Source organism: Durio zibethinus, chromosome 13, assembly GCF_047325235.1.
Source record: "Durio zibethinus cultivar Kanyao isolate XHJ-2024 chromosome 13, ASM4732523v1, whole genome shotgun sequence".
NCBI classification, from domain to species: Eukaryota; Viridiplantae; Streptophyta; class Magnoliopsida; order Malvales; family Malvaceae; genus Durio; species Durio zibethinus.
The window spans coordinates 22,469,967-22,598,335 of NC_143174.1; the positions used below are offsets into that span (position 1 = coordinate 22,469,967).

Genomic DNA, 128,369 nt, shown 5'->3' on the forward strand with positions numbered 1-128,369 from the left:
TGAATAATAATATTTTATTTATGAAAATTGTGAGATGAGATCAGTATGATTTTCATTTTTCAATTCCCTCCAAACTAGCTTTTCCCACGTTACCAAAATGTTTTAAAATGAAATGCCCCTTCCCTCCGGCGACAATCACGTGACAAAACTTCAAAGTTTTAAAGACCTCGATGAGTTATGAGTTTGAGTTAATACGTAATTAAATTTAAATTTGATATTTAAAATTTGATTTAAATTTAATTAAATTTAATTTTTTTAATTTGATTTTAATTTAAAATAAAAATTAAATTATTTAAATTTATTCGATTAATATATAAAAATAAATTCGATTATTATATTTAATAAATATTTAATTATTTATATTCAAATTCAAATTTAATATATTTTATAAATTAAAATATAAAAATTTAATTATATTTATAAATAATTCAAGTTAAATATAAAACGATTTGAATTTAATTTGATTGATATATCAAATTATTCGAATTCGATTCAATAATAATCAAATCAAATTTAAATTTTATTCAAATCAAATTTAAATTTTATTCAAATCAAATTCAAATAACTTATAAATATTAATATATGATTTATATATCTACCTCCGAATTATTCCAATTATGACCAAAATTCATTAGCCCACTCCCCATTTTTCAAAGTCACCCCGACCTGTTTTCTCATACGATGCCCATTTTATTTTATTCTTATGTTGCATGAAAACCATATTTCCATATATTATATTCTATTTAAAATTAGTAGTATTTCATAATTGTGTTATGCTACTTGTCTATCATTTTATTTTAAACACTTGTATTTCTTTCATATAATTATTACTCCATAAATTCAAATTTGTTGTCTATCGGTTCATAAATAAGATATTACAATCAAACTAATAAATTATTATCATTTCATGTGAGATAAAAATGGCGAGATAATTAGTAATTTTCTTTATAAACTTTAATTGAAATTATATTCAAACAAACAGTATTAAGTACCTAAAAATCACATTAATTAGGAAAAAATCCCAAGCTTGGACCTATATAATTATATGCTTAACAATTAATCATAATAAAATTATTTACATAAATTCATTATAATTTTTCGTTATCAATAACCTTATCAATAGATTATGAATCATCCAAATCTAATAGTATCAAATTTTTCTAAAAATCAAAAATTGGATTGATTTTTTTTTAAGATTAAGTTCATATGAGAGTTTGATTTTAGGTAGCACGGCTCCTGCTTAATCCAAATATATAAAAATATATTTTATATTTATATATATGTATTATATTAATAAAATGATTATGTAATATTTTAATTCAAGCTATTAATTTAATAAAAAACTATATTTATGTATAATAAATATATAATTTATATTAAAAATAATATTTTATAAATATTATACTAAATTAAAATTATTAAAATATTTTCAAGTTATTTACGATTTATAAATATACGAATCAAATATAAAAATAATAATTTAATATCAAATCGAATCAAATTCAATTTTAAATATTAAGAGGTTGAGTCAAGCAAAAATTTATCTTAACCCAATCCCACCCAACTCAGTCCATTACCATCCCTTTGCATGAGCTTCCTATTTTGAATCCCTACCTTTCTCGTCTTTTTTTCTTCTTTATTTCCATTGGCTCAAAATCTCCATCTCCTTTAAAATATTTTTTTCACTTTTCATTCACTAATTTCATCATTAGCTAATAAACTCTAAAATATTTTATGTTGACCTTAATTAATAAAAAATAATGCCTTTAATGTCTCTAAAAGTATACGTGTCAGCAATATACGTGTCATGTAGTTTATTTTCTATTAATCTTAGATGAAGCAAATGGCAAATAAACAAATAGGAGTATTATAGTAACTATACTTGTAGTTAATTTCTATATAGTAATAGATGGACTATGGGTAAGATATATATTTGTAAATGCATGCCACATGCTAGGTTTTCACCAAGAATAAAGTGTATGGGTATTACAGTAGTTTAATATGTAGTTAAATCTTATATTATAAATTTTAATATGTAATTTAATATTGATGTTATAGTAATTTAAAAAAAAGTTAAGTTGTAGATAATTAATTTAATATGTAATTGAATAGTGATATTATAGTAATTTTCAATAAAAAAAATATACCACATGTCTGGCTATCATGAAGCAAATGCAAGGACATTATGATAATTTACCATGTACACAAAAGTATATATGTGAAGAGTGATTCTAAATTTACTACAAATTTTGCTCTTTAAACCCTCATTTTTCTTTCAAAATTTATTGTAAGTAAAATTATTTAATTATCTTTTTTACAAGTTTTCATAAATCTATATTTAGCAAATTTTATAACTTTTCAAAAATTTATTTTTAATTATATAACTTACTGAAAATAATTTTTGAAAAGTTATAACTTTTCGAAAATCCATTTTTTAAGAGTTAGAAATTAAAGTTTTGAGAAAAAATTAAAAAAATAAATTTTATTAAAAACTTTTATTAATCAGTGTAATAAAAATGATAAATTTTAAAATTAATAAAAATTTTTATTATTATTTTGATTTAAAAAAAACATTAAAATTTTATGAGACCCTAATTATATTAAGAATAAAATAGTAAATGTAATTTTTTTAAAATTAAAATATATTAATTTTTAATAAATATATATTTTTAATCAATTATTAAAATTTTATAATAACCCTAAATAAACAAAACTATTTGGATAAGTCTCCCTATCTACTTATCGCATAGATTTCCCTAGTTAATATATTATATTTTAACATAATTATGCAATATTTAGTAATATTATTTGTACAATTTAAAAAAGTTTAAGCTCTTATATTTTGATTATATTTTATAGTTATTTCATCATCTTTCATAATATTAAGATATGAAATGCTTAATTAGTACCTCATAAGATTTAATTTTTTCTTTAAGGTTAGAACAATAAAATCAACTTTTTATATTAATTTTAAAATTTTTTTTTTTTTCAATAATAAATTTTCATTATGTTAAGTAATAAAACTTTTTAATAAAATAATTTTGTAATTTTCCTTAAAAAATTTACAATCCTTTTTTACAGAAATAAATATTTGAAAACTTATATAATATTTCAAAAATTTATTTTCGGTAAGTTTTATAACTTTTAAAAAATAAATTTCTAGTAAATTATAAAATTTATTGGATATAAAAATAAATTTTTGAAAAGTTATATGACTTTATAAAAATCTATTTTTGATAAGTTATATAATTTTTAAAAAATAGATTTTCGATAAGTTAATAATTTATCAAATACGAATATTAAGTTAATAATTTATCAAATACGAATATTTGAAAAATTGTGAGAAAAATAATTAAATAATTTCATTAGAAAAATTAGAGTAAAGAGTAAAAACAGTGTTATATTTAAAGGCTCCTGTATGTTGAATCTTAGATTACACACGTAAAAGCTTTCAAATTATAAAGACATTTTTGTCCTCGTAGGAAAAATGAATAATATTATTAAGACATTAATCTTTTTAAAATTTCAGTGCTAAAAGTGTGAAAACTTGATTATTATGCTTTAATTATAATCTCATTAGAAACATGGGCATGTTTGTACTTGGGAAAAGAATTGCACGAAATAATAATGGTAAAATTCATGAAATTTTTTTATTAAAAATGAATAAATAAAATTTAAAATTAAAATTGATAAATTAAAATATCTCGTCACATAAATTAAACGTATAAAATTTAAATTTTTTTATATATTTATTAAATAAAAATATTTATCATTAAATAAATATCAATCAAATTTAAATTATAAAATAATATTATATATAATTTTTTATATATTATTAATTTTCACATTAAATTTAATTAATATACCGATTTGAATTTTATATTAAAATTTGTATTTGCTAATTTTTGATAAAAAATTTATAAATTTCACCTATTAAATTTTACGTAAAGTTTCTTATACTTGGAGGCCATTCTTATGCATTAAGTAACTGCTAAGGCAAAAAAAAAAACTAAATTAAAAATAAGTTTGGACCTCTAAATATATTAAACATTTCCAACACCAAGAAAAGGCAGTGTAGTATTTATTTATTTTTTTTCTTTCGTGTACAAAAAGCATAGATTACAATTTTTTTTTATAAAGAATATCGAAGACAGATAATGATTATCGATGCTGAAATATTAATTTTAAATTTATTAAATATTGTAATAGTTAAAATTGCTTTTAGTTTTAGTATTGAACTGATATTCAAAACGAAATAAAAAATAAAAAATAAAAACTTTTGAATTTACCTTGATTTTCTTCTTCTTTTGTTTTTTTTTTGTTGTTGTTTGGACAGATACAAAATTGTGTTAAATATTATATAAAAAACAAATTAAAATTGAAAGCAAAATAAGTAATGATTCAAGTTTACCGGTCACCTATCTATACCATCTATGCTCCAGGGCACGGGTCCACGGAGTCCGTAACGTTCTCTAATTACAGAAGAGGATTATTTAGTATTCATCAATCATGCTTAATCTGATTAGAAGTTGATCAAAATCATTGTTAACCAGAAGTGTACAGCAACGTTTACTTTAGATTTATGTCTCTCCGTATATATATTCACAAGAAAGCGACAGCCTTTTTCTCGTCGTCTTTCTTGTATTGTTAATTGATTTGGTTTCAATTATAGCAACCCAAAAAGATGTCGAGCAGCGATGAATTCGTGGAGGACATGAATGTGAATGGGGATTCGTCTGGAACGGTGTACCGGAGGTTCAAGGATCGATCCGAGGTATAATTGTTGGAAAACCATGATTTTTTCTTCTTTTTTAAGTCATTTTGAATCGAAGTTTGTGTTTTTGCATTTGCTTTTTCTTTTCCTTTTAATTTTATGACGTGGGTTTGGTTTTGGGTGCAGAAAGTGGCGAAAACGAAGGAGATGTTGTCTAAACAAGCGGTTCAAACGAAGGAGATGTTGTCGAAACAGGCTGTTAAGATCGTTAAACAAGCTGAAGAACACGAACGCTTTATCAACAAGGTAATGTTTTAATCCTTTTTTTTTTTTTTTACGTTTACGTTTGTCGTGTGGATTTGTAATTAAGAACATGGGGTCCGAAGTATAATTTTGAGTTGTTTTTCCTTTTTCGGTTTTTGATGTTTAGGTGACACATCTTTTGGGAGTTCTCGGGTTCGGAGCGTTTTGCTTTCTCTTGGGAGCAAGTGAGTAAACTTAGCCTTGAATAGATGGAATTGCTTAAAAAAATGTTGGTTCTGGAATCTATTAATATTTTTTCTTCTTTGTTTTGTTTTTGAATTTTGGCTTCAGGACCACAAGATATTCCCTATGTATATTGTTTGTTCTATGTCACCTTTGTTCCTCTTCGATGGATATACTACCGCTTTAAGAAATGGCATTACTATCTCCTGGTCAGTTCTATCACTATGCAATTTGATCTTATTTTTAAGAAATTTATCTAAAGACAGTATCAAAAACTGATTAAAGTGATTCATTTCTGTGTGCCAGGATTTCTGTTATTATGCGAACACAATCTTCTTGGTTGACCTTCTTCTGTATCCTAGGAAGGAAAAGCTTTTCATGGTTTGCTTTTCGTTTGCTGAGGTAATATTATATAATACTTGGTTGCTTACATTCATATCTCAGTTGGTGAATGAATCATTTTAACTTCTTCATTCTTTCGGATTCTACTGTAGGGGCCACTAGCATGGGCACTCATTGTTTGGCGTTGTAGCTTGGTTTTTAGTTCCGTGGACAAAATTATTAGTGTCCTTATACATCTTTTACCTGGTATGTGTGCTATCCTTATTTGCACTTGCTATCTTTATAAAGGCATTTTAGATACAACAAGATTGTTACTATTGTTATCCTTTTCTTTTGAAAGGGAAGGAAGAGGGGGTGAGTTGGATTACAAGGCTGTTAAACATTCAATTTGTGAATGTGTGCTTTTCTCATCATATGTGGAAGATACCAATAGCCAAGGTTTATTGCATGATCATAAAAACAGCTTAATTGTCCACCTAATAGGTTCATTTCTGATCTCAATGGAATGTTAAAAGTAGAAATGAGTCGTTTCCCCTGTACAAACTTGATCTTCTGATTCTAATTAGAGGGGACTGCTTCTATGGCATCAATGCGCGGCCTTTAAAGGAGGTTTAAGAAAGCTGAGATGTCAAGTACCTGGAAATTTTCCGTTAGTAGGACATGCCCTGTTGGTAAAATTTTGATAATTTGACTTGTCATATCTGTTACAAGTGCTGGACTATTGCTGTACACAAATGTGAACTCTAGTATACAACACTTCAATGTAAGGGAACTTTAAATGAAAAGTATATGCAGAATGAAGAGCAGCTTTTATATTTGGACATGTTATTTCCAATCTTTGAAGAATAATTAGAGATGACATCAGTTTTCTATAGAGGTTGAGAGACATTCAATGACCTTAGTTTCTTGTAGATTGTGAAACTATAAACACCAGCAGCTGGATCATTATTCCTTGCTGGTGGTCCAGAAATCACATTCAACCTGTGAAAAGTGTTGACAGTTTGTACCCTTGGTGGCTATGTGAGTAGTAAATTCTGGGAACTCAATATATGGCAGGTAGGTGTTGCTCAAATTTTGGAGCAGGTGTTCCTGGAAAAGAACACAATTAGAATTTGGTGGTCAAGGTTCTTTAGAAAGAGAGGCCAAGCTTATTATTCTTTCTAATTAAGTCCAAATGTTCTTGGTGCCTAATATAATCATTTCTGCTTTCAGGAATAGTTTTTTTCACAATCCGATGGTGGAATCCTGCAACCTTTGAAGCAATGCATCCTGAAGGTAATTCTCACAGAATTTCATGGCCGTATGTAGAAGACAAGTCTTACCTATGGACTTGGCTGTTTTGGGTTCCCTTAGTTGCTTATACCCTCTGGCAAGTTCTTTATTTCCTCATTGTCAATGTGCTACGTCGCCAGAGGCTGTTAAGAGATCCTGAAGTCATGACTTCTTACAGGTTTGCTCTATCTATTGCCTTGTTACATTACACTGGTTCGCTCAAAACATTTTGATACATTAAGCTGTCTGGCTTTGGCTTCTCTTCATTCTGATGATTTCTTCCTTTAATAGGGAACTTTCTAAAAAAGCCCAGAAAGCAAACAATGTATGGTGGCGTTTAAGTGGGTTGCTCGGGGATCAAAATCGTATGTTGATGTACATTTTACTTCAAGCCATTTTTACTGTGGCAACAATGGCACTCACAGTCCCTATCTTCCTGTCATATGAATTCCATGTGATTTTCCAAATACTCAAGGTTTCTGCGTCTGTATGGAATGGAGGAAGCTTTCTGTTAGAAGTAATGCCTAGACAGGTGATTGTGAAGGAGAAAAAGAAATCGGAGAATCAGATGCAGCCAGTATTACAAAGTCAACAAGATCAACCTTCAAATTTAATGGAAAATCCAATGAAGGAGAGCGATTCTTCCTAGACACACCAGTCCTTATAGCCCCATAAATAGTTACGAAAACCATTACAAATGAGTGAATCCTACTAGCTGTTGATTGTATGCGAGAACAACATGGATAGTGTGTTTATGTTGCAGCTCAAGGACAAGGACAACAGTTATTGGTTTCATTAGACAGTCCTAACATGTAGTTTTGATTGAGAATCTGTAATAATTTTATCAACTTTCCTCAAACTGAACTTCCTAGAATTAAAAGCAAAGCTTTAATGTTTGTAAATATAGTAAGAAATGTTTTGTCAAAATCAGGAAATGCTCATTAGTATTTCTCTACCTTTAATTTACAGGGTTTGACATGCAGTCATCATATCCTATTATTTGCAATTTATTTTATATTTTTAGCATTATAATTCTCTCTTTTTTAAATATGATCAAGGGTATCCAAGGCTTTGTTTGGATTGAATTTATTTTCTGGATGATTTTAAAGACAACTGTGTTTTCAAAATTTTATTTTCTGAATATTTTTTCAAGAACTAAATCAGGATTAACAAACAAAGGGAGCGCTTTCCTTAGCAAATGAACTAATCCTTGTTTTAAAATAATTTCAGGTCTCCAACTCATATTGAAACATGAAAAACTCTTACATTTATTTGATTCGAAATTAAGAAAAAAAAAATTGTTATTAATTTTAGTTCTGACCTTTTTGTGAATTTTAAATTAAAAAAGTACCATTTTTGCTAGTTTCTTATAGTCGTAAAGGATACCTGTTTTTTTTTTTTAAAATCGAATTAAAGGAATGAAAAATGTTTCTCTTCAATATAAATTGAGAAGAATGTATCCTCAGCTGCGGTATTTATGAATGTTTATTTTTTTAATACAAATTGAAATTTACAAGATATGATTAAAAATAAAATAATAATTAATATTTCTAATTATAAAAAACCAAATTTTGTTATATTTTTTATTAAAAAATTAATTTCTTTTGAATTTATAGATTATATTATGTTCCACGTGAAAAAAAAAAAAAATTCAAGTTAGCATGGTAAGTCAAAAGAAAAAATATTTATCAGTTAAATTTAATTGTAAAAATTTGACACCACTGTCAATCATCTTTAAACAAACTTTTTATAATAGTAAAAAAAATTAGATTCATTAAATTAGAATACAGGCATCAAAACAACATTATTATGATAGTATATGAATCAAGTTCAGACTTTAACTAGTGTTCTAATTTCATCAGACACTTAAAATGCCTACATTTACGAAAAAAAAATCACTATAAATAAATAATTTTAACAAACACTTAATAAATCAAAAGGTTAAAAAAAAATTTACAACCAGAAATAACAAACAATTAACAAGTATCATAGGATTATTTTCTTCCGAAAATACCCACAAAATTCATTAGATAGGGCTGTCAGTATTATATCTGAATTGATTTGGGAATCAGAGAGTGGATAAAACAAAATTTAAGCAAGTCAAGAAAGGGAATATACCACTATTTTTTCACAAAAGGAAGATGGGATTTACACCATGAACTCAAACAACAAATCATGACCTATAAAATGCAATTACACTCAAAAATCACCCAAGAAAACCCACAAACCCTAACAAGAACAATGCAAAAGGAGCCCCTTGCCCCAAAAGATATTAAAAAATATTTTAAAAATGGAAAAGACCAAAACGCCCGTTGAGGGCAGAAGAGCAACCTATTCCTATATTGCATGCACATTATCACAACCAATGGTGATATGGCTTCTTGAGAAATACCCCATGTTTATGGAACATGCGGAAAAGAATCATATGTGACCCCAGACATCAAAAACCACCAGCCTGGAGGATATGAAAAATAGGAAAAGAAAAAGAGTTGTATACACGTGGAGATGAGAGATGATGTAATTATATGCACAGGACTAGTACAGTGATTGCATAGTATTGATGAGTATGTGAGACTGCAACCACATTATCACTCTGGACGTGGAAGTAAGAACCCAAAACCAGAATTTTCTCGAATTAATGATGGAGGATCAACATCAGCTATGTCTACTTGTTGCAGGGACTTGGAGATGTCATCCACCGTAAATGGGATGCTGCATACATTGACATATGAATTGTAAATATAGAAATCAAGAAGTGTGTTCAATGAAAACATATTGGGTTAAGTACTCTTCTAAATGAAGCTAAAAGGCAGAACAAACTAACCTTGAGTCATCGTCTAATAGAAAAGAACTACTAACAGCATTGTTGGAATCCTCAGTCATCATAACCCTCATGTTTGAAATGACCTGTACAATCAGGAGTTCATCTATAAAATTTGCAAGTCCAGAAAGAAGGAATCTCAAAATTCCGGAAAGGGCCAGAACAAACAGGTTTAGTAATTCAGTCCATATAAGTCAACATTACATATCTAATATTTTGAACTTACATCCGATGACACACTATGTGTGCCATATTTGTCATCCCAGTACATTGTGCTGATTCTGTATAACTGTTGTATGCTGAGTACCTGAAGAAGCAGCAACATAGAAAGAAAGAGATTTAGAGAAGGAAAATTTTAAGAGGTAAGGAATCTTGAAAGATAAAGGCATTTACCGGGCAAAGTTCTTTAGTTATTTCATTCAAGGTCTTTTTGGGTTTCTGATGAATAACCTGAGTTGCAGAGAAATGGTCCATCAGTAAGTCATATCAGATCGTTGCTTAGAAACAGTTATCGAACAAGAAATGCTATTAGATGAATCTAACCAGGAATCCTACAGCCTGTCTTATGTGCTTCAGTTCATCCCATGCTGAACCTGCATACTGTTCACAAGAAGAATTAGGGTAAAGAAACAAGAAAAAAATAGGCAGGGTATAATAGTCACAAATGATTGCCTAGGGCTTACTTCCTCAGTTGCCTCATAGCACCACTGTTCTAATTCAGACAGACCAGCTTTCACATACTCCCCATTACTGAATGAGCAACACTCACGTCGCAAAAGAAGACTGCATAAATGAGTAAGACAAATGCCACACAGTTATCATGGGAATTGACCATAACCTTTCACTTTGTCATATAATAAAAGTAATAAATGTGCATACACATTCACACAGAGAGTTACCTGTTGAATAGCTGAACATTGATGAATGAGAATATCTGAGAGAATACTTTATACACTAAGAAGGGAGGTACCTGCATAACCAGAAAATTGAGACTCATAAAATCCCTAGAAGAAAGATTACAAATTTTTCTTTTCAAGCAGAGTTTCAGATCTCACATGGTTTGCTTTCATAATTGTCAAAAAACGGTTCAAGCTTTTCACAATGCTTTGCCAATGAGCAATTAAAGCTTGCTGAGCAACAGCATTTGCTTGAGAACGTCCCTTCACCAAACTTGCCCGCGATGTCCTAGGAGCCTGCATTGTATTGAAAATATGCAATTAAAGGTGATGCTGTGCATTTACTCGTACTTATTTGCACCATTAGTTACAAGATAACCATAAACAAACAATTTCTAAAATAATAGCAGTAAGTTATCAAGTCTCATAACCCACACACCTGTCACCCACACATCCCCAACTCAAAAAAATTCCCAGTCTCATTTTCAAAACTGAAAAGGAACCAAAAATGTAGCCTGAAAAAAGAAATAACTTAGCAATAACCTGAATACACAATCCAAGCAGTGGAGAGATCTCTTTCTTTAGATTATCTCTTATCATTCCATATATCTTCTCAAGGAAGGCAGTAAGCTGTTGCTTAAACAGTAATGCAGGGTACTTGGCCTCAACTTGTCGTAAGTCATCTAGTCTACTAAGCCCACGACCATTAAGAAATGAAAGCCCAGCACTTTGGGGAGATGCCCGTAGTCCCTAGAATTTATATTAAAACAAAAGAAAAGCAGGAAAAAAATTAATTAAATATATGCAAAGGATAGGATAAATTTTTTAGTAAGATAAATAATAGCTTCTTACTTGAGACATCCTCCCAAAGAGTGAAGCTGACGCTGCTCTTCGCCTTTGTGGTGTCAAACTTGCAGCTCCACTTGCTTTAAGTGTGTGTTGGAGCAACAACAATAATGTTGATGAGTTGGATAACCAATAGGCTAAGACATCATTATTGTCCTGGACCTTCAGTGAGGTAGATGTGGTTTACATTAATGATATTCTTTTCATCCAGAAAAGTGAGAAAAAGGCAAGACATTGACAACTTGCAGTTGCTCTCAATCTAATTCTATCAGCCTCTAAATGCAAAGGCTTTTGAGAGCTGATGAGTTTTATTGGCTAAAGAAGCAGAAAATGTTTAAAAAGCCAAACTATAGCTTACCTCTATGGCAGAAGCTATTGTTTGAATGATGCGGTCAAAAACAGTTGTTCTTTCAACTTCAAATGACCTCCAGTGCAGAAGACATTTATATATGATACAAGCAGCAACTGGTTTGCTCCCAGAGAATCCCAAATTTTGTGATATACACTTAATCAGTAGGTCCTGGTTCTCCTGAAACACAAAAGGCAGATTTGAAGCAATAAATCAGGACTGGTACATCCATATGAATAGGAAATCTACTACTCAAAATTAAGTATCAAATAAGATGCTAGAATGAGTTTCATAAAAGTGACATGCATTTCAATGCCCACTAACCTGCTGCTTTTCATTGAGGAATTTCTGAGGTTTTTCCTCAGATTCAGGTTCACGTGAATTTGATATGGCAAGAGTTGCGTCCTGTGAAGATACTGAGCAGTAAGCAATTTAACTAATAAAACATCTTATATCCTATGAATTTTCAGTTTCCATAATCACAATTAATGATGCTCCCTACCGATGGAACCTTTGTTTCTCCGTTTATAACATTTCCATTCTCTGGTGTCCTCTGCAAATTAATTGACAAATACTCAGGATATACTTCTCTAAGCTTGTACTTTACAAAATGAGGATGTGTAATGAACTAATAATATCTAATTTATACCGGAACAATCATTGTTCTTTGTCTTGCAGTCAAAGATTTCCCAGTTGGTGATATTACCAGTGACTGCTGACGAAGTACTTGAATCTCGGATTCTGAATTGGTAAGCTTCTCTTCCAACCTGAAGCATAGAATGAATCAACTATAAGAGGTTGAATGATATTAAATCAAAAAGTTTCATTTAGACATGGGACATAAAGCGCCACATGAAGAAAAAGGAAGGCAAGGAAAGGGTGCTTGCAAAAAGAAGCATCAAGTGAAGCAATACATATGGCTGATACATTTGAGTGTCAAGACAACTGACAACCAGACAGGCTAGGAAAAGGGAGAATTAATTGTCACTTATCAGTTCTGAGATGATTGGGTCCCTTTTCTACCTCTTTTGTTTTTCTTTTCAACATTTTAATACAAAGTATTGCTAGTTTGCATTCAAACAACTTCCTTTTCTACACAGACCTCTGCACAGACTCCTGAAGTTGATCAACTTTTCGCTCTGAATCTTCAAGTTTCCTTAGCAGCTCTGCATTTCTGGCCTCAACATCTGTACAAGCAGTACGTGCCTCCTCTGCTACTTTTCTTTCTGATAGCAATGAAGCCTGCAGTGACAAATGAATATTTCATCACTGTTGTTATCATCAAAGTATCTAAAGACTCCAAGATAAATAATAGAAAGCCAAGTAAGTTTAAGCTAATTGCTCGGCAATATCTTGCAACTGGAAGTCAATCCACATTATGCATCCCATGATGATACAGAAGGCAAATGCATGATTTACTAATTTCAGATAACTGCAAAATAAAGCCTAAAATATTGACATCAAATGCCTACAAAAAGAACCAGCAAATAATTACTGATTTATTGTCATCCTTTATGTTTATCCTGCAACTTCATAGATTTATTAACATTAATTGATTCATTCGTAGTCTTGATTGGCAAGTTCATCTGATTTTCAGTTTTATACCCTAACAAATAGAAGTTGTAGCCATTGGCAGAACTTATATCATATCAGCACATGGAGCAACAGTCTCAAGATTCATTAAGAGTACATACTTTCAATAGAAAATAAAATTATTTTTGCATCTATCCAAATCAAATTACTCATAGAACCTCATAGGAGGGAAATAGACATACAATTGCAGAACTGACCACAATCGTGTAGGTTAGAATTCTTACCTTCAAACTCTCTACCTCAGCAGCCAAGGAATTAACCTTTTCTGTGTCCTGAACTATAACAGGAGTCTCCTTAATAATTGGAGGAGTTTCCTCAATAGCTTTCCTAGCAGCCTCTTGCTCTTTTATGACTTTAGCATTTGCTTCCTCCACTTGTATTTGCATTGCATGCAAAGCATCCTGTAACTTGGCAATTTCTTGTGCTTTCTCCTCTTCTAAATCAGTCTGTTAATAAATTAAAAAGTAAAGATTTACTGGTAAAAACAGATAATGATGACATTTTACAGAAGATTGCAACAGTAGTAAATAATAATATATTTTTGAATATAAAATGGCATAAATTACCCTCAAACGTTTCTCAAGCTGCAAACGCCATGTAAGTTCTTCCACGCGCTTTTCCAGTTTGTCTTTTGCTTCTTTTAGAGCCCCTGTTTCTCGGGCAGCCTAAAAAAATTTAATGGTTATAATTGAGTTTAAAATGCAAAGTACATTAAAGCTTTTGTGAGCTAGCTGCACTAAAGAATGTGATCAAACCATCTTCAGCTTTCTGAGCTCTCTCCTAGCAACCCTTCTCCTCCAACCACATTGAGTAGTTATTGCAGCTTTTTGGAGACTCTTATAATAAGAGTATGCAACATGGCAACGCAAAGTAGCCTGAATGTTAAGAAAGGTATTCAGTCCATATTCAATTCTCTGAATTGAGTTTCATACCTCCATTGCTTCAGCAATGATAAGCAGCTTTTATCCAAAATCAAATTAATTTATTAAGATTAAGAGAACATGATCAAGTAGTTGTAGCAGGACCTGAATGATGATTGCGGCTTTAGTTTGCTTTCTGAATCTGAATTCATTCCGAGCAGTCATTGCCCTTAAGCCAGTCTGCAATGTGATTGCAGACAACCTTACAGTTAAATAGGATTCCCTGGCAATGTACCGTCTAAAGTTCTTTTCAATCTTCAAGGCAGCTGCTTCCCTTCTCAACTGCTCATACAGTTTGCAGGCTAATATGCCTAATTACAATGAAAAGAAAACAGACAGGTTATAAACAGGATACAAATTTCAGTGTGCTCAAAGCCAAAAAGCATCTGAGAACCATGATTGCATTTAAAAAGTACTTCTATACTTCTACTTCTGAAGATCATCAGCTTCATAAACTGTTTTTGAACTTTTAATGACGCTAAAAAGATACCTCGCCAATGAGATTGCAACATGATTGCAGCTTTACGTAGTGCAACAAACTCCTTCCGTGCAATATATGTCTGAATTTGCCTTTGAATGGTTCTGGCTGCATGTCCAAGCACTTCTGCCCTTCTGGCATCTAATTCAGCCATCTGACCAGCTCTGAGGAAAACTTTGGTCTTACCTATCTGCCATTCCAATTGTGTTAAAAAAAGTGTACTACACAAATTAAAAATGCAAACTGATTGATGTGCATGGATGATCACACAAGATCTTTAATCATGGAAGAGAATAGAAACAGATGGCTACTTCCAATGTCACCTGACAGAGCTATAAGTGCTTGATAGAAGTTGGCACCAATTCATCCAGGGTACATTCACTCATCAAAGATACTTAAATTAATGATGAAAATGAAAAGAACCAGTTAGCTATCCAACCAAATTGGATACCTTTGCCACAGAAATGACACACTAACAACTGGGTAAAGGTTGTCTTTAGCCCCAAAAGGACCAGGTACAACACCGAGTTTGTTCTCGTGGTCGACTTACTTGGATTACACTGCAATAGTCAAGGTTTTCACATTTCCTAACCACATTTTGCATGGAACTGTTAAGGACAAACCAAATGGTGCTAAATGCTAATAGCCCATGCTTACCAGCATAAAAGGTGCAGCATGGGCAATACATCATATGTATCAACTTTCAATTAGTGGCATGCTCAAGAAATTACAGAATATTCAAAAATCAAGTAATCCTTCTGCTATTCTCCATTTTTGCTTAGATCTCAGCACACCTTGCCATTGTGAATGAAGCTAGGGCAGGAAATCTGTAAGGTTGTCCTTTCTAAATGCCATGACCACATTAAAATCTGTAAGGTTGTGCTTCAATTACCTGATAACCTTTCAATCCCATCTTATCCAAGATCATTTCACATGCAACCTTGTCATCATGACTGCACATACAAACACACCAAAAAGAAAATGGTAAAATCATATGCAATAGTAGGGAAAACTAAACAAGGGAAGCCAAAAAAGATGTATTACATAAATACCAACATCAACCAATATAATATAAGGGGACCGTTACATAGTGCAAACAAGTCTTTGGCTAAAATAGTTCAAAAGCACATGTTCAAGTTCTATACCAGCCACTTCATTAGAAAATATTGAAAGAAGGATCTTATTTGAAGCATCTATCACATAACCTTACATTAGCAAGAGACTATGATGCAATTTTTTAACTTATACATTATCAAGGTAAGCATCCATTGAATGAATATGTCCATCTCTGTCCCTAAACTTATTACAACTATAAAATGATGGGATTTACAACTTACTTTCTCTGTCCCTAAACTTATTACAACTATAAAATGATGGGATTTACAACTTACTTTCCCTCCAAAATTTCTGGAGCAAGAACACCAAAACGGTGAAGAAACTCATAAAATGTTCTTCTTGTTGGATATCCAGCACAGCTGATCCTGATTGCCTCAAGAACACCCTACAAGAAAGAAAATGACACAAATAACTTTATAACAAGTATCAAAAGGACCATTTTTGATAGTTTAGAGGAAAAGAACTAGAGATTATTATACTGCCAAATTATACTCACACCACATCGTAATTGCTGAATTATATTGGCATTCTCAAAAATTGCAGGCTTGAGGGCATTGTTTGGCTTCACACATCTGATATAGTGAGGTTCTGTTGAATTCAATGTCTCCATCAAAGATTGAAGTTGTAGCTACAATTTTTGAAACATTTTTTGCTTATCAGAGAGGAAATTATATAAATTCCAAGTTATGAAGTCAGTAGTTGCGATTACAAATGAAAGAAGAGGATCTATCAACTATGTTTTCTGTCTCCAGAAATCATTCATGTTAAGAGCATCAGCATATTACCAAAATTGGTGCAGAACAATTTGATAGTTATCAGAATGACTGGATTTATGGTTTTTATAAGCACTGTAAGGTGTATGAGCTCTCTTAGTTTTATTTTCTGCATGCTTAACTCAAGAAGTCTACGTAATTCTGGATCTATTTTATTATCCTTCTTCCACAAGCCATGCCATCAATAAGCTCAAAGAAAACAAAATATTCATGGTTTAGATAACACGGAAATAAAGTCATGAACTTTTTGTGATAATGTTGAGGCAAAATTACCATTTTGGTAGAAATAGTTATGTCATCACCCTTTCAGGCAAAATTTTCTAGGAGGACATGATATAATTAAGTACCGTCTTTGCCATCAGCGTTGCTTGCCCATCCCACGGTTTCAACCCCCCACCCCTCTTCCAAAAGAAAAAAAGGAAAAGAAACACCAGGTCAACAACCTAACTTCTATATAAACTGAACTGGTGAACTTAGCATTTTATTTCACGTGGTCTTATTTTTCTTTTTCCTGTATTGTCTGAATATTTTTTTTGTGACCAGGATCAAGTACACTATGATGATGACCAATACCTGAGTTACTGGGTCATATTCGGAATGAGAGGTCAAAGAAAATTTTTTAACCACTTTATTTAAGTAAGTTTGAAACATTTTGAATGCTTCGCTTTCCTAATGACCATTAGTTTGCATTTTGTAACACCAGGCAATGGGATCAACCAATGAGTTTCATACCTGAAAAAAGCAACGTAGATAACACCAATGAGAATTACAGTTTATCTGATACATAGAGTTGATGAATGAATCAATAATACCTTAAAGCGTGATCCAATGGATGAAAATTTGGATGATTTTGAAGATTCCTCAGCAGGAGGAGGAAACAGACCAGCCACAAAGGAGCACTTTGAGGCTGTCAACAGATCCTGATGTTCAGCCACTACATAATCTTTGTTCTTGTCAAGGAACAAATCAGCCAGATAAGTTACCTGGGGAGAGGACAACAAGACATACAGTTAAGTTATCCTCATAGTCAGAGAAACTTTGTAGACATACAAGGGAAAACAAGTTACCTCTCCAGCATAGTGAGAAATAGTAAAACTAGTACGAGATAACTTTGGTTTGATAAAGCGCTTGTAGTTTTTGAATGTCTGGAACAACTTCTGAGCAAAGGTTTCATGTGTGGATTTAGGAAACATACTGCATGACGCATTGAAGTAAACATGAAATCAAACAAAAGCAACAGTATAGTACAGGAACGTGACCGACACAGCATGTAGTTTCTTCTTCATTAAATTTGTTGAGCATCATGTACACATGTGCATAGAAACACTAAAAAGTACACAGCAACTATGATGACTTAGGTCCGCTAAAACTTCAAAAAAATAATGTATCAAATAGAGCAAAATACTAGCTGCATACCAAGCTTCATCGAGAAGTGCAATAATTCCTCCAGGTTTCTGCAGAAAGACAGGGCAACTAATTGTAAGTTATAAAACATGACACATGAGAAGGACAGTGGAGAATACTTAAACATATAAAGAAACAAAAACATATCATTGGAAAGATTAGCTCATATAAATAAACAAGAGACAAGTTAAGCAACAATGTTGAACCTTCTCTATCAAATCCAACACATCCTGGTTATCAACAAATTCTATGTAGCTCCAATTGATTTCTTCTTTTGTGTATTCCTCCTGTTCCATTTTAAAAACATGCTGCATAGACAAAATTACCATATATTCAGAATAAGCATGGCCAAGATAGCATCTGACGTAGGGGAAAATAACTATGTAGAAGTTACAAAACCTGATTGAAATGCTGCTGCAGTTTTTCATTTGTAAAGTTGATGCAAAACTGCTCAAAACTAAGATACAAGAAAATAGATGAAACCTTGTTAACTACAATAGTAAATATTCCATTTAATTGTATTTAAAGGCAAATGTCTTACCTATTAAACTTAAAGCTCTCAAATCCATAAATATCAAGGACTCCAATCAATTGCTTTGAGTTTGGATCTTGTCCAATTGAAAAGTTTATCTTGTCCACAAGCCTGATGAAAACAAAGAAAAATTTTTTAGAAGTTCATGCACTGTGGTTAAATACAAAGTAGTGATGAAATTTCTTTACCAATCAAACAAGCGAGAATAGATGGTTTTAGCTAACGCATCCCTGCTACCAACTGCAGCAACAGGATCCAGAGTTCTTGTGATAATTTCCTCTGGGGTAACCATTACACGCTTTATTAGTGCATCTTCCAAGCTCTTGACATCACACCTATTATACATACATACATATATATATATATATATATAGTTCATTAGACGTATTGATTAAAGAAATAATATATGCAGGATAAGAAAGCAAGAAATATATTCAAGAAAAAAGATGAACAGGTCATACTTAAGCAGTTCAGCTGTCACATTAAGATGGAACCTAGATTTCTCATCCTTGATAACAGAAGAGTCAGCCTCAGCTCCTTTTGCAAATTCAATATTCCCAAGATGCAAAATGGCAGCCACAACCCCAAAAATTGCCTCCTAAAAGGATCATTCTTCGTCAAAAATATGAATGCAATCATAGGCACACTATTTTTTGAAACTAATGGAAGAGAAGACTGACCTGTTCTTCCTCGCTGATTCCAACTATATCCATGGCCCTTATAGTTGCAAGGTACTCCTGAGCATCATCTACCCCATCCAATGCATAACAGCTTGATTGATTAAGGTAATGGAAAGATTTAGGGTCAATCAGCTTAAACTTTTCTCTAACCTGACAATTGTCAGAGAACATTATCAATCATTGCCTATTATTAGCAGCACTGGCAAGTCTAAGTGCACATGAAGATTGATCTCAAAAACAGAAATATTTCATTATAAAAGTGTAGCATTAATACCTCTGGCGGAGCTGCACAAAGAAGGTAAAAGCAGTGGTAATTTCTTTCAGGATTTGAAATTTGGCAAACTCGAGACCTTTCCAGCAAATATGTACGAACAGCCGCCCCAGATATCCTCCCGTTCTTGTCAAATTGGATCTCAACAAATTTACCAAAACGACTACATTGTACCAAGAGGCAGGAAAACTCAGATAAACACATAAACCAATTCAAAGAATGACAAATCAAACAATTGATTGGAGATAACATTGTTTTTATATTAAAATAGACTGACCAGCTGCAATGGTTGAAACATGAACCGACCATTGATCCATCTTTTTAAAACCTCTTTAGACCCAACATTTGATATTATAGATTCGGATTAGAATAAGCTATCATGTATGAAGAAGGTTGTAATTTTTTAAATCCTAATAGCAAGCTCACCTTGAATTGTTGTTCCTAACAGTTTTTGCATTTCCAAAAGCTTCAAGCACAGGATTTGACTGCAAAAATTAAACATCCAGAAGTACAAAATCAGGCAAATGCTCCCCTTCTTTTCAATTCATTGGATCTATGATAACCATGCAGAAGCTATACAAGAATAACATATTTAAGGCAATATAGAGGAGGCCAAGAGGGTGTTATGTTTAAGATTCTTCTTACTTCTAGAACTTGTTGTTCAACTGTCCGACCTTCAACTCCAGATCGACCACCAAGGTATGCAAGGTATCGCATAAGCATCTTTGTCGTCTCAGTCTTACCAGCACCACTTTCTCCACTAACGAGAATTGAGTTGCTTTTTCCCTCATTCATCATTGCCCTGTTTACATGATAAATCAGAGACAGCATTACTTGGAAACATCTGATGTCCAGTAGAACAGAGGGTATTTACCTATATGCAACATCTGCAACGGCAAAAACATGAGGACTCAGCTCTCCAAATCCAGCCCCTTTATATTGTTCCATCATGTGAGTATCATACAGGTGCGGTAACCTTTGGAATGGATTTATGGCAATCAGGATATTTCCTGTGTATGTCTGAGGAAAGTAGCAAAGAATAGCACTTTAGCGTGCACGACTATGATGGCTTTGTAATTAAATTGACAATTTTCTTTGTTCAACATCTACTTCAGCTTGTGAACAGAGAAAAAGAGAACAGAAAATGTCTTACATAGATTTCATTAAGTTCATATCTCATAGCCAAGTTATGCAGAACTCCAGGTTCATGCAAATATGAGAGCTTTGTCATGTCATCAACACCTCCAGGAGGTGCTTCAGTATCTTTTGGAAAAACCTTAGAGATATTTGTCACAGCCTGCCATGAGTTCTTTGTTCAGTAAGAATATTAAGTATAGAATCTCCTACCCTCCCCCCCCCCCCCCCCAAAAAAAAAAAAAGACAAGAAAATACAAGTAAAAATAGCAGAGAATCTAGTAGATGTAAACAGCAAAGTTTCAGTTTGAAATGACTAGACGAACTTTGGATGCACACTTCAAACAATATACTAACAGATTGTACTGACCAACTGCTCAGCTAGAAATTTCTTGATGTGGCCTTGTCTGCCTTTAGAACTTGTAAATTATGTAGTAGGATTGAAATAGTAGAGTTAATCAATCACAAACATGTTGACATCTAATTGGAAATTTTATTGACAATAAATAGCACATGTTACAGATATATACCAACAAAAAGCTAAAATAAACTCACAGTTTTTCCATTTGTTGTGTGGACATGTACTTCTTCACCACTGATTTTAAAAACTTCTCCATCAATCCATGCAAGTACCGGATCTTCAACCCATACATGAGAACCTACAATAATGTTAACTGGAGCAGCCTGCGAATATATGAAAGTATTAGCAATGCAAAGAAAGAAAACAAAGATTACAAACCCAAACAGTCATGACCGTCTGAAACAAGTATGCAAAAAAGATATTTCATGAAAAGAAGATCAAGAATGAATTAATATCTCATCTCTAATCAACAACAGGTTTTGAAACGAGCAATATGCCAAATTAATGGACGATCTACGTCATAAACAATGCATATCAGTTTAAGATGAACAGAATTAAATTAAAGAGTTTGTCAAGGAGTAAAGTAGTGCTATTTTTTGTAAATAAAGCAAAGAAAATTGTATAAAAAAGATCAATGCCAATAAGTCAATAACATAGTAGCCTCATACACAAAAAAATATTTCTTAGATTCTGTGTGAATTCTGTCAAGGATTATAGCTCAAACTTTGTTCATAAGAACATAAATCCTCGTCAAGAACCAATTCTGCAGCACATCATATATGTTTAGCATCCAAAAGAAACAATAAATTGTCAGCCAGTGGCACTCACCAAACTCACTGGTATAGTAACATCGCCTCACTATGACATCCTAGCTTCCATTTCAACTGCCCAACATAAGTCTAACTATGGTATTAATAACTACCAACAATTCTTTACCATCGAAAACCCAAGACTAATAACCATGGCATGGCATGAAAGAACAAAATAACTAATCCTCTTTTAAGTTGAACTTAATTTCTCTATTATTTTATTAATAGTTAGACATCCAGCAACGGCTAATAATGTTTAGGAAGAAAAACATTTGAATCTTATTATCCTAAACAACTATAAACTAAGCAGACCATTGAAAAAACAGTCATTTCAAAACATGTTTGTAATCGATGGGTGGTTAAACAGAGGAAAAAGGAAAAACTTAATCAATCTACAGCCGACAAATATTATACCTTTGACCTTATAAACTGATCCAAAAAATTAAGCCTAACTCTATACTTCATTTACATCAAATCCACTTGTAAAAGATATAAACGAAATAGTTATGACACCGATCAATTGTTGCTCATCTGCAGTGCATTTATAAGAACGATCAAATGTTGCTCATCTGCAGTGCATTTCGATGTTTTAGTCAAGTATTGTAAGCATTCAAATTTTCTAATCTTTAAAACTTGTATATTTGACTTTTTTAATCTATAATTCCAAAAGCATTCACCATTTTCTAATATAATACATCAAAGAATTTCCTATCTAATATTAAGATTGCCAAAGCTATAAAAATATATGATAAATAAAAATGGAACTAACAAAATTTCTCAAAAAGAAAATAAAAGTAAAGTAGGAATCAAGTAACAAGATGCCATGTTCAACATATTCAACTCAGCCAAAGCAATCGAATACCATGACGATTATATGCAGCGATCTTTCTTCTATCAACTCATCCGAGACACGACCGAGTGGAGGAAAGGCGGACTTGGCGAGTCAGATCGGACCAAAAAATGGACCAGTAGCTCAAGAGTTTTAACGAGAAAACTCTTGAAGAAACAAAAAAAAAAAAGAGATGGCGGTTGAATTCAGAAGAAGAAGATAACAAGAAGAAAACAAAACTTTTCTCTCACGATTTTTGCTCTCTTTTCCGATCTTTTTTTTCTCACACCAAAACGAAAAAAAAAATGGAAGCAAAAGAAATGGTGAGATGGTTTATATACAAAAGCAGAAGGTTTAAAAGTTTTTTTTTTTTCCTCTCTTTAAAATTCTTTAATTTTTGTTACTGGTCAGCTGGGGTCCAAAGGTACGGGGTGACGAAGAAGGTCTAGTTGGACATTCGTGGTGGCCACAAACAGTGGGATTTTCGGGCTCTAAAACCGACATTACCGTATGATTTTAGACTAAATTATGCCTTTTTCGATTTTGGTCGGTGTTTTAAGTCATATGCTGATTGTTATTTACGGTATTTGCCATTATAAGTCCTATTAAGCAATCAAAGGTGGCTAGTCATTTTCAAAAAAAAGAGCATTAATGATAAAAATCGTTATCGCATTTATCTCTCAATGCTATTTATTTTATATTTGAGGTTTTTTTTTTTTTTATTTGCCTTCTTCATGCTTGTTAATATGTTGTAATAAAGAAAGGGTGTGTTTGTAATTTAAGGTAAAATATAGTGGCGAGGGTTAAAAATACTTTCCGACCAATAAAAATAATACTGCTTTCGGACATTACACTACGAAATCCTCCCACCATTTGCTGGCGCGTAAATATTTTAGCTATATATTCGGTTGAGAGAAGATTTCTTGTGTGACGCACTGAGAATATTTTACAGTAAGCATGGATTACCAATGCCGACATCGGCCGCCTGATCTCATTACTTTACGTGGGATGATTGAAACTTTTGGTGTCTCAATTCAGGAGCCATTGAAAATTTGACACGTAATAAAGCAGTGAGGATTGAGTCGGAGCTAATTAAATAACCGCGATGCGATTGGTTAAAGATGGGACCGCAGGCGACAGAGAATATGAGACTGAGAGAGACTCCGCACATGTTGGGCGACGGGCTAATAGCATAACAGAACGGACCATGTCGAAATTACGAAGGTAGCTTGTATTTCCACATCAGTGTTTGACCCCACACTTTTTTTATTATTATTTTTAAATTAAATTACTTAATTTTTTTAATTTTCAAATATTTATATTTGATAAATTAAATAATTTATCAAATTATGTAACTTACTATATACATGTATCTGATAAGTTAAATAATTTTTAAATATATTTATTTGATAAGTTACATAATTTATAAAATTTTCATATTCCGTAAAATATTTATACTTCTGTAAAAAAATTTTAAACCTTAAATCTAAAATTCCAATTGAAGACAAAAAATTTTTTTATCTTAAAAAGTTTTCATAAAATTATAAAAAAATTATTTATTTTTAAATATATTTTTAAATCATTCGACCATTAACTTTCATTTCATTATCAAAACAAGATTTTAAAATATGTATCGTTAAAAAATTTTTCTCTTTGTTGTAACAATGATGATTGATAAAATAATATTAATTTCAAAAATAAATAAATTAAATGAGTACAAAATTTTAAAAACTTAGAAGAGTTGCCCAAGGATAGGTTTGAATAGTAAAGTCTTAGTCTATTAATAAAAATTAATTAAACCCACAAGCATGCGTTTAATTAAAATCGAGCTGGGTCGGATCTCCGTTCACCCATTTTCCGTTACTATGTATAAAAGCTAAAAAAACAACCAAAAATCCTCACACCACCCCCAGCCGCCTCCATTTCATAACGTGGCTTCTTCTTGCTCACTGTTCTACTCCTTTCTCGCCTCCAAATCCAACTTCCCATTGCTCCATCATCAAAACCACCCCAAATTCAATTGTCCCGCTCCTACTGTTATCTCATGCACCTACTCCTCTACATTCGATCCCTCCCCCACCAGTAGTTCCTCTAACAACTCCCCTTCTCCCCAAAACGACCGACGCCTTGCCGATGAGAACATCCGCGACGAGGCTTGCCGCCACCGCTCAACCGCCATAACACATTCTCTGCCAAATACGTTCCGTTCGAAGCCGGAACCGACTCCACCGAGTCGTACTCCCTATTTGTTACCGGTTTACCTAGATGGGTTTGTGCCCAAGCAGTCAATGTCAATCCACTTTATTTGTATTATAAATCAGGGTGGAATGAGTTTAAGGCGGTCAAGGCAAGTACTACATTGGCCTCAGCTATTCAAACTGGTGAACCTGTTTCTATGGATAGAGCAGTGTATGCTTTGAAATTTTCAAATGGGATTGTCGAGGTAGCGACTGAGGAGGAGTTAATAGATGCAATGGCGCAGGCAGATTCTATTGGGATGTTTATTTGCCCTCACACTGGAGTTGAATTGACTGCTCTGATTAAGCTTAGGAATAATGGGGTTATTGGAGCTGGGGACATGACAGTTGTGGTTAGTAAAGCTCAGGGATTGAAATTTACAGAGTCTAAGGTTAATTATCACTTGAAGGAGATTCCGGATATGGCTTGCCGGTTCGCTAATCGGCCCATGCAAGTGAAGACGGATTTTGGTTCTGTTATGCATGTGCTGATGAAGTATTTGGGAGATAAAGCTTCAAAGCACTAGGTGGAGCATTTTGTAAGTTTAGCAGTTTGTACTCCTTGAGAATTATGCTTGGTTTTAATTTGGGTGTTACTTTGCTTTTTTTTTTTTTTTGGTTATATAAAATTTGTTCTAGGTTGGTTGCCTTAGCGTAGAGATCATCTGTTAGCCACATAAATTATCTAAATTTTTTGAGTCAGAAGCTGAATGTTTTTCTACTAGATCAGGATTTGTTACAGTTGCCTCAATAACTTGTTCCGTAAAAGGTTTTTATATGTGGCTTTGGGCGATCACACTTGTAAGCTAGATTGATGATTGTGCCTCAAGATATTGAATTCATCCAGCAAAGTTTGTACCCATGTGGAGTTATTGGTTGTAAGTGCTTGTTTCTGTATATACTTACCATGTAAGGAAAGTGCTCAATTAATTTATTTCTAAAGTTTGGGGATTAATTGTGTATGTTGGGTCATGGCCATGAAGTTGTTTATGATTTACTGTTCTCTTTTCAATATGTGGAAAATGAAAATGACCATTCTTTATCATTTAAAGAAACTGCCTATCTAATTTATATGTGAAGTGTGGAATTAGTTGTGTTCATGGGGCCTTGGCATTGATTGTAGTTTTTCCAATGAAAGAGAACTGAAAATGACCATTCATTATCATATTTCATCTTAAGATTCTTTGTGTTCATAAGTTGCTAATCCAATAATAGATAGCCTAGCAGAATAGAGGCACATATCATTTGATGATCTAGTGTGTTACTTGCATGCAAGAGACTTCAACGGAGAGATACTTTGATGTAAATATCCTTGGAAGTTATATCTTAAAAGAAACCATATACCAAACAATATATATTTTTTTGTGAAATATGGACTTTGTAATTTGTATGCCATCCATTTCTAAGCTTGAAACAATGATATAAATAATGGCCAAATATATGAAACAGCTTGCTGAAATAGAAATATCAGTATCTTGTTAGTAAAAGAGTATTTTGAGATGCAAGACAACTGGTTGATACCATGCATCGTTAATAAGATATGGATCTGATAGAGACTCCATGATATGGAGAATTATCATGATGATGTTATTATTGACAATATGCATTATTGATAGTAACATCAAGGATATCCTTAGAACTGTTGGAAATCTTCTCAATCCATTTCATGTTGGTTTATTTTCTGAGTTCCTGGTGAATCGGTGTGTTTTTAGTTGTTATTTCAATTTCAAAGATTCCCCATCTGAATTAGAATTGCGTCATTTTTGGTATTAATGTAGCCGTAAAGTGATAAAGAAAGCTAAATTTCCGCTGACAGATGAGAGTGAGCAAAGCATAGGGTTTCTGCTGTTTTCAGATGCTTCTCTATTGACCTTTGAAGCTAGTTGAAGTGAAATGAGCTTCGAAGCAGCTGATTAGTTCCTCTGGTGTTTATGATTTATCGAACTTAGAAGAGCAGCAGAACTTATTCCCATGAAAAATTTTCCCGTCGTCTGCTTTCTAAGAGAAACACCCATGCCATAAATAATTAAACTAGTAGCTGAAAGCTAGACATATTTCAAGGGATTTATCTACACAGCTGTATGAGGTGGCTTCAAGATATGTACTCCTGCTTTTAATTTTCCTTTTAAAAGACAAAAAGACTTCCGTTTGTTGCAAAAATAATGGCAAATGTCAGAGACAATTAGTTTCGAGTATTCTTACCAGGAGACAGCTCCTTTCACATTCCATCAGATCAATAGTGCCCCTAGTACAATAATGATGTCGCCAAACACAGGCTACTTCGTGTATCAGCCTGCCCATGCCAAACCGAATTGACCCCTTTATCACATAACAATTTCACATATTAAGTAGGCTGCCTGAAAGGACTGAAACTTTCCTCCATCATGCAAGGGTGCAATAATATTTTTTCATTTTTATGAAAAACAAGAAAAATAAACAGAACAAAATCTAAAGCCAAGTTTCATATTTATTGGATCAGTGATAGCTAAACATGTAGCAACATTTTGTAATGCAAGCAAATCCTTAATGTTTTTAATCTCAACAAGCCATGAACGCTCAGGAATAATGATAGAGTGATATACTCTTGTCATCTGACACACTAGCAAGACGACCACCTCCTCCAGGTCGAAATGCCACTGCCCAGACCTGGTCTGTGTGATTGCTCATTGTCTGAATAGCTGCTCTCATCTTAAAATCCCATAGTCTTACAGTTTTGTCACTTGAGCCTGTTGCAATAGCCTCTCCATCGGGGCTTACATCCACACTCAACACCCAGCTAGCATGACCTGACATGGCCCCAATTATAGCTTTCCCCTCAGCATCATAGATATGCACATGACCATCATCAGAGGCTGTGTATAGCTTCCGGGAATCAGGTTCTGGAGAAAACACAAGAGACCTAACAGGCATGTAATGGCCTTCAAGGTGATACAGAAATTTGGCTCGAGCTACATCAAAAAGGGAAATCGTGCCATCCATTGAGCCACAAGCAAGTCGTCTTCCATCAGGACTCCATGCAACAGATAGGACAAACTTCTTACTGCTACTTTTATCAGAGGGCTTGTGTCCTTCAGGACGAGGAATTGATAAAGTTGCAACCAACCTCCATGTTGCAGTGTCCCACAGCTTGATTGATGCACTACCCCCACCGGCAACTGCAAGTGTTGTACCCTAAAATTGAAAGCAACTATTAAAAAGCTACTGAAAACAAATTCGAAAAGAGCACTTAAACTTTTAAAGACATTCACCATAGCACCTTAATCATAAGTTGTCATCACAAAAATTAATCGACATGAGTAGTAGGCTTCTTATTCAAAATAAGATTATGAGTACAACCTGAAAAGATATTGGCAAATTATCATAGAACCAGTAGATTCTTCAATGAATACTGAAAGAGAGATATTTTACAATGATAAAAGTTGCGAAGATGTGCGAAATTAATGCAAAGCAAGCGTCTTCAGAGAATTTTGTTGACATAAGATCTTCTGGAAGAGTAACATAACTTGTTGGTGAGAGATCAATTTGGCATGCTTAGAATCATTTAATGTAATGTTTCACTGTTTCACTATAATTACTAGAATCACAATATCGTTTATTACAAAGAAATATGACAAAAAGGCTAAAATAACAACAAAGCCGATATACTTTATCACTTCACTTAGATAAGTCCATATACTTTTATTACATTCAAATAAGCTATTGACCTTTAATTTGCACCTAAATAAACCCTTATATTTTAATATGTATTCAAATAAACTTTTATCCTTTAATTAGTATATGAATAAACCTTTATAATTAAATAATTTTTTTGTTTGAAATAAGGGTTAATTTGAATACAAATAAAAAAAATAAAGGTTTATTTGGATATCCTAAAAATATAAGGAAAAAAAAAAAGAATACTCCATTTTGCCAAAAATGTCCAATTAGGGAACAAAGTAATTATTTTATGCAGCTAAACACTTCATTTTAGTTGAATAATACTAAATAGTATCCTATCTGTGACCGTCAAATTAAAAAAAAAAAAAGAATTCATAAATTAATAATTTTCTATAGTAATAATAAATTCTCCGAAATTTCTTATAGAAAAAAGTCAAATAAGTTATTACCTTGGGATCGAATTGCATTTGCCAGACTTCAGAGGGAGGAGCTTCGAGAGTGGCGATAGTGGTGTTGGTATCAACGTCAAACACGCGAACCAAGCTGTCGAGAGAGGCGGAGGCGGCGATCACGCCGGAAGGATGGGAGGCCACTGAAACGACGCCAAGGCAGTGGCCGGTGTTGGTCCGCACGAGCTCGAGCTCGTCGGATCTCCACAGCTTGACGGTTTCGTCCAGGGACCCCGTTAACAGGACGGCCGGACGGGTGTCGGTGGCTGGAACCCACGTGGCAGTCCAAACCGACTCGTCGTGGGCGTTTTCCACGGATTTTAAGCCCCCTAGTTTCATGGATTTTGCTATCTTCGTAACAAGAACCCTAGCAAGATGATTTTACAAGTGAAAAGTAAAGTTTGGGCTTTTTGGGGTTTTGAAATTCTATTTCTGTGGGATTTCTGAAGGAGATTGAATTCAATTATTGAAGTGTTGTCGGCTTTGGGCCTTGTTGAGTCAGATATTTCTGATCAAGCCCCGGCCTTACTGACTTGGTCTACAAATTCATGACAGGCCAACTCCTTTTTATATCTTTGATGAAAAGAAGGAGAAAAAGGTTTCAAGCTTACTTCGTTTCATTTATATACTTTATTTTTTCATGTAACTATTTTTTAAAAATATATCATCTAATAAATTTAAATTTTAAATTTTAATACTTGTAATTCATGTTAGCTTTCTTTATCTCAATACTACAATTTATAACCAAAAAAAAAAGAAAAAGTTGTCAAATATTTGTCAATGGCAAGTGGAATTTAATTGCCAGAAAAAAAAAAGTGTAGTAACATACACTTGTACACACACTGAGTCTTTCTTTTTTTTTTTTTTTTTAATTTTCATATAGATCTTATATTTGTCGATTCTTTATTTTAAGATATATTTTTAAAAGTATAGAAGAGAAAGAGATAGACAAAAAATATTTTTTACATTTACATTTCGATACACAAATTAAAACAAATGAAGTCAAAAGAAGAATAATAAAGAGGATTAAAGATAAGATGAATGTATCTTAAAAGTGTTTGGATTTTTATATTTATAGATGAGTGATAGAGAACCATTAAAAGATAATAATGATAATATCGAGTGACATTAAATATATTAAATCAATCTAACATGTCAAATCGATATAAATATTGAAATTACCTTTAATTATCGGTTAAAAGATTTTAATAAAAAAAAAACCAATATACCCTAAAAGCCCCCAACACCCAAACCACAATAAATTTAGAAGAAAAAAAGAGAGAGAGAGAAGGAAGGGTTGGAGAGGAAGAGCTGAGACATTCTATCAATTTCAAAATTTCAACCATCACATATGACCCATGGCATTGGTTGAATTGAAGAAGAGTAAAAAAATATGCTAAAAGATTATTAGCAAATGGTCAGTTTAAAGCTATGTGTTTCACTTTATCAGCTTGGCCTCATCGTTTGATTTGAAGCAATGAATATGAATGGGACCAAGAAAGAGACATTATTTTTTTGAGTTGTTGCTTTTGATCGGGATGTATTTAACCAAGCACAACTCTAACAGTTGCTTCTGATCCTTTGTCTATTGTCACTTCTAATTTTTTCCTACCCTAAATCATTCCTTTTTCTGACCAAACAGTCCAAGGCATTGATTTGTTTATCCCCCTTGGCGTAGACAAGCAGACACATCCCAGTTCCTCCGGTTCCAAATTTTGGTGAAAAATAAATTTTTCAATGCTGGAACATGTATTAATGTGTACATCAATATTACAGTACTACCTTTTTTATGGAACAAATATTCAATTCATAACATCAAACCAAGGTTCTGAATTGCATATTTACTCACACCATTTTTTTAACTACAAGTGAAAAACAAAGGCTCCAATAGATGAACAATCAGAGCTCCACTGTCAATTCACAGCAAACTAATTCCTAAACATGGTTCTAGTATGACACCAAACAGAGAATTAATTCAAACTTGTAACAATCTCCTCCAGCTTAGGCTCCAACAGGTGAAAAAAAAAAATAGTCAGAGCCAATTGCCATGCGTCCAAATATATCCCGGCTAGTCCGTAGCGTCCGAGAAAATACTCTTCAAATCATCAGAACCTGAAAGAAGAAAAAAAAAACCAAACTTGCAAGGAGCTCCATGAAGGTAAGCAAAAATTAATTCCCATGAAGCTCCCTTTCTGTTCTTATTCATTTATCTACTAATTCAGTCAAGTTTAATTAATCGTAATATATGAGGAGAAACAAAATTCAACCAGAAAATTTTGAGATATGTTTGAAGTCTGAACTTGTTCTTCAACTCAGCTTGCTGGATCTCAGCCTATATCCTTTGCTTCTCTTTCAAGGAGTTTATTTTTGCCAATTTCCACCCATCCCTGACTCTGGCAATAAAGGTCTCAGCTTTAGCATTAACATCAGGACTAGGACAAAACACCGGGGCCCCTCCAACTCCAACTCCAACTCCAACTCCAACTCCAACCCCAACCCCAACCCCAACCCCATCATTACCGTCCATCCGGCTGACCGTCTGCACATCATGTTTGCTTGATGAATCAACTTCCTCCAAGTCCGGAGAGCTACTCCGAGAACTAGGATTGCTCCGTATCTTAACAAAATCCCCACGAACCACAAATTTCAACTCTGGCATTTTAAATGGTGGCGGAGGTGGCGGCATCGGAACTAACGTTGAATGTCCACCGCTGTTCACTTTCTCGTCATAATAACTAGAATTTGCTTTTGTCGGCAATGGTGGCCTACCTATGTTGGCCGTAGTTCGTCTCCTTGAAGGTTCCAGTGGCGGTGTTGGTGGTGCAGGTGCAGGTTTGGATGGTGGCGAGATCTGACTCTTCTGCTTTGATAATCTTTTTGTAGAACAAAAGGCTGGTGGCGATGCAGGTGGTGGTGTTGGTGGGATCTGACTGTTTTGCTTTGAAGAGCGTTGTGAAAGTGAAAATGCTGGGGGTGTTGCTGGTGGTGGAGGCGGAGGAGAAGTAACAGAATAGAATTTTTTGGTTTTGCTGCCCTTTCTGAAGAGATTGTATTTTTGAAAGACAGAGGATGGTGGTGGAGGCAGTGGCGGTGGAGGAGGTGGTGGTGATGGTGGTGGTATTGTAGTAAAGTAATAAGGTGGTGACTCACGTGGACAATGCAAAGGGCAAACTTGCCGATTATCATGATCCTTTGACTTCTGTTTCTTCTTTCTTTTCCTTAACGAAGCAAAAACCATCTTTATTTCTTTGGTGGCATTACTTTTTCTACGTTCCAATTTCTCATACTTCTGCTCTGATCTATCTCCCCTTTCAACTAGTGGAGATGGTGGTCGCCGAGGAGGTGGCGGTGGCGGTGGAGGTGGTGCTGGTGTTACTGGCAATGGAGACTTAATTTTGTTGAATTCAACATGATCGTTCTGAGTATTCAACTTCTCTTTCCGTCCAACAGCTTGACAAGTTCGTCTTGATTTATGGCGGCCACCTGGAGGCGGAGGCGGTGGTGGAGGTGGTGTTGAAGGTGCTGGAGACTTTGACGGTGGTGATGAAGGAGAAGAACGAAGCACAAAGGTGTCAACATGAATGACCTTGGCTTCAGATTCTTGAAACTCACTTCTCCAGCTCCTACGAAGCCCGTGAACTTTATCATTGTAATTTGTTGAAGATCGATATTTGTTTATTTCAAAATCATCAAAAAAACGAAACCGATCCTCGGTATTCTCCCACAAAGAGTCCTGTCTCAGATCTGGGTACGAGCTACTGCTTCTCTTCAACCTCCTAACGCTGGTTACCGACGTCGTCGCGTCGACTGGAGGATCTGGATACTCAAACCATTGTTGCGAAACAGGATGGCCTGGCTTGTTATTATTACTATCATTTCTAATACTGTTGTTGGTGGCCGTGGTGGTGGTGTCATTTCCTCTAGCAAAAACACCGCAAAGAATAGCAAACAAGACTAGAAAAATGTTGAGGGAGTCCCAGCTTTTCCTGACACCGTTGGGTCTAAAAATCTGAGTGGTGATGGAGAGAAAAGGGGGAACTGCAAAGAACAAGAGAAGTAATGCGATGATGGGTAAGAGGATGATGAGAACTGGTGGGGTGAAAAGAGGAGACGATGACTTACGGCGAGGCATGGAGTTGGTCAGCTGTGGCCATAACGATGGAGGGTCTCCGGTTGTTTCCATGGGAAGGGTTTTCAGTTTTCTCTGTATTTTGTATATGTTTTTTAGCTTGTGAGGCCAAAGACTTTATAAACTACGCAAGAAGGAAGCTTGTCTTCAGAGGAGAGATATTTAGCGGATTAATTGCAAACTAGATTGTTACTCATTATTAATTGCAAACTTTTTATCTCCCCTTTTGCATTATTATAGTTGTAAATGTGGTTTCAATTTGCATGGATATCCAAAATAAATTAATTATTGGGAGAAGGTTTTTTTTTTTTTTTTTTTCTTGAAACAGAAGAAACTCTCCATATATAATTATTGTAAAGATGATATTTGAATGATTAGATTATTTATAACCTAAACACTTTTCTATACACAAATACTTCCATGGCTAACAGACAAATGCAGCAACTGATAATCCAACACCATGAAAAGCATATTGATCGTAAGCCAATCGAAATAATCTGATGACTGATATATCATTTTCAATCAAGAACACAAAATTTGTACAGATAGATAACGAATTCAGGCATGCTTTTTGTTTTTGAGTTTGATTTGACTTCAAGATCTAGCTGGTGCAAAGGCACTTTCTTTGGCCAATATCCTGACTTGGTTGAGTATATTGATTCATCTGATGTGTGTTTTGTTCTCAATCAGCTTCAGCTTCAAGGCATAGAGAGGAAATAAATATATTCATGACTAACCGACAAACAGCAAAGACAAAATAGAAACCACTTACTTTGTGACATTAAAAAAATTATTTTTGTCCGAATTCTGATTTCTGGTTTGGAAAGAGTTGTCCTTACGAAGTTCCTTGACTTCCTGCAAGGGGATTTTACAAGTTAAGCAAAATCCTGAGGAAAAAGTAAAATATAATCCAAAGTCCATCCCTTAATCCCCATGTGTTGGCCGATCGATAAGTAAGAGAAACTCTTACAGAAAGACATTTTTAGCTACATTGTATAAAATTGGAGCATGGCTGCAGTGATTGAAATCATGCCACTTTACAGAAAAATTCGAATACAATGCTCTTTGGTGGGCACTTTAGCACAAATGCTCTTTGGTTGACACTTTATCAAAAGAAAATAAATTGAAAACAAAAAATGATCGCAATAATTCAGTGATATATAATGATCAATCTTTAGTTAGAGTCAAAGAGTCTTACATTTGGCTGAGGTTCAGATTCAACTAAGTTTATCAATAATGAGACTTTTAATAACACCAACAACATAAAAATGAAAAAGAAAATCACTTTCACCTTTTTCTGAGGATAAAAATTTTAACATGATTATAATTAAAACAAAATTTTCACATAGCTATTGGTAAAATAATTCTATATTGGATGAAAATAAGCTTTAAATTTATGATTTTATAATCAAAATTACTGTCATCGATACTATTCATCTAATGGAAAAGAAAACCATGAACAAATTAGGCTTAATGGAATCCAGTCATCCAGCACATTGAGCCTTTGAACTCATCTTGATAAAGATTTCAGCACATTGAGCTTTTTGAACTCATCTTGATAAAAATTTTAAGTGTTATTATAAAATTAATGAAGAGACAAAACAACTTTATAGTGATTTATGGTGATGATTTTCCTCTTCATCTTTTCCATTAGAGGTTTCAGATTTTACTGGGGAAAAAACTTTTTCCATCAGAAAGAAACATAGAGAATATCTTTGAAAACTCTCCACCTCTCATGACAGCCAAACTATTCTTTATATCTTATGGAAAATTTTAAAAAAAGTTCCCAAGCGTGACAATTACTTGTCCTGGAAAATCATGGCAGTAACACCACCATTCCTGAAAAAAAAAAAAAAAGATATAATTTGAAGGGTAGCTCTTATCTTTTTCTTGCCCCACGCTTTCCAATTTTTCACTGGTGTAGAATAGTATGTCCTTATTTTATAATTCATAAAGAAATAAATAGATAATATAAACCCTTATGTTAATTAAGGCCTCATGGCTGGTTTCTTACTTTCTTCATAAAGTTTTTTAATATGGTTTTGTGATGCAATGCTCCATCAAACAACAATGGAGACTTGAACAGATTTTGAATTACGCTCATGGTTAACGTGTGGAATTAAGCTTAATATTTTTGTGTGTTGATTGCAAAGTTGGACTTGAAATCTTTGGATTTAAATTAAGAATACCAAAAAAAAAAAAAAAGAAAGAGTATAGAGATAGAGAGGGAAAAGACAACCACTGACCACAAAGTGCCCTCTAAGCAGCTAGCACCCAGTAGATAGCTTGTTGTTTTCTCTCACCTTTGACAATTTTTCCTTTGTTCAATTCTTACAAGTTTTCAATATGGACAATTATACATATATACGAGTATTTAAGAGCTTAAATTCAAGATCATGGTGGTTTCATGATCACATAACCAGAATGAGTCTTTGGGTAATTTTTTTAAAAGAATTTAAGTCATCCAACATCTTTGTTTTCGGCTAATTTCATAAGAATGGATGAGCTTTAAGATTTTTTTTTTTTTTTTGGAAAAGAAGCACATGTTTTGAGCGTTGATTATTTCAAGTTCAATTGATGACCCCATTTAAAAAAAGGTTTCAAAAAGCAGTTTCTTACAATTATTGTTAACATTGATACATTTTTTTTGGTCGCCTATTGTTCATCATTTCATAAAAATAAAATGATTATTAGGAGTAAGAGGAGACCTACGTATGGCCATCCTATAGCGTTAACTCACAAAGCATCTCAGAAAGCTTGTACGAGTTGTAGTCCACTACTTCCGTCGATCCGTAAGAATGGAATCGCCAATAACGACATTTCTGGGATTTCTCCGAATGTCCAGTGCTTCATGATCCAATTCCACCAAAGGAGAAGATCAAAAGAGAAATAGAATTCGTTTGAGATTAAAATACCTATGCTAGTACCAAAACTTGTACCTTCAACTCCAACCAATTTGAACTTAACCTTTACTATGTGAAATTATCTCATTCCTTATAAATGAAGTTTTTAAAATTTATAAGCAAAATTAATAAAATGATATATATATATATATACTTTAGAGCATATAAAAATTTAAACAATTAATTAAAAAATATGTGATAATTTTTTAATTCTATTTGTGAAATTAAAAATTATGCCTCAAATCTATCAAAAACGAACTCTCTCTCTCTATATAGGCTTCAGCCTTTAAAATTTTTCTGGTGCATATTTATCTTTAATAATTTTATATGTTATAATTTGAAGATGACAACTAAGAAACAAAAGTCTCATGATGTTCACACTATGTTGTGGCATGCAACCATTAAATTTATTCATATAATACATGAATTTTTTAAATTTTTTCCTAAGATATTTGACAAAATTGAAACATATGTCAGATATAAAAATTTAAAATATGCATCATTTGCATGGATTTGTTCTAAAGTTGTAATAATACACGAAGCACGTGGAGTTTTGGGCCTGGTTGTGGACTTAAGTGGGCTGAACTCAAGCCCACATTAAACTTATTAATATTTGTTTGGCCCATTTTACCATTCGTGTCGGAAGCCTTTAACGCTGCGTTTAGGAACAAAAACCCTGACACTGTGTTCTTCACAACGGTTAAATCCCAAAGCCAAACTATCTTCTACGTTTGGCAATCCTTTCCGTTTTTCCTGGAACGATAAACAAATAAAGAAAGACAGAGAAAACGATGGTGTGGTTTCAATGCGAGGATTGTGGCGAGAACTTGAAGAAACCCAAGTTACCAAACCACTTCGGAATTTGCTCTGCTTCCAAGGTCTTACTTTTCCCTTCTGTTTTCATCTCTATCGTTTTTCAACATGTTTTCTTCGGTTAATCTCGAACTCTTGACTAACCCATCTTCGTTTTGATTGATTCTGTAGCTATCGTGCATCGATTGTGGGGTGATTTTTGGGCAGCAAAGCGTACAGGGTCATACACAGTGCCTTACTGAAGCAGTAAGTTTCTTAATCCCATAATTTTATTTGTTAATCGCTGATAAATAATGACAGGCCTTTTTTTTTTTTTTCATATTTAGGAAAAATATGGTCCTAAGGAACAAGGGAAATCACCAAATGGTTCAAATGCAAAACCCAATAAGCTAACAAAGGAAAAACCTGATATTGATATAAATGTGGGGTTATCTCAGCGTCCTCGTGGTTTTGTAGGTAATGTTCATTTCAATCCAGATTTTCTTATACCTTTTCTTTTTCGAATTATTTTATATTTCTTGTTTGTGGTGGCATGTAAGATACTGGTGAGGGCAATAAGTCAAGTAATTTCCTTAGGTTCGTAGTTGATTGCCTTTGTTGGTAGTTTGTCTTTCAGTGGCTGAAACATTTAACTTTCTAAAACAAGCTTGATTCTAACTCAAAAGCTGCAAGGGGTGTTAGTTGGGAATTGTGCACGGCTTTTGTTCAATGGAGAAACAAAATAACCTGTAGTGTTACTTAACTTGTATTTTGTATTGCAGAGAGTACCTTACCAATAGTTTGCTTCAGCTGCAAGCTTTTAATCAAAGTTTAGTTATTCTAGCTTTCTAATTTTCCTTTGGATCAACAAACCAAACCAAGTCTTAGTGCACAAAAGTATTATTTTCATTCATGAATAGTGCACAAAATTATTATTTTCATTCATGAATAATACATCTCTTTGGTCCCCTTTGGTGTTGTCTTGTTTTCTGTGAATATGTCGATCCTTTAGCTGTAAATTCTGAGGCCATGCTATAGATTCTGGTATTTTTTAAGTTTAACATATAAGATTTAGTGCCAAATAAATTTTTGTGGTGTCTCATTTAATATCTGGCTAGCTCCAGAATATGGTGACTTTGACATGTCTATCTGATGAGGTAGTTTGTGTTGAGCTCTTGAGCTACGGTCCGAACTATCATGCCATAAAAATTACACAGGATAAAAGTTTGCTTTTATATTAATCTCATCTATTATTTATCCTATGTTGTGAACTGAGGAGATTCTCTTCATCACCTATGTATTTGCAGTCTTTGCAATACCAAGGCTACCAGCCAGCAGACCTTGCTTCTTCATGCTGAAGGAAAGAAGCACAGGGCGAAGGCTCGGGCTTTCCATGCTAAGCAACAACCTAAACAGATTGAAGAATCTGCTCCAGATACTAACGTTTCAACTGAAAATAAAGTGAATGATGAAGTGCAGGAGAATAAACCTGACGGAGAAGCCAAATCACAGGACCTTCCCAAAGATAGCCATTTCCAAATCAACTCAGAAGCAGCAAATGTAGATTTATCATCAAATAAAAAGATAAAGTTAGATATGTATGTGAGGGATGGTAGTGAGGAAAACAGTGGGGATGATAGCTCAGATGAAGCAGGCAATGGAGAAGTCATTCAGATGGAGTTAGAAAATCAGGAGGACACAAAGAGAAAGTAAAAAAAATCCAAATATAATGTTGTGAAAGAAGGTAAAGCAGAATGTGCCGCTACCAAAGAAGATAACAAGAAGAAGATAAAGTGGAAGAAGTTGATTAAAGCAGCCTTGAAATCCGTATGTCTCCTAATTAAGATTCATTCTATTTTAACCTTTTTTCATTATATTAGAAATTATGCTGCTCATGATCATTAACATAGCTTTGTTTAGATAAACATGGTGGCATAAATGCAAGAGCTCCCATGTCCTTTTCCCTTGAACCTGTGGTTGGGAACTAAGTAGAGGCATAAAGTTGCTTCCCCTGTAGTTAAAGTTACAATGATCTTTCCCTCTGTTGTCCTTGAACTTGCATTTATGCATTCTTTTTTATGCATGTGGCAGAGTCCTCGTGGAGTTTTGAAGACGCGGAAGCTGCAAAAACTAGTTCTTAAGGCCCTCCAGGAATCAGGTATAGATGACGATAAGTCCCAACTAAGTGAAATGTTGGAGCACAAGGTGAGGGGTGGTTCTTTGTATAATTATTTCTTTAGCAATTTTTCTGTGTTTAGTTTTTTTTTTAATACTATTGTAAATTATTTCTGAGGGATTTGGTTTAAGAATTGAAGTTCTTGTTTAATCTTGTGACAATATTCTTTTCTCTCTGATGTTGCAGATTACTTCAAGCTCCAGATTTACAGTTGACAACAAATATGTTCGTCTAGTGGCTAAAGACTAAAATTAAGCGGTAATGAAGCTCTTTTTTGTGGTGGATTTTGGAGGATGGTCACCAGCAGTAGGTTTTACATGGCAGTTTTACAGTCATTCATTTTGTTGTTGTTGTTGTTGAAAGGGCCAGTCATTTGTTTCCACCTTTTGTCTGAGAATCAAGTTGGAGCTGGTTCTTGACTTCGAGCGTTAACGTATTAATAAATGCTTATTGAATATTGATGAATGGACGTGAGCACTGTATAAGTTTGAGGTTTAGACATTTTCAGCCCAAGGGAATCTCAGAGAAGATATAGCCGCTTCTTTTATTTATTTATTTATTTATCTATCATTTTCAGCTATTGCTTTTCCATCGAATGCCTAGCCAATATCTTGGCGAGCTTACAATGACAATCACACTGGGGACAGGATTGAAATTTCTAGGTAAAGGCCATTATGTATCAACATTCAACAGTGAAACAAATTATTCCATTAATGAACTCATCAAATTACTTACAAATAAACATTGCCTCAAATTCCATGGTTCTATCAAAGGCAAACTGTAATTTCTTGTATGAATTCCTATAAACGATACGATTCTCAGAGGATCTGTTGTCTTTACAAGAATGCTCAGCAGATGGGACAAGGTTGGCTCAGTTTCTCATATTGCTTATTGCATGTCCATTGTGGCCCAAGCATTCAATATTTGATTTGCATGCAATTCGTTTGAACTCAACATGTATAAAGGTGTTCGGAGCAGACTTCGATTCCAAGTGATTAGGTTGAAAATAAAAGAAAAACTATTATGATCAGCAGTACAACAGAGGATGCCATTGCCTGTAACAACAAAGACATGCAGTGTATATTATATACTGGTATGATTGAAAGGATATGAGTGCATTTATTTAGAAATAAGTTGAAGTAATACTTTTATCGAACAATGATTTCAAAATTCAAACGTAAGAGAAAAATGGAAATCTAATGATTTTTAACTGACAGAAATTACGACTGATTTTTTTTTCTGGTAATTATAGAATTATTAGCATTGTTTGATTAATGAAGAAGTTATTTTTGAGAGGAGAAGGGGAAGCGGCAAAGACCAGGAGTACTTACAGCAATTGCAGAAGCAGCAAGGCCTGCTCTCTCTCTAGGATCTTTACGGTAGTGATTTCCAAAATATAGAAATGTAGCATAGTACCACATCAATGGACACACAAATCCTAACAGGAAGCTGTAACAAACAAGACAACATGAGAATAGGAAAACTGCAACAGGCACGTGGAGAACAGTGAAAAGTACTCACGAGAACCATCCTATCCCACAGCCAAAGCATGGAAGAGGTTTGTCAAAAATCCCTGTTTGGAAGTCCTCCTCATCTTTGATAAGTGCGTATTTGCCTTTTGCTGCTGCATCTGGTGCTTGCCCTACCATAACAGCTTTACCTCTAAGTTGGTCGCATAGATACTTATATAAACAACAAGATGCTTTAAGATAATGTTGAATTGGTGGAGGATCACATGGCAAAGTGTGGCAAACTAAATGTTGAATTGTATAGCAAAGGAGCAGAAAAGACACTCTGCCTCTCTTTGCTGCAGGGTATGGGTCAAAAATCCCTGAAGGAACATGTAATTAGCTTTAATAGAGTCACTACCTTTAAATACTGAAAAGTATCGAGCAGATGGCCTCAAAAGATCAAGATGTTTATCGGAAAGTGCTTTTGCAACCTCAAGGCTGTTTCTCAAATTCCCAGCCTCCTCGACAGCAGCACCTGTGACATTGAGAAATGCTGTAGTTGGGAATCTAATTTATCATATTCATCAATTGCCAAGGAAAAGTAATTCTCGACTAATCATTTGCTTTGTTTCTCTTTAAGGTCCACATGAACTACTCCTGGCAGATTGTCTAGAACAATAAAGAATATGGCCTATTGCTACGATGTTGAGTTCATACTTGAAGGTCTAAATAACCAAATAACTTTTTTTAGTGATCAAAAGATAAATTTTCTTACAAATATCAGAAGTCAGAACCTTTAGTGTTAAATGTAATCTAGCCTTATTCAACAGATTAAACACATCAATTTGTGTTTATAACAATATACCAAGATATAAGCATTTCTCCAAACAAACAATCATTGAGCAGTGAAAAAAAGAAATATATGGCAGTTAGGCTTAGGCCTATATGATAACTGCAAAATATAGGTCATGCAGATCTGCTCTTAGCTGAACTCAAATTCATTCCTACCAAATAAGCAGCCATAGATATACTCACAAGCTGTACTTAGCCAATTAACTCACAGCATCCAACACTGAAGAAAACTTTAAAAATACAATTCCGCTGAAGAAACTACACTATTGATGACATTATTTGCCCTTTTTGTTCTTACGAATCAAGTTATTTATCCACCTAGGAAAAGGTTATATGGTATTTGCTTTTCAAGGGCATCTCTTATCAGCTGCATAATATTCTTAGACATACTGTATTTCTATTTAGTGTTAAAATTCATTATCAATGCATCAAATGGACTCTTATACTGGCTATATAAGACAATCCAGTGTCTCCAAAAAGCGAAAAAAAACAAGAGCTTTTCTCAAAGAAGGGCAAGGATGTAATCAAACAGCATTATACAAATACAAATCTTCTCTTCAACTATTAGGCTGACTTAATAAATGAGAATATTCAGGAGAGAAATTAGTAAATACAAAGAAAGAAAGATTGATTACTTTGATCCATGTGTGCAGGAGCTGATGCGTCTGCAGCGAAAAACTCGTCAGTGTATACTCAACAGCCAAAATTCCTGCTTCAGATGATAAAGAAGAACCTTAGATTCAGTTTTGAGCTATGAATTGCTATCCATGATCTCATGTTTTCAGACATAGTATTTTGCAGACAAATACTAAGAACAATCAAAATTCAATGAACTCAAGCTTGCTTAGAAGCCAATTATGAACTAAAAAACAGAAACATTTCTCAACTGAGTCAACATGCTCTTAGAATCCGCAGCTAATAATAATACATCTAAAATCATGCCTTTAAGAAACTTTGCTTTGATCCATCTTCAGATAGAATTGATGACTTCAACAAAAAAATTGGAAGAAATTATCCACCGATAACTGCTAACATTTACGAATATATTTATCAATTAATCATTAGGGAAAACAAAGAAAGAAAATTGCCAAGAACAAAAAAAACAGAAAATTGAATAGGAAATGAACAAGATAGTAATTAATTACAAATCTGACATATTTCAATGTTAAATATACACGAGGAAACAAAAATATCCACAACAAAGAAAAAAAAAACTTAACAATAAAAAGAAATAATCAGCACCAGAATCTAAACTAAAAATCCAAGAAAAAAAAAAGGAGTTCAAAACACATAATCCTAAACAATCAGATAAGAAAAAAATCAAAGAGCTTTAAAACAAAAGAAAAGAAAAGAGAGGGAAAAACTTGCCTTTGAAGAACTAGAAATAAGGAGTGAAGATTTGGATTGATATATTCATTTTGTTAAGCGAAAGAAAAGAAGAAAATCCTCTCCTCCGTTGGATAAGAGAGCGAAAAATTGACTTCTATTTGATAAATAATTATGGCGGAAAATTACGGAAAAGGAGATTTTATTTTTCTCATCTTGTCTTAATTTATTATTATCGTTATCATTGCTTGTAATAAAATAAACATGCATTTTTTTTTATTATTCATTTTAACTGAGTGCTACCTTGACAATTAGTGTATAAAATGACAACTATACCCTTTAGTTTGACTCCTGGGTTTCTTGGCTTATTGAAGTTTTATTTGGTTGGTGGGGGGTGGGTGGATACAGCCAAGGGGCACCATTTTCATTTGGACTATTTTTTTTTTTCCAGACTTGTTTCCGCCTCCGGCAATGATTGAGTTATTATAGTACGAAGAAAGAATTTGTTATCTCCACTATATTTTCTAACATCTCCATTGTTTGAATTATAATGATAATTTATATATTACGTTATATAAAAAAATATTTTTATTTTTTTAATTTATATATAATTTTTATTAAAATTTTAAAACACATTATTTTTATTTTTTATATAATTTTTATATTAATCAAATATTACATTTATAATTATTAAATCTAATTTATTACAATACCAAGACATATACGGTAATAGCAGTATTAATTAAAATCAATCTGATCATATACTTTTTATATTATACCTGATTTTTATAATGAATTTCTATTTAATAAAAAATTAATAAATAATAATTTATGTTCAAATATATAATTAAATAATTAATAAAAAATCCATTTACAAATTAAAATAGTGAAATTCTTTTGATATAAATAAAAAACGAAATTTTTAGCGGTTCAAATTAATGAGACAGTGACAAAGCTTCGAATGAATCAACATTTTTGTGTGCTTGAAAGTCACAATATGTCCGTATCCATGTGTTAGGTCATTGAAATTCCATGATGAGGATTAGTGCCTTCCTCGAACCTAAAATTGAGCTTTGCTTGTCCAGGGAGCCTTATATATGAGAACTCACTTGGAAAACAATCCGATATCAAACGACGTAGTATATTGCGTTGTCAAATTCGTGGTGGATTTGAGTGGAAGTTAAAAAACAATGTTCAATTAGTTCAAAAAATAAAGAGTTCGATTTTTTTTAAACAAAATTTTAATTTTAAAATTTATGAACGAATTAATTTTTTTTATAAGATTTAATTTGACTTAATTTTAAATTATTTGAGATTAAAAATAATTATGAAATATCAAAAAAAAAAAAAAAACAAGATCCATCGTCAACAACCTATCTGCCATCTGTCGGGAAACAAATAATAAGGAATCGGACGCGTTCGATTGGGACAAAAAATTTGGAAAGTTGGGAAAACTGTTGTTTCATTGGTTTTTCCCAGCCACGCGCCTCAACTTTCTTCTGTTTGATGGAAGCCCATTGTTTTTTCTTTTAATGAAATTATATATAAAAAATTTTAATTATAATTAATTATTACATTTATATATAATATATCACTAAATAATTAATTAATAATTTATAACATAAATATATAATTAAACTCACATACAATAAAGTTTTAATTTAAAACTTCAAAGTTCCAAAATCTTCTCTTATTATTAAAATAATACTTTATTAGCATTAGAATTGTTTAGCCGTGATTTAATTGCTTTCCAATCTAATTGCTTGGTCGGTGGAAAGAAAAATGCATTTGTGATCAGTCAAAGTTCAAACTATGATATTTAGCCCTGATTTAAGAATTAACTTTTTTTTTTTTTTTTGGAATTAGGTTGAGACTCTCAAATTTTTTATTTATTGAAAAATGTAGAATTTTAAATTTTAAATATTAAAATTAAAATTTTAATATTTCAATAATAAATAAATCGATTTAATTTTAGGAATGAGAATTATGAAAAAGTTATTCATCCAAAAAAAATTATGAAAAGGTTACAATAATTCTAATAAAATTTTGGAATATAAATTCTTTGATTATTACTTTTCAACTTTAAAACCAAAAGCAGAAAATATCAAAACCTAAAGAAGTTTTTTTTGTCTTCATGTTTAGGGGTGATAATAATTTTGATTGAATTGAATCAAATTTAATTTAGTATTTTTAATAATATATAATATTATAAAATTATAAAATTTAATTTAAATTTAAATTAGTTTTTAATTCAATTTATTAATTTTTAAATTTAAATTATATATATTATTTTAATAAAAATTTTAATATATTTAAAAATTTTTATATATAAAATAATTATTTTTTTATAAAAATTAATAAAAATATATAATTTGATTTTTTAAAAAATTTCACACCCCAATTCAAAATCAAAATTAATATATATTTAATATTTTAATTTTAATTCAAATAAAATAAAATAAAATAAATCAAAAAATCAAGCACTATAATTTTAAATCAAATTTCGAATTTTCTTTTCTCACCACTATCCACGCCCGCCGATTACGAACACCCAAACTCTTGTTTGTCGGCTTTTGCCGCACCGCCTCTACTCTCCAATACAGACCACAATTCTAGTCTTGTAAGGAACCAGGTGTCTCTGGAACGCCACGTCCATGTCACTTGATTACCGAACAAATAAACAGTTAGAGCATGCTCTGCTTTTAGGACACGTTCCACTAACTTCTTTTCTCTTCTATCCTATTCTATATTTATAAAGGAAGAATTCCATCACCCTTGTTTTTCTCTGTACTCTAGCCTGAGTTTACTAGGATATTTGAGATGGGAGATGATCACATGCGAGTTGGAGTAGAAGCAGCAGCAGCAGCAACAGTAAACGATCATAGTAGCAGCGTTGATCATAGAAAAGAGGTGGATATTTACCCTCTAAGTTGTTACTATTTTGGGTCCAAAGAAGCCATTGTTTTCAAGGATGAAACTCTGTCCGATCGTATTAATAGGATGAAATCCAAGTACTTAACCGTATCTCTTTTTTTAAATGTAAAATTCAATTCGGTTCTTTTTTATTTGCCAAAATCTTTATGGGTTTAACACTTTTAACTTTTTTCCCCCAGTTATGCTGCTTATGGATTGAGGACTTCTGTAGAAGCAGTTATTCTGGTTGGTTCTTTTTCTCTAATCTCTTTCTGAATTGGCTTCATCTTGTCACTCTTCTTCTGATTGGTATAGTTTTGAAGTTTTGATTGAATAAAAAAAATGTTGCATATTGTTTAATATTAAAGGAATTGCATTGTTTAGGTATAGCAAGAAGTTGTTTTCTGTCCTGTCTCCTGTGCTTAGTAATAACTGATGATTGACTATATAAGGGGATTTTACTGAAGAATTAGGTCTAAAAGTTATGGAGTTTAGTTGGTTCAAGGTTGAAACGTATGAGCTATTTTGTAGTTATTCTTCAATAAGAAATCTTGAAACTGACTTCCAGTCTCTGGCAAACTGTTAGTCAATTAGCAAAGAGGTGGCTTCCGGAGGTTTAGAATAGGCCTAAGATGTGACTGTTAATAAATGGCAGATTGTTTTCCACATGGCATGCCACTTGAAATGTTGTGAGAAGACAACCATGTTAATTGTGACCAGACAATTATGTGGGTTTCTTGCAAAATTAGTCTCATGGGAATGTATTAGTTATGTTTTACAAATGTTTTAAGCAATGTCGTTTAATCAGGTTGAGTTGTTCAAACACCCTCATCTGTTGCTGCTGCAAGTTAGAAATTCCATCTTTAAGCTTCCTGGTGGTCGTTTGAGGCCTGGTGAATCAGGTTAGTTGCTGGTTCTGTTAACCTGTCTTACAAACTTGAATTTGGTTAGGTAAATCATCCTTGAGCCGCAGGTCATTCTTCTAAGGGTTCACTGAACTAAGATTGAGCTGAATTTCCAGATGTTGATGGACTGAGACGTAAGCTTTCCAGGAAGCTTTCTGCCAGTGAAGATGGCAATGAAACTGAATGGGAGGTAAAGCAGTTTTTCCCCTATTTATATTGGAGTATTATTGTGACTTGGTGCGAAAGTTCTCATGTTCTTAAATATTTAGGTGGGAGAATGTCTTGGCATGTGGTGGAGGCATGACTTTGAAACATTATTGTATCCTTACTTGCCACCCAGTGTAAAAAAGCCTAAGGTAGTTGATACATTAATACTGCTTCTGCTGCAGTGCTATACCTTTCTCAGTTCTTATGTTAATCTCATTTTACAGGAATGCATCAAAATCTTCCTGGTGAGATTGCCAGAGAGTCGAAAATTTATTGTACCCAAAAACCTGAAATTGCTTGCAGTTCCACTGACACAGATTCACGAAAATCACAAGGTACAAGTTAATACTACAAATTGGAATAAGTATTACTTGCTTGGACATTCAATCAGGACTAATCTATACCATTATGTTTTATATAACATTTGATGCAATTTCACTGCCATGTTTTGGATGTTACTTTAACAAGTTCATTTCAGATATCAATAAATAACCGTCTTTTTATGGCAGCTTCATTTTGATGTCCTCATATTTATGCTACGAACTCGTTTGTTCATAGTGTAAGATTTTCACCAGGGTTTCAGATGTTGCTTACTCTTCTAATTTCTGTAGACATACGGACCGATAATATCAGGAGTACCACAGTTGCTATCTAAATTCTCCATCAACATTATTGACACTTAGAATATGAATGTTGACCATAACGTGCGGGTTTGAGGTAAAATCATAGGAAATGGTGAGAAGATGTTTGCAGCAGCTGATAGAAGTTTTCAGTCTTGGGATTGTAATTTTCATGAAATTTCGAAACACAGTTGTATATACCATAGTTTTCTTACAGGAAGTGATACATAATATTGAGCTCACAATATTAAATTTATCTTGATGTTTGTTCTTTTTTAATTTCTTTTTCAGAATGCTTCAATTTCTATGCTGACATGAGTTGAATAGCAAATCATACTCTATTTTTTTTCTCTCTCTTTTATCTGCTGATAAAGCAAAACTTTGTTCATATGTTATTTTGCAATGTATTAGCTCACTTATTTTAGGTCTTTGCCATGGTAGAAGTACGTCTGTCTGGTTATATTTAGTAGGCTAAAGTTTCTGGTAAAGGCCCGTTGACTATTTTCTCTTTGAAGGCGGGGAAACCAAGTCGATGATTCAATGAAAGGGTTCAGGCTTGGGAGCCCTTCATTAATTTTTTCAGCCAATAATATCAAATCCACTTATCATTCGTATGAATCAGACTCACTATTCAGAGGCGAGATCCATTGGATTCCTCCTAAGAATTGCGCACGTAGATAGATTGTGTTTCTCCCATGTTGGCAGGCAGCGAAATGGAAAGTGTTGCCACTTTTTGAGAGTTTTAGTCAAAATTAGGTTCCTTTCTGCTATTATCAAAAACAGATTCAGGGATACGGGATTCCACGGAGAGCTGAGAGCCAAGTGGTTCCATATCCATTCATGGTAGATTATTAGATTTGATGTTTTGCAGGTTTCAAGCAGGTTCATTGTACAATCTATAGAACGTGATTGCTATAAACTTGCAATAACTGCATCTAAGGTTTTCCTGTTTCCTTTTAGCTATAACTGTTCATGATTCTGGGTGCACTTTGTGCTTTGTAGTTTGCAGTTTTGCACTGCAAATGAGCAGTTTCTCCCTTGTGGTTATTGCAAGTGCCTTAATCAACGCTGGCTTATCGAGTATTTGCTAAACAAGTCTCGAGTTTTCCGGAGTTGCTTGATGAAACCAAACCAGGATTGCTAAACAAATTTTTGCTACCGACGTGAGAGAATAAATTTTGATAGGGAGAAGAAAAAACAAAAACAATTTATGGGCAACAAGAAACCGTAACTACCGAATTGGCTGGCCTTTAAGATGTAAATGATACATTAGCACTTACAAGTTATTTGAGTTCGATTCGAAAAATTCGAATTCGATTTGATTATTGTCGAGTCGAGTTCGAGTTCGAGTAGCTCGACTTATCGATCGAATCGAATTTGAATATTTTTATATCTGACTCGAGTAGCTCATGAGCTTAATCGAGTTTTTATATTTAAATATATTTTTATTATTTTAATTAATAAAATATTTTGAGTCTGAGTTCGAATTCGAACATGAATAATCGAATTTTTATCGAGTATACGAATCGAATTTATTTTTACATATTAATCGAACTTAATCGAGTGAGCTCGAGTAACTCGAATTCGATCACGAATCAAACTCGAACTTAAAAAATAAAATTTGATCGAACTCGAATCAAATATTAAATCTCAAATTATAAATCGATCTCAAATTCAAATTTTTTACTATTCGACTTACAATCCTATAACCTCCAAGCTGCTAGCTAACACTTGCTGCTTCCAAGCTAGCTGGTAGCTACCTGGTACTGCTCAGTAACTTTCCAAGTCTGCTGGTACATACCCCCACATGTGAATCGCCATAAATACGATCTTATCCTTGCCACAGAGTAAGAGGCTTGTGTCTGTTTGGACGGAGCTAAGATTGATTTTGGTGTGATTTAAAAATATTAGATAAAAATAAATATTGTAATAATAAAATTAAAATTTGTAATAAAAATATATGTTTGATACAAATACGAGATTGATAATGATAATTGATTATTACATTAATGACAGTCGTTTTATAATTGAAAATTTTTTCTTATTTTTATTTTTAATTTTACATTAAAACTATAAACTCCTTATACATGATAATCTACTGCCTAAAATGTGATTCACTTGACTCTTCTCAGCCGATGACTAAAAAGACATTCGAATCAACTACGGTACTGTAAAATACCGTGCCAATGCATCCTATGATACAACTGGTCCCCAAAAAGGCATGAATTCCATGGCACTATCGTTAAATGGAATCCAAACTAGCCGTCAACATTAAGCCACGTTCAAAATGGCTAAAAAAGGCCAAAGACCTTGGGTTTGACTTTGAATTCCACAGTCAACAACCAGCCAGCTAAAAAAAACTTGTCAGTATTCAATGCAGCTGGTTGTCAATTGAAATTAAAGGAGTAAATTAGAATTAGGGAAGATAACCGTCGTGTCGGATCGAATAAGAGTGAGTTTTTAATAATCTCGAATTCAATCCGTTTTATATTTATAATACTTGATTTGTTTTGATAAATTTTTTATTTTTTAATATTTAAATTTAATTTAATTTAATATTATAAAAATTTATATTTGATTTAATTTGATTTAAAATTAATAAAATATTATTTTTAATATAAATATAAAATTAAATAATTAATTAAAAAATAAATTATATATACCGAATCAAAATGAAATAGATTTGTCTAAAATTTTGATTCGATTTTAAAAATTTTTTATTATTATTTAATTCAATTCAAAATCTAATTAAAAAAAAATTCAATACTAAAAAATCAAATTAGATTTAACCCGTTGTTGAATACAAATTGGATTGCATTGCTTAAATAAAGTGCTTGTTTCTATCTCTCTTGTTTGTCATCTACCGGCGATCAACCTGAACCTTGTGGAAAAATAATATAATCATGTCTTATTATTTTCACACTGATCATGGTGGCAAGCAGTGAAGAAATTGATTGGAGAATGAAAAATGTTTTTTTTTAATTAAAAAAAAAACTATGGTCAATCATGCACGTTATTATCATGGTCTATAATGTGATTAATCTAAATTTCTGTAAAAATGACAGTAAACCTATTTATATCTTATTATTGGTGCCATCGATTCAAGTATTCAACCAGCTTCAGTAAAAATCTGTGTGCTAACTTTCCCTGCTTTCTTCCTTTTGTTATATATATATATATATATATATATTGAAAAATGGATGCTTTCATCCACCTATCCAATGTGAAAAGGTGAAAAATAAACTTAATAAGTTTCTTTCTAAACTATGAAGTCCGAACTGTTTGGTAATGCAAGTTTTCAACAACTACCGCTTCACATGAACAATGACTAAGGTTGTTTCTTATCTTAGACTTATAAATTCTAATGCTACTTGCATTTCAAAATTTAGAGGGAATGAATTTAATATTTAATTTAGTTGATTTATATAATTATTTTAAAAAAATTTAATAAGCTAAAATTTAAATTTTAATATTTATAATTTTTTAAAAATTTTAGATTATTATTTTGATATAAAATTTATAATTTATATATTTATATTTATTTTGAATTAAAATATTTAAAATATAAAAATTATCATGTTATAATTTATATAGACATATTAAATATCAAATTTGTATTTTATTTTTTATTAAATATATATAAATTTTATTAAAATTTTAAATTATATTATTTTTATCATTTTTATATTACATAATGTTTAAAATTATGGATTTTACTTTTATATAAAAAATATGTAAAAAAATTTATAAAAAGTAGACAGCTAAAAGGGAAGAGAGAGAAAAAGGAAAGACGCGCGGGCAAAATGAAGAAAAGTAAGCGGGAAGTCGAGTTATCTTCCTCTTGGCTGTTATGTTATTATGGAAAAGACTGGCTTCTGCTCTCTCCTGTCTCTGTCTCTGTCTCTGTCTCTGTCTTTGCCCACAATAAAAACACTCGGCACTAGTTTTCTTCTCTATTAAAAAATATACTTAAAGAAAGCCCTAAAACCAAAAATAAAAAATCCTTTCTCTTTCTCCATAAAATCTAAATCTAAAACGCTTACTAAAAACCAAGACCGACTGTTACCCATTCAAGAAACCAGAGAGCAAAAAAGAAAGAAAAAATGATTGAGAAGGGAAAAGGGATTTTAAACCCTAATTTGAAGCTCTCTCTTCCTCCTCCGGCAGAGATCTCCTTCGCCAAGTTTCTGTAATGATAATTAATTATTACGGCCACTCGTTCTAATTTTCCACTTTTTTTTCTTGATTTTTTTGATGAATTTTCATGGCAGAACCGAAAGTGGTACATTCAAAGACGGTGATCTCCTCGTCAACAAAGATGGAGTTCGAATTGTCTCTCAATATGAACCTGGAGCTGTAAGGGTTTTTTTTTTTTTAATTTTTTTCTTTCAATGAATTTGCATCTTTTTTTAAAATGTTTTTCATTGTTCAGATTCTTTCACTTTCTATGTATCTTTAGGTTGCTTTTTACTACAAAGATATTGCCAATTGATGAAATCTGTTTCTTTTATTAAGTTTGATTTTTAAAAATTTCATGTTGCAAAGATCTTAATTATTTTTCCCTTTGTTTTTTGTTTTTTTTTTTAGCCTCCGCCTATTAAGCCGTCAGAAACTGACACGGATAATCAGTTGAATTTAGAAGATATCGATGCGATTAAAGTAATTGGCAAGGGTAATGGTGGAATTGTGCAATTGGTCCAACACAAATGGACTGGCCAGTTTTTTGCATTGAAGGTATATATCCAAGTGCCAAGTTTAACACTTTCTGTATTTTCATGTTTTTTGTTTTTTTGTTTTTTTTGTTAAGCAAGAATTATTGCCATTTCATCAACATTTCATGGTTTTATACATATTAGTTCTAGGGTAATGAAATTACAATTTTTGAATGTTGGAACCTTGTCTTGTTGGGAGCAGATAACAGAAGTTAGTTCCTTGAACCTTTGATTTTTCTATTTCGAGTTAAATTCGATGATGCTCTAGGTTACAAAAATATAATTTCAGTGGTTAGTCTGTCATATAATTAAAGTGCCAGAATTCTGTGGGTGAAGTTATTTATTTACCAATGTCAAGTCAAGTCAAGTCAAGGCCTTGATTCTTGGAAACTTATTGATAGGTTTGATCATGGTAAATGATGACAAAAAAATCTCTCCTACATCATGCTTGACAGATGTATCATGATCTGTTCCTGTTTTAGAAATGCAGCTGTTGTTGGCTACATTATGAATTAATAATGCATGCTCAGCCTTTCTTGATTTGATAGAAGCCATCTGTCTAAAACAGATATTTTTGTTCCTTTTTAAATATTGGAGCTAGCGAAATAAACATTTTAGCAATAATGCTTTTTTTTAGTCTTGCATCTCTGTGTTGTTCTCACAATATCTTATTTCTGACATGTCTTCTTTTATCAGATTATTCAAATGACTATTGAGGAGTCAGCTCGCAAGCAGATTGCAAAGGAATTGAAAATAAATCAATCCTCTCAGTGTCCATATGTTGTTGTGTGTTATCAGTCTTTCTATAACAATGGTGCCATTTCAATCATCTTGGAGTATATGGATGGTGGATCCCTAGCAGATTTTCTGAAAAAGGTTAAATCGATTCTCGAGCCCTATCTTGCTGCAATATGTAAGCAGGTTGGTACATTTGAACTTTGAATTAATTAGAGTATGTACCAGATGTTCTGGTATGCATTTTGAAATTCTTCTCATTATGTAGGTGCTGAAGGGTTTGATGTATCTTCATCATGAAAAACATATTATCCACCGAGACTTAAAGCCATCTAACTTGTTAATAAATCATAGAGGAGAAGTCAAGATCACTGACTTTGGTGTGAGTGCAATAATGACAAGCACCTCAGGTCTAGCAAGCACTTTTGTTGGCACATACAACTATATGTCTGTAAGTAATTTACTGTACCAAAATAATGTTGTTTTGGTGGCTAAGGTGTACTTTATTCTTATTTGTTCAAAACTTATTGGTTTTTTAATGTCTATTTACTTCTTTTGTAGCCTGAGAGAATTATTGGTGGCGATTATGGCAATAAAAGTGATATTTGGAGCTTGGGGCTAGTGTTGCTTGAGTGTGCAACTGGTAAATTCCCATATTCCCCACCAGAGCAGCCAGAAGGGTGGACTAATTTTTATGAGCTCATGGAACAAATTGTTGAACAACCACCACCTTGTGCACCTTCTGAGCAATTTTCTCCTGAGTTTTGCTCATTTATTTCTGCATGGTAAAGATTTTTTTTTTTTTTTTTGAATGAGTTACTTGATATACTTGCCTAAAAAGATATTCTAGAATATTTTTGCACTATAATGAGTTATTCATTTTTTTGCTAAGTAAGAGTTTTCTTCAAATTGGTATTCTGTCAAAAATAGATAATTTGTTTTTTTTTTTTTTAAATTCTGGAGAGATAGCCTCTGCAATTGGTATTCTTTTTTTTTTTTTGTCACTTGGATTTTATAGAATTGTTTGATAGTACGAGCTTACCAATCCTGGCCTTGGGTTCTTTTATCCATGGCAGTGTAAAGAAAGACCCAAAAGAAAGAAAGTCAGCACATGAACTGCTGGTATGTAAATATCTGCATTCCTCTGTGGCACTTTATTTTTGAGCAATATAGAAAGTCAATTAAATATCTGTTAATGGTGCTTCACATATGATTTTCAATGTGAGTGCAGGCACAGCCTTTCTTGTACATGTATGATGACTTGGATGTGGACCTCTCATCTTACTTTAACAATGCAGGATCACCACTTGCAACACTTTAGAACTTATGTGGTATGTCTATCCTTGGATTTGGTGTCATAATTTTCTCTTATGGGGTTGCCGTGTATTACTTCAGGACTCTGCCTTTGGAATTAAAGTTCACATGCTTTAATGCCGGACTGGTCACAGGATTGCTGCTTATCTGTTGAAAAACTTGTTTTCGCTAAATTGATCTCGTCTTTGCTTCAGATCTAAAGCATAATGTAACTCTTAGTCATTTTCTTTTCTAGGTTTCTGTTTATTTAGAATCTAAGAAATACTTTTATTGCTTTTGGAAGCCTTGGATATCTTAGAAAAATAAGTAAAAGAAAGAAAAACAAAACAAGAAAGACTCTAATATAAGCAAAGTTGTTATTGGCTTTGGGTACTAATAATGAAATTTGTGATGAATTCTAACAACTATTACCTAAGTGTATACCCTGGGCTAAATAGAATACGGCATCATTCATTCTTTCCTCCGGATTTGCCAATCTTTTCTTGCATAATACTAGGTACATATTCCATTCTACTTGAGAGGTCTAGTGTTTCTAACTTCTAAGCACCCGTACAGATGGTGTCCCTATCTACCTTGTCATGATGGTGGACTTGATATTTGTTAGCATTTTGCCTTTAAAAGATTGAAAATTTTGATTGTTAATGCATTTATTTTGCTTTATGATGTTGATCATACGGTGTGCTGCTCAGGCAATGTGTTTTGTGAACTGTGGTTGAAGTACTTTATTTTTTCCCTAAAGGATATTTTTGAATTTTTTCCCAAAAAATAATTATTCATTTTGGTAGCTTTTAATCTATGTGCCTAAAAGTGACGGGCAGTTAGGCACTATTCATGCTTGAATTGTAATTAATCTTTATTAGCAGGGGTGTGATTTAAAGCAAAACCAACAGTGTCACCTTTTTTTTGGCAGAGTTCGGACTGAACAAATATCCTGTCAGACAAAAGAATGTCAACAGAACCCAAAGTTGTAGAAGCATGGAACATTTGTAGTTGTCGTTGTGACTGAATTATGGAACTTATTTGAGCGGCTGTTGTGATGGCGAGGCCCAAAGTTAAGCATCAAAGATTATAAAAAAATTTCTTGCCAGAGGACTTGGGAGTGTGAGGTACAGCTTATTGCTGTCATATATCAAGAACAATTTTATAAACTTCCTGAAATTACTAAATTAAATAAGGAAAGTGACAATTTTTACTTGCCTAGTTGAGTTTCGGTTGCATTAATTCTGTTTAAGATTATGGAACCTATCATAGATTCATAGTGCATGCACTTGATTTGGTAAGAGAATAGGTTGACATTAAGTTCTGGCAAGTTTAGGGGTCCTTTAACCATCTGATAACTAATCCGTATTGTTACGGTCAGTTTTTTTGTAGTCTGGTTGATTCTTCAATGAATAATAGTTTGAAAATCTTTCCAACAACTAAACTACCGTGGATGTATTACCATACCTTATAAGACTGTTAGATTTATCTGCATTGTCTGTTCATAAAGAAAAATCCCTTCTTTCAAGAGCTATCTGCTTAAATGCAAAATATGATACCAGTCCACTATTTGATGATGGTATGCTGTGGGAAAGCTTACTCTGACTGAGCTAGCAAGCAGGTAGGGATATGATTGTCGGCTGATTATTTTTCATTTCTTTTTCATGTATAATATAGAACGGGGGTGGTGGGCATGGCAAAGAGGGACTTGTTGAATTTAAGCACTGCCTTTGCAAACAAGCAGCATTTTTTTTTTAAACAACCGGCTGGAAGCACAACGCTGGCTTATTGATAATGCGTATTTGTCAACAATAAGGGAGTTGCCAAATTTTCTTGATAAAACCAAGATTGACGCCATAATTTTCTCCTGCTGACATGAAAAAATGAAAGATCTGATATGAAGAAGAAAACCAAAAACAATTTAGCAGTAACCAGATCAAACTTCGTTGCTGCTGAGTATTGTGGGTAAGCAGTGACGAAGCTGACGAATATGATTGGAAAATGGAGTGTTTTCATTTTTTTTTTGCTTTCCTTGTTTATTGTGCAAGTGACCAATCTAAGTCTAAACTTTGTGGAAAATGACGAATATCTTGTTATTTTCCCTAAAACATTGTGGGGGAAGCAGTGATGAATTTGATTGGAGAGTTGGAAATATTTTTAAAAAAAGTATATACTTTGAAAACAGTGGCCACTCACGTTATCCCCGTGGTGTGTGACTTGATTAATCTAAACTTTACTAAAATGACAGTATTTCATTTATATGGCTTTGGTAAAAAAATATATATGCCGGCAGGCCATTGGTGAACTTCGTTCTTATATCCGATTTTGACAATTTTGAAACCATCAGGCGTCGCATTCTTTGACTCCAACTTGCTGCGTTCTTTTGACAAGCGCGTCAAATAAAAGTAGAGAATTTTCCCGGTAGCTGCACTGCACTCCCTATGTTGCTTTCTGATTCGAGAAAAAGTACCCTGAGCCCAATATTGGACATTGGAACTCGATTGTAGAATTGCAGTTCCATGCATGCGGCCTGTATCCAGAACTTCAAGAAAGTATTCAAAAATTGTGAACTAGAAACCATGGATAATGAAGTAAATGTAATTATTCAAGAAGGTGATCAGGAACTGCAAAATAAATCTGTCGGACTTTGCTGCCCAAGAACCTAAAGTCTGTTAGAGATTTTTACAATAAAATATGAAAAATAATCTCATATTGAAAAAAAAAAAAATAGTTAAGTTTCTTCAAAACAAAAAGATAAATTTGTTCAAAATAAATAGTTTTAACTATTCAAAAACAAATAGTTTTAACTATTCAAAAATAAATAGTTTTAAAATAAAAAGTCATGTTTATAGTAAATGACACATATCTGTTTATAAAATGTTCTTTTGGTTTTTTGAAAATATATAAAAATAATTCTTGAAACTTTTTATTTTTCTTTAAAACTTCAGATTTTTTTTATAAAAGTTTTGATACAGAAAACCTATATAGAAGTTCAATGTTCTTATGATACACTGGTGATTACTTGGTTGATTGATTTTGTCAGTGCAAAATGCAATTAATCATTGGGCTTTATTATGTCCTCAAAGTTTATTTCCTACAACCCTTTTGCACGCCTACTAAGTAAATAATATGATAGAGTAAAATAAAACTTTAAGGAAAGTAGCATTGTTACACGCTTTGGAGCCTTTTCTCAAATTTTAAATTTACCAAAAATGATAATTCCAATTTTTCAGTGTTTGTTCTAATAATCTTAAGGTTTTATTCGATTCAACAATGGCTATTGAAACAACGCTCAAGGAATTGACTTCTCATTTTGTCAAATTGGATCATTTTAACGGTGGTAATTTTCAAAGATGGAGGAAGAAAATAAATTTCCTGCTTTCAACCTTAAAGATTGGATATGTTCTACCTATTCTTAGGCCAAAAAAAAAAAATGAAACAAAAGAATTTATTACTACAACAAAAGAGAGGCAGAAATAAGATAATGCAGACTATATGTGTAAAGACTATATTCTGAACGATCTGTTTGACAGCCTGTTTGATACATACCACAACGAGACTACTGTAAAAAAATTATGGGATAAATTGAAGACTAGGTATATGACTGAGGATGCAACAACTAAGAAGTTTCTCATTAGTCATTTCAATAATTATCATATAATTGATGAACGTTTTGTGATTGAACAATTACATGAAATTGAAAGAATGCTTAATTGGTTTAAACAGAGTATGAATAAAACAATTATTGTGTCATCTGTAATAGACAAACTTTCTCCATCATGGAAAACTTTAAAAGAAATTTGAAACATAAAAAAGAGAAAATCACTCTTATAGCTTTAGCTAATCATCTTCGAATTGAAAAGGAATACAGAAGTAAGAACAAAATTTCAATTTTGGTGATGCCAAAGTTCATGTTTTGGAGGAAAATAGACTACAAAGCCTAATAAAAAGAAGTTCAAGTTCAAGCAGATTGCTAATGAGCCTAAATTCAAGAAGAATAAGAAATGTTCATGTTACCATTGTGGTAAGCTAGGACATTTCAAAAAAGAATGTTGGTTACCAAAGAAGAAAAATGATTCCTTAAAATGGGATACTTATGAAAAATTTGTTGTCATGATTTTTGATATCAACATGCTTGAAAGTGATAAATCTTAGTGGGTTGATTCTAGGACAACAAAACATGTATGCAAGGATAAAATCATGTTCACAACATTCAAGTGAATATGGCAGTGTCCTCTAGATGAAAAATTCTTGTATAGCAACAATCAAAGGTAAAATGATTGTTGACCTTGAATTCATTTTTGAAAAAACTCTAATTTTGAAGGATGTTTATTATGTACCAGAAGTTACAAAGAACTTTGTGTCTAGAATTCTATTGAACAAATTTTATTTTAAATTTATATTTAAGACAGATAAATTTATGCTGTCTAAGGAAAAAAAATTTGTTGGGAAATGGTATATGTATAAGGGAATGTTTAAACTCAATATTATTAATAAAAATAAGAATGTTATTTCTACTTACATCGTTGAATCTTCATATTTATAGCATTATATATTAGGTCATTTAAATTATAGAAAATTGCATGATATAAATAAGCTTATGTTAATTCCTGAATTTAGTCAAGACATTAATAAATGTAATACATGCATATTGATTAAGATTACCATAAATCATTTTTGTAAGGTTAAAAGAAATACAAAGTTACTTGAGTTAATTCAGAATGATGTTAATGATATGCCTAACACTCTTATATTATCTGAAAAGAAATATTTTGTCACATTTATAGAAAATTATACAAGATATTATTATGTTTATCTATTATATTCAAAAAATGAAGTACTTGATAAGTTTAAAATATATAAATCTGAAGTTAAACTTTAGTATGAATCTTTTTTCGAATGCTTGAGGTCGGATAGGAGTGAAGAATATTATAGTCCAAGTTACTTTGAATCCACATGAATAATCCACCAAGTTACTACTCTTTATACACTATAACATAATGGTGTAGCTGAAAGAAAGAACATGGTTTTAATAGAAATGATAAATGCAATATTTTCATATTCTGATATTGGACAAAGATTTTGGAGTGAAGTTTTATTAATAGCTTGTCATATACTAAATAGAATTCCTAAGAAAGAAATAAAAATAACCTTATATGAGCAATGAAATAAAAGAAAACCAAATCTTAATTAGTTAAAGGTTTGGGGATGTAAAGCTCTAATTAAAATTTCAGAACCCAAAAGAAAGAAATTGGGTGAAAGAGAAATAAAATGCATATTTATAAGATATGCACAAAATAGTAAAGCATATAGGTTCATGGTTATTGAACCAAATGATTTAATTTTAATTAACACTATGATTGAATTAAGAGATACAATTTTTGATGAAAATGGATTTAAATCTATTTGGAGACAACTACAAGCAATTCATTCTACAAGTGGAAAAGAAATTCCAAATCCATTGGAATAAATTAAAATTAGTGATGAATCTTGTCAATAAATAAAGACAGGCAAAAAGATTAGAAAGGCAAAAGATTTTAGACCAAATTTCTTTATGTTCTTTGTGGAAGGGACTGGTGAAAGCATAAACAATAAAATTTCTTATTGTTTTAATGTTGAGTCTAATCTTGTTACATATGAAGAGATAATGAAGTCTCAAGATTTTATTTTTTTAGAGAAAAGCAATAAATGATGAAATGGACTTAATAATGAGAAATAACATTTGAATTTTGGTTTACCTTCCATCAGGTTCTAATCTAATAGGCTGTAAATGGATTTTAAAAAAAAAAAAATGAAGGTGGACAGAACCATAGATAAATTCAAAGTAAGGTTGGTAGCCAATGGTTTTGCACAAAATTAAGGGATAGACTATTTTGATACTTATGCTCTAATAGGTAGAATTGCTACAATTAGGCTTTTAATTTCATTTGCTTCAATTTATAATTTGATTATACATCAAACGGATGGAAATATGGCATTTTTAAATAATGAATTAGAAGAGGAAGTATATCTAGAATAACTGGAAGGATTTATCATTCTAGGTCAAGAGCATAAGGTTTCTAAGCTTGTAAAATCTTTGCATGGACTTAAGCAAGCACCAAAACAATAGCATCAAAAGTTTGATGAAATCGTTCTTACTAATGGTTTTAGAATTAATGAGTCAAATAAGTGCATATATAACAATTTTGAAAATGACAAAGGAATTCTAATTGCTTATATGTGGATGATATAATAATATTTGGCATTGATTCAGAACAAGTTAAATAAGCAAAAAAATTTTTATCAATAACTTTTCAACGAAAGATATGGGTGTAGCGGATATTATTCTTGAAATTAGAATAATCCGTAATGATAGTGGTAAAACCTTGTCACAATCGCATTATACTAAAAAAGTACTTAAAAAGTTTGATCTTTTTTGTTGTATTCTAGTCTACACCCACAGATTCTCAATTGAAATTAATATTTAATACTAGTAGAATAATCGATCAATTGCAATATGCAAGAGTAATTTGTTGTTTGATGTATACAATGACTTATACAATGCCAGACATAGTATTTGCTATTGAAAAGTTGAGTAAGTACACATGTAATCCAAGTAACTTGCATTGACAAGCAGTTAAAAGAGTACTTCGATATTTGAAGAAAACAATCAATTATGAATTGTGTTACAGTGAATATCCTTAAGTTATAGAAGGATATTCTTATGCCAGTTGGATTATTAATATGAAAGATCATGTTTCTACAAGTAGGTGGATCTTTGTATTTGGTAGGAGTGCCATTTCTTTAGGGTGTCAAGAAATAAACATGCATAACGGATTCCACAATGGCAATCGAGTTTATTGCATTAGCCTCAGTAGTTAAAGAAACTAAATGGCTAAAAAATTTATTTTATAAAGTACCTTTATGGGCTATACCAATTTTTTGAATTTCTATTTAATATGATAGTGAAGCAACTCTAGCAAGGGCATATAACCAAGTATATAATGGAAAGTCTATACATATTGAATTAAGACATGGTTATGTTCGATAATTAATTTTAGATGGAGTGATCACTATAAATTATGTGAGGTCAAATGAAAACTTGGTAAATCCTTTAACCAAAAATCTTACTAGAAAATTGGTAAAAACGACTTCAATAAGGATAGGGCTTAAGGTTATAAAGTAAAGTCATCCATGATAAAAACTCAAATCAACACTTGGTATAATGTCAAGTCTTGAGTTCAATGAGACAAAGTACATCATCTGTATGTGACTGCTAGCACTATAGTAATATTTAATACCATCCCAGGTAAAGTGTTAGGTCTCTATAATGGTAAAGAAAGGATGAGTAATATACTCTTAATAGATCCATAACATAAATATGTTAAAGCGTTATAGTTACAGAAAAACTTTTGATGGGAGCTACCTACGTGAGTGTGAAGTGTGGCCAGTTCTAGGAGCTTAAGAGCTTGGCTCTAATAGCACTCATGAAAAAAGGATATAGACACATGACCATAAATGTGTCACCGAATACCAAATATTCATTGGGTGTTGAAATCATTGTATAAGACAAGTTCGATTAACCAAATGGAATAGCTGGTTCAAAGCATAGTTTATCATACGATTTTGGTTAACTTTAATTTGTTTTCACTAAATAAAGTTTCAAATCGGAAGATACTTTCATTTATGCAATTAATTTCTAAGGTCATCACAAATCTGGATTATTTTGAAAATAGTGGAAGATTGTTAGAAATTTTTAAAATAAAATTTGAGAAATAATCCTACATTGAAAAAGAAAAATAAAAATGAATAGTTAAGTTTGTTCAAAATAGAAAGATAAGTCTGTTCAAAATAAATAGTTTCAATTATTCAAAATCATATAATTTTTGTCAATTCAAAATAGATAATTATTTTTGTACGAAAGAAACACTTATCTGTTTATAAAAGACTTATTTGGTTTTCTAAAAATACATAGAAATAATTCTTGAAACTTTTTTTTTAAAAAAAAAACTCTAAATTATTTTTTTAATAAAAGTTTTATTGTAAAAAATCTATATAGAAATTCAGTGATCTTATGATATACCGGTGATTGCTTAATGAATTAATTTTGTCAGTACAAAATATAATTAATCATTAAATTTTATTGTATTATCAAAGTTTATTGGTTGTAACCCTTAAATAAAATCTTAAAAAAGATAGCACCGTTTCACTAGAGCCTTTCCTCAAAATTCCATATTTACCAAAAATAATAATTACAATTTTTCAGCGTTTGTTCTAACAAAGTCCACCTGCAAGATTGGGAAGCGAATCGTTAAGAAGATAGATTCTGAGATGGTCCTACTGCATAAGGGTGAACTTCTCTATTAAGACTCCGCGACTGTGGTGAGGTTGCCAGTCCACACATGCGGCTTCTGATGCCTGAGTGGCATATGGAAAACACTGTTAGCGTAGACTGTGCAGTTGAAAGGGTTGGGAAATGCATTGAGAATGAAATCGTTAGAATTATTAGATTATGTGGAATCGGAGGTGTTGGAAAAACCCAACCTCTTGAAGAAAGTTAGCAATGAATTCCACAGGCAGAGCCATGATTTTGATGTTGTCATTTGTGCCCAGGTCCCCATGCAAGGAAATTATATAAAGAAAGTTCAAGGTACTCCTATCTTGTCATAATTGTTAGATTTTTGCCTTTAAAAGATCGAATTCTTTGATTGTTAATGCATTTGATTTACCTTATGATCTTGAATCAATATGCTTGCCGTCATTGCAATGTTTTGAGCGAACAATTGTGTTTGAAGTTCTTTATATTCTTGAAAAGAAAATGTAGTTTCAATCTACGTGCTTAAAGATGACGGAACAATTCATGCTTGAGTTGCACTCAATACTTAACATGGCTGCAATTTTGAAGTGAAACCAACACTGTCAAAATTTTCCCCCTTCTTTTTGGCAGAGCTCAGACCGAACAAATAACATCTCAGACTAAAAATAAAACATCATTACACAATTTAATTTTGGTTGCTCATGAAAAGGTGTGCCAAGCCAAGTGTTGACTGAGCCAGTACGCTGTCAAGTCATTTGCCTGAATTTTCTTTTCTTGATGTTTGCCCCTCCGGAAGAGTTTTCAGTGAAACAATTATTTATTAAGCAATTAGATTGCTAACTTCGATCATCACGTAATTGTATTGACCAAGCAAGAAAAGATGAACTAACTCTACTAACTGAGTAGGTGTTGGTGTAACTAATGTTCTTGTTACAATCGTTTTAACAGAAGAATCCTCTCGACAGGATACAACAAAATGTCAAAATTTTTACAAGAGAGCTCACTGTTGGGTTTTCTTCTTAAATTTTCTTTGAGCTTTTAGGTCCACCACAATGACAGTGATATTGTCTTGGCTTCCTTTACTAAGAGCAAGCCTTGAGAGGTACTCTGCTGCAGATTGGGCAGCAGGGTCAACTCCCTCACCCATTTCTGAACACAATTTACCACCATGCTTTTTATGCCAAAGAAGAATTCGTTTTCGTGCCACTTCGCAGGCTTCCTCGTTGGTAATGACGTCCCATAAGCCATCACTGGCTAAGATAAGACAATCATCTTCTTTTGCTCGAGGAACAAACATCACTTCTGGATCTGGAATAATCCATGGTTTTAAGTATCTGTCACCTGAGGATCATAAAAGATGATAATCAAATGATTTAGAATTACAAATCAAATTGGAAATTGATAACCACACCTACCAATGGACCTTGACATTGCAAGAAAACAAAAAACACGAGATCCATTCCATTGTATGACCTTGCCTCCTGCAGCTTCTATCCTTGCACGTTCATCTTCTCTATCAGGCTGTAAAAGAGGTAAATAATGAGCATCAATGTCTTTGATTTACTAGTCCAATGGAAAGAAATCTCAAAATAGGAAAACATATCTCACTTTGTGGTCTACAGACAATGGCATGGGAAGTTTTCCACGGTAGAGAACAGCCCTTGAATCGCCACAATTGGCAACAATTATATGTGTTGAACTAACAATTGCAACTAAAGCAGTAGAACCGACAGTTTCAGGGGCAACAGGTTCACGATCGGTGCCTCTATGAACTCCTCCAATCTCGGCATCGACTTTTACGAAACAATTGGAGAATGCTTTCTTCCATTGTTCCTGCCAGTCGTGCCCAATTTTTCCATCATGAATACATGCTTTTACGATTTCTATCTCCTCACCCAAAACCAAATGCATACGTTCATGGCAATACTTTGCAACCTATGCAAAGAAATATTCTTGATTAAATAAACCAACTTGAAAACACACACAGAGTAGCAGTGGAGCAATGAGAGTCCTATTTCCACATATAGAAAGATACAAACTAAGAGAACAGAGCAGGGGGGAAGGCCATGAAGCATACCTGACAGCCTCCATGTCCATCGTACACACCATAGAAATGTGCAGTTAAGTCGCTTAGACTGTGATTCATTACATTTGATAGGCTCTTAGCTTCCATCATTTGTGGAGGAACTTGCAAAAATCGAGGTACAACCAAAACAGCATCTTCCATCTCTGGCCTCCTACCACACATGGATGCATATCCCCAAAGGGGTATGTTATTTAATTCAAAAAGACTCTGGCTTTCACTTTTTCTTATCTTCTTTTGTTGTGGCACCTCAAGAAATGACTCAGATGACTTTGGATCAGACTCATCAGACCTGTTGCCATCATCCCCTGCAAGATCCACTGCAACCTTCTTCACATCTTGAACATCACTAGTATTTCTTTCCCCTACCTGAGTAGTTGACGAATTTCTCTCAGAATTAACCTCTGAAGCTGAAACTTCCTCAACAGATATGGCGCTGATATCACTGGCTACGGATTGAGAACATGAATTTTCATGATCGCCACCGAAAGATATGGATCCATCCTCCTCATTTCCCTGATGATTGTATACTCCGGAAATACAACTATCGTCGGTTTCAATTTGATTTGACAAAATGGCTCCATTATCTCCGCTGTTACCTAATGTTCTGAATGAACTAGCACCAAGGAAACCTTGGTTTCCACCAGAAATGAACTTGCAAGGTTGATTTGGCTGGTTCTCAGGGGGTGACAACAAACTTGCTTTCTCCGCAATAAGCTTACACCCAGCAACGTCCATGTGTGTCATTGTTCTCGAATCATTACACATCACGTCACCTAGCGTAACCGCACAGGGACCAGCTATTGCTGTAGATATCTCCTCCATTATTTTTACCTGCAAAAATTAGCTCTAACCTCTGAACCTTTCAAAATCGTGCAATGCTATCACTCTTCAAGCTACTTTTTCCTTCTTCTCAATCAGTGTCATACAAAGGGATAAATCATATGTTATCCAAAAAATGAAATTACCTACTGAGCATTATTGCATGAATTTCAGAAGGCCAGAAACTAAGAAGAACTGAAAATTGGCAACCAAATAAAGCCAGGGAAAACAGAGTGAAATTAAACCTACACTTGGATGCCTCTCTCTAGAGCCTAAATACAACTTTCATATCTGGACTCTTCTTTGCCTAAAACGATCCAACGGGGCTAGAAGATATAGGAGAAAACCTTCCCTTTCTTCCTTTTGACCAACCCTTTTGAAGTTTGATCCGTAGGCAACTATGAAGAAAATCACACAAATGTTCCTACCCTAACAAATTCAAGGAAGTAAAATCACATGGGGTCATGATAAACTTATTCAAAATATAATATTAATAGAAAAGACCAGAAAAAAAAAAAAAACCATCAAAATCTGGTTCCCTGGATCTGAATGCAACTCATTTCAACCTCATGCAGCTTGGCATTTCTCTCTCTCTCTCTCTCTCTCTCTCTCTCTCTCTCTCTCTTTTTCTTCTGTTTCTTTCAACTTTCCAAGACACCCTTCAACCAACCAAAGTTAAAGAGGCAAAGCTGAGTTACAAACTAATCTTTCTTTGCTGTTCCAGCTCCAGATAGCTCTATATAGAACTTGTCAAAAGTATTTCGGAACACTAACATAGAAACTAGTAGGCAAATTTTACTTGAAAGAACACGTTAAAGAATTTTAGAACAAGTAAAACAAGAAGAAAGTGCAAGACTGATGGAGTTGCTTACTACTTTGAAACACTACAATCATCAGAGAGCTGAAGCCAAAAACAGGAAAAGAAACCGAAAATAGTGGATGCCAGAAATAGAGAAAGCACACGTGTCGTTTTAGACAAAGGAAACATTTGATAATGTTAGAGAAACGAATTAAACTAAACCAAAGAATCTGCACGTCAGCTCATGACAAAAACTAAAAAGAAAAAAGAAAGCGTTGAAACATCACAAGATGGAACAATTATTTAGATCATTATTATTGTCTTTGTAAGAAAGAAGAAAGCCTCAAGTAATTGTCTTAAAGAATTGGAGTTTTAAAAGAGAAAAATATCTCAAAGTGAAAAGGTCCAATGCAGGGTTTGCCACGTAAATAGATTTGGAAATCAGGTTAGTGACCAAAGAGAGTGACGTGCAAAGTTTATATTTGGTTTTATAAATTGGAATTTTGGAAAAGTTTAAGTGGGTGGATAGATTCATGAACTGACACTCTGACTTTTTTTTTTTGGAATTGGCGTTGGATTTTCTTTATTTATTCATTTTCAGAGTAACAGATTTCTTTCTAACCCCCTTACTTTCTGCCGCGTGTATCTTTTTTTTATCTTTAATTCTTAAATTTTTTTACTATTTTTTTATCCCTTTTCATTCAGAGTCGAGAATGGAGAAGGAATTTAGATCTCGGACGTACGTAATTTTGTGATTAATTTATCAGAGTCGGGGGAGAAATGGAAGAAAATGATTCCCGTACCCTTTTTTGCAGTAAAATTTTCATTGGATTGGTTTGCTGAAACTTCCCCGCATTTCTCTAGAAAATTATTTCCTATAGGCATGTCTATTATTTAAATATAATTTAAAAGTTTAACAAAAATTATATATAAATTTTAAAAAAATATATTTTATATTATATTTTACAAGTATCAAATATAAAATAAACAGACACAATTTTTATATTTTACATATATTAAACACAAAATAAACATAAATAAATATACAAAACACCAAATCTATTTTCCCATCTCAACCCTCTTAACAAAATTTCTTCTCGCAGCAGAATTTCCCTGCAAAAAGCTGACTAGGAAGCTAAAACCTTTGAGTAGCCACGTACTTTACAAGCTTGCCCTTGAGAAACAGATTTCTTGATGCATTTTTCAATGGTGTTGCTTCCATAGCCTTCGCAAGGGAAAAAAAAGTATACATGCATCTATAATTAATGTAACCAAGAAGTGAAAATTTTATACTAACAAAGAGCTTATAAGAATGCAAAGAGGAAGGTAGTCTCTGAATTTAGATGCAACAATGAACAGAGAAAACAGACCACCTTCAACAATTTCCTTCTTTTGTTTTGCAACTTGATTCTCGAACCATAACATACAGGAATAATTTCAAGAAACTGAACAAAATTCATTAGAGATGATGGTCATCCCTACACCGATTAAGTGTTACAAAGCAGGAGGTGAAATCAAAGTTCTCAACAAGTAAATCCCAGAAGTGTACCTCACAATCGCTGGAGTAACTAAACAAAGCCTTCGCAATTCTTATGAGAAAGATTCGTGAGTTTTGACTCGAACCAATTCTGCGATGCTTAAACATGATAATTGAGGATGCTAATACATGTACAATGTATAGGATCATGAAAAAACACCAGCCAGCAGCTTGAGACAGCGTAAATAATTAAACACACAGCTATGAGACAGACCCAAGATTTTGACATGAACTCTAAATCAAATGTATACTCAAGCATTAAATCTACTCTTCTAGAGAAGAAATTATAATGTAAATAATTCTCAACATGAGCAAGACAAGATTCTTGACACACTCATCGAATATGTCAAACTTTTTATATAAAGCAAGTTGAGAATCATGAACTCTAAATCAAATGTAAGTTTTAAACTGCAGTGGATGAACATTACAGAACATGAGCCTTCACTGCCAAGCCTTCAACACAGTCCTAGAAGTGATGCCTTCCCCTTCAAAGAAAAAATGAAAACGAAAGAAAAGTATATGTAAACAACAATGTAAAATGCACCGAAACATTTATAGCCAAGACTAGAACAAGGTATTCTGGATTTACCCTAGTGGTGATGCAGGTTTATCAGAACGTGGCGGATGGCATTATAGCACACCCCATGTATACATATCTTGATTAGAAAATCCAAGCGAGCAGTTTTACCTGCAAACATTTTACACTTCTTACACACACAAACAGAGAGAGAGAGGATGGGAAGAAATGCAAAGCAAAATTAATTACAAATAACTACTTAAAGCATAACCTAGTATCAGTAAGACAGTAAGAAGTCAGTACCCTAGAAACACAGCAAAAAGAAGCTCCAATTTGATGCAACAACTTTTTACTATGATGTTAATAAATGCAGTTGATAAAGATCTTGCTGTCGCTCCTGAGATAATTGAACTGAGAACCTGCAACTTCAAGTAATAAAACAGGAAAGATACAGAATTAATAGTCCCCAGTCACCACCAAAATCATATTTTTGTGATTGAAAAAACACTGCCAATTATTGTATGGACATCTTCATTGAACATTCTTACCTCTTAGCCTCGGAAGAGAAACTTCTCGAACAAACCTAAGGAGAAATTACAAAATTGGATATAACAGCTTTCAACTGCGGTTACAGTTGGCAAAAAGTGAAAATAAAGATCCATAAACCAGAAAACCAGGAAAGAAACCTATATGATTATGCTTACAAGCTATAATTACACTGAACAAAAAAAACTAATTTTATTGGGAATATAAATGTATGTACAAGAAGAGCATTGCTCTCTGATTCGTAAAAGCTACAGCCAGGATACAGTGTTTGCTAAGATATAGATGCTAAGACATACTAACTTTTAGGGACAAAAGATCTTTACACTCAAAGTCACCAACTAAAGAGAAAAATTCAAGACGTCCAAATGGTTCACTCGAAAATCAACTTGTGGAGGAGTCTACAAAGAATCTATGTAACCTAACTGTGGACTGGACAGTCAAACTATCCATGTACCAGTCATTTCTTGATGACAGTGATTATGTTTTTGTTTGTCAACAGTATAATGAACAAGACTTTACAAAGAAAGCAACTCAAACCATCATATTCAAGTCGGAAAGATCATCCATCGGAATTTCAAGGCCCATGAAGTCATGGTCTTGTAATCCATCATCATCAATGTTCAACCAAGAACCCAGATCTTGCCCTGATAGCTGCAAGTCATCCAATACATCCAGGCTAAACTCATCTTTTTCTTTGGCATTATTATTGGCTGTTATCTCACTTGACTTTGATACAGAAGTTGATGGTTTGGGTTGCTCTGACATCTTGCCAAGAAGGCCATTTACAGAAACAGATAGTTGAGTTGTTTTCTGCTTAGGCTTTGTTTTGGATTTCCTTTCCCCCTTAACATTGGATACTGGTCGACCAATCTTATTAGTTCCATTTCTAGAAAAAACCTCTCTACAATTTCCCTTTCCTTCTCTGTCTCTCTCACTCCTCTTTCCTTTTGCACTGCTTGACAAAGAACTTCCAATGGCTGACTGGGCACTAGAAGTACCAATAGTACCACCAACTACATCCTCAAGCAATAACTCTCTCTTTTTCACCCTGTTAGACCATGAATCATCTTTAACAGTACTTTGATCGGATAACCGATTTGTGGGTGGAAGCAGATCAGAAGAATTAACAGGATAGCTATCCCCATTTTGACCTGCCAGAGAAGTTGTTGTGTGTCAGAAACCAAGGAAGCTGCATAAAAGTTCCAAAATGAAATCCACAACTGAATCGCACCATAAGACAAAAAAACATGGAGAAAGAAGAAAGAGAAGACAGAGTTCTACAGACTGCAAAAAATGTACCACGAAGAACATTTTGCAGATGATTACATTACATGGGATCAAAAACATACACACACACACGAAAACACAACTAGTCAAGGAGGAATTAAAGCATCTACTCTCTCCATAAGCATCAAGTAAATACCTGAAGTTCTGGCTTCCAGAGAACGGGTGGAGCTGTTGGCACATGGCTTTTTAGATTCACCATCTGTAGGAGTATCTACTGATCGTGCACCATTTAGCCGGAAATGCCCAGAAAGAAACATGTCTCTAAGCATGGGCTCATCGAAGCAGCTCTTGCCTGTATCTTCAAATTTATGATATTGATCTAATGTCCGTTTAACAAATGCTAAGGCAGCCTGCTTGATCATTTTGTTACTGGTACTCTTCCCACCAGTAGCATTAGGACCCCAACAAGTCTATTAAAAGATTATTAATAAATCATCAGAAAAATAATACCAGCATCATATCATAATATGTCAGCATCTAGCATGATAACTAATATGTCATCAAAAACAGTCTTAACTTTTAGATAATTAAAAATTCTCAATGTTAAAATGAAAAGCTCTGGAAGCTCTGGTTGGAAGCTCTGGAGGGGAGAAAAACTAGAAGCAAGCTCAGATTTTGAGACAATATCACATTTATAATATAAATTTTGCAACAAAAAACCCTAACTACTATTCAGTTTTTAGAATTTTAACTACCTTCGTCATCTATGCAGATAAAGAGAAAGAAAAGAACATAAGAGTTATTTGATAAACCTCTGCTGGCCAAATTCTTCATCAGGCTTTTAAAAGAGTTTCCACTATCAAAACCCCACAGACTCGAAAGTTGGTGAAATAATTGATTCTTGAGAGCATCAAAGAGAACACCCAAGCATATTTACCAGGAAGCAAAAGGACAAAGTACCCTGCCTCAATTTAGATGACATTCAACCACATGACAGTAACTGCTATTCAGTTTTTAGCATTTTAACTACCTTTGTCTCTATGCAGCTAAAGAGAAAGAAAAGAACATAAGAGTTATTAGATAAAGCTCTGCTAGCCAAATTATTCATCAGGCTTTAACAGTTTCCACTATCTAAACCCCAGAGACTCAAAAGGTGGCGAAATAATTGATTCCTGAGAACGTCAAAGAGAACAACCAAGCATATTTACCAGGAAGCGAAAGGACAAAGTACCCTGCCTCAATTTAGATAACATTCAATCACATGACAGTCATGGTGGAAACAGCTTCCAAATATAAGATCAAGGAGAATGGGAATTTCAGATATCAAACAAAAGATTTTTCTGGACCTATGTTGAGATGTTGTCTCTTCATTATCTGAATCTTGTGAGGAGTTTGAACTACCCAATAGGAGGTAGTTCTCCCCTTCGACATAGAAGATTGTCACCAACTTTGGTGGTTTTTGTTACATTTGGGTTAGTTGGTTAAGGTTAACAATATTGCCACCCTGCCCATTTGCATCTAATTTTTCTATTTCCTTTCTTTGTTAGTTTTAGTCCACCCAGACAAATATTTCCTTGAAATCCTTTGACTTTTCTTTTAGAACAGAGCTTAGTTTATATGTTCTCATGTTAAATGGCTTTCCTACATCAATTTGGCACAAGAGACTTGATTCTGGGCACTCAAGACATTAAACATAGCGTGTATGGGTGTGTGCAAATGAAAACAAGAACAAAAAGGAGACTGAACATTAAGAGAATTACCATGTACTTTTCATAAGCCATCGTGACAAGTTTGTCAAGAGCACGTTGTTCAAATTCCCTACATAAAAAATAATATGTTTATACTTACACTAGGCACCAAAGACTTTTTAAGTTAAAAAGGCAAATGCATACAAAACTACATGGAGAGAAAGGATAAAACAATACTTCTCCTGAATTGCTCTTGTTTCTGAGGCAGCTTTCAACAGTTTATCAAGCAAGCCTTTCTTATTTGAAACCTATTGCATTTGCAACAAAGCGAACTTCTCAGAACAAATTTTGAACTTTATGATGGAAAATCCAACAATATGTAGCAGGGCATAGAACAAAGATGGAATTTGTTGAATATCTAATGACAGTTATCATAAAATAGAAGGGTAAAAACAATAATGTAAAGGAAAAAGAAAAAGAAAATATCAGATTCATATTAGAATTTCAAGAATTCCCTTGAGAAACAACCTGTTCATTGTGCTTCTCCTCTAGCTTACTAATGTCCTCACAAATTTCATCATCCTCCATCTGTGCTATGTCAGGCTGAAAAACAGTGAAATACATAAAGTTAAATTCATTAACAACCTTAATGCCAAGGCTGAAACAGAACAAAGTAGACAATAGCATTTATAGTAAACCACAGCAGAGTCAGAAAAAGGCATCACCTTTCAAGTTAATGAGAAACTGCAGTGGACATAAATGCACGATTTGACAACCAACCATTCAGAAAATGATAAAAATGCAGACCAAATTGCTAGTTCATGATAATTATCGACTTTGAAACAAGAGAGAGAGAGAGAGAGAGAGAGAGAGGAAGCTGCCAACTGTAGGATGAAATATATTATGCAATGAAGGAAAATGCAGCATTAAATATAAATATTCATGTAGAAGTAGACCAACCAGTTGTTCTAAGAAAATTCCGATACTTTGGGCCTCCAGAAAGAGTTTGTCATATATCTTCATACTCTCATACTGGAATTCTGAACAAACCATGCCAGGCATTGGTTGGTTTGGGAAAGTGTCATTCAGGGAATGACTAAAATTTGAGTTAATTCCTGGGTTTCCCAACATATCAACTTCAGGATTGTCATGTTCTGGCTTCACAGTTACCCTATAACCATTGAAAGAAGCATGCCCAGTAGATTGGAAGTTAACAATATGACTCAAACCATTGGATCCCAATTCTCCGTCCATCTCAAATCCAGTTTCATATGCATCAAATGGGAGGTCTTCATTTCCACTGTCACTATCTTCTTCTGGAATTAGAGCTGCTATAAATCTCTGACAGAGAGGAATCACATTATTGTCCCTCGTATCCAGGACCAACTGTTGTGAAAGGACTTCAGCAGTTGATGTTACAGCAGCAATTTTGCCATCTCTTTCCTGTTCAAGCAACCCACATCTGTTGGAGATGGTACTACAGCCATCCGTAATAGAAGGAACTGGTGTTGATCCCAATTTAGTGAATTCATAATTTCCCTGAAAGATATTAAAGTGTTTAGAGAGACTAAAATAGTTGTGAAAAAGATGGGTTCATGAGTCTCAAACCAATCACAATAAAACCAAAAACATTTTATGAAACTGAAGAAGAAGCAAGGTGTAAGTACATCCTTCTCTAAGCTACTTTTACCTTTTTCACTGAAAATAGTGCATTCAAAAAAGTTTGAGGCACTGTATTTAATGTTTTTTTTTTTTTTGGATTTTTACAAAGGTATGCGGTTGAAGACAAAACTCACAGCTTTTAAAGGTTAAATAAATAAATTTGACATTGCAAACTTTAGCATTAAATACTAAACATACCAAAATCAATGATGAATTATTGAAAAGTAGTCACACAGTTTGACAACCATCAATACCTATATCAGGAAGTCAACAGGAATTTATTTATGTATCTCATGTCTTTCCTCAAAATTTGATGAAAACATAAATAATGGTAACAATCCTGCCTGTCCTAGTGGCGATGGAGGGTCAAGGTCGAGGTTAAATTCCCCTTTTCCCCCTACCTTGTTGAAAAGAAATCACCCCACCCTGGCCAAAAAGACACACGAATTGCATCCAATGATTCATATGTAAAGCATTTCAGCAAAAGATTTAACCCAAAAAGATTCTTCCAATGATTTCTTTTTTCTAAAAAAGGGAATATATTAAGGGGTTTTGAGAGCCACACAAGATATTTTCAGAAAAAATATGGTTTCTAAGATCTTATAATAACAGTGACTATTAATCTTAATTGGTGAGACAAGGAACAATACCTGCTGCTTCAAATAGGCAATATCTGCATCAGTTATGAAACCAAGAAAAGGCTCCATCTCTCTCCAAAAGGAGTTGGGAAAGGCATGGGCTGCAATTACAGTAAAATCAACCAATGCAAAAAGAAAAATTTTGAACGAAAAAAAAAAAAAAAAAGACCAAAGATTTCAGAAGACACTACCAGAACTAATAAGAGTGTTTACAGCAGCTACCAACTCTTCATGTCCATCCTCCGAACCAACTAAGAAAATTGTACCAAAAGTGATTAGAAGCCATGAAATGTAGTCGAAGATTTAGAAATTCAAAAAATTTTGATAAGAATGGATATTTAAGAATCCAAAGAGATTTAGTTAGCTTGAAGTATAACTACCAAGAAGATCTGCAGCTGCATTGATTGCTGCATGCTTCTGGCGCGCATAGGCCTTGCGGTCAGTGAGTTTCCTAGTTGGAGGACGACCAGACTTGCTGAGCAAAGTATTCATCAAACTATGAGATTTCAATCAGAAATAATGACGGTTCTAGACCACAAAAAAGAAATATTATTGGAGAAAAAGGAGATAGGTGGTCAGGTAAGAAGAAATATTCAACCTTTCAGACTTATCCAAGCCAAGCCTGGCACTTCTGAGCTGTTTTCCTGTCACATTGCCAAGCTTCTCAACTGTCATTGGCATAAGAGACCTTGTAGAAGTAATACCCCGCCCAGTCCTCCCTTGTCGACGTATGCCATCTCCAATGTCTTCTCCAGTCATCAGTTTATTCTTTCTTGATGCCAGGACAAAAGTGGATACCTTTTGAACATTCTGTCCAGCTTTCTCATCTATTTCATCAGACTTTTTCACCTTCTCTTTAGATTTAATTTCAGCAGCCCCAGACTCCTCACTCTCAGAAAGAGCAGCCGAAAATAAGGCATCACCTTTTAGTTTAACTTGTTGGGGAGAGCAGCTAGACAAGCGTCTAGCAAACCCTGACCCACTTTCGTTACCTGCCATATCAGACACAGTATCCAGTGATGGACTTTCATCATTACTTGAAACAATAGGAACAAGATTTGTTCGTCTTGCAGTACGGGAGCTCTTCTGTGGTCTCTGGCTGGCCCAGTGGGCAACAGGTGGTGATGAAGACCGAGCTGATGTTGTGCGTTTACGATTATTAGCTCCACCAGCAGTAGGTGGTTTATTTGCACAGTGAGAAAGCTCCCAGTCATTTGATGCCGTTGCTCTATGAACAACTGGTGACAATTTTGGAGCAACTCCAGGCCCTGATCGTGGACCGCGAATAGATGCATTCATTTTTGTGCTTGAAGTAGGACTAGCTGAATTATATTCATCACGAACACTCATCCTGCACATTGTACAGAACAAAGGGCACAGAAAGAAGTACACATACAGTAAGGCCCAAAAAAGAAAAGTACTCCAGGAGCCAGAAATAAAGATGCACCAAATGAAAAAAAAAAAAAATAGGCTCTATAAAATAGAAATGGACCAGAGAAATTTATGCAAAAAATGGAAAATGAAATATATACTAAGAAAACTATGCATACTTGTTAACAGCTCTGAGATTGACTCGCTCTTTATCGGAAGCAGCAGGACGATCTCTCCTATCATTGAGAAGGGAACTGTTGTCCAAATCGGTCCTAGGAACAGATGATCGCGGACCCAAGCCTGTTGGCTGCGAGATACCTTCTGATTTTCCAACTCCAACAGATCCATTAGCAATTCCTGACCTATAAACAGTTATATATTTATTACTATAAAACCAAGAATACGGCACAACAGAAGGTTAAAAAATAAATGTAAAGGAAGGTTCAATTCACAGGATGCTCCAAATAGAAGATTTGAAGAAGTGGCACACAAGATAACCCCTAATATAATTTTCCTACAGCCACCATTATGATCATCTATTAAGGAATCTGCATCCCTCTATAGTGTGAGGCAAAGGCCCCAACAAGCTCTTTCTTGATGTCTCTGAAAATCATGCACTTGAATCTTAATCAGAAGGTTAGGTCAAATCATGACTAAAGTACTCTACCTCTTAAACATTATGTGCTAAGACGGATTAAATCATAGGGTTGGTTTATTATATAGTTGAAAAAATGCAGACCAATAAAAATTAGTACATGTACCATCTTATACTTCTCTGGCAAATATTCTCAAGTGTAAAGGCACTTTTAAGGCTAATTAGATGTCCTATGCACTAAAGGCATAAGCAACTCGCTTAATCTAGAGCTCTATATCATGCATTAAGGTGATTTTAGATCTCAACCAGAACAGCGTGCCAAATAAGGACCACACAGCGCAGGATGATAAAAGGTGGGTAAAGGAAAATAAATTAATAAGAAAGAATGAACAATGGGTGACCATAAAAATATTGTTACTCACCCTGGCACTATCATTAACACCATGCTTAAAATAGAATAAGAAATTCGACAATAGATATACAACTGGAATCAGAATAAAAAAGAACCTCAGAAGCATAAAATGCAAGCTTGACATCTGTAATTCAGTATATCCTCCACAACACAGGCAATTGAAAAACAGAGTGGAAGTAAGAATGCAGTTTCAGCATTATGAATTATGTAACGAGAGAATACTGACAAAAGCTACTACTGCCATCATTATTATGATTGAAGCCCCTTATTCCCATAAATCTCTTGCAGTGGTATGAAAATATCGATCATAATACGTTGTTAATTTCATCAATGTTTTTACAACCAGACTGGAGGTTGAACCGGTGGGGTTCCCAGTCCAACCATTTCAACTGACCAGTCTAATTAAAGAGGGTTGTTGTTATTAGAAGCATGATTTTGACCTTAAATAAGCATTAAATATAGTAAATACTTAACAAAAAATGCATTTGGCTCACTGGTTTAGTCATTAATGAAAAGGTAAGCAGTCAGGGTTCAAATCTCACAACTTACAAAAGCTTTTGAAAGATCAAAATAACACAATAAATACCTAAAACCAGTTCAATACCAATCCTGTCTGGTTTAACTGACTGGTTCTTGACCAGTCTGGCCAGCCAGTCCAATCTGGTTCTGGCGACACTGAATTACATTGCTGATTCTTATATTATAATGACTGTTATGGTAAAAGCTTCCAATAATAATAGGGGTTACAAAAACTCGAGGTGGTTGTCCTCCTAGCAACCCCTGTACACGGCCTTAACAGATGTCATAAGGCAAGCATTCAAAATAATCACCATGGCATATGCACAATAGTAGCAATTTCAGCAGACCTACCTGAACCCATGGGAGTCATTAATTAACCTTGATCGAGCATCAGTAACAGCCCTTTGCTGTATTCCCTGTTTAGGTTCCCGGTACCCTTCAATGGGTTTAGTTGATGCCATACTTGGAGATACATCAGGTTTTATTACAGAACGCTTTTTCTTCATCTTTGCCTTTTCCCATCCGTCAACACCACCTGATAAAGTTCGATCTTCAACCTGAACTCCACCACTATTTGAAACCCTGAGCATTTCTCTATCCCTATCTGCATTACCAGGCTGCCTGACTGGAGCATTATTCCGCATATCCATCTAGATTCATTAGAACAAATGTTAAGACTTCTCTTCAAGTGGTAGTGATGCAAAATAAAACGCGCACCACATGTAAATTGGGCAGCAAGCTACCAAGATGAGACCAAAGATATCACAACTATGCAGAAGAGTAAGAAAATGCCATGTAAAACCATATTCATATTAGAACAAGTGTAAAACAGAAAATTATGTGGATTCTTGTAACAAGAAATGGGTTTCCTATCACTCACATAAATACTAACTCAATCACTGAAGTACATATGAAAGTCCACTAAAAAGGAAGAGTAAACAAACCAGTCACCACCACCTAGTTGGATCAAAAGAAAGATGCAAGGTTTGGATTCAGTGACAAATAGAAAAGAAGAAACCAACTAGTAGTGTAGAAACATGAAGGGAACGCCAGAGAAGAGAAACAATAGGAGTGATATCGAAACAATAATTACATTGGGACATGGCACTCTTTGATCCAATCATACTTGAATATGGCACATAAAACAGTCATTGCACAAGCTTCTTAAATAAGTTATATCAGGCCCAACAGCAGATAAGGAATAACAATATTACCAGGACCAAAAATGCATAGAGATGGAAGATATCAAAGAGACAAACCCTCACATCCACCAGAGAAGTTCGAGTGCGCTTATTTGGAACAGCACTTTTAGGCCTTTCTTCTGGTTTCTGCTGTTCAAATTCAAAACCTCCAGCAATGGAATGATTATGCATTCCCATCTTACCAATTGTTGGCCCTAAGACTGACCGATCACTAGATAACAAGGCATTAGGTCGGTCACCAGAAAAGCTTTCTGACCGTGATCTCTTCTTGGATGGTATGCTTGGGAAAAACTTGTTGAATACTGATAAGGCTTCATTGAAAGTTTTCTTTCGCTCCCTGTTAAAAAATTCACTTTAATAACTAATGACAACTTAATTCCAAAATACCAAATTTACAAGAACTACCTTGCTTTGACAGAGCAATCACGTAGACCAGCCTTAACTCGTTTGATTTCCTCAGGTATGGGAGAAGGCAGCAGTTTGCCTTTTGACAACACAGCAGGAGATTCATCAGCAGAAATGCCAAGAGCAACATTAATGTGCCGTTTAAATTCTGCTTGACGACTAAACTTATGATCGGTAGCAACCACCTTGGGATCAAAACGCAGGCATTGGAAGAAGTTGGATAAATCTCCTTGGGCTACTACAGAACTGCTCCTCAACATACTTGGCAGAGAAGATAAAATTTGATTCTCCACGGTCTCACGAAAACTACCTGATCTGTCTAATTGAGCAGCTAAGTGGGCTCCACGCTGCCCACTGGTGAACAGTGGCCTATCTGGGCTATCAGAAGACAGATCAAACTTGCTAGAAGTTGCCATAGCATCAGATTTTGCAAATTCACAATTTCACAAGGCCAATAAATACAGCGGTGCATGACAAAATTGTAGTACGACAGTACATAAAGGCTGGATTAAACTCCTAAGGACAATGGACAACTTGTCTGCAAAGGAGAAAAAACTAAGGATAAGCATATAAATTTTGTATTGGTCTCCAAATCCACTCTATGCTACCTCAAAATTCATGCTGCTTTATGCATAATGCACGCATAATAGTTACAACTACAATTAGTAGGTTAAATTTAAGTCATAAAATGATCACTAACAGTTACAAGGAAGTATCAAAGACCAAAGAAATAAGATGAGATTCATCACTTTCCACTGCCTGTGCCATAAAATTTTTTACCGTATTGTTATAAGACAGTATTGGTTTCTAAAGGTTAAGAGAGGGTATTTTGGTAGCTTGCATTTAGTTTTTGGATTAAGGGTTGAAAAGTGATTAATTTGCATAATTAACTTGATAAATTCATAACAAGAAATTTTACAGTATGCATAATACTGAATATATGGATTCTGATCAAAATTAAAAAAAAAAAAAAATTGTTTAGTCAACAAAGTAACATGGCAATGGCGAACAACAAATGAAAGCGGTGAGTTCAAGTACCAACAACAAAAAGGAAACCTTCAGAAAACAAAGGTGACAACAAATCTAGTACAAAAGGCTGTCATAAAAAGAAACAATCAATTGAACAACAACAGACAACAAACAGGTCATCCACAAATATATTTTCCCATCTAGATGCACATTCTATATAACATTTTTGGCAATTATTCATCTCACTCCACCTCTACTACTGACAGAATTTGTTTTATCTTCTTCATGTTCCGTTAATGGCCTCAGGTAGAATAAAAATAACTTCTATACATCGTCAATGGAGCTCATAGTTATTCATGGGACATTGTTAGACTCTTTTAAAAACATAGAATTATAAAAGTTTTAGGTTGTTGAACCTCTAACTTCTAACAAATAGATTCATTTGTTCCTCTAGATATAGTTTCAATCTTCTGCTACTGGCATTTAAAGATATGTATATCCTTGCACTCAGATATTTTATTACAGAAACTTTTTGCTCTTTAGGTACAGAATTACTGTAAGCAGCAAGTCGGATTCAAAATCCATTCATCTCTTCCTTTCATATATGATGATAAAATGTTTAAGTTCTATTCATCTACCAGTTTCTTATCAATGCAACTTAAATGACTTTCAATCCTTACTTTAAATAGCAAGGTAATCCTAAAATTTAACCTGACTTTATAAGTGCTAGCAAGGTGCCAGAGGTATACAATCAACCTGAAATTCTAAGTAATACTCAATGCTCTGATTCACACAATAACCTCAATAACTCAATACTCATAAGCTATCAAGAGCAGAGCTCAAATAGATATTTAGGGTACTCCACAAGCCTCATACTTGATAAATAATTAAAGACAAATTAATACAACCTAAAATACCCTGAATATAAATAGGGTTTGGCTAAAAAGCACCAAAAGGGAACGCTTTAAGGTTATCATATTAAGTAATATTTCTCCCAATGCATTGGAATTCATCCCATTAACAGTTGACTACTGCATTTGATATAATTGCTATAAATAGCATCTTAACTAACCTTAAGAAGTTCCCTAGGGCACTTGCCAGCAAAACCAATATAATTATAAAAATTATAATTGAACCACCCATGAAATTCAAATTATATTTTATTTAAATAAATTTCTAAACTGTATAACTTCTCCATCTGGATCACCCTCCCATGCATTAAATGACCTTCTACAAAAATTACTATTAAGGCTGTCTGCCTGTCTCTGCGGTGCACATGTAGCAAAACAAGCACATAATTATCGAATCATGAATCATAGATATATGCAAAGGCACGAATGAGGGTAATTATCAAATCATGAATCATAGATATATGCAAACACACGAATCAGGGTATATGTGTAGCAAAACCTTACAACAATATCATTAACATGTTAGGACTTATACCAGAAATATGGAATAGGTAATAAATGAATGTAAACATGAGGGACTGGCATCTTCGTTCATAAGATAGTGCCACGACGAGCACCTGCCAGAATTATAACTATCTTACCATGATTCATGACAGTGCATCCATACATTCATCAGCAAAAAGAATATTAATAGTTTTCCTTATTTTATCTGCTAGAATCATAGTAAAAAAAAAGTTAACCCATCGAATCAATTTCAGCACATTGATTACACTCGAACAGAAGAACACTGCTATTATTTAACTAACTGCTCCAGCTGAGAAACATTCTATACTTTATAGTTTAATATTAGAGAAATTATTTGATACACTGTAAGTAGAGTTTTTTAACTTCACAAGGTTAACATGGTGACACATGTCCCACTTCTTTTTTAGTTAGATTTTTTATTTTTTTAAATATACTCTAAGGGGTATGTGTCACACTGTCAACCACGCTTGTGGAGGTGAATTTGATAATTTCTTTTAATATTGTATCAATAAATTAAATATCTATCTCGCCAAATTTAAAACATAAGAGGACCAACACTATATAATTAAGGTAACTAACTGTGATTTCAGCTGGCAGAGACGTCTCACACATAGCAGTCGGTAAGAGCAGCATTCCCATTTTAATTATTTCCTAATGGACATTGCAGATTGCTCTTCTGTTTCTCCCTTTTTTTGATCATGACAAAGATAACTATGATTGTCTTGAACTTCACCTTCCTTACTTCAATTCATTCCAAACTAAAATTGAATAAGAGGATGGCAAAACAAAACATCATCTCAGTTAAATTCCTCAATATTTCTTCATTTTTCGACTAATCAACAAAATCCAGCTTCATCAAATGAAATGCTCTATTTTGCACAGTAAAGCCAATCTAAGCTCCAAAATTACCATTTTATCCTCTATTTCCTCGATTTTACATCTTAGTCATACTTCATTCATCAAAAATTCAACAATTGAAAAAAAAATTAATAATAGTATTTAAAAATTGCAGAAAACCCCTAAAAACTAAATCAAAAAGAATATTAGAAAATAAAACTGAAATTAAGATTCAATAAAAGAAATTTAAAAAGTTAAGAAATTAAAAAAAGAAAACCCTAGAGCTTGCAATGAAGAATGTGAGTAGAAATCTACCTTTGATGAATCCTGTGAAGAGGTGATGGCGGAGGCTGTAAGTTTTAGCAAGATAATTAATTCTTTAAATTACTAATACGAATTTGGCTTACGTAATTGATTCGAAGCTCGAAAGCAAAATTGGAAAGTTCGTACATGGCCATGGAGTTCGAAAGCGCCCGTGTTTTGATCGGCAATGGAATTGGGTTAAATTAAATGACGATTATACCCATAGTTCGTTATACTCGGATGTGAAGATGTCGAGCTTTCTAAACGGGGTCTTTTTGGTAATAAAAATATGTTGAGCCGGCTTTTAAGACAGCTCGTGGAGTCGTGGTTTATGTAATGAGAGGGAGTTGTGGGCATGTTTGTCCCAGTGAATTTTAAGTTTTAACAATAAAATGTTTAATTTCAGTTAAACAAAAAGATTAGACTTGATTCAATTTTTTATATAATTATTTTTAAAAGGTAATGATTAGTAAATTTATAAATCGAATTTAAATATTTATAATTTTTTTTAATTTTTAACCACTTCTTTCTATAAAAAAAAAATTGGACTTTAAATTATAGAAATTAAAATCCAAAAAATGGAAATATCTTTTTCTCTTTTGAGTTGGCAAAGGGCAATATGTAAATTACTAAATTTAGATAAAAGAATATGAAATGAAAATATTTGAAGGTGACTTGTAAGAAACTTATGCAAATTGATATGTATTAATCAAAAATTTTGTATAAAACAAAGACTATTAATCAATGAAGTTTGATGTGAATTAATAATGACTTAACCTTGAAAAAGTTTAATGATTGATAAAAGAAGAAAAAGTAACAGGATCAATTTATAGTTATTGTTTGGTTATGACATTAACAATCTTTGCAATGAAAAAAAAAAACTATTTATAAATTCATTCAGGGATTTATGAAATTCAAATAAAAGGTAGAACTACAAATTTATATAATATTAAAATCTTTAAAAAATTAATAATATTACATTAGTTAATTGAAAAAAATAACAAGCAAATAAATTTCATTCAAATAGATTATTTTAATTCAGTATTTAAAAAAATAATATAATTCATAATTTTTAAATTCTTATAAAAAATTTACAGATATTAAAATTTAAATTTTAAATCTGTTAAATATATATATATATACACACATACATATATACATACATACATACGTGATTTATCCATGATATTGCATTTAAAAAAATATAGGTTTCCATTTTATACAATTGTCGTTCAACTTCCAACTTCAAATCGTCAGATTCTTTCAAAGGAGATAGGGGATATGGAGACAGACAATCTTCCAAAGACAAAGACATGCTTTGCAGTTCATTGCCAAAGAACAAGGCTTCCACATAATACCTGTCAGTGTCCTGAGTCCTGAGCCAGACCATTAATTTCGGCATTTGAACATTCCCCTAGACTATCAAGAAAGAAGGGAAAAAAGCACCAGAAACCTTCACAAGAAGAAGCGTTTCCTTTGGCTTGCCCAGCCTGGATACTCAGGACATCAATACAATCTCAAAGACTATGAATGCTACCAAAACAGCCCCATCAAAGAACTCTACTCATTCTAATCGATATTTACTGTATACTTATTAGTTCGGCAAAAATATGGCAGCAAACTTCAATGAATGAGCCAATCAGGGTAGAACCCGACTGAAATAAGCATGTAGACCCATCAATCAAAATAAGAAGATCAGCTAGTTTATCCATTATGCATGGTGCTATACATGGATTGAGCCTCTCCTCAAAGTGATATGCCATCTCTCCTGATGGTCAAAGCATCCTTGTTTCTGTGTCATTAGGAGAGTAGTCCACACCAGAATCACCTAAAACAGAAACTTGTTACGAGAAAAGTTTAACTCAATATGGCAAACAAAACCAGACCCAACAATGCTAGTCTAGGAATGAGAACTTACTGTGGAATGAGTCAGTTGATGACTGCCTTTGTGGTGCAGTCCCCTTTACACCTGCAGCAGTTGAATGAATGATAAGAAAAATTGTGTGTTGGGCAACAAAAGGAATCGCATGCAGTTTAAAACAATACATGCATGTGCACATGGGAAGCTACTAAATTTGAGCTTAATGGTGGCACATTCTCTCTTTCCCTTGTTTCTTCTCCTGGCAAGCTAAAAAGGCCTATCCTCTAACAGTCAACAGTATGCAGTATGAATATACTTGAGTCACCCTTCCTATATTTCCTTCATTCTCCATCTCTTGATTACCACTTACAATTCTTCAGAAATGTGCATTACATTACCTATAATTCATCATCACTTGTACTTGGATAATGCGTTTGTACCTTTAAATGTGGTCTGAATCAGAATGATCCATATAATTATAACAGACATCCCTTATATTTTCTATTCTGGTTAAGATGTGCCTTGCGTTTTCGAGTACCATGCAAATCAGATTACTGAAATATTTAGAAGATGCATTTTACTTGATGAAAGATGAACAATTCTAGAAAGAAAGAGTTTACTAAGAGTTGGTTGACAGCAGGAGAGCAACCATAATATTACTCCACATCCATGCATAGGCCTGAGTCGCCTGGCTTGCAGGAAAGACCAAATTTCTTCAAAGATAAATACAGATGTGACCTTATTAACGTTATGCAAATAAAAACTGGGATATGACAATGTCCTCTCATGTGAACATTTACAATCAGTTACTTAGGTTACTTGAAAGAACTTTCAAGTTTTTATCAAAAGAAACAACTAGAAAAGAAAAAAGTTCTAATAATATGATTTGACAAAAAAAAAACAGTTTAAATCATGAAATCAAAGATTCGACAAAAAAGAAACAGTTTAAATACAAATAAAAGATAACACTCAAGGAACTACGAATCTCGTACCAAAAGAATGATGAAACCCTTTGACAGCCTCAAAATGCTTGTAAGTATAGCCCACAAAATTAAGATCTTTAGGAGTTAAAAGCATCTGCCAAAAAGTTAAGAAATAGGTTATGCAAGACATTATTAAGTTTGGATAACTTAGGGACATTCAAATGCACAGTATTTGTCAACAACAGTAGAGATTGACTTAGAGGCCAGCCAAGAAACTTCCATCATGAACTTCAACCATTTGCAAAACGATGGTTTAAGTTATTCAAAGTTCAAACTATTTCCAATAGCATTCATGGTAATCCTTGCAGTCCTTGCGGAAAAGTTAGATACCTTCCTTATTGGCCCAAATCCCGTTCTTGTTGGTTTTGGACATTCAACCGGTGGCACAGTCAGAATTTATATCACCAGCAGGCTCCATAGAAACAAAGGCAGAAAATGTCTTTTAAAGAGCGTCAAAAACAAAAAATAATTCCCCCCCCCCCCCCAAAAAAAAAAAAAAACTAGTTAAAGATTGAGAAAGTATGGATATGTCTCATGATAACTTACCTCATCAAATTTCATAAAATTTTGAGTATCTAGATCTCCATTGACCTGTGGTTTAAATGTTGCTTCCATTTCATAGAGTTTGTCCCATGGGGTATCTTTGAACTAAGGATGAGCCTAATTGTATTCATAGTTAATATGTGAAAAGTACAATGTAAGGGAAAATGGAAAATAACTATTTTGGTATTCGCGGGACCTACTTTAATTTGGTCTGCTCCTAAAGTACCAAGTCTATTGTCAACATCACAAAGCAACCTATAGATCAAATCCTAGCTGCAGGTGTCAACCTCGCTTCATCTGGAAATTTCAAATGATTTTTCCAGTGCACAATCTGGCATTAAGTTGTCAGCATATCAAGCAATAAGTAAACAAAAAGAACTAGAGTATTCTAACCTTTTATAAGAGGTTAGAGAGCTAAACAATTAACATGAAACACTTAACATCAGTTGCTGACTTAATACCACACTAACATAACATCATTTGATCATTATATACATCTAGAAAATGAATTGAATTAATCAATACGATATCAAGCACTTTGCCTTATGATTGAAGTTAAAACTACCAGAACAAGACAAAGAAGCATGGCAATGAGGCAGACAATAGATAATGGTGTTATGAAGAAGAGCACACGAACATTTGAAATAGGACAATGTATAAAAGCTAACCAGATATCCCATAATTCGACTCAAAGTAGCTGAAAAATTAGAAAACAAAATTTTAAAGCAAATAAAACCTTCTGCATGTCGTCACTGGATCATCAGAGTAAAATGGAGGGTAAACAACGAGCATTTCATACATGATAGCACCAACTGACCACCTGCCAGCAGGTAAACTGATAAGAATTTATTAAAGAGAAAATCCAATTACCTTATCCATTAGGATTATATACAAAGCATACCATAGATGTATCATAAAAGAGAATCTCCGTCAAGTTTATCCTGTTATTGCAGTGGGAAAAAGTCTGCAGAGAACTCTTTTGCATATCTAACTACGGCTTACTTTAGATCACTCTCTAACCATTTTTGCACACTAAAATTTGAAAGGTCTTGAAGAAAACAAACCAAAAAGAATATTCATCTTGGTTTAAATTAAAATTTCTTTTGTAGCGAACATGAATTTTGTTTTCTTTGGCCTTCTCAGACCTTGGTGACACTAGGATAAATATAAGACCAGCATGTCTTCAACCAAGTTTTCTTGCAACAAAATACATTTGCATTGAAAATTTTAACTGCACGTTCAATTAAAGACATAAGAAAAAAAAGCAGATGCATAATGAGAGAAACAAGACCTAGAATTTACAAATCTCATGATAAAGTATCATCCATCCTAGGTCATACCAGTCACACTCTGTGCCATATCCTTTCTTCAGCAATACTTCAGGTGCAATATAATCTGGTGTTCCAACTGTTGAAAATGCCTGCCATTGAAACGGGAAGAAAACAACCTAAGAATAATAGGCAAAATAGATAATTGGATATATTACTTGATTCCCTCCAAAAGTTTATTAACAAGGATGCAGCCATCTAACAAGGCATACAAACAACTAAGGGAAAGGAATAACAAATAAGCTGAATCCTAAAGTACAATTCATCCAATATCTTAAAAGACATAAACAAATGGGGCTAGAATTTAGGTTTTAATAACTTTGGCAAATTTATTTATTGACACACTCAATCATCCATAGGAATTTTACCCAGCATGGTTTTGCTCCTTCCGTACTTCATTGGAATATGCATCTAAGTTATTGATGAAATCTAGAAATGATATTTCTCTGGTACAAACACACTTGCCATGACTCCTTGCAAGGCCATAAAATTCATTCGCATCCATTATGATATTACCATATCTGAGTTTAGATTGCGGAATTCTCTGAAATAAAATCAGTGACCAAGCTTAATGTATAGATGCATGCACAAATTAGAATGATTGATTTGTGTTGTAGCTCAACAAAAGGAAAGTATGGTTGTACCAATTTCCTCCTGTTATGCTGCCAGTGCTGCAATTGTTCAAGGGGACTTTTCCGGTGCCTTCCTCTACCAGATTCAGGGAAGTGCCCATCAACATTCATTTATTAATTCAAATTTCATCGTCCAGGGTTTCATTTTGGTTTATAGCAGATAAATTTCTATAGTCTAGAGGCTTGCAAAGACCAAAGTCTGACAGCTTCAGATGACCATTTTTGTCCAACAGAAGATTATCAGGTTTAATGTCTCTAGAGGAATGAAAAAGAACAAGCACATGTTTGTCAGATACAGATAATATTCATAAGAGCTACAGCAGGTTAGAATACTACAGCCTCAACAATATTTCACTACCTGATATTTCTGTTGGTAATCAACAAAAGGCTAATAACCTGTGAATGTAATTATGCCTATGAATAGATTCAATAGCCAGAACACTTTGAGCAACGTAAAATCTAGCCACAGTCTCAGTTAGGGTGTCTTCTCTCATTAGCAAAGTCATCATGTCACCACCAGGCAGATACTCCAGGATTAGATACCGAGCGTATCTTGAAAAGACTAATAAAGTTTCACAATAAAGCGACTGGCAACTTCTGCAAGCAAATTCCTTTCAGCTCTCACATGTTCAACCTATGTTATGTTCACAAAATCTGTGACTGTAAAGAAATTAAACAGGTAGCGCAGCAACACAAGAGAGAGAGAGGTTTCAAAGTCATGAAAAAATACAGTAGAAAGAAAAATGGAGGTGGAATTTCTCAAACATGCTATGAATGCATAAATTGAAATTAAATGACTCAAGATTTCAGATCTCACCTGTCCCCTGCTAAGCATTTCTGACTTCTTCAACTTTTTCATGGCAAAAATATCACCTGATTTTTTCTCTGGACTCAATCTTACCCGTAAACTAACAACAACTTATAAGCAAATCATAACAGAACAGTTAATTTAAAAAATAAAATATGATAATAAATTATGCAAATGATAGGAGTAGCACTCAAGAAGGAAAACAAAAAAAAAAGAATGCACAGCCAAGAATCCACATGTGATAGTTATACGCATAGGAAACAATGTTTATCTACTATCAACACCCAAGCAAATAGAATTATCTCTGAAGAGGTTGTGAAAAAACAAAGACTAGGCAACAGAAACTGAAGAACTGGTGTTGCAGGTATTCTTATCTTAGGAAGGCCTAACATTAAATTTGAACTTGTATGACTGAGATTTATACAATAAAAGCATAAAGGGTTCTAATCCGTTTTAAATTGGAGGATTTGTACCTTTCCTGGAACTCAAGGTCTTCAATACCATCTACAGCTCAGTGCATAGAAAAACTGGACTTTGAATTTTTAAGTAATCTCCTTAAAAATGGATTGACATGTCTCAACCATACTAAAAAACTGAAGAATCCAAAGTGTATTTCTTTGGAACTTCATTAATCAGCTCTTCTAGCTCAAAATGATCCTACCACAACCTGCATTGTTGCTACATGCTAAAATTGAAATTAAGCACCACAATCATGACATCATGGAAATTTTGATAACAGGAACTCAAAACGGCCGTCACTGTCAATGACTTCTATCATCACCCACCTCGCTAACCACTATCTCTAGCTTTATCTACACCATAATTATTACATTCATGAATGCTATTGCTATCCATTAGTTGCTTAACATTTATAAATCACATTTCAAGTGGCATAGATTTTTGTTTTCCGTTTGAACAGAACGGTTTGCCCTAAATCTTGCAATTATTTCCAAATACCACACAAGTTTCAACACAACATGATAGTTCTTACAGTAAAAGAAGGAAAAAGACGGAAGAGCAAAAGATGGGCGTCAAAAGGATGTCCTATGAGTACCATAATAACTGTTTGTATTTCCAACCTCTCTAAAAGCCCCTCTTCCAATAATGGTTAAAAGGTCAAAATCATCAACACAAATCTTGTGCCTTTTAAGCCGCATATAATCTGATTCTTTGCGCTCCAAATCCCTCAGCAGATTGATCTGTTCCACTTCTGGAACACCTGAAGATGCCAACTTCTTTTCCAATACCGAACGCCTGCAATTCATAAAATTTACCAGGATATACCAAAGTCAAACATCTTACAGTCTGTCCTCTTATCGATAACTGTCTCCTTCCACAAATTAATATCATCCAAGATAATTATAGAAACAATTATAGGGTAAAAAAAGGAAGAAAGGGCAGAGTTAAAATTGTAAAAAAAAGAAGAATAAATGCAACACACTTATGAGTGTCTCTTTCTATGTAAGCCTGATGAGGAAACTTACATTAATTCATTAAATAAGAAAAACCTTTCTAATTCATTAAATAAGAAAACCCTTTCTAAACCAATTTCCTTTGATCAACCCAAACTTTATAAAATTTCAATTCAAAGTGTTAACAAGAAAGAAGTACAACTAAATCACAATTTCTGGACATTGCCAAAACCAATCCCATGCAATCAAAATACTAAACACATTCCAGTTTCCATATCAAAGACCATACCATTAGAAAGAACTCGCAACCAGAAAACCCAAAACAAGATCTTCATGAAAGAAATATCCAAAGACAAAAAGATTCAAGGCCATGCAAAAACACTAAAGAATGAGACATATATATAGCATGCTATATAATATACCTTTCTTTGCGTTCTTGGATATGTTTCATCTGGGTTTTGTAGTGGTTCTCAATGAACTGCTTAGCCGTAGCCACCCTTTCAAGCCTCAAGCTGGTCACATCATCCCCTTCCTCGTCCTCATCCTCCGCCCCCTCCCCAGCCATTGGTCCCACCTCGTCCTCGTCCTCTTTGTTTCACCTCCTCCTTGTGACTCTCCATTATCAATATACCCCATCCCTTTCTTTCGCTATCTTCCTCTTTCTCTTATATAAAGACAACAAACTCTTTTTTCTTTTCTTTTGGTTTTTTCTTCTGTGTGTATTTTTCGTTGATTGTGACAACAAAGCAGGCCAGAAGTGGACCTCAGGATACAATTACAGATGATATGGTTCAGCCTTCAACAGGTTGGAACCTGGAACTTGCACGTGCGCAGTCCGACACGTAGGATTTTATTAGTGTGGACAATTGTACTGGTCACACAGAACAATTTAACGGTCTTCAATTGTCGATGGTTTCAATAAAAATGTGGTCAGTGGGGACCCTTCCTTGGCCCATCAAAATGGGACCCCAAGTTGTGTGAGCCGATGTTCGTAGCTGATCAACATTTCGACATGAATAGACTTTTTTTTTATTATTTTATCTGTAAGAAGATTAAGCACGTGGGACCTACTAAAATGTTATACTCCGAAGATAGATTCTGTGTGAAGCTAACGTCATACGTGAGAAAATTATGGTGTAAGCATAGTTATGATAATTGATCGAATATTAAATTATTTAAGGTTTCAAATTAATGGTTTAATTATGAGTCAATTGTTGATTTAATAAAAATATTATAAAAGATATAAATATTTTAAAATTTAAAATTTTAGTTCAAATTATAATTTAATAATTTAATCATAAATTACAAATTTTAAAATATAAAATTTATAAAATAATTAATTATTAGTTAGAAATTAAATTATTTAACATTTTATTAAAATTATATTTTATATTTTAATAATTAGAAATAATATTTATATTTAATAAATAAATAATTAATTACTAACAAATAATTATAAATAATTATTTATATTTTTTAAAATATAAATATTATTTATTAATATATAATAGTAATAAAAAAGAAATATCTATATATAAAATTAATAAAAAGGAAATTTATATTTATATGAAAATTAGTAAAAAAGAAATTAAAATCAATTTTATATTTTTATATGAATGCAGATTTTTTATTAATTTTAAATATATACATTTTTATTAATTATTTCTGCTCATAGTTAAATAATTAATCATTTTAATTAATATTTTATTTTTATTAATTTTATATATTATTATTTTTATAATTATTTTTAATTATAGTATTAATTAATAAAATTCTTTGTTAGATCATTTTTTTTGAAAATTATTTACTTTTATACATATGTAATTTTTTTACAATCCACATGTATCAAAATATGTCAATATATCATTAATATAAAGAGACACGAGCTTTAACAATAAAAAGTAAGAATTTAGGGATTTATTTATATGAAACAATAGTATAAGGGCATAATTAGATTATTTTAAATACTTGAATAATTTTTTATATTTTATCTAAATTTATTAGTTGGTATTGAACTAATCTGATTTAACAAAAATAACTCGATTTATTGATTTATCATATAAACCATCGATTCACAATGATTTAAAGTGATTTAATTGTAAAACTGATCTAATTATAAAATTAAATCGATTTTGACATTGATTCATTAGTTCAACTTATCAGACTGATCGTCTAATCCAATTCTAATAATTATGAATGTAAGAACAGAGTAATTATAATAATTATTTGAACAAATCTTATGCAAAGTTTACTATAAGCATATAATTTATAATTATTGTAATATAGTAATTAATAATAATTTAAATTTATATAAGAATTATTAAAATTTTATATAAAGTTTACATTTTATAAATGATTTTTTTATATAATTTTTTATTATAATTGAATAATTATAAAATTATAATAAAAATATATTCAAAGTTTATACGTTTACAATTATCCTTTGTAAAGTACAATTCATTTTCGAAACAATTAAATTTTTATAAATGCAAGGCCGTTCGATATGTTTACAATTATGCTTAGATAAACATGCACTAAATATTGTCTCCGAAGAAGTGTGAATTGGGGAATGTCCCTCCATCAATCAACGCATGATTAGCTCTGATTGTCAAGGCCTTTAGTAGTATATTTATTTGTTCCTCAAAAAAAAAAAAAAAGCTTTAATACTATTAAAACTCAAAGCAGCTGAGCTTTGTATAATAAAATTAAGAAATTTAAATTTAAATTTTACGCAAAAAGGAAAATTTATGTAACCCAACATTATATAATCATTTTTACGAATACCACAATTTAAAAATAAAAAAAAATTATAAATTTTATAATTTAAAATTTAAATCCATTAAATATGATTTTTTAAAAATCATGAATTAACTAAACTAAACCGTAAATCTCGAATTCAAACCAATATTACACAATTCACCATAACATTTATTGCAAATAAAAAATTAAATTATATATAAATTGATATTGGTAGGACATTAATTAATTAGATAGCATGAAAGGATTAATCTGTCCCCGCGATCAATGCCGAGGAAGGGATTGTTGTTAGTCAAATGACAAAAATATGAATAAAAACAACATAAATTAAGCATTTTATTTGGTTCATGGAATAAATTAAGGATCAATAGTTTCGTGTAACATTTGTAAAAAATGCATTGACTAGGCTCACCAAATTTTAAAATTTGTTTGAATGATCTAAGCACAATCACAAATAAAAAATGTTGACAAACCCATATACAGAAAAAGTAAATCGAGAATAATCTTTATTGCCTTAGCCAAAAAGAATGGCAATCAAATATCAGACTACAAAAAGATTTCTAAATCAACAGTAGTAATAAAATAATGTAATAAAACACTATAGTAAACCAGTGCCTCCAAGGCCACGGTGCAACAAGTTATGAGCAATGTGATCCCTGGTTTGTACGGAAGTCATAGTCCTCAAATTGTTATCTGGGATAACCTCATCATCAAAAAGCTCGAATGTAAGCCCGGGGTCCATCTCGTCGTTTCTCAGCTCACAAATATTATGCAAAACGCAGCAGGCTCCAAGTACAGCAGGCAACTCTTGAAGCTTCACCTCGGTTCTCTTCTGCAAACATGACCACCTACCTTTCAATCTGGCAAATGCTTCCTTGGAGACCTTTTCGATCTCCCCAATTTTCTCGTTGAAAGCATGTTGAGCCCAAGTAAGATTCTGGCGAGTATAAGGAACCAGAACCCCGTCCATCAAAGGATACCCTTTACCCCCTACGACCCAAACATCCTTCAAATGCCCCCTGGTGGCCCTTTGGTAGAAGGCTGACTTCTCCAGAATTTGGTCATCAGACATCGAACCAGGCCATCCGATACAAACATCGGTAAAAACTCCTTTTTGATCAACAACTCCTTGAAGGGTAATCGAATATGAAGTTTTCTGATTCCTCTCCGTGTGCTTTTTATTGAAATACGCTACGACGCTAACTTTTGGTGCAATGATGGGCACGTGAGTAGTGTATATTGAACCACCCACGTTCGGAATCCCAGTGATGGACTTGAATTTCTCTTTGATCCTCTTCATTTTGTTGTCGTCTGGCCATTGAACAAATTTAGGCATCAAAACGGTTTTAATGGCCGTACAAACCTCCAATACCAGCTTATGACAAGTTGAAATCCCCAATCCGAATCGTTTCGATACCATCCTAAGCGGCTCACCCGTGGCCAACCGCCAAATACAAACCGCCACGCGTTGACGAACCGGGATCGCTTCACGAAGCATCGTGTTCTTTTTCATCACCACCGGTTCCAACTCCTCGCAGACCATATCGAACGTGGCTTTGCTCATCCGGAAAGCGCGTTTAAATTCCTCTTCTGGGAAATCGGGGTGATTGCACTTCTCCCACCAGTCTTTAGATCGGTCTTTTACCCATAGCCGCCTTTGCTGTCCTGATCCACTGCCCGGTTGCGATGGGCCCACATTGTCCGAACCAGCTAAAACGGTCGCAGCAGTAGCAGCCGCTAAACTGGATTTACGGGGGCGTTTGTTTCTGGAATTATCCAACTCGTCCATTTCAGAATAAAGGCTTTGGAGCTGGTCCAAATAACCATTCATTTCTTGAACTTTTTCCGTGTAATTGGCTTCGAAGAGAGCTCTTTCTTGTTCAGAGTCAGTGACCCATTGATGTTGCTCTTCCTTTGCTTCCTCGTCCAACAGCAAAATCGAGGAAAGTATATCTCCAAACCCAGTCATCTTCAATTCATCGTCGACAAAAGATTCCTCATCTTTTCTACCCCGCTTCTTGCTGTTCCCATTGAACCCATTTTCCATATCCTGAAACCAAGAGAAGTTGGTGCTGTCGTTGCTAACGTCTTCTGGAGAAAGAAATGTGAAAGAACCAATTTCCATTTGATCAATGAATCAGGGGGTTCTTTTGATTGAAGTTGAATGGCTTGATTGACGAGACGTGAAAGCAAGGTGAGTTGAAATTGGAGATAGGAGCAAAGGGCTTTGGTCATTTATATACGTAGCAGCCAGCGATACGCGGTTAGCGAGAGTTGGCAAGAGGGGGACTATGGAAGCGCGTGGGGGGAGTGTAGGTGTGAACGCGGTAAGTTGACTTCTCTTTTGCTATGGATTTGATCTTGATTTTAAAAAAAAAAAAAATTAAGCAACTCGGGGGGAACGGAATACACTTTTCTTTTTCTAAAAGCTCGGAAGGAACACGTTAGGAAATAGGAAAGTTGGGTTGAAGGATCGTGTAAATGACAGGGAAGGCAAAGCGAAGTAGCTGAAAAGGCTACGGATAACCTTAAACTAAAAAAAAAAAAAAGGTTCTAGAAAAGTGTCCTTCCATTGGAGTTTAATTCCAAAACTCCTGTTTCATCCCCTCCAACGGTCGCTTAATTTGCCAACAAAAAGCAATCAATCTCCCAAATATTATTTCCTCGCCAAAAAAAAAAAAATCTAAACATTACCTTGTATAAGGATATGTTTTCTAACTGCCCAACAATAGAAAAAGAAAAAAAAAAAAAACCAAATCCCTGTCTGAATATAAATGTGATCAGTTAATGTCTGAACAGTAATAACAATTTTCAATTATGAAACATACAATCATTTCAAAATTAAAATAACAAGATATCATGTCAAAAAATTTAATCTAGTTTCAATAAAATTGTCACATCCTTGATTTATTCAATTTCACTTTTCATTAGTTTTCTCTTGTATGTCATACACAAAAAAAAAAAAAAAAAAGAAATTTACATTTATGCATGTTCACTACTTTGCAATGATGGGAACATAAATTTGATTTTTTTCATTTATACATTAATTGCATTCATTTACGTTCTATGATTTTTTTAGTTATTTGAATAATTACAAGGTCAATAAAATGCAGATGACAAGGTATTTTCAGCATTTTTTTTTTATTTAGATTGTCAAAATCGAACTTTAATTATTTAATTTTTTTTATTTATTACCCCATGGTTGGTGGGGTGCTGAATTGTCAGCCAAAAGCCATTACATGCATCATAAATAGCACTTTAAATGAAACTACCAACTTATCTCACATTTCGTTTTGGTAGGAAAAAAGTTTTAATTTATTAATCTTAAGTTCATTTAACTATTAATTTTTTTATTTCATTGGAAATTTATTCAACTTAGATTAAAATTCGTCTTCAACTAAAATCTATATAAGATATGTAGATTTAAAAAAAAAAGAAAGGGTACAAGGGAAGAAGTAACAATATTTTTTTGCACCAAAAATATTATTTTTATTCAAATCAACAAAAATATTTTAATTAGAGTAGCAAAACAAAAAAACACGTGCAAACTTAAATGATAATTAATGATTAATTGTTTTTTAAGTAAGGTATGAATTAGCTTAATTAGTCTTTTGAATGCTCACTCGTTTTTCAACGAACAAGAGAGTTGACTTTCCACGGTTCCACCAAATGAAGAGAAGCACAACTTCACAGAATCAGAATCAATGTTTTATTCGACTTTTTATTGTCTGTTTTTTTTTTGGGGAGGTTTTCTTAGATGCCCAATAATTTATGTTATTTACACAATTATCCCAGTTCTCATCTGGTGGTTGTGGCTTCTGTTCATTTGAGAAAATCCTGAGCCAAGAATTAATGAATGGTTTAATTTCGCATATGGGTTCAAAAAAGTTTCAAAAATTTAAAAAAGGGAAACGAATTAAAAAAAAAGAGTGAAGCCATGGCCTCTTTTCTCAGTCCATCTGCAGCAATTTCTCTGCAACACAAGGTAAGTTTATCAGCTACCGAAGGGATTTGTACTAAAATTCTATCATTGACAATTTTGTAATTGGTTAAGGGTCGACTGAAACCATGTTGAATTCGATGAGCTGATCTTAAATGTCTGGTTTTCTGAAAGTGGGATTGATTATTCAACCCCAAACATGAAAGCTTTTTATCAGGTTATTTGCTGCTTCTTTTAATACCTTTTTCTTCCCTTTATTTGTTTTGGATTGGCAGTTAAATCGTACAAGTTTCAGTGCTATATCTCCAAATACGCCATCCAAAATTTCCCATACTATTTTGGGAAATGGGAGATGTCAGGGGTTATATTTCAAGACCAAAGCTAAGGGTTCTGTTGAAGGAAGTTTACTTGAGAAAGAATCAGATACTGCTAGTATCGATGAGAAGATAGGTAACTGCTCCTATTCAGTAATGTTTTGTTGTCTATTGTGAATATCTGATCTCAGGGAAACAAATATAGTCTTGGAAGCGTGATTTCTGTAATATTCAGGAAATAGAGAATGAAATTAGCATCAGATCTAGCCCTGTTATAGCTCATATGGCTTTTCATGCATCTTTGAAAATTTTTATTTAAAAGCATTGAAGAAAATTGACATTTCAGTGGTATTTCATGTTTTTCTGATTTACAAAACATACTTGTTCGCCTTACCAAACATGTTTCATATACTTTTTCCTAAATGCAACTTTTATATTTCTAATTAGTTTACAAAACAGAATGAATGTAATGCAAGTCTCTTGTTTTTTGGTCATTGTTGAGAATAGAACCTGAGACCCAGCTGTCATGGTGCCATAGCTCATAGTTTGTCACTGTTTCATGAACTTTACAGGCAAAATAAAGTTGGTATCCATTCTCTAAAGTTTTCAGTAAAGTTTATATTGTTGCTTAGTCCTACATTTTATGCTTTTCAAATTTTGATTGAATTGCATTTAATTATTGTCATTGATGTAGATTATGGAGTTATTGGTGTTCACCATGTTGGAATTCTGTGTGAAAACCTTGAAAGATCGCTTGAATTTTATCAGAATATTTTAGGTATGCTTCTGTTTTCTATACTAATATATTCATTTGTTTGGTAAGAGAGAAGAGAATTCTAAATTGAGCATCTGCTTAGGTCTTGAAATAAATGAGGTAAGGCCACACGATAAGCTTCCATATAGAGGTGCTTGGTTGTGGGTGGGTTCTGAGATGATTCATTTGATGGAACTTCCAAATCCAGACCCCTTAACTGGAAGACCTGAACATGGGGGCCGAGACCGTCATGCTTGTATTGCAATTCGGGATGTATCTAAGCTGCAAGCAATCCTCGACAAAGCTGGTAAAATCCTGTTCCTTATTTCCACGGACATCTTTGCCAAGCAATATTTCATTGCATGATATCTTTTTGTTTCTAGCTTTCTAATAGCAGAATTCCCAAGTAGCTCTATAGGTTACAGACAGAATGAGGATATCTTATTGCAAAATTGTTCCATATTGCAGGTATTGCCTACACACTTAGCCGATCTGGGAGGCCAGCAATCTTTACACGAGATCCAGATGCAAATGCACTAGAATTCACGCAAGTTGAGGCCTGAGATGTTTTAGCATTCGAAGCCTGGATTTCTAGAAAATATCCCTGTTCCTTTTTTCTCTCAGGACAAAAAGCATGTACATAATAATTGATATTGCCAAGTTTTCCCGCTATGCCATTGGCATGGCAACTTGCTATAGATGAACAAGGATGTAATACTTAAATCCCAAATCAGCTTGCTTGAATTTCCCAGTGGGATTTTGGGATGATGATCAAAATCTCTAGTCAGAAAGGCTCTTTCTTTCTGGCTTTTTGTAAACTGTCACCTAATTATCCCATGCTATTAACAAAGTTACGTTTGTTATCTTTCCAGTTGCTTTTAGGTCACCGTTTCACTTTACAAGCTAGTAGATTTGGTTTAGTATGAATTTCTCAACCTAGAAACGTGGGACTCCCAGCCTGCTTGCATGCATCGGTTTGCAATGCTTTGGCATTTGTTTTCATCTCAACGTATTATTTTAGCAGAATCATCGAAGACTTACTGGTGCTGGTTACCAAGCGACATTATCCACTGAAAAATATTTGCAAAAATATGATACGGGCGAAGCCAGCATTTGGAATAAGGGAGGGTCAGAATAATGAATAATATTACAGCAATTCAAAGAGTCAAAAAGAAAACTTCATTCGCACAATATCAATCGAGATAAAAAATTTATTTTTGTTAAAGCAATACTAATCGAGATAAAAAATTTATTTTTACTAAAGCAAAGAGATAGTTATATTGAGAATCGGATGAAGAATTAAAAAAAAAAAAAAGACTTATTTTGATAAGAAAACGACTATATATGTTAATAAGGCATATAGATTTAATAATAAAATAATTAATTTTAATTTTAATTAAATTTAAATAATAAATTGGACTTCAATTTAACTTGAATATTGAGTTGAATAAATTAATAATAACTAATAAAATAAAATCAAATCAAATTTACTCGTTTTTTATACCCTTAGGGGCCATGGCTCATGCCATCTCACATCCCAAGCTTGAAGTAATCTTGTCCCAGCCTTCTCCTTACATAAACATATTTTATTATCCAATTTTTAGGGGAGGGCCACGGCCTCTGTCAGCCCCCTTTGGTTTCTGACGGTGATTGATATAAAAATAATTTTTAAAAATTTAATAACGATATTATTTAAAATTTTAATAAAAATTATGAGTTTAGTAAAAATTAAAATATGTATTTGTATTTGATATGTAACAAAAATTTAATGTAATAATTTTTACATTTTACGTATATTTAATATAAAAAAGACCCAATATAAACACATAAATACATGAATTCGTAGATGTAAACATGAGCTATCTTTTGGATACAAGGTTATTGGATTTTCCATCAATTGGTCATCTTAGGAAAGGCTATGGTCTACGGGATATATTTTTTTCTTTTTCGGAAATAATGAGATATCTTCTACCAAGCAGGCAAGAATTGCTTCCTGAAGAATGAAAGAAACCGAAACTATACCTTGAACTCTATTCTAAAAAGTAGAAAGGTCCTCAACATGTTGGCTAGATAAAGTTTTTAAGAGGACATAAAATTTTGATTTCAAACAAAGATCTCCTCTTCTTTTTTCTGGGTTATATTCATTTTATGTATAAAAAAAATGTTGACCTAATGATTAAAGAGTTTCTAAAAGAATATAAGGTCTTCGAAACCTTCTCCCCTTTCCTCCTTTCCCTACCAGCGGACACGAAATCAGAAATATGAAAAAAAAAAAAAAAAAAGCCAAAAGAGGATTTAATATTATTTTTGGTGAAATGCAATATTCTGAACAATGGTATAAAAAAAATTTGGTGGGGGTATGGCCCCCTAGCTACGCCCCTGCCTAACGGGATATGCCCATCTTGTGTTAACAAAAAAAAGAGAGAAAAGGTCGAAAGGGTTTTTATGCAAGAAATTGTGGTCTTTCGTACATACACATTGTAACCTGCAAAATAACATTTAAATAATCCTTTGCATTGCGTACCCACACCATGTAAAAATCTATTGTTTAAGTGCTTTGGTTGCGGGGGAAAGATCTTGTAATTTCCAAGAAAGGAACCATGACATAAACTGCTTAATATAATTTACTAGACAATGTCACCCGTGACTTCCAGTCCTGTATGGCAGAGCGTAATGTGTGATTTGGAGTCAATATGGAATGCTGAAGCCTACGCTTTGTAACTGGTGATACATTGTGTTTCTCAAGCCATGCCTTAATTGCTCTGTGCTCATACGTAAAACCATCTGCAGCAATGTGAGGGTCATCCATCACTTCCTGTATTAACCAGAAAAAAGAAAAAAAATTCGTTGAGAATGCAAGGAAATAAGATTATGCTTAAGCTATGATCTAGAAATTCTGCTAACAATTTTTTACCTGAAGGATTGGACAGAAGTAATGGCTTCGAGCATATACATTGTTCTTTTCCAAATTTAAACTATCATCTGCAACCTCCACAAGTCTTTTGAGAATTGGCAGAACCTCTGTGTCAAGATCTGGTCTGTCCCTGCATCTAAGCTTTGAACACTTCAGTGCTATTCGAGCTAATTCTTCCGTTTCAGCTAGTGGCCAATCTGTAACTGACTTGTCTAGAATGTCAGCTAAGGAGCTCTTTGTAATGGCATTTTCAACAGCGAGTATGAGTCCATTGGGATGGCGAGCTGTCAGTAGCTGGAGTGTTGTAATTCCAAGAGCATATAGATCTGATTTTGGTCTGATGGTGCCGGTTCTCTGATACTCAGGATCCATGTAGCAGAGAGTACCAGCAAGAATAGAGTCTTTGTACTCGGTGATGTTATCAGGCACAATATCTGAAATAAGCTTAGCCAGACCAACATCCCCAATTTTGCTGACATAATTTCCATCTAACAATATATTACCCGGTTTCAAATCTCTATGGACAATAGGATCTGGCTTTGAGCTGTGTAAAAATGCAAGCCCAGAAGCTACTTCAAAAACTATGCGGAACCGAATAAACCAAGGAAGAGGAGGTTTTCCATTTCGCTGGAAAATATGTTCCTCCAGGCTACCATTTTCCATGTATTCATAAACCAAGCAACCATTCTCTGGACAGGCTCCAAGCAGCAAAACAATATGTGGATGGTGTAGCTGGCTTAGAACTTCAACCTGCAAAAAATTTGGGGTGAAATTTTTATGCTATAATGGCAGTGAAATATTGAGCCAATTGTGAAGGACTCTAGCCAAATACTTAGCCATTACTAGAAACTAGCCATAGCCCATAGTACACAAAATGGAAACCTTCTAGCATACAAATTCACGAACTTTATGACTAAATGATATGAGTGTGATTGCAATAAGGACAGACAGGCATAGAGTTCAGAGTAGGAGCAATCTTCACGAGGGATCCAGCTAACAGAGTTCTTCAAACAAGTCATGGTGGTTGAAATAGTGATGAAATCAGTTCATAAACATGGCTGCAGCTACAAACTATATGCTACAGAAAATTACCTCCTTCAGAAATTCCTCTTTCCTATCTACAGCATCAGGTTGAAAAACCTTAACAGCAACAGGAGTGCGATGAAGACTACATTTATAGACCTTCCCATATCCTCCATGACCAATCACATTACTCTCGGAGAAGAAATCTGTTGCTACTTCAATTTCATCCCTGGTGTATTTTCTGTATCTTCTGTCACTACAGAAGAGTGCATCAACAATTTTCTGCTTCTCCAAGGATTCTTTCTCTGCATTCAATTCAGCCACCTGCCTTTCATAAGCTTCTTTAGAAAGCAGGTTTTTTGCCTCATCAACCTGCTTTATTGCTTGCAAATGTTTTGCTTTCTCTTCTGCGGCAATTTTTCTAAAAGTTTCTTCTCTTTCCAGAGCAGCATTCACTCTTCTTGCTTCCTCAAGGCATTCTGAAGAAACTAATTGGACCTGCAAATTAAAGCATAAATGACTACATTCAACAGCATGGACAAAAAGCCACATTAATTTCTAGGCTATTCAAATTCACAAATTCTTCTCTCTCTAAACTCGGGACTAAAAAATACATTATAAGTGAAAGCTAAGCAAATTGCATTTTGAATACCATCTATTCAGATTGGTGGACTGTGGTTGAAATCCAGTAATCCAAAACATGGATTTTCATTTCATAAACTTTTTGAGTGGTGGTTGGCAAAGTGGGGTTGATAAAATCACGTAGATATATCTTCAACAACAGCATGCGTAATCGAAAGGATCTTCAAGAAAGGGAAATTGAAATTGTGTGAAGCAAAACCCCATTCTATCAGAGTGTAGAACTTCTTGCAAAAGCATCAGTGAACATTCTAAAGTGCTCCTTTTCTCACCTTGTTCTGGGTGTAGACAAGCTCTTCACAAGCTTGTTTATACATGGCAATAGTATTTTGTAATTCTAGACGCAGCTGTTCCACTTCAGTCGGCAGATTCAACTGCATATAAATTTTATCAAAACTCATCCAGATAACATATGAAACAGAAGAATTACCAAAATAAGATGCAACCTCCATAATAAATGCTCAAGAAAACTCACCTGTTCAACCTTTGTAGAAGCCATGGAATCGGACTGCTTAATAGTACTAGCATTTGTTGAAGATCCCACAGATGAAGATGCACGCAAATATGGGAAGCTGTGCTCTGATAAAGATTCTATCCCAATGAAGTTGTGCAGGGTAGATTCTGCAGAAGCATTAGCAGGACTAGATATATGTTTACTAATGCCACTAGAACTTTCTTTTTGATCTGTTGCAGTAACCACTGATGACCTATTGCTGGTCCCTGTGATATTGTAAAAGAGAGAATCAAAACTGTTGGTAAACTCATTATCTTGAAGGCCTCCATTAGTAGGAAATAGACAAACATAGACGCAACTATTTCCAACTTACCGCTAGTCCATAAGGTATTAGCTGATTTTGTAATGATTCTTTGTCTATAAACAACCTGAATATCACAAGTATCAGGAGCACACCTCAGGACAGTATTAGGTACCCCAGATCCCTTCAGCTTCCTATAGTAGACATTGCAGAAGATTAGCATTTGTAGTTCCATAGACATAAAAAATCTAACAGGACTATCATACAGGCATCTGAAAAACTTGGTCAGCAATATTTCCCATACAAAAGCACTTTATTCAACATTCATATCGCAAAACTAGCAAGTAAATGGATGCCATTAAGCTCACTACACACATTCACATATATTTCAAGTTTTACCACTAAATGAACAACAGCAACACATACCTTGTTATACAATTGCAATCATAAGAACCCAATACCAAAGTGTTAATCCCAAACTCAGAAATGTATCTTAGAAGGCCAGTCGCAGGATTGTCATCCTCAAGCACCAATGTTTCCATCTACAAAAATGAAATAATTTTTTTAAAGAAAAATAAGAGAAATTTGGCACAAAATTTATACTTTATTTGCAAGATTAGTTTGAAAGGAACCTTTATTTTTTTGTAACAGAGAAGCCAAAACCCACCTTTCTTGTTTTGAATAGCTTCTTAAATGGTATAAAGACGTCCTCAAACTTCAGTTTCACTTCTTGAACATACATTGCCACCACATTCTCATCCATGTCCGTGATGGGTATTCGATCTCCAGCTGTAATAATCATATACACCAAATTATCAACATAAAGCAGCTCAATTTGACACCTTTTCGTTGCAAAATAAAAAAAAAGAGCCATATCACTTTTTCACTGTAACTTTTGACTATGGAATTCTTTTTTCTTTTCGAAACTTAGTATATTTTCCTGCCAAAGTTAAAGTATCATGCTTGGTCTCAATAACTGAATTAACCAAACTAAATTTTCTTCAAAACTTAAATCCTCCATTAAAATTTCAATATCCCAAATTCATGAAACTCGCAAAAGTTCAATTCAGTCAATCATCATTTGATCAAACAAAAGCGCTAAAGACAGGAAAATGAAATATGAGAAAGGTAAAAATTATATAACCAATACTTACACGGAGTTGGGACAGAGGTGACTGTTGGCATGACGTGGACCAAAACGACACGATCAGCTTTCAAATTCTCCACAGCCCATCGAACCGCGCGTCGGCTACCGCTTCCTCCAGAGGTTCCTCCCTTCACGGCAACCGCAACGGTCGTCATCTTTGGCGAAACACCACCGCTGCTGACACTAGCCACGTTTGTTTCCAGTCATTCAAGTTAAAAGTTGGGATCTTTGAAACCTTGCGGCCGGTAGCGTTGACGACTGGTCATTTACCCACATTGGCTTCGTCTGCCAGCGTTTTATCACACTTTGTGTGGAGAGAATTTCATTCAGGATCCTCTTTATTATAATATTATAACTTAATCGCTCGCAATAAAAATTCTTTATTATAATGGTATAATAATCAATTACAATAAAAATTTTATGCAATTTATCACTTAAAAATTTAAACTTCACATAATGTTTTATGAACCTAATTAATATTAAATTATAATTAACTAATTATTTTATAATTATTATAAATGATATATCCTCCTTTGCATGAATTAATATAAATATACATACATATACTAAAATATAAAAAATAAGGATTTATTGCACTATTTTTAACTCTTAAATAAAAATTAAATTCATAATATTTAGATTAATTATTTTGATCAAAAAATTAAAAAAAATTATAACACTTAGAATAATATAAGCGAATATCTTTTTCTAAAAATATAGAAAATATGCATACATGTTTATTACAAATTAAAAAAAATTAAAAAAATACATTAAATGCAAAATTAAAAAAATTTCACTATTAAAATAAAAAAAAAGGAATTCTTAATATGAAAAAGTTTTATCAATGATTATTATGGATTAAAACAACAGCCCTTGGATGGACCTGTGTATTTGGGTTTTAAGCCTATTTGAAAGTTGGTGGCCCAAATCTCCCCTTTTCTTTTCCTCGGCTCCAAGCCTCCAATTCCATTTGAGGTCCATAAAATTCAAGCCGACGACGCAACAAAAGAGGAACGTATAACCGTTTAATTCCTTCCAAATCGGTCAGAGTTTCAGTCATAAATCAGCGCATGGTTTCAATTCCCAATATCGGTAGTAAGTTGTTTTGACAAACTAGTTCTTATAGCTGGAGCTTGTCAATTTCAAGCGCAATTCTTATCATAGTCTAAATCAATCGTTCAACGCGGTTTATCACTGGATGATGCGCCGATCCAAGTATTGACAAGTCAAACCTAACCAGTTGAATGCACAAACCCTTCAATGAATACCGAGCGAGCTCCTCGTCCAAGTTGCCCAGCGCCCACGTTGCCAAGTTTGTTGAGGGAAGGAACTTTGTATATCAGTCAAATCAAATGCTTTTTTAAGGTAAGCAACTTTGTTGGTCGGCATATCAGCGGTGGATTCAACTCCTGGCGGTGAGCCCATGAACCTGAGTTAAGAATTTATAAACGTCAAGATATGGCATTTAGATAAGCCTAATCTATCCAGGGGAACATTGCTGTACGAAGCTTTTGTTTTCTTTTACATGGGGGGTTTTTCCAGGGCAGAGATACCATATATTAGGTATAACTGAAGAACAAGGGACTGAGGCCTTGATGGCTATAATTGTTCCTTCGTTGAATATTTTTCTCAATAATTGAAATCAAGAAATATCTTAAACATTACTTTGTTGTTTTCTTCTTCTTTTGCTTTTTGAAAAGTCTTTGAAACTGTCGGCTAAGGGCAACAGTTGATGATCCTGGGCGTCTCATATTGACTATTTGATTTAAAATATTAATTCGTAAATTAAAGTATAAAATAATAATTTTATTAATATAATATATATAATTAAAATATAATAAAATATATTTTATATATAATTCGAAATGTATGAAAGAAAAATATCTTAAACATGCTTTTGTCTCAATCTCATATTTTATAAAAAATTTAACTAATCTCAACTCAAATATAATTTTTTAAAAAATAATTTCTATCAAATCATGATGAATTAAAATTCATCAAATACAAATTATTTTATTATTTTATCAATGATATCTTTATTATAAAATTCATCTCTTAAAATATACCAAAAAAATCAAATAAGGCACCACGTAGGCATCTCTATGTGACCTCATTTTCTTTAATAAAATTAATTTAATAAAAAGTATAAAAACCAAAAAAAATAAAAATATTAGAAAAAAATGGTCCTCTAATTGTATAAAGTGATTGAAATTTAATGGATATCAATTGTTTTATCATCTCTGTTCATCGAATCCTTTTATTATTACATTATATAATTAAAAAAAAAACTAAATTAAAGTGTCTCTTGAACAATTTCATTGAATTTTTTAATAAATTTATCTAAGAGTCTCAAGTGAGTTTAATTAAAAAATTAAAAAATTAAAAATTATTTATTAAATATATAAAAAATAAAGAAGAAAAAAGACATGCAATATATTTTTTATATCAAATAAGTTTTACATAAAAATTTAAAATCCAAAAAATATTTATTATTTAAAAATAAAAAAAATGAGAAATGAAAATTTTGGTATAATTGGTTTGACATAAAAATAAAATAAAAAAAACTGTTTTTGCTATTTTTTAAAAATTAATTAAATATAAAAACTATAAGTAAAAAACAGAAAAAAAAAAAAAAAAAAAGGAGAAGCAAAATTGCGGCATATGGCACAACATGATTCATTCGTACATAATCAAAATTAAATGCATAGATAAATAAATAGGCAGAGTGTTCTTTCTTTCCTTTAGCGATAAAAGCCAAAATCCATAGTACATTCCTTCTTTCCATAAGCGATAAAAGCCAAAAGCCATAGTACATTTTTTCCTTCCTTTAACGTCGTCCACTGCATTGGATGTCAATCAGTTTAAAGTGTTGTGTTCAGCAGTGACGCGAATGGGATGGATGAAATCAGCGGTGACGCGATGAGTAATTCGTATATATTTATATTATATTTTATACAAAAATTAAATATTATAATTTATATTGATATAAAAATATATATTTGTTTTAATTTTATTAAATATATATAATTATTATATTTTAAATTATATTCTTATAATATTTTTATATTTTAAATTGATAAATTTACGTGCGAGCAAGAGTGGACAGATTGGAGGTGGAAGCTAATTCCTTTTTAGCCATTAAAGAAATTAACAGATTGGCGACGTCATGGTCGGTGGGAAATTTTTATTTTTCAAGAAAAGTTTAGAAATAAAAAAAGATGAGTAATTAATTTATAAAGAGATTTATAAATTTTTTATTTTGGATTTATAAATCATTTATTAATAAAATATTTTAAAAATTTAAACCTAAATACTTTATATTCAAAATTTAAAATTTAACTATTTACACCAACCTTATCGACCAGTGAAAATTTACTATTACAAATTAGATATATGAGCTAAAAATTTATAACATGCTCTTTTAGTTGTAAGAACTAGCTAATGATCTTACCCTAAGTAAGTTGTGAGGTTGGTGCCTATCGAAGTTGGAGGGGATCCCTCCCACATATATATATATATATATATATGTTGGAATGTTGACTTGCTTATATAATGTAGGGGTGACTTTTGATTAAAAAAACAAGAAAAGCCAAAATCCAACTCTTTGGTATAATAAAAGTGATTAAAAACCAAAATCTACTTTCCTGAATGTTAATGCCATTAATATAAAAGTTAACAACTTCCTCAAAATACTTCTACCATAACAAGCACTCAATTTGGCTTAACTAATATAAAACCTATCCATCAAAATTAATCGCAATATCTCAACACTTTATTAGTAATTTTTTTTTTTTGTAATTACCATGAATGGTTTATTGCAAATCATGACACAACACTTTATTAGTAATATTTTTTTATGGTAGAGGAGACTAGTTGTTAACATAAAGTTCATTTCCACCTTGAAAGTGGGGGAAATGGCAGTTGGTGATGACTTGATGAAGAATTAACAGCTTAAAACTCCAAAGCTGAAGGTGCAAACTCTTCGATGAACCGAGTGAATTCATCCAAGTACTTGTTACTCAACTGTTCATTGCCAAAAATCTCTCTCATTGCCCACGCATTTGCTCTGATCGGCTCCCCTTCTGGCTCCACCATCACCTGCCTAATCTTCTGAGCCACCAAGTCGCTTGTAAATGAACCGTCCTGTTCATTTCTCTCTATTTCTAACCCAACCTTCTTGCCATGCAACAACCTAGCGTTCAACCCCTGATCCGAACTTGCCCCGGAAAACAAGATCAAAGGCCGACCCAACTTGAGTGCCTCGATAATCGAACTCCAACCACAATGAGTCAAGAAACCACCAACAGAGGAGTGAGCTAATATTCGTAGTTGAGGTGCCCAATCTCTCAAAACCAAGCCCCTGTCAGAGACTCGCTCTTCAAACCCTGGAGGGATAATGTCCTGATGACCCACCTGCCCTTCAACTAGTGCGCTGCTCCTAACCACCCAAATAAAGGGCAAGTTGGATTTCTCTATTCCAAATGCCAACTGGTGCATAAATTCTTGACTCAGAATCACTTCACTACCAAGTGCAACATAGAAAACTGATTTCACTCCTTTGCTATCAAGCCATTTCTTTATAGCTTCCCATTTCTCATCTCTTTTATCTTCCTTAGATGGCAGTGATGGAGGCAGCAACCCGAGTGGAACAACAGGTTTCTGGTAAAGTTTACTAAGCAATTGAATCTGATCAGGTTCGAACTGGGAGCAGCTCCGAATAGTTACAAATTGGCAACCTTGAATCACTAGTCCACCCCGTTGAAAATCAGATACATCTTCCATGCATTCTTGGTGATTCAACATCTCATAGAGCTTAAAAGCTATGTTAAAAGGATAATCGATCCACTTAGGGACAACTGTGAAGTCTTCTGGTCGTTTTCGGAGATCACCAAGCAAAGCTGATGGTGGGCCAAGGAAAGCAAGAAAAGAGGCATTGAATATGCTGAAGAAAGCTAAGTTGATGCCGAGTGGAGTGGCAACTCCAGGTAACCAGTGAGGCGTAAAGTCATGGATTATCCAGTTGACATGAGAGGTTTTTAGGAACTCTGTCAAAGGGACTTCGAGCTTGTCATATGCCTTTTTAAGATAAGGAACTTTTTGGATCGGTATCTCAGCGGTGGACTCAACTCCTGGTGGTAGGCCATGAATCTGAGGAAGAGGAAACTCGATAAAACTTATGTTAGAGGACAGATGTGGGGGAAGCTTAGGGAGGCGGCTAATGTTTTTAGGGGTGGAAATATAGGATATGCGATGACCCTTTAGAGCTAAGAATTTGGAAACCTCAAGAAATGGCATTATGTGACCATAAGCTAGCCATGGGAACATTGCAATGTGAAGCTTCTCTGTTCTGTCCATGGCGTTTTGTTGATGCAGATCTTGTATCAGAGACAACAGATTGGAAATTGGAAAGTGAGATCTATGAAATCAAAGGTGACTGCTCCTTTCTCCTCTATTTGATCAAGACATAGACCTTTTTTCTGGCTGAAAGTCTCATTCTACGCTCCCCACGTAGACAAATGACACAATTTTCTCCTTGTACTTTCGTAGTTGAGACGGCATTCTGTCTGCTTTAAATTTTATAAAATACCTCTAAAATATAAAAGTTATTTCACTAAATTAATATTATATAATATTTTTTATTTTCTATTAATTTTTAAGTCACATCGTTTTCTGTTTAAAATTGAAAGATTCTATCATTAACTTTTCAAAATTATTATATTACTGATTAAGAGCCTGCAAGTTGCTAAGACTGCTTAATCAATTAACTTTTTATTAAAAAAGTGTCTGTTCTTCGTGATAAATAACATAATATAAATTTTATTCTCATTCAATAAGGTAAAAATTTTGAGAATGTTATGCTTTATATTTTAGTCAAATAAGACAAGACATTAAAATTAAATTGGGGGTAATTGTGATAATAATATATTCTCTCACTCACTTTTCGCAAAATGCAAAGCAAAAGCCACTAATAACCATTAAAAAAGATTGATGTTGTTGCACGACTATACTAGCCAATATATATGTATATTATATATAAAATAACTAAATACAATTGGTATTAAAAATTATTAAAGGTTGATAATGCTTTATATAAACTTTTTTTTTAATAAGTAGTATTAAACATGATTCATAGCCCATGTCATTGCAACACAAATCTTACAATGAATTAGTCCTAATGGGATAATTTTTTGTAGCTCAAGCTCTCGCATGCCCCACTTATTAGACAATTACCTTGAAAATTTGGCTATTATTGGTAGCTATTATTAGATTATTGAACCTTGTCGAATATTTATAGATTAACATCCCCGACCAAGCTTTGAGATATTCTACCACTTCCTAGCTTAGCTCTAGTCAAGAAAATCAACACGTGTCCTCTATTCTTCTTTACTTGGAAGAGGGCTGGACAACGTTATTTCCATTGCTTAGGAAATAGGAAATAAAAAAAAAAAATGGAAGAGTTTATATTTGAGGGATGAAGAAAGAGAAAAAAAAAAAAAACACATAAGAAAGAGGGAGAGGAATGGAGAAGAAAAAAGGTTGAATAAGATTTTTGATATACAATCTTTTTTAAATTATTTTTTCTGAAAATTTGCAGCGGAGGAGAGTCTATCTTTTTTGAGTGGCTAACAGGTTAACTAGATAAGCCTTTTCATTTCGACGTGAATATTTTTTAAATTAAAAAAAAAAAAAAAGCAATTTTCTTGTTGATTGATGATGGGAAGCCAGGTCATGATGTGGCTCTTTTCATGTTTAGCATTTTTTTTCTTCCTATTTTTGTATTGATTAAGGATGAACAATATGTATTTATCTATTTATAAATCATACCTTTAATTTTTTTCATTGAAGTCCTTCCCTTTAATTATATATTTCCTTTTTTTTTTTTTAATATTTGTGAAATGTGCTTATAAGCTTTCACTCTAGTGGAGTAAATGGCAGCCAATAACAAAGATTATAAGCACATCTCGTAAATGCGCTTTTGTACTCAATCTTATTTATACAAACTATGTGTTTTTTTTTTTTTTCCCTGATAACAAATTGATAACCTTATTATAATACACAAAGAACATAAAAGTATAATAAAAAAAAAAAACAGCGTGCTTTTACAGGGGCCAAAATCTAGTTCATTGTAATTACAAAGGGTACACAGATAAAATGTAACAAACTACTTCTTTTGTAAGAAGTGGTTGTGGCTTTTTTTTTTTTTTTTATAAACATGATGTAATAGTACTCATGTGCCCAAAAACCGTTCAAACATCATCATTGGAAGGAGGAAATTCTTCTATGGAACGAGTGAACTCGTCCAAGTACTTGTTACTCAGCTGTACACTGCCAAAAATATCCTTCATTGCATGTGCATTTGCTCTGAGTTGCGAACCCTGAGGATCCACCATCACTAGCTTGATAGACTCAGCCACCATGTCACTTGTAAATGATCCATCAAGACCGTTTCTTTCTATTTCCAATCCCATCTTTTTGCCATGGATCATCCTGGCAACTAATCCAAGATCCGAACTTCCTACAGGAAACAATATCAAAGGAACACCGAACCCTAGTGCCTCAATAACTGAACTCCAACCGCAGTGAGTTAAGAAACCACCGATTGAGGAGTGAGCCAAGACCCTGAGTTGAGGTGCCCAGCCCCGTAAAACGAACCCCCGATCGGAAACTCTTTCTTCGAACCCGGGAGGGATTATGTCCTGTACCAAATGTCCTTCAACTAAAGGGCGGTTCCTGACTACCCAAATGAAAGATAACCCTGATTTCTCTATCCCAAACGCCAACTCCTGCACGAACTCTTGACTCATACTCACCTCACTGCCTAGTGCAACATAAAAAACTGACTTCTCTTGTTTACTATCAAGCCATTTCTTTAATGCTTCCCAATTCCCATCTCCTTTATCTTCGTTGCTAGGCAGTGATGGCGGCAATAGTCCAAGTGGTACAATTGGTTTCCGATGAAGCTTACTAAGCACACGAAGTGCGTCAGATTCGACCTCAAAGCAGCTCCTCAAAGTCATAATGTTGCAACTCAAAAGCAATGTTCCGAACCGTTCAAAATCGGACACAGAGTCCATGCACTCCCAGTGACTCACCATTTCATGGAGCTTAAAAGCGAGGTTATTAGGATAATCCATCCACACCGGGGTCATCGTGAAGTCTTCTGGCCGTTGTCTACATCCACCAAGCAACTCTGATGGAGGGCCAAAGAAAGCGAACGTTGACGCACAGTATATGCTGAAGAAAACTAAGTTGATACCGAGTTGATTCGCCACAGGTGGTAACCAGTAAGGAGCAAAGTCGTGGATAATCCATTGGACTTGTGATGACCTTTTAAGGAACTCAGTCAACTGAGTTTCGAGTTTGTCATATGCTTTTTTGAGGTAAGGAACTTTGTGAATGGGTAACTCGGACGTGGACTCAGCTCCTGATGGCAGGCCATGGACCTGAGGCAAAGGAAATGGTATAAAGGTTATGTTGGAGCAGAGATGCTGAGGAATCTTTGGGAGGCTGCCGATGTTTTTAGGAGTGGAGATATAGTATATATGGTGACCCTTTTGAGCTAAGAACTTGGAGACTTGAAGAAATGGCATGATGTGACCATAAGCTAGCCATGGGAACATTACTATATGAAGCTGTTTTTTGCTGTCCATAACTGGAAAATTGAAACTGCTGTAAGAATATTGAGAAGATTTTTCTTCAGCTTTATTTGCTTTGTTTACACTTCATTCCTAGCGGAAGTTAAGAAGATAGAATTTTAAGGAATAGTGAGGGTTGCCAATACCAATAGCCCTAACTCCCAATAAGGCAATAATTCTTTGGACACCTTTCCGGGTCCTTTTGTTGACAGGTTGGTGAACGTAACTCTTCTTTGGGTTGGGTCCACCATGCGTTCAAGTGCATGGTCCATCTACAGCCGCATTTATGTATGGCAACAAATTGATTAGATGCTCAACCAGATAAATTCTTAATTTAAAAGATAACGTTTAATTTAGTTCAAATTAATAGTAAAACGATTTTGAATTTACTCAAATAAAATTTTTTACGAAAATAATATACATGTGCATTAAATAACTTGATTTATTAAAATAAGCTGATGGTATGTTATTTTTTGTATATATGATATGCCAGGTGGTTATTTAATAAAATTTGAATGTTGAAAATATTTTAATCTCGAAAATTAGAAATTTAAACCCTAATTTAGAACAATCTAAATAAATTAATTAAATAAATTTTGGAAGAATTGAAATCTACAATTTCATGTTTCTCAAATAAAAATTCAAATCAACCAAGGAGTTAAACCTAGAAAATAAATTTTGAAGAGAAATAGAAATCCAAAAAAAATAATAAATTCAATCAAATTAAACCCCCAAATCAAATTCAACAAAAAAACTGAAATCCCAAACTAAATTTAACAACAAACTTAGAACCTAAATCAACAATAAATTTAAAGAAAAAATAGAAACTCAAAAACTAAATTTACCAAAAAAATCATTTAATTAGTCATATCAAGTAAATAAAAAACATAATCAAATCTATTAAAAAAATAAAGCCCACAAATCAACATTATCACCAAACTGGAATTTGTGATTTTAAATTTAATAATATAATAAAAGATAATAATAATAATAAAAAAGAACAAAACGATATGAGATGAGAAGGATAATGAATGATTGTCAACAAGTGAACAGTTAACACAGATAGCAAGGAAAGGAGACAACAGGTGAGATCAATGATGGAGGAGTTGATAGTCACCAGGAAAAATAAAAAATAAAGAAGAAAAAAAGAAGTAAAAAATTTTAAACTACAGAAAAGAAATGTGTAAACGTCAGCAACTTACAAAACAAAAGCAAAAGAGAGACAAAAAAGGAAATGATGACTAGACCTAAAAGCAGTTGCAACCAAATTTGGAAGGGAGAAGAAATCATTCTAAAAGATTGGGAAGGAAATAAGTAAAACAAAAAGCTATTTTTTTATATTTTAAATTTTTATTTTTTATATTTTTTTTACGCAATATTTCAATAAATATTAATAAATAAAATAAAATAAAATAATTTTTTAAGAAAAAAAATATGTATCCATTGTTAAAAAAATATATATGTATCCATTGTTTAAATAATTAAAATTAATAAAAAAATTATAACAATCATTATTTGGATGAAGAATAAAAAATTAAAAAATAATTTATTATAATAATTTTTTGTTATCTTTAATTTTAAAATATTCTTGTACTATAATATATTTATTGTCTTATTTGACTTTATAATTATTGTTGCATTAATAATTTTTAATTAATTAAAATAAAAAATATTTTATAAATATGTACTGATAAATTTTTTATATCATTATCAAAATTTTAGCACATAGATGACCCAAAGCAGTCAATACAATGCCGCCACCTTTTGACCAAAGAAATCAATCCATTGGAGTCGTCTTGTTCATAAAAAAAATAAAAAAAAAATAAAAAAAAAAACTCTAGTCAAAATAGTACTTTTTGACAAGAAAGTATGTATATTTTTTATTGAAAAGCATTTATATTTTTTTATCATCTTGATGATTAATCAAACTCAAATTATAATATATTACATATAAAAATAAAAAATTTTGAATTAGTTTGATATCATATATATAAACTAAAAAAATATATTTATTTATATTTAATCATTCATCAAAATCAAATTATTAAAAAATTATAAAAAATTTTTATATTGAAAGAAATATATGAAACTTACTTAAAAAAAGATATGATTTTAAAAAAATTACAAAAAAATTATGATGTGGTTAAGTTTTTTTGACTAAGCATTTAATATTAACAAAAAAATAGATATAATAGTTTTTTTATAAAAATAACATTTTTTCAATTTTCTTTTTCTTAGCTTTTCTCCCAAATTGGGGTATTAAAAAAGTGAAGATTACAATGAAAACTAAAGGTCATTGAATTTTTACTTATTTCATTTCCTTTAAATTAAAAGTGTATCCAAATAAAAGAAAAGTTTTTCTATTTTCATTATTTTCTTTTATTTTCTTTTCCTTTTGTTCCCCTCCCCTCAATCTAAACATAGTGTTAGTAATGAAAAAAAATACCACATGTTATCTGAATAAAAAATGGCATGTTAATAACAGAGTTTATATTTAACGGTACGTATATTTTACTTTGTTAGAAAAACTTTATTTAAATAAACTAAAAAATGTTTAGTTTTTATTTGGATCAAATTAAGCATTACCTCTTCAATTAAAAATTAATCTAAACCTTGAATATTTAATTGAGTATTTAGCCCAACAAATTTAAATAGGTAACAATGAAATGTTGGATGTAACATTTGAATTTTAAAAGTTTTTAATATTGTATTTGAATAATAGATTAATTAATTAATATGATATTTAGTTTTAATATAGTTAACTTTAAATGACGATATTTGGTAGATAAATAACTTTACAAGTATCATATTAATTAATAAATTTATATTTAGATATTAAAGACTTTTAAAATTTAAGTATCATATTAAATATTTCATTATAATTTAAGAGTTATTTGTAGTATTAACTCATTTTGATATATATTATATAATACAAGTTTTATTAGAACCGGGAAATGCATAATATTTCTAGTTCAATTTTAGTAACTTGTTTTTAATAAAAAGTTTATATTTTGAACACGCTGGGTGTTTGAATTTTATACATACATCATGTGCTATCATTTTATTAATTAATAAATTTAAAAAATTATAAAATTTCTTAAAAACTATTTAATTGAATAAATATAATTATTGAATTTCTTTTTTAACTTTATCTTTTAATACTTCTAATTCATAATTCATAACAACAACAATAATAATAATAAATTAAGACTTATATCCCATAACTCTAAAATTGGCTGTACATTTATAAATTTAAAAAGTTAAGAGTCTTTAGAAATAAATATTAGAAATTATTTAATTGAATAAATATAATTATTGAAGTTTCTTTTTCAACTTTATCATTTAAAATTCTTAGTTTTTTAAATTTATAAATTGATGAAGAAACATCATATAATACATTAATAATAATGTATAAAATTTAAACCCTTCAATAAAATATCAGCATCAAATTATTAAATTCATAATTCATATACTTCATGATAGCAATTAACATCGAATTATATGGACCAGAATTTAAGATAACCCAAAGTGACAATAACAACCTTAACCCAAGACCCAAATTTACTCCAGATAAAATTATTAAAAGTTGGTCCAATCTGAGTTCGTCACTCGATAAAATAAGATATTATATGTTTGGAGTTAAAAATAATATATGTTCTAAATAATATGTATAATAATAAAAATTATATAATTTATTTTATATTATGTGATACAATATTATTAAAATGTAACCTATAAATTATTATCTTAAATACACATCAATAACTTATTTTAAATATTTTATTTTAAATCACCCGATAAGATATTATATATTTGAAATTAAATATAATATATTTATTTTAAACAACATTTATAGTGATAAGAGATTATATAATTTATAGTTATTCGTTACATGAAAAGGTATTATTATAATTTAAAGTATCTATTGGACATTGACTTGGATATTTGTGAATTATTTTATTACTTTAAATATATATTATGGAGTATGGAATAGATTGAAGACATTATTAATTTTTATGTAAGTTATTGGTTAATGTCTTTAGTGGAATATTACTTATGAAAGTTATAGATTTGGACTTAATTTAGTGTAATTTATATTATGTAAATGTGTAATAAGGGATAAGTTATAGACTATTTTTTAGCGTTTAGCATTTTCAAAAATTTAATACTTAATCTTAAATGACTAATGTTTAATTGTAATTTGTAAATGATGAATAGTTCATATTTATTTATTACTTTTGTCACATTTTTATATATTTTCGTGTTAATTAATCATATTTATTTATGTATATTTATATTATTTATGTTTATTCATATTGTATATAAATAAATAAATTATATTATATTGTGTATAACACAAATAATAAAAATATTATATTTATTTTTAAAGTTTAAATATAATTTATAATTTATAATATATTTATATTTTAATAATTCATATCATTACTTGTAAAAGGAGCAATCGCTAAACAAAAACGCCTACAAATTGGTTACTTTATTATAATGGACAAGAAACATAAAAGCTGAGAAAAAAAAAAGCGTGCTTTTACAGGGGATAAAATCTAGTTCATTGTAATTACAAAGAGTAAAGATAAAAGGTAAGTGACTATAACACATAAACACAACTATATTTCTTTTGTAAGAAGTGGTTGTGGTTTTATTTTTTATAAACATAATATAAATAGTACTAATGTGCCCACCAACTGTTCAAACATCATCATTGGAAGGTGGAAATTCTTCCATGGAACGAGTGAACTCGTCCAAGTACTTGTTACTCAGCTCTACATTGCCAAAAATCTCCTTCATTGCATATGCATTTGCTCTGAGTTGCGAACCCTGGGGATCCACCATCACTCGCTTGATAGACTCAGCCACCAAGTCACTTGTGAATGATCCATCAAGATCGTTTCTTTCTATTTCCAACCCCATCTTTTTGCCATGCATCAACCTTGCAACTAATCCAAGATCCGAACTTCCTACGGGAAACAATATCAAAGGAACACCGAACCCTAGTGCCTCAATAACTGAACTCCAACCGCAGTGAGTTAAGAAACCACCGATTGAGGAGTGAGCCAAGACCCTGAGTTGAGGTGCCCAGCCCCGCAAAACCAAGCCCCGATCGGAAACTCTTTCTTCGAACCCGGGTGGGACTATGTCCTGTACCAAATGTCCTTCAACTGAAGGGCGGTTCCTGACCACCCAAATGAAAGATAACCCTGATTTCTCTATCCCAAACGCCAACTCCTGCATGAACTCTTGACTCATACTCACCTCACTGCCTAGTGCAACATAAAAAACTGACTTCGCTTGTTTACTATCAAGCCATTTCTTTAATGCTTCCCAATTCCCATCTCCTTTATCTTCATCGCTTGGCAGTGATGGCGGCAATAGTCCAAGTGGTACAATTGGTTTCTGATGAAGCTTACTAAGCACACGAAGTGCGTCAGATTCGACCTCAAAGCAGCTCCTCAAAGTCAGAATGTTGCAACTCAAAAGCAATGTTCCGGCCCGTTCAAAATCGGACACAGAGTCCATGCACTCCTGGTGACTCACCATTTCATGGAGCTTAAAAGCTAGGTTATTAGGATAATCCATCCACACCGGGGTCACCGTGAAGTCTTCTGGCCGTTGTCTACATCCGCCAAGCAACTCTGATGGAGGGCCAAAGTAAGCAATTGATGAAGCACAGAGTATGCTGAAGAAAACTAAGTTGATACCGAGTTGATTCGCTACAGATGGTAACCAGTAAGGAGCAAAGTCGTGGACAATCCATTTGACTTGTGATGACCTTTTAAGGAACTCAGTCAACTGAGTTTCGAGTTTGTCATATGCTTTTTTGAGGTAAGGAACTTTGTGAATGGGTAACTCGGAGGTGGACTCAGCTCCTGGTGGCAGGCCATGGACCTGAGGCAAAGGAAATGGTATAAAGGTTATGTTGGAGCAGAGATGCGGAGGAAGCTTTGGGAGGCTGCTGATGTTCTTAGGAGTGGAGATATAGTATATATGGTGACCCTTTTGAGCTAGGAACTTGGAGACTTGAAGAAATGGCATGATATGACCATAAGCTAGCCATGGAAACATCACTATATGAAGTTGTTTTTTGCTGTCCATGACTGGAAAATTAAATTTACAACTGCTGTAAGAATTTTGAGAAGATTTTTCTTCAGTTTTACTTTCTTTGTTTTACAGTTCATTGCTAGCGGAAATGAAGAAGATTGAATTTTAATGATATGTGAGTGTTGTCACACTACCAACAGTCCTACTCCCAATAATTCTTCTGACTCGAGTGGTAGGTGAAAGGTTAGCTCTTGCAATTTCATTGGGGTGGGTCCATCTGCTACCAGGTGTGTGGTCCATCTACTACATTCGTATTTATTAGCAACAAATTCAAATAGGATAATGTTTAAATAATATTTAAATTAAAAAAATTTTTAGTATGATATTTAAATTATACACTATAATACATGTTAGTACTACGTAGCGAAAATAAAAATAACAAATTTTTAAAAATATATATTATATTCAAAATAAATAAAATAATGATTTTTAATTTATATTTTTTTATCTAATGTAAATGACTCTTAACAAAATTTCTCCATTACACTATATATATATATATATATATATATATATGATATGCATACAAAAAATTTTTACTTGGAGTTAAGATTGATGATACGGCAAACATAGTCGGCATTTTGGAAAAAAGTAAAAATCGAAGAATAAAGACAATATTAGATATGTTATTGAAAATCTATTCATTGATTTTTGAAATAATTTCATCCTATGCTGTTACTTTAAGACTTTCTCCACCACATAAATTAAAATTTAGTATAAACTAATTATTAATAAAATAAATTATGTTTTGTTACAAATAATTATGAATTATTCATATATATATATATATATATGTAAATGTATATACCTACCTTTTCATTTATTTTTTTATGAAAACTTCTCTTTTTAGCAATTCGCTTGCTAACTTTTATTTTATCAAATTTATTGTTGTTGGATTTATCAAATTTCAAATGTGAGCTATGTATATACAAAATTTTATTCGGTACATTTTTAACATGATTAATTTAGGCCTATTTATAACCTGAGTTAGAACCATTAATAAATGATTATTGCATAAATCATTTAAGAGGATTATTTACAACGTATAAAAAACCTACAAGTTAGTCGATTTAGGGATTTAAAATCAATTCGGGTCAAATCCAGTTAAACTTGATCAATAAAGTTAAAAGTAATTAAACAAAGTTAAAATTACACAAAATTTGATCAAAATAGATAGAATTCACGTTAATTCTCAAAATTCACAACCTAATTGAAATCAATGTGATTCAAAAGTAAAAATTGGTGATTTTTAAAATATTAAAAATTGTTATTGCACTTATGAAATTACAAAATTACTAAAATACCCTTTAGAGGTATTTTCGTAATTTAAACTTTCTGAACTCGAATTTTTATAAAACTTTCTAAATCTTAATTTCATAATATTTCATGATTTTTGATGTATTTGAAATCATAACAATACTCCAAAAAGGTATGAAATTATCAAAATACCTCTTAGGGGTATTTTTGTAATTTGGCCTTTTTTGGCTCAAATTTTTATGAAACATTTCAGATCTCAATTTTATAATATTTTCATAATTTTTGGTGCTTTAAAATTTAAAAAATGAGCATGAAAACATTAATTTCTAAGAAAACGACCTAAATATCGAAAACTTTGTACTAAGACTAAAATGATATTTTCATTTAATTTAGGGGTTATAAAAATCTAACATTTACAGTAAATAATGTGGATTATTAGATCTCTTATTGAATCTTAATCTAATGGTTAAAGATTGTTCCTTGAAAAAAAAGAAAGAATTTTGGCCCTAGGATTAAATTTGATTCAAAGGCTTTTATTTAATCTTTTAAAGATATTTTGGTGCCATTTTTCTTTACAAAAAAAAGTGGCTCTAAAAAAAAAGGGGCTTTTTGAAAGAAGCAAAAATCAGAGAGGAAAAAGTTTAGAACAACCATAAACAAAAAAAAAAAAAAAAGAGAAAAGTCTTTCAAAGTAAAAAGGAATAAGTAGGACGAAAGGTAGCTCACTGTCATATTTTTGTTTTGGTCTTGTTTCTGGCTTTCATTTTAAGCTATTCTCATGCGGATGTTGTTGCTTTTTTCATGCTAGTTATTTTGATCCATATTTTTGCATTTGAAAATATAGGCTTCTTTCCTACCACATTTTAGTTTCGTATAAAGTTGGTGGTATCGAGGCTTGTTTTTCTTTGGCTAGGTAGAAAAAGAGTTCACTAAGACTAAGTTTGGATTTTTAGATTTCATTTTTGTATAAAAAGGTCTTTTTTTTCTTTTTTTTTTTTTGGTTAAAATTCTTAACTCCAATATGTTTTAGGCTTCTAAAAAATTATATATATATAAAAAAGAAGTCTTAAATGCTTGGTGCTCGCATATTCCTCTTATGTGGTATGCATGATATCGATTTATCCTTTATGCTTCCTGACTTGTTTCTCCTCCTCTATATGTGGACTGTAGTTATTTGAAGCTTACAAGTTGGTTCTTGTTCTTTTTGGTTTGCCACAAGTAATCCATTTTAAGCATGCTAACTCGTTAGTTAAGGGAAGCTTAAAACTTCAGACTTTGACTGATTCTAGTATGTCTTTATTTGTAGGTTGTTTGTTAAGGGTTTAAAGGTTATTGTATTTGTTTTCTTCTTCTCTTCGTTGTCATAGCTATTTTGTTTTTGTTTGCAAAAACTTTAACCTTTATCTTGGTTTCATGCTTGTCGGTCTTTAGTTGCATTTGGTGTGCTTGTTAGAATTTAAACCCTCTAATAGTTGTTTGGTTTTTTTCATGTTGTTGGCGAGAGTAATGAAAGGATGGCCCTTTTTTTTTGGAAAAAAACAAAAACAAAAGGAATAAGCATGCATGAAAACCAACGTGGGGGCCATATCCTTGATTTTCTTTAGTTTGTCTTAAAAGAAATAGATCTTGACAATCTTTTTGTGGGTAGAATTTTGTAATAAATAATTTTTTTAGCATTAAAAGCCAACATGGCCCATATCCTTGGTTCTCTTTAGTTTTTTTTTTAAAAGAAATAGATCTTAACGACCTTTTAGTGGTTAGAATTTTGTAGTGAATAAATATTTGTTTTCATGAGCATTGAAAGTTAAATGTGGGGCCATTGTTGTAAGATTGTTGAATAACACCATGTCCAAAGCCATGTTGTGAGGAATTATTTTTGTAAGGATGTTGCATTGAATATTTTTCCTTTATTCTTGTTTAGTAAAAAAAGAATAAGTTTAGAAAATTCATTCTAGTTGAAATTTTATAATAAGTAAAAATTTTAAAATATTAGGCTTAAAATTTGTTTTCAATAAAGTTTATTTCTATTATATCTACGCAATTTTTTTTTTTGTGATTGTTTAAATTTAATTGTAGGCTTAATTTTATGCATTGTTGATTTCTTTATTGTTTGGATTTTCATGCTTGTTTTAATTTAATCTTTCATACTTAAATATATGTTTGATAAATTTTATTAATGATAATAATAAAGAAAGAAGAAATATATATGAAATATGTAAGAATATAAAAATTTATTTTTTTATAAGAATTATAAAAATGAGCTTGCTCTAAAAGTCTGCTTAGATGTTAGAGACTTTTAGAGAGGTTCGTAAATTCTTAAAATTTAAACCAAAATTTATCCAAAACCCTAAACTTGTTTTAAATTTCTACAGATTTGCATAAAAACCTTTTATGAAATAATTTGTTTCCAAATGCTACCTAGATATTAAGGTATTCAGAAAATTTTATTTCATTAAGAATTTTCACACATTTTCACAACTTAAAATAACTTCATTTTGTTAAATTAACAAATATAAAAATAATAAATAATAAAAATAATAGGATGTGATTTTAAATATAAAAAGTCACACCAAACTCTACCTAAATGTTAAAGAGTCCAAGTGATTTCTTTATATTTGAAAACTCGATTCTTAAATTTATAATTGATCATTTTTTAGATTAATGTGTTCATTTATACTGCATATATATATATGTTTGCTCTAGTTATGGATGTTTAATATTAATTATCTTATTTTTCTTTTTTTTAACTACATAAAAAGTTTTCTTAAAAATTTTTAGTTTTGAACAAATGAAGTTAAAATAGCATTTTGTGAAATATAATTATTGGTACTCTGCCTAGATATCAGAGAGTTATCAATGATTATCATTCACAAAAAATGTTATTTTATTATTTTTAAAAAGAATGTTACGATGAATTTCAAATGAAAAGAATAAATTTGAATTCTGCCTTTATGTTAGAAAATTCAAAAGTATTTCTTTAATTTGAAGATTTTCATAATATTCTTAAATAAAAATTTTCTAAAACTAATTTCATTTCTTAAAAATGAAGAGAATTATAATTGAATTTTATATAAAAACTATTTTGTCTAAAATTATAAATAGTGCATAATTAATTGGTATCAAATTTATGGGTATTGTGGAGGTGCTAATCTTTTTTCACATGTAATCGACTCTCAAATCTAATCTATTTTCATAAACCAAAATTATCTTTTTAATAAAGCTTTAAACCTATTTTATTGTTTTATTAAAAGATAAAATTTTTGGGTGGTCAATCACACCTTAAAAAAGATTGATGGCGACTCCCCATGTTTTTCATAATTTTTAAATTTTTACGTCTAACGATTGAGTTTCTGGACCAATACGTAATGACATGTTATTTTCATTTTCACAACTTGATTTTATTGACAAAAAGACAACGAAAACAAAAAAAAAATTGTCACTAAAAAAGGCAAATAAAAAACAATCCAAATAGGAAGAGAATAATAACAGCTTCATTTTAAACTCATTTAGGATTCCTCATACATTGTCAAAATAAAAACCATCACAACCTATTACCCGCAAAAACAAACCAAAAGGATATTATCAAGTTAAACACAATCTTAACTATATTATATTCTATATATGGAAATATTGAAGTAAAAAAAAAATTTTTGATTAAGTTTGTTAGTAATATCATACTCGACGAACCTTGTGAGTGAGAACTTCAGTAGTTGAAACTTCACCAACATTGTTAAACATATGATCAATCAAATATATGATCAAGGGTGAAACAATGCAATTAGCAATATATCCAATGAGGCTAACAACCATCAACCACATATCTACATTATCCACAATCATGATAATAGAATGTATAGATCCATTTTTCTTTAAAGGGTTAGTTCCAACCTTTTTATTACTCATTTTCTTATCTTTTATGGCATTCCTTTTTCCTCTTTTTCCATTAGCTTTTAGTCCATTGATATTAAAAAATAGCTATAACCATAACAAAATGAATCATCGACCATCAAGAAAGAAATGAAAATAAAAGACAATTCATACCCATTGGTTGGATTTGATTTTGTAGATAAAAAGAAAAACATAAGGCAAATGCTTAGCAAAAATGATTGGCTTCCATAGTTTTTATTAATAAAGGGCTAAACAACTCATATCAAATTTATAATAACAAAATAAGTATTCTTAATTTTAATTATATGACACTTTTCAATGAATTAAACATGAATCTAATGAGAAATTATTGCCAATTGGTCATTAAAAATTGTTGTTTCATCAATCATATGCTTCAGTTTAATATTATATATTCTTCTTCAAAATAACAACAAATTCGATATTTGGCATTTGATTATGATAGAAATATATTATGTTATGAGGTAACACATGGATAGCCTTAGATTGCTTAAAATCTCACAAAATTTATAGTATGACCATAAACATTTTTGGTTGACTTCATAACAGAAGTGTGCTTCTTGACCATACAAAGCATGAAAAAGGAAACTTTGTAGTTAAATGAGAAATTTCAATCCCTCTTTAAGAAAACAAACCTAAAAGGTCTCATCATTGCTTATGCCCAAACTTAGGGATGTAAATGATATATTAGTATTCACAAGTTACTTAAGTTCGACTCGAATAAAATTCAAATTTGGCTCGGCTATTATCGAGTTGAGCTTTAGCTCGACTTATCAATTAAGTTGAGTTCGAACATTCTTATATTCATTTCAAGTAGCTCACAAGCTTAATCGAGCTTTTATATTTTAATATATTTTAATATATTTTAATTATTTTAATTAATAAAATATCTTGAACTCGAGCTTGAGCATAAATAATCGAGTTTTTATCAAATATAAGAATTAAGCTTATTTTTATATGTTAATTGAGCCTAATCAAGTAAGTTCAAGTAGCTCAATTTTTATTTCGAATTGAGCTCGAGCAAAAAAAAAAAAAAAACTCGATCGAGTTTGATCTTCAAATTTGGAGTTGAGCTCGAGCTTGTGCTTAATGTTGTATCGACTTGAACTCAATCGATTACACTTCTACCCCAACTTTGTCAACCCGTATTAAAAACCACAATAAGACAAAAAAGGAAAAAATGTACAAATGTATCCAAAATGTGTTTTAATAAGCATTCAAGGCTATGTCAAAATTGTGTAATACATTTGTATATGTATAAAAAACACACATAAAATGTACTTAAAAATTAAAATAATAGGAAAAAATAGTGAAAAAATGCTTCTTTAATAAGAATTCAATGGTATGTCAAACTAATGAATACTTCTTTAAATTATGCTATAGTTGCATTATATATACATCAAATTGAGTATGAAAAAAAAAATCTCACATTGTCAAGTCAAAATGTTTAAAAAAATGAAATATAGCAGTCACCTAATTATAATTAAGGCTTTCAACTTTGATTAAGTTCAGTCATTTTAACATTCTAATTTGACTTCATCTGAATCATTTTAACTTTGAATTTCAATTTGATTTTTCAAATTTGAACAAAATTAATATCTTTTATCTTTGTGCAAAATTTTCCTATTGGGCCTAAAGCTTTATTTTTTATCTCAAAAAAATTTTAGACAAAATGGAGTGTTTACAATTATCCCTTTTTATACGATTTTTGTAAAATAAGAATTACACAAAGAAAAAAGACATCCAATTTGTTTGGGTTTGAAAAATTAAATTTTATTCAAAGTTAAAATGATTCGGACGAAATCAAATTAGAATGTGAAAATGACTGAACTGAATCAAAGTCAAAAGTGAATGAGGTGTGCCAAAATGAAGAAGACCAAAACTGAGCTGTAAGTCAAAAAATTAAATTGATCTAAATTGAGTCAAGATAAAAAATGAGTGATCAAAATCAAACTACGAGTCAGAAAACTAAAATGATTTGAATCGAGCTAATATCAAAATTGAGTGATCGGGATCAAATCACAAGTCCAAAAACTAAAATGATCTGAATCAAACTGAGATCGAAACTGAGCAACCGGGATCGAATCACGAGTTAAAAAAAATAAAATGATCTGAACCTAACCAAGATAAAAAATGAGTGATTAGGATCAAACTAAGAATCGAAATATTAAAATGATTTGGACTGAGCCGAGATCGAAACTGAGATATCGGGATTGAATCGTGAATTAAAAAAATAAAATGATCTGAATCGAGTTGAGATAAAAAAATGAGCGACTGAGATTGAATCACGAGTTAAAAAAATAAAATGATATGAATCGAGCCGAGATTAAAATTAATGAACTGGGATCAAATCGCGAGTTAGAAAAATAAAATGATTTAGACCAAGTTGAGATAAAGAATGAGTAATCAAGATCAAATCGTAAGTCAAAAAACTAAAATGATCTAGACAGAGCTAAGATCGAAACTAAAAGATCGGGATCGAACCACGAGTCAAAAAAATAAAATGATCTGAACTGAGCTGAGCTGAGATAAAAAATGAGTGACCGAGATTAAACAACAAGTCAAAAAAATAAAATTCAAAATTCTAGCTTCAAATCTAAAAATTCACAATTTGGCAATTCAAAGATTTGTAAGATTTCATAACAAAAGCTGAAAGATCCCAATGTTCCAAGTTTTATAAAAAATTTGCAAAGATTTCAAAATTCGTAAAAAGTTAAGATTCGCAAAGGTTTGCAAGAATACCAAGTTTGGCAAGAGTTTCAGGTTTGTACGAATTGTAGGTTCATAAGAATTTTCATCATTGTAAAGATTCGCAAACTATATTTAAAAATTTGCATTCAAAAGATTTAAAATCTTATATAACTAATTCATGGATTCACATCAACAATTTCAAATCTCACCTCTAGAATTCAAAGACTTCATTAAAAAATTTTAGAGATTCAAACTTGAAAAATTTTAAGGATTCACATCCAAAATATCAAAAATTCACATTCGAAAAATTTCATTTGAAAAACTCATTTAAACAAAGGCTTTATGTTTTTAAAAGTTTGAAAAATTTTCCTTATCCCAAAAATCTCATTATGAAATATTTTCCTCATTTGATGATTTAAAAGTTAAACAATTTCTCCAATCAAAGTCAAATTCTTGTGTGTGGCAAGTGTTATGATGTAAATATCTTCTACATGCTGCAAATGTAATAATCTAGATTCTCACTAAATGATGTAAATACATATCTTAAACAATCATGTAAATGTTAATATTTTCTACGTGATGCAAATGTATGCCTCAACCATGATGCAAATGTAATTATCAATGATTTAAATACAATATAAACACTATGTATGTAAAACAGATGTTACTAAATCAATGTCATAAAATTTTAATTATGGTAACAAGGTTTTTAAGACTCCACCATCTAATATATTCATTCTCAGCTTTTTAGTATTAATGATTTCAAAACAAATTCTATCATTCAATCTATGTTGTTTTCCTTATTTGGTCATAGCTTGCAGGTTATGTTGACCAATCCATCATTATATTCACATTCATGTCACCTTATTTATCCCTTTTAAAATTATTTTTTCAAGCTTCTTTCACTTCTCTCATCTTGAATTTCTTTCAAAAGAATGAAAAATCTTTATAAGATTATCATTCATTTATTTATCATCCTTCGAATTCATGACAAATATGATATATTTTCTTAATTCATTCAGGGAATGTACACTAGGTAAAGAATAAGAAAAATGGGTTTTCATTATAAAAAAAAGTAAGGTTAAGAACAATTTAAAGATGAATGAAAATAGAATGTTGTGATTATGTAAATGGGATATCAACATCTAGAATAATGACTGTTCAAATAATTTTGAACTTCAAATTAGAATCTTCTTTCAAAACATATTCAATTGATATTCTCGATCTTTAGACATTATCCATATCTCTGGGATATTCAAATGAAGTTATATTTTTAAGTTTCCATCTTTACTTAAATCGCCCTCTAGAGTTTTCAATTTAAGTCTTCTTTTTTTTTTCTTTATGTTTTTTTTTCATTTTTTTTTTGCACACCCATTTTTCATGTTTTCTTTTCATTTCTCTTTTTCTTTTATTTATTAGTGACATTTTGATCAAAGTTTCAAATAATCCAATGACAAATCTGCCATAATTCAATTAATGTTTCTCCAATTCAAGTATTCACATTCGATTAAAATAAACTTTTAAAGGATGTAATGTAAGTTAGGGTGAGGGGTTATGAAGAAATAGATAAAATAGGCCCAAATTGTATTTAAAAGGTTATCAAATCATGAATCATTTCTTTTCATGTAGAATACATTGGCATTTTACCCCATCAATATCTCTTTCATTTTTTTCTTTTTTCTTATTTTCTTTTCATCATTTTTCAAAAAAAATTTGAGTATAAAAAAGCTTTGCCCCTGAAACAAGCTTATCAAATTTGGCCCTCAATATGGGGGAAATCCTTGGTTATGGTTCTTCAAAAAAATTTTACAATAGGCTCAAATGGAGTAGTAAAGGATAATTTACTCATTTTATGAAAGGTAGACGAAAAATGACCATTTATTATTTTCAACATGAATACTTTCAATGGAGAACATTTATTGACTAAAAATAGACCTATGAATGAACAATTGTAATGATAATGTATTGCATCACTTTCACCTTTCAATTAGTCAAAATTTCACCAAAGTTATCTTTTTTTATTCAGTAGTCCCAATAAATCAACAACCTCGATTTATCAATCATATCATCATGAATGATGTTTTCAAAATCGAATCTTAAATTAT

The 128,369-nt window shown here is 32.5% G+C and overlaps 13 protein-coding genes, 2 long non-coding RNA genes and 4 pseudogenes across 49 annotated transcripts; 6 read left to right on the forward strand and 13 right to left on the reverse strand.

The window, feature by feature from the left end:
• The first annotated feature begins 4,453 nt into the window (after positions 1–4,453).
• LOC111304176 (glycerophosphocholine acyltransferase 1-like) lies at positions 4,454–7,741 on the forward strand. Of its 2 annotated transcripts, XM_022900697.2 has the most exons (9): positions 4,538–4,774; positions 4,901–5,020; positions 5,145–5,202; positions 5,309–5,409; positions 5,507–5,602; positions 5,695–5,788; positions 6,755–6,992; positions 7,106–7,179; positions 7,315–7,603. In XM_022900697.2, the coding sequence occupies exons 1-9, from the start codon at positions 4,685–4,687 to the stop codon at positions 7,461–7,463; spliced, it is 1,020 nt and encodes a 339-aa protein (XP_022756432.2). In that variant the 5' UTR covers positions 4,538–4,684; the 3' UTR covers positions 7,464–7,603. The 2 variants fall into 2 exon arrangements, with proteins under 2 accessions (XP_022756430.2, XP_022756432.2); XM_022900695.2 differs by having other exon boundaries at positions 4,454–4,774; positions 7,106–7,741.
• Positions 7,742–8,904: 1,163 nt separating this feature from the next.
• LOC111303076 (myosin-17-like) lies at positions 8,905–22,939 on the reverse strand. Its single transcript, XM_022899093.2, has 39 exons — positions 22,660–22,939; positions 21,183–21,311; positions 20,647–20,790; positions 20,368–20,513; positions 20,139–20,295; positions 19,920–19,978; positions 19,497–19,656; positions 19,223–19,372; positions 19,004–19,140; positions 18,731–18,877; positions 18,552–18,653; positions 18,410–18,467; positions 18,217–18,318; positions 18,023–18,060; positions 17,674–17,800; positions 17,419–17,589; positions 16,330–16,461; positions 16,109–16,218; positions 15,610–15,670; positions 14,730–14,907; positions 14,345–14,550; positions 14,075–14,194; positions 13,886–13,984; positions 13,544–13,765; positions 12,829–12,968; positions 12,376–12,493; positions 12,229–12,279; positions 12,051–12,131; positions 11,736–11,906; positions 11,384–11,539; positions 11,075–11,281; positions 10,691–10,828; positions 10,535–10,605; positions 10,319–10,418; positions 10,179–10,235; positions 10,029–10,085; positions 9,862–9,942; positions 9,639–9,721; positions 8,905–9,526 (listed from the first exon to the last, which is right to left on the reverse strand). The coding sequence occupies exons 1-39, from the start codon at positions 22,660–22,662 to the stop codon at positions 9,403–9,405; spliced, it is 4,593 nt and encodes a 1,530-aa protein (XP_022754828.2). The 5' UTR covers positions 22,663–22,939; the 3' UTR covers positions 8,905–9,402.
• A 1,513-nt stretch (positions 22,940–24,452) lies between these two features.
• On the forward strand, positions 24,453–27,173 carry LOC111302574 (threonine synthase 1, chloroplastic-like). Its single transcript, XM_089742074.1, has 2 exons — positions 24,453–25,402; positions 26,642–27,173. The coding sequence occupies exon 1, from the start codon at positions 25,022–25,024 to the stop codon at positions 25,388–25,390; it is 369 nt and encodes a 122-aa protein (XP_089598200.1). The 5' UTR covers positions 24,453–25,021; the 3' UTR covers positions 25,391–25,402; positions 26,642–27,173.
• Positions 27,174–27,312: 139 nt separating this feature from the next.
• Positions 27,313–29,529, reverse strand: LOC111303077 (WD repeat-containing protein VIP3-like). The gene is made up of 2 exons (XM_022899095.2): positions 28,970–29,529; positions 27,313–28,034 (listed from the first exon to the last, which is right to left on the reverse strand). The coding sequence occupies exons 1-2, from the start codon at positions 29,306–29,308 to the stop codon at positions 27,420–27,422; spliced, it is 954 nt and encodes a 317-aa protein (XP_022754830.1). The 5' UTR covers positions 29,309–29,529; the 3' UTR covers positions 27,313–27,419.
• Positions 29,530–30,699: 1,170 nt separating this feature from the next.
• Positions 30,700–33,953, reverse strand: LOC111302576 (uncharacterized). Of its 2 annotated transcripts, none has more exons than XR_016326622.1 (2): positions 31,237–33,303; positions 30,700–31,081 (listed from the first exon to the last, which is right to left on the reverse strand). XR_016326622.1 is itself a non-coding variant. In XM_089742075.1 (2 exons), exons 1-2 carry the CDS (start codon positions 33,150–33,152, stop codon positions 31,302–31,304), a joined length of 1,767 nt encoding a protein of 588 aa, XP_089598201.1. In that variant the 5' UTR covers positions 33,153–33,953; the 3' UTR covers positions 30,700–31,301. The 2 variants fall into 2 exon arrangements, 1 of the variants encoding a protein (XP_089598201.1); XM_089742075.1 differs by having other exon boundaries at positions 30,700–33,007; positions 33,092–33,953.
• A 2,738-nt stretch (positions 33,954–36,691) lies between these two features.
• LOC111303079 (uncharacterized) lies at positions 36,692–39,497 on the forward strand (annotated as a pseudogene). The gene is made up of 6 exons (XR_016326623.1): positions 36,692–36,879; positions 36,986–37,060; positions 37,141–37,270; positions 38,101–38,620; positions 38,885–38,998; positions 39,156–39,497. The product of XR_016326623.1 is annotated as an uncharacterized LOC111303079 (transcript).
• Positions 39,498–39,654: 157 nt separating this feature from the next.
• LOC111303078 (uncharacterized) lies at positions 39,655–42,821 on the reverse strand. Of its 2 annotated transcripts, none has more exons than XM_022899096.2 (6): positions 42,641–42,821; positions 41,908–41,981; positions 40,839–40,955; positions 40,491–40,611; positions 40,301–40,418; positions 39,655–40,024 (listed from the first exon to the last, which is right to left on the reverse strand). In XM_022899096.2, the coding sequence occupies exons 2-6, from the start codon at positions 41,915–41,917 to the stop codon at positions 39,965–39,967; spliced, it is 426 nt and encodes a 141-aa protein (XP_022754831.1). In that variant the 5' UTR covers positions 41,918–41,981; positions 42,641–42,821; the 3' UTR covers positions 39,655–39,964. The 2 variants fall into 2 exon arrangements, with proteins under 2 accessions (XP_022754831.1, XP_089598202.1); XM_089742076.1 differs by lacking the exon at positions 42,641–42,821 and adding an exon at positions 42,215–42,536.
• Positions 42,822–45,181: 2,360 nt separating this feature from the next.
• On the forward strand, positions 45,182–47,520 carry LOC111303081 (pre-mRNA cleavage factor Im 25 kDa subunit 1-like). 2 transcript variants are annotated; one of them, XM_022899099.2, is made up of 7 exons: positions 45,182–45,609; positions 45,712–45,757; positions 46,320–46,413; positions 46,533–46,606; positions 46,686–46,772; positions 46,848–46,958; positions 47,133–47,520. In XM_022899099.2, the coding sequence occupies exons 1-7, from the start codon at positions 45,419–45,421 to the stop codon at positions 47,184–47,186; spliced, it is 657 nt and encodes a 218-aa protein (XP_022754834.2). In that variant the 5' UTR covers positions 45,182–45,418; the 3' UTR covers positions 47,187–47,520. The 2 variants fall into 2 exon arrangements, with proteins under 2 accessions (XP_022754834.2, XP_022754833.2); XM_022899098.2 differs by having other exon boundaries at positions 45,189–45,609; positions 47,235–47,520.
• Positions 47,521–51,072: 3,552 nt separating this feature from the next.
• On the forward strand, positions 51,073–55,204 carry LOC111303082 (mitogen-activated protein kinase kinase SIPKK-like). 5 transcript variants are annotated; one of them, XM_022899103.2, is made up of 9 exons: positions 51,083–51,432; positions 51,515–51,599; positions 51,831–51,977; positions 52,652–52,876; positions 52,959–53,141; positions 53,252–53,475; positions 53,767–53,812; positions 53,922–54,021; positions 54,868–55,204. In XM_022899103.2, the coding sequence occupies exons 1-8, from the start codon at positions 51,347–51,349 to the stop codon at positions 54,009–54,011; spliced, it is 1,086 nt and encodes a 361-aa protein (XP_022754838.1). In that variant the 5' UTR covers positions 51,083–51,346; the 3' UTR covers positions 54,012–54,021; positions 54,868–55,204. The 5 variants fall into 5 exon arrangements, with proteins under 5 accessions (XP_022754839.1, XP_022754838.1, XP_022754837.1 ...); XM_022899102.2 differs by lacking the exon at positions 54,868–55,204 and adding an exon at positions 54,086–54,464; XM_022899101.2 differs by having other exon boundaries at positions 51,085–51,432; positions 54,915–55,204.
• A 7,873-nt stretch (positions 55,205–63,077) lies between these two features.
• LOC111303084 (protein phosphatase 2C 77-like) lies at positions 63,078–66,328 on the reverse strand. 5 transcript variants are annotated; one of them, XM_022899108.2, is made up of 6 exons: positions 65,707–65,898; positions 65,434–65,613; positions 64,357–65,196; positions 63,888–64,214; positions 63,695–63,800; positions 63,078–63,620 (listed from the first exon to the last, which is right to left on the reverse strand). In XM_022899108.2, the coding sequence occupies exons 3-6, from the start codon at positions 65,185–65,187 to the stop codon at positions 63,280–63,282; spliced, it is 1,605 nt and encodes a 534-aa protein (XP_022754843.1). In that variant the 5' UTR covers positions 65,188–65,196; positions 65,434–65,613; positions 65,707–65,898; the 3' UTR covers positions 63,078–63,279. The 5 variants fall into 5 exon arrangements, with proteins under 5 accessions (XP_022754843.1, XP_022754844.1, XP_022754845.1 ...); XM_022899109.2 differs by having other exon boundaries at positions 65,331–65,613; XM_022899110.2 differs by lacking the exons at positions 65,434–65,613; positions 65,707–65,898 and adding an exon at positions 66,057–66,328.
• A 697-nt stretch (positions 66,329–67,025) lies between these two features.
• Positions 67,026–67,634, reverse strand: LOC149515431 (uncharacterized). The gene is made up of 2 exons (XR_016326628.1): positions 67,533–67,634; positions 67,026–67,208 (listed from the first exon to the last, which is right to left on the reverse strand). It is a non-coding gene; the product is annotated as an uncharacterized LOC149515431 (long non-coding RNA).
• Positions 67,635–67,867: 233 nt separating this feature from the next.
• Positions 67,868–68,478, reverse strand: LOC149515432 (uncharacterized). Its single transcript, XR_016326627.1, has 3 exons — positions 68,341–68,478; positions 68,110–68,208; positions 67,868–68,005 (listed from the first exon to the last, which is right to left on the reverse strand). It is a non-coding gene; the product is annotated as an uncharacterized LOC149515432 (long non-coding RNA).
• A 272-nt stretch (positions 68,479–68,750) lies between these two features.
• Positions 68,751–81,996, reverse strand: LOC111303085 (uncharacterized). Of its 6 annotated transcripts, none has more exons than XM_089742082.1 (16): positions 81,860–81,996; positions 81,287–81,465; positions 78,303–78,840; positions 77,961–78,234; positions 77,047–77,345; positions 75,349–75,531; positions 74,397–75,149; positions 74,179–74,273; positions 73,990–74,049; positions 73,811–73,899; positions 72,459–73,037; positions 72,027–72,101; positions 71,736–71,806; positions 71,571–71,628; positions 70,007–70,280; positions 68,751–69,734 (listed from the first exon to the last, which is right to left on the reverse strand). In XM_089742082.1, exons 3-16 carry the CDS (start codon positions 78,716–78,718, stop codon positions 69,115–69,117), a joined length of 3,846 nt encoding a protein of 1,281 aa, XP_089598208.1. In that variant the 5' UTR covers positions 78,719–78,840; positions 81,287–81,465; positions 81,860–81,996; the 3' UTR covers positions 68,751–69,114. The 6 variants fall into 6 exon arrangements, with proteins under 6 accessions (XP_089598208.1, XP_089598206.1, XP_089598207.1 ...); XM_089742080.1 differs by having other exon boundaries at positions 77,955–78,234; XM_089742081.1 differs by lacking the exon at positions 81,287–81,465.
• A 1,039-nt stretch (positions 81,997–83,035) lies between these two features.
• On the reverse strand, positions 83,036–90,174 carry LOC111303087 (uncharacterized). 14 transcript variants are annotated; one of them, XM_089742085.1, is made up of 11 exons: positions 87,553–89,026; positions 87,207–87,449; positions 86,931–87,106; positions 86,526–86,654; positions 85,971–86,054; positions 85,435–85,565; positions 85,236–85,351; positions 85,022–85,067; positions 84,701–84,785; positions 83,766–83,816; positions 83,036–83,675 (listed from the first exon to the last, which is right to left on the reverse strand). In XM_089742085.1, exons 7-11 carry the CDS (start codon positions 85,304–85,306, stop codon positions 83,623–83,625), a joined length of 306 nt encoding a protein of 101 aa, XP_089598211.1. In that variant the 5' UTR covers positions 85,307–85,351; positions 85,435–85,565; positions 85,971–86,054; positions 86,526–86,654; positions 86,931–87,106; positions 87,207–87,449; positions 87,553–89,026; the 3' UTR covers positions 83,036–83,622. The 14 variants fall into 14 exon arrangements, 4 of the variants coding, with proteins under 4 accessions (XP_089598211.1, XP_089598210.1, XP_089598209.1 ...); XR_016326638.1 differs by lacking the exons at positions 83,036–83,675; positions 83,766–83,816; positions 84,701–84,785 and adding an exon at positions 89,837–90,174 and having other exon boundaries at positions 85,044–85,130; positions 85,238–85,565; positions 87,553–87,791; positions 88,012–88,102; positions 88,476–89,256; XR_016326636.1 differs by lacking the exons at positions 83,036–83,675; positions 83,766–83,816; positions 84,701–84,785 and adding an exon at positions 89,837–90,174 and having other exon boundaries at positions 85,044–85,130; positions 85,238–85,565; positions 87,553–87,828; positions 88,012–88,102; positions 88,476–89,256.
• Positions 90,175–95,931: 5,757 nt separating this feature from the next.
• Positions 95,932–98,050, forward strand: LOC111303090 (uncharacterized). 2 transcript variants are annotated; one of them, XM_022899117.2, is made up of 5 exons: positions 95,932–96,156; positions 96,387–96,561; positions 97,120–97,203; positions 97,283–97,486; positions 97,648–98,050. In XM_022899117.2, exons 1-5 carry the CDS (start codon positions 96,109–96,111, stop codon positions 97,740–97,742), a joined length of 606 nt encoding a protein of 201 aa, XP_022754852.2. In that variant the 5' UTR covers positions 95,932–96,108; the 3' UTR covers positions 97,743–98,050. The 2 variants fall into 2 exon arrangements, with proteins under 2 accessions (XP_022754852.2, XP_022754853.2); XM_022899118.2 differs by lacking the exon at positions 97,120–97,203 and having other exon boundaries at positions 95,945–96,156.
• Positions 98,051–99,600: 1,550 nt separating this feature from the next.
• LOC111303089 (U-box domain-containing protein kinase family protein) lies at positions 99,601–103,969 on the reverse strand. The gene is made up of 9 exons (XM_022899116.2): positions 103,665–103,969; positions 103,178–103,299; positions 102,937–103,052; positions 102,583–102,704; positions 102,231–102,475; positions 102,028–102,129; positions 101,186–101,614; positions 100,094–100,843; positions 99,601–99,994 (listed from the first exon to the last, which is right to left on the reverse strand). Exons 1-9 carry the CDS (start codon positions 103,810–103,812, stop codon positions 99,794–99,796), a joined length of 2,235 nt encoding a protein of 744 aa, XP_022754851.2. The 5' UTR covers positions 103,813–103,969; the 3' UTR covers positions 99,601–99,793.
• Positions 103,970–107,279: 3,310 nt separating this feature from the next.
• Positions 107,280–109,257, reverse strand: LOC111304177 (UDP-glycosyltransferase 91C1 pseudogene; annotated as a pseudogene). The gene has a single exon (XR_016326641.1). The product of XR_016326641.1 is annotated as a UDP-glycosyltransferase 91C1 pseudogene (transcript).
• Positions 109,258–109,836: 579 nt separating this feature from the next.
• Positions 109,837–112,504, reverse strand: LOC111302577 (UDP-glycosyltransferase 91C1 pseudogene; annotated as a pseudogene).
• Positions 112,505–116,771: 4,267 nt separating this feature from the next.
• On the reverse strand, positions 116,772–118,516 carry LOC111304178 (UDP-glycosyltransferase 91C1 pseudogene; annotated as a pseudogene). Its single transcript, XR_016326890.1, has one exon. The product of XR_016326890.1 is annotated as a UDP-glycosyltransferase 91C1 pseudogene (transcript).
• Between the last annotated feature and the right edge of the window lie 9,853 nt (positions 118,517–128,369).

Coding starts and splice junctions, on each gene's coding strand:
- LOC111304176 (XM_022900695.2), top strand. CDS start 4,685: ATGTCGAGCAGCGATGAATTCGTGGAGGACATGAATGTGAATGGGGAT. Junction 5,203..5,308: donor TTGCTTTCTCTTGGGAGCAA/GTGAGTAAACTT, acceptor TTTTGGCTTCAG/GACCACAAGATATTCCCTAT. Junction 5,789..6,754: donor CCTTATACATCTTTTACCTG/GTATGTGTGCTA, acceptor TTCTGCTTTCAG/GAATAGTTTTTTTCACAATC.
- LOC111303076 (XM_022899093.2), bottom strand. Junction 11,540..11,735: donor CAATAGCTTCTGCCATAGAG/GTAAGCTATAGT, acceptor ACCTCACTGAAG/GTCCAGGACAATAATGATGT. Junction 11,282..11,383: donor TCTTTGGGAGGATGTCTCAA/GTAAGAAGCTAT, acceptor TATAAATTCTAG/GGACTACGGGCATCTCCCCA.
- LOC111302574 (XM_089742074.1), top strand. CDS start 25,022: ATGGATAGAGCAGTGTATGCTTTGAAATTTTCAAATGGGATTGTCGAG.
- LOC111303077 (XM_022899095.2), bottom strand. CDS start 29,308: ATGAAACTAGGGGGCTTAAAATCCGTGGAAAACGCCCACGACGAGTCG. Junction 28,035..28,969: donor AAATGCAATTCGATCCCAAG/GTAATAACTTAT, acceptor TTTCAATTTTAG/GGTACAACACTTGCAGTTGC.
- LOC111302576 (XM_089742075.1), bottom strand. CDS start 33,152: ATGGAAACAACCGGAGACCCTCCATCGTTATGGCCACAGCTGACCAAC. Junction 33,008..33,091: donor GACCAACTCCATGCCTCGCC/GTAAGTCATCGT, acceptor TGTTCTTTGCAG/TTCCCCCTTTTCTCTCCATC.
- LOC111303078 (XM_022899096.2), bottom strand. Junction 40,419..40,490: donor TGTGGGATAGGATGGTTCTC/GTGAGTACTTTT, acceptor TGTTTGTTACAG/CTTCCTGTTAGGATTTGTGT. Junction 40,025..40,300: donor TTGCTGCTTCTGCAATTGCT/GTAAGTACTCCT, acceptor TTGTTGTTACAG/GCAATGGCATCCTCTGTTGT.
- LOC111303081 (XM_022899098.2), top strand. CDS start 45,419: ATGGGAGATGATCACATGCGAGTTGGAGTAGAAGCAGCAGCAGCAGCA. Junction 45,610..45,711: donor ATTAATAGGATGAAATCCAA/GTACTTAACCGT, acceptor TTTTTCCCCCAG/TTATGCTGCTTATGGATTGA. Junction 46,773..46,847: donor CCAGTGTAAAAAAGCCTAAG/GTAGTTGATACA, acceptor CTCATTTTACAG/GAATGCATCAAAATCTTCCT.
- LOC111303082 (XM_022899103.2), top strand. CDS start 51,347: ATGATTGAGAAGGGAAAAGGGATTTTAAACCCTAATTTGAAGCTCTCT. Junction 51,433..51,514: donor ATCTCCTTCGCCAAGTTTCT/GTAATGATAATT, acceptor TTTTCATGGCAG/AACCGAAAGTGGTACATTCA. Junction 53,476..53,766: donor TGCTCATTTATTTCTGCATG/GTAAAGATTTTT, acceptor TATCCATGGCAG/TGTAAAGAAAGACCCAAAAG.
- LOC111303084 (XM_022899106.2), bottom strand. Junction 64,215..64,356: donor ATGGACATGGAGGCTGTCAG/GTATGCTTCATG, acceptor TTCTTTGCATAG/GTTGCAAAGTATTGCCATGA. Junction 63,801..63,887: donor CATTGTCTGTAGACCACAAA/GTGAGATATGTT, acceptor CCTCTTTTACAG/CCTGATAGAGAAGATGAACG.
- LOC111303085 (XM_022899111.2), bottom strand. CDS start 78,718: ATGGCAACTTCTAGCAAGTTTGATCTGTCTTCTGATAGCCCAGATAGG. Junction 78,235..78,302: donor GATTGCTCTGTCAAAGCAAG/GTAGTTCTTGTA, acceptor ATTTTTTAACAG/GGAGCGAAAGAAAACTTTCA. Junction 75,532..77,046: donor AATGACTCCCATGGGTTCAG/GTAGGTCTGCTG, acceptor AACTGTTTATAG/GTCAGGAATTGCTAATGGAT.
- LOC111303087 (XM_089742084.1), bottom strand. CDS start 85,306: ATGGAAGCAACATTTAAACCACAGGTCAATGGAGATCTAGATACTCAA. Junction 84,786..85,021: donor GATTTGGGCCAATAAGGAAG/GTATCTAACTTT, acceptor ACTTTTTGGCAG/ATGCTTTTAACTCCTAAAGA. Junction 83,817..84,700: donor AGGGTTTCATCATTCTTTTG/GTACGAGATTCG, acceptor CAACTGCTGCAG/GTGTAAAGGGGACTGCACCA.
- LOC111303090 (XM_022899117.2), top strand. CDS start 96,109: ATGGCCTCTTTTCTCAGTCCATCTGCAGCAATTTCTCTGCAACACAAG. Junction 96,562..97,119: donor TAGTATCGATGAGAAGATAG/GTAACTGCTCCT, acceptor TCATTGATGTAG/ATTATGGAGTTATTGGTGTT. Junction 97,204..97,282: donor ATTTTATCAGAATATTTTAG/GTATGCTTCTGT, acceptor GCATCTGCTTAG/GTCTTGAAATAAATGAGGTA.
- LOC111303089 (XM_022899116.2), bottom strand. CDS start 103,812: ATGACGACCGTTGCGGTTGCCGTGAAGGGAGGAACCTCTGGAGGAAGC. Junction 102,705..102,936: donor GATTGCAATTGTATAACAAG/GTATGTGTTGCT, acceptor TGTCTACTATAG/GAAGCTGAAGGGATCTGGGG. Junction 100,844..101,185: donor AAGAGGAATTTCTGAAGGAG/GTAATTTTCTGT, acceptor AATTTTTTGCAG/GTTGAAGTTCTAAGCCAGCT.